Here is a 142917-nt window from a genome sequence, read left to right on the forward strand (position 1 = left end):
TTCACTGCTATTTTATCTCAGCATCATACTTAGCAAACAGAGACCTAGATTTTCAAGCTGCACAGCTGATCCTGTCCTGCCCCACACCTTCGCGTGTTATAAAAGTCCAGTGCTCACACGTTATAAATGTCTGCAATGCAAGGGTGTAGGGTGTGGGGATCTTTAAGAAGCAGTTAGGCCATTGGAGCTGTGCCCATGTGCGTAAATACCTAAGGTTGACATCATCATCAACTTTAGCCTTCTCTTGCTCTCTGCCTCTCTCTGCCCTTTCTGTTGCCCCTCCATCTTGGACTTCCAGCCTCGAGCATCCAAGAGCCGATACATTTCTGAGTGTTATAAATCCCCCAGCGTCAAGAAGAACCCCAAGCCTGGATAAGTTTGCAAAAGAGATAGGATAAATGCCAGGGCCATTCTCGGTACAAAACAGCTTCTTGTTCCCTCTGAATATCAGTGGGGAGACTGGGTTGGGAAGTGTCCAGAGCACCATGGTAGCCACTGCCTACCTGCGTCCTGAGGGACAAGTAGCTTGAAGCTGGCTTTTGTAGACCAGCTCGAAGGGACTGCTGTTCTCCTCAACTACCTGTTCTAAACAGGAAGCAGTGTCGCAAGGGGGCTACTTGGACCTGCTGAGAGGCAACTACTTGCTCAAACACAGGGCAAGGGTCCATTCTTACTGTCTACCGCCCATTTGAGCATTTCAAAGGTTCCCATCACAGTCCACAGGCTGCCTATTCAGACCTCTCCCATTCCTCACTATGTACCATTGAAGAGTCAGCTTAAACTGGTTTCTTTTGTGAAGCCATACAAGTCACACACACACACACACACACACACACACACACACACACACACACACACACACACACAAATCAAGCAAACTGTTTACAGCAACAAGGCCTGACTCAGGACTCCAGGGAAGCCTTACTGAGTTTCTGTTTGAGAACAGAAAGCCCTACGGGGATTGCCCAACGTCTCTGCAACATCACAGCCATGAAAACAAACTAAAGCCAAGGGCTGTTGGCAGAGTATCAGTCACAGGACATGCATCAGTGAGGGTCAACAGAGGTAGCCTGGGCCTTCCCCCAAGCCATCGGAAAGCTCTTGGCTGGGAAGATAACGTTCATGGTAATCAGAAACAATCATCTTCCACATCAGAGTATGGTACCAATCTGTCAACGAAGCCCACCATATCTGAAGGAGACATCAAAGAGAAAGGAACCATGATTTCCCTTCTCCCCCTATGTCCTCCTCACCTTTAGACTGTGCTCCTGCATGTGCGTCTATGCACCACCATGTGCAGAGCCTGTGAAGGCCGGGAGAGGGCATCAGGTCTCCTAGAACTAGAGGGATAGACTGGGTCCACTTGGAAAGTAGCCGGCACTCTCAATCACTGAACCATTTCTCCAACCCATCGATCCCCTCACCTTTCTTTTGAGCCCATTTTGTGACGGAGCTCATAAATGATTCTGGGCCCAGCCTGTAGAGCTAGGCATGGGAACTGAAAGACCACCAGGGTGGGGAAGACCCCCACCCAGATCTCGAGACAACGCAACCCCCCAAGAACTCACGAGAAACCAGTCTTGATGTAATGAACAAGAGGTGTATTTAAGGAACCAGAGCTCTGGGGACGACACATGTCTCACACAGGAGACAGGAGTCAACCCCGAGCCCAATTAGGGGAAGGTATTTATAGGGGAAAATTACATAGGCAGTTGGCAACAGTCACACAAAGCAACTTCATTGGTTGGTTTACATTGGCACTAACTTGGGCTCAGTTCAACTCTAAGCCACCCTGCTTCTGGGGCAAGCTGACCCTAGTTCTTGCTTTTCTCAGGACTGTTGAGTCAGGCCTTATTGAGGCCAGATGGTTTGTGGTGGCTATAGCCAGGCTACATCCCCAAAACATGCTATATTATTCTTTGCTGTGAGGTGTACTTGTCCTCACAGCAGGGTCAGTGGGGGATAGTTTAAAATCTTTATTCTTTCAGAACCAATTCCAAATATCTGGCAAAAAAAAAAGTGTTAGACACTGCATGACTAGAACCAGATAACCTGGAAGTCTCCAGAAAACAATATTTCATGCAGTATTCAGAACTTGCCAGTCAACAGAACTGCACCACAAGGGAAGAACTACACCACTGGCAAGCTAGGGCCAGTGGTGGAGTTACTTAAGGCATAGCACAAAAGGGACAAGGATCCAGGGGTGCAGTAGATAAGTGGATTAGATAAATATCTGAAACCGATTGATTGATTGATTGGTTCGCCCATTCATTGCTGATACAGGTGCTGTAGCGGGCGCTTGACAGGTGAACACAGAACAAACCAGCCCACAGAGCTACCACACAGACCAAGGCCCCCTCACTTAGTGACGAACCAGAAAGGGAGCCTTTCTCTTCTTGAAACTTGTACGCTTGCAGGAGAGACACGTATAATGATGAGGACCACTGGGCATGAAGAAAAATGCAAGCAGAGAACTAGGATGAAGGCCAGAGGAAAAGATGCTTGAGTTGCTCACTGCTGCCTGACCTTGGACTTTCCAAACAACTCAGCTGCTTTCTGTGCCTGCATTTCCAGTTCATTGACCCTTCTCCGTGTTGGCTTAGACTAGCCTACACATGTCAGCCCCAGAGCTGAGAGTCCTGCTCAAATGACAGGTGAACAGGCTTGGCTCCCCGGAGGAGTCAGGTGGGTTCTGCAGTCACATCCTCCTCTCTCTTCCCAAGTCCACCAAAAGGCTCTCACAGACCTCAGGATAACGGGGCGCCAGCAATGCCAGGCCAGGTGCCAAGAGTCTGGCACAGACCCAAACCTCAGAGGAGCCAGTCCTCACCACAGCAACTTGGTGACACTGCCCAGAATCCAGACAAAGCAGAGAATGTAGGACCTGTGAGAAAAGGCCACGTGGGCACAGGAGTTCTTTCCACACACTCCTAGAGAATAATGTCAAAGCAGAGCATTCTCAAAATTATCTGCTTCGTTTTTTTTATGAACCGTGGACTAGGCCTTGTGCTGGCTGACCATTTCAGCCTTATCTTACATAACCATCATGGGATATGTGGAATCCTCACTGGAAACAGAGGCCGAGAAGCTACCCATGTGTATCCATAGTCACATAGGTTCATAACGGTGACCCTCGTGTCTCTGGAGCTGGGGTTTCTCATTGGTTCTGTGGCCTGTCTTGCAGAGTTAGATGAGAGCCCAGTAAAGAACAGTTTAAGTAAACTGGCCTCTCCAAGGTCCGAACACAGTCTACAGTGTATCCAGAGAAAAATCTTTTAAAAATGAGTTTAGAGCAGGAACAGAGCTAGTAAATATACAAAGAGGAAAAAGGAGCTTCTTCCTATCACACACAGAGAGGTTGTTGCTTTGGTAGTTAAATCTCTAAACCTGTGCTAGAAAGATATGGCAAGGGGTTGGGGATTTAGCTCAGTGGTAGAGCGCTTGCCTAGCAAGCACAAGGCCCTGGGTTCGGTCCCCAGCTCCGGAAAAAAAAAAAAAAAAAAAAAGATATGGCAAAGGTCATGAAATGGCAGCACTCAGCTGTAGGAAAATATATCTAGTTTTACTCATTGAACAGGGAAAAGCAAAACTATTGTGAGGTAACATTTGTTTCCAATAAGTTAGAAGGATTTATGGGAAGAAGCTACAGTGGTCCTAAAGAGATGAAGCGTTTGAAAAATCAACTCTCAATAACTTCATTATTAATAACACTCTCTTCAACTATAAGAACCAGAACTGAGAATCTAAGAGCTCAGGACGATGTTAGGAATTAAGAGGGCCATCAGCTAGGTGTGCTACCAGACCTCTGTTTTACTCCCACTCAGGAATCTGATACAGGAGGATCATCAGTTTATGGTTTCCGGCAGTGGTGGCACACACCTTTAATCCTACCATTTGGGAGGCAGAGGCGGGCAGATCTCTGAGTTCGAGACCAGCCTGGTCTACAGGGTGAGTTCCAGGTGAATTCTACACAGAGCAACCCTGTCTCAAGACGACAACGACAACAACAACAACGTTTGTGGTCAATCTGGACTACACAGTGAGAAGCCTATTTCAAAAAACGAACAAATCAAGGAGGGGGGATAGTGAACAAAATAGAAAGAGGAAGATGAAGAGGAATAGGCAGATCCTTAGACGATAAAATCCCCAGGAAAGCAAGCAACAGTGAAAGCACAGGTTAGGAGCATGGCACGAAAGCAGAACAAAGGGGCCCATGTCCCTTCTGGAAAGCCCCAGCACTGGAAGCACAGTGCCTCGTGCTGTGCTGTGAGTCTGGTTCCATTTGCTCATGCTACCTCCTCCATTGCTGCCCAGATGTCCATCTCCATGGGCTGTCCACAGGCCCGCAGCCCGCCATGGCCAAGATGTAGGGGATGGCTATCAAGGGGCGCTCAGCTTGAAGAGAAACCAGGAAGGTTTTTTATGTTTTTTTTAATGATATTTGTTTGTTTGTTTGTTTGTTTGTTTGTTTGTTATGCATGTATGCCTCCAGCCCAGAAGAGGGCACCAGATCGGGTTAGAGATGCTTCTGAGCCACCACGTGGTTGCTGGGAATTGAACTCAGGACCTCTGGAAGAGCAGCCAGTGCTCTAAACCGCTGAGCCATCTCTCCAGCCCAACCAGAAGTTCTTTAAGGTGGCATCCTTCAAAAGCCAGGTGGTGTCCCCTGCAAACTCCTTTACCAAGCTCACTTGTAATAACAGGTGCCTGTGTGTGTAGGTAAGTCTCCCTCACAACCTTCTGAAGCTCCAGTTCCAGGGGATCTACTGTCCTCTTCTGACCTCTGTGGGCGCCAGGCTCTTATGTGGCAAACAGACACCCACGCTGGCAAAACACCCTGATACTTGAAAATAAATAAACAAACAAACCTTTAAAACAAACAAAAAACCTCAGAGCCGGCAGTCATGGAGTATTGTGTATCAAGATGGCTTTAAACTGGGTTTGGACTACAAGTGTATAATCCTAGCCTGAGGCAGAGGGTAGTTCTAGGCCAGTCTGTGCAAGCTAACAAGACCTTGTTTTAAAACGAGGTGGAGCAAGGGTTTCAACGGTAGGCTGGTGAGACAGCGCTTGACTAGCACCAAGGAAAGAAACGGAAGAAAAGAAAGAGCAAGGGGAGGAGGAGCGGGAGGGAGGGAAGAAGGGCGGAGGGAGGAAGGAAAGGGGGATAGATACATTGAAAGTGTCAGTAGTTAAGATACTGCAGCCTTAGTCAATTTCACAGACATTCAGAGTTCATAAGTACAGATGCTGGGTTGTGGTTGTTGCTTTTTAAATCTCATTTGTGTGTGTGTGTGTGTGTGTGTGTGTGTGTGTGTGTGTGTGTATGGTATATAAGTGTGAGAGAATGAGTGTATATGTGTGTGTATATGTGTCAGAAGGTATGTGTATGTATGAGAGTAATGTGTATGCGTGAGAATGAGTGTGTATGTGTATGTAAGAGAGTATGTGAGAGAGAGTCCATGCGCGTGCACTCGCTTGTGTTTCTGGGATAATCTGTAGGAGTCAGTTCTCTCCTTGACCCTGTAAGTAGCGGAAATTGAACTCAGGTCATCAGCTTTGGTGGCAAGCGACGCTCACCCAGGGAGCCATCTTGCCAGTTTTGTTTGTTCTTGAAAAGAGCCTCACTCTGTAGCCCAGGCTAACCTCGGTGCAATCCTACTGCAGCCCCTCTTAAACGCTACAGTTACAGGCATGAAGCACCACACCCAGCTCCAATGAGTATGTATCTGGAAAAGATCTCTTCACTCCTATCCTATGCCATGAGCAAAACCTTTCTCCAGTTGACCAAAGATTAAAACTTCAAAGATAAGCCAGGCAATGCTCAAGAAAATAATGGGCGAATATCTTCATAGCCTCAGGTAGGCAAACATTAAAAGTAAGATTGATTGAAATCAAATGTATCTTTTTCAGAAGATTATGTTAGAGCTGGCGTGGCGGTGTAGGCCTGTAATCAGAGACTCTTTAAGTTCAAGGCCAGCCTAAGCTATGAAGGGAGACCTTTTCTCTAGAAAGACTGGGGAGATAGTTCAGGGCCCCAGGTTCAATCCCCAGCAAGAGGTGGGGAGAGCAGAAAACCAATGCACTGGAGAGAGAGGACCAACCACAGATGGAAGGAATATTTGCAACATGCAGATCTCCTCCGTCTCCAGTTCCCTCAGCTCGAGGGTTAAATGAGGTAAAACATCTGGAAGAGATGTCACAGGGCTTGGCACGCAGGAAGCCCGTTGAAGTTTTTCATGGTGGGGAGCTTATTGTGAAATCATTATCAGGAGATGTGCAGCTTATAGGTAGAAGCAATGATAGCCCTTTAAATTGTTGGAAGGCACTAAACCCTGGGCCTTGTTTCCATATGAACTCATAATTATCTGACATCTTAGATAAACTATAATCTATCCATTATAAATGTCACTCTCTGTTCTGCCTTTTCTGTGAAGTCTAATATTAGTCCTCTTTTCCTGAGAGAATGAAGCAGAGGGCCCCACCTCCAACCACTCCAAGGCAGATCTCCCTTCCTTCTTCCCTGTCCCCCCACATCCCTCCATCTCTCTACATCTGTCTCTCTCTCATTCTCTCTCTCCTCTCCCCTCTCCTGTTCTCCTGTCCTCTTCCCCCTCCCCTCCTCTTCCTCCTCCTCCTCTTCCTCTTCCTCCTTCTTCTCTCGCTCTCTCTTCCTCCGTCTCCCCTCCTTTCTCCCCTCCCCTCTTTTCCTCTCCTCTCTCTCTCTCTCTCTCTCTCTCTCTTTTTCTGTCTCTCTCTGTTTCCTCTTCCTCCCCTCCCCTCCCCTCCCCTCTGCTCTCCTGTCTTCTGTCTTTCTTATTTACACTAGACAAGACTTCTCTGTTTAGCCCAGGCTGGCCTTGAGCTGGAGGTAACCTTCCCATCTCAGTCTCCCCATTCAGCCCAGCTCACTCCTCTTTCTGACAGTACTCAGGTCTCCAGTTCCTCTGCAAACCAGTACTTCAGACATTTCTCTCTTCTCTTAATTTTTTTCTCATTCTGTTTGTTTTGTTTTGTTGTTTGTGACAGGGTTTCTCTGTGTGGCCCTGGCTGTTCTGGAACGTGCTCTGTAGACCAGGATGCCCTTGAAATCACAGAGATCTACCTGCTTCTGCCATTTGCCCCCACTGTCTTAAGACATCCCCTGACTTCCCCACCCCAGCTTTGGCTCAGCACAATGTGGACACATTAAAGGGCACCCTAGGATGCGAGGCAGGGGGTTTCTCAGCTGTGTCAGCAGATTCGGTGGGACACCCCCCCCCCCCCCAGTGCTGGAAGCTGCAGGAAGGAGCTGCTCGTGGGAGGAAAGCCCTCCCTGCTTCAAACACGGTAGGATTTGTATCAGTAGTCACCAGACTGCCCAGGAACGTGCAACAAGGGCTTTCAGGCTGGTTTCTGAAGCGTCACCCGAACCCTGAAGAAACAGACCCAGGAAAAGTCCCCTCTCAGACACAGAATAATCTCGAGGGAAGTTTTGGAAACAAGGGCAGAGTCAGAGGCTGCCTTCCTCTGCAGTGGCTAGAGTCCAATCACATCCCCACCCCCTACTCCCCACCCCCCCACCCCTGGCCCGCTTCAGGTGAGAGGGGGGAGCATTAGGAGAGGTTAAGGCTTGCTCAGAGCTATCCATTTCAATCTCTTTGCTCCCCGGAGTCTACCCACAGAGTCTAGACGCCTCAGAACAATGCAGTGAGGCAGCCCTGAGAGACACCCCATCAGTTCTGAAAAACAACGGCCTTATTTCTAGACCAGCTTCCGGACGCTTTCTCTAGCCTTCTTGGCTTACAGAGCCTATACATATGGCTCCCAGCCAAAACTGCTCCCGGACCCAGGATTAACCTTGCTCCCACATTACTGTATCTGGCTTGGACTTCAGAGAAATAAAGTGAATGAATCACGAAAGGTAGTTACGGACAAAGAAGTCACCCCACATCCTACTTTCACTTAGTGACCAGTAATGGTAGTCATCAATTGTTCCTTCGAACATCTCTTCTGTGTGTGTGTGCAGGGAGAGGTGCACATGTGAAGGTCAGAAATCGACCTTAAAATAACATTCCTCAGGACTCTCACTAACCTGGAACTCACCAAGCAGGTTAGGTGTCCTAGTTAGGGTTACTATTGACGTGATGAAAGACCGTGACCAAAGCAACTTGAGGAGGAAAGGGTTTATTTGTCTTTTGCTTCCACAGCACTGTTCATCATCAGAAGTCAGAACAGGAACCTGTAGGCAGGAGCTAACACAGACTGTGAAGGATGCTGCTTCCCAGCAGGCTCCTCCTGGCTGGCTCAGCGTGCTTTTCTGATTGGCTCAAGGGTGACTCCACCCACAGTGGGTTGGGCCTTCCTCCACCAATCATTAATTAGGAAACTGCCTAACAGGCCTGTCTACGGCCCAAGCTTAAGGAAGCCTTTTCTCAATGAGGCTCCTTCCTCTCCAGTGTCTCTAGCTGGCGTTAACTTGACGTAAAACTAGCCAGCACAAGACTGACCAACTCAGCTGCCACCCAGGCCCAGACCCAGGGCTTTGAGTTGGTCCACCCCCAAATCTATGTCATCTGTGAACTGTTTGGGCATGTGAAAATGCTGTTCCTGTTGATCCAAAGCTGCAGGAGCTCCATGATGCCGGGCAACAACAGATAACCAGAAGGAGTCCCAGTGAGGATCCAGTATTGATGGTGTTACCAAAGCCAGAGATCTGGAACCAGGCCAATAAGCCACTGCAATGAATATTTGCAAGTGAAGATGTGTGCAGGGAGGGGTACACTGTGGGACTGTGGGACACATGGTGACACACTACAGCTTCCAGAACAGGATTTTTTTATGCGTTTTTTTTTTTTTTTTTTTTTTTTCGGAGCTGGGGACTGAACCCAGGGCCTTGCACTTGCTAGGCAAGCGCTCAACCACTGAGCTAAATCCCCAACCCCTCTGATCAGTTCATTTATTCTTCAGAACAAGCCTGGAAGTGGGCAAGAGCATTCATTTCCCAGCCCCAGCCTACACAGCAATAGTTAAGAGATCGGATTTGATGCCGCACGTTGTTCTAAGCACTTTAATGTGTGTTAACTCGATTTCCAAGGGACAATAAGTGGGGACCCCATCTCAGCCCTACTGGACCTGAGCCTCCGAGAGTAATTAACCCCCTGCCTGGCCTCCTGAGCAAAATTTTGAAAACAAAACAAAACCAAAATGCAGATAGGTTAGAAAATTGTTCATAATGTGCCTAAGTGGTTAGATTTAGATGAAACTTGGGGAGACTGTAGAAAACAGGCACCTGCTATTCCTGCTATACCGGGAACTCGGTTTTATAGACATTTCTATCATTCCTGCCGTAGCAGAAACTCTGATAGGGTCAGAGACATGAGATTCAGAGCCTTTGGGTAGACTGAGATCACATCAGGATAAATGGCAGAATGGGATTTTTTTAACAGAGGGTAATTTCACTTTATACCCCTGGTAATGCAGACACCTTGACTAACAGAAGACCTTAATCTTCCCTCCCATCACCTGGCCAAGTGAAGCCACCAGGACCCTCCTGATCCTGTGATTGGGTTCCTTGTCTCTACCCAAGAAAGTAGCCAGCTCCCCCAGGACTGATCCTAAGAATGAAAGCTCCCAGAGGCAGAGCCCTGCACAGCACCATCTGGCTTTGTCAAGAGTGGCAAGACCAGAACCCAGCCTAGCCTGAATCCTTGGACAGATTTTCACCCTCTGTCGGCTGCTGGCTGATTCAACGGGGTGGCTAACCTGCTTGCGTGGGTCCGTATTGGAAGTGCGTGGATAGGAAGCAGAGGAGGAGTTTCAAGGGTCAAGAGAGAGTCCTCAGGGAGCTCTCTACACCCCCCCCCCCAGGAAGGGGAAAGATGAATTCCAAGGTGGTGGGGGAGAAAGGTGTTGGGCTATGTTCTGGAGTTGGGGGGGGAGGGGTAACCTAGCAACCACTGGGCTCAGCACAGTCACAAAGCAACAGGTTTGCCCACAATTCCGACAAGCCTTCGATTAGTCTTATCCATCCTGGTCAGGCACCAGGGGCTTCTAGCTCATATGCTATAGTGGGACATCTTCCTGGTGAGTTCAGGGACCTCTCTGCAGGGACAGGGAATGAAATGGGTCCTGGCTCCAGGTGATGAAAAAGGAATGGTGGGGGGGGGGATGAGAGGGTGTCTGCGGTTACATCGGTGGCTCCCTTGGGATCTCTTGTACCTGACTGTCAAGGTGCCCAGGATCAGAAGCAGGAAATGGCAGGGATGGGCTACAGTAGGCCTCATCTGTCTCTCTTCCTAGGTCCCTATTGACCCCTGTAGGTGGGTGTTGACTCATAAGCTTATTAAAGAATTTAGTGGGTCATGTTTAACATTCATGAAGAAAAGAAAAAAAACCCAAGATATAAGTATCCATTCACATCTTATGTGTAGCTATTGCTTCAGAGTACCCCCCATGTTCATTGCTGACACATACACACATGCATGCACACACGCGCACACACACAAACACTCATGTGAATTTAGACCTAAGGAAAAAATGGATTTCTTGCTGTTGTGATGGTCAAAAACGTTTGAGAGTCTCTTCCCTAAAGAGCACCTTTTCCTGTAGGCAGGTGGCTGAGGGACTTCCACATGCCCTGTCTTCAAGCATGAAGCATCTAAGAACCCCAGCCCTTGCCATCGATGATACCTACATGAAGCTTCCTGAAGAGGGAGCCCTGCTCACTGTTTTTAGACAAAAGATCAGCAGCCTGTTAGTCAGATGCCTATGCTGGCCCTTGGCTGTGCAGCCTCAAATGAGGCAAACCCATCACATGCTACTAACCCGATGGAGGTGGTCCTGAGGCATCTCAGAGAGCCTTGCAGATCTGTGGTTCTAGGGCCTTTCTCAGAACTCACTCACATCCTGTCCCCAGGGGCTTTAGATTTAATCATCATTTTAGCTTTGATATCTATCGTCTTTCATCCATTTATTTTCATTGGTTTACTGAGCTGCAGTAAACGAGTCGCCTGTTCAAGAACCACAGCACCACCACTAACTCATCTCCTGTGGCCTCTCCTCCTGTCCCCACCCAAAATGCCACTAGGGGAACGTCCTTAGTTATATTATTGAGTGATCTCATGTTTGTGATGATTCTATTTGCCTGGGAACTTGTGTGTGTGCGCGTGCGTGCATGCTTGGGGGTGTGTATATGAGTGTGTGTATATAAGAGTGTGTGTGTATGAGCATGTGTGTTTGGGGTAGGCGTGTATGTGTGTGTGTTTGTGTGTGTGTGCACGCTTGGGGGTGTGTATATGAGTGTGTGTATATAAGGGTGCATGTATATGAGCATGTGTGTTTGGGGTAGGTGTGTATAAATGTGTGTGTATGTGTGTGTTTGGGAGTAGGTGTGTTTGTGTGTGTTGTGTGTTTGGGGTTAGGTGTGTATGAGTATGTGTGTTTGGGGATGTGTATATGGGTGTGTGATGTAGGAGTGTATGTGTGTGGATGGATGTGTGTGTTTGGATGTTTGTGTTTAGATGTGTGTGAAAGAATGATGTATATGGATGTGTGTGTATGGTATGGATGTGTGTATATGAGCATGCGTGTATGGATGGTTATGTAAGGGTATGTGCGTATGATGTATGTATTTATGATGTGTGGATGAATGTGTTTGAATGGGTTTGTATGTGTTTGTATGTGTATATGGATGTATGTGTATGTTGTATATATATTAGTGTTTGTGTGTTTGTGTGTGTGTGTGTGTGTGTGTGTGTGTGTAGAGGTCAGAGAGCAACTTGGAAGCGTTGACCTTCTTTTACCATTATGTGGGTTACAGGGACTAAACTCAGGCTTGGTGGCAAATGCCTCAGCCTGTTGAGCCATCTTACTGGTCCTTTACTTTTAAAAGGCAACTCAAAGCTGGGCATGGTAGAGAGAGGCCTTTAACCCCAGCACTCTGGAGTCAGACACAGGTGGATCTCTGTAAGCCTGAGACCAAGGCTGGCCTGGTCTCCGTATGAGTTCTAGTCCAGTTAGGATTACATAGTGAGACCTATGTCCTTGCTTCTCAACCTTCCTAATGCTGTGACACTTTAATACAGTCCCTCGTGTTGTGGTGACCCCCAACCATAAAATGATTTCATTGCTTCTTCATAACTAATTTTGACACTGTTATGAATCATAACGTAAACATCGCATATTTGACCCCTGTGAGGTCATTTGGGGTTGCGACCCACAGGTTGAGAACCACTCACTCCATGGGCTTCCAAACCATACTAAGCGCTGTGTTTGCATGGTTGGTCCTTGTTGTGGCTGTCACTACAGTTCATTGCTTCTCACAGCAACAAAAAATCTCAATGGTCTGAACAAAGCTTTACTCCAGTGTTTAGACATAGGTGAAGTCACTGGGTTTGGGCTGTTTTGGACCCTCTGGATGGGGCTACTCCCCCAGACAGCCTAAGTCAGGCAGCTGTAGGAGTTTCTCTTGTGTCTGGGAGAGAAATGACTGGGTGAGACAGTGTCCAGCTTTACCAGGTGTTGTCCTCCTCTCGCCCTCAGATCTTGTGTTCCAGTTTGCACACCCGCCACCAGACCACGAGAGCTGTGCCAGCCATAGAAGACGCCGGCATTCCCAGTCTAATCTTTTCATCTCTCATTGCAAACCCTGCTATGACTACAGAGGTGAAACAGCTGGATGAGCATCCTCTAGTGAGGTGAGGCCCTACACGGCACATGGGCTGGAGAGGAGCATGTAAGGCAAAGGGGAGATGGGGCAGGATAGCCTTGGAGGAAGTTGGTAAACAGGGGTCCAAGGTCCAGGGAAAGCCTTTCCCTCACCTCAGAATGCCCTCTATCTCCATCTGCCGAGGGCCTGGGTGGCTGTGTTGACACAGGTCTCTGAAATACACAGGAGGAGGTAGGGCTACAGCAGAGGGGCTCTGGGGTTTCCAGAGACTTCCCCTTTATTTGGGAGTAAAGGAAGTCTCGCACTGGGTACCGGCACTTCAGAGAGGTTTGCTTTCTTTCTTTAAGACCCGGATTGCCTAGAGCTGAAAGGAAGGAGAATGGAACAGGCTACTCAGGGGGCCGCCCAGCAACGTCTTCCCAGGAATCGGGGGAGGCGCACCTGGCTTAGCATATTCCCAGCCCACCTCCACTCCACCAAGGGACCTCCCTCCAGCCAGGGCCAGCAAGAGAAGGAAGTGCAGAAAGCCACCAGGCAGGTGGTAGAGTGCAGGCTCTCCTGGGACACAGACTTCGGCTTCCTTCAGGGACAGAGACTAAGCATCCTCAAATCCTGGGCAAAGGATGGGTTGCTGGGAACCTGAGACAGCTGGTCTCCAGCCTCACCCAGCAAGACAAGAGTTGGACGCTTCTCGCGTCCTGCTCCCCCACCCCCACCCCACCCCACCCCAGCCGCTTTGGTGTCAGTTCCGCGTCTCCAGGGAGGGACCACGTGGGCAAAGGACTCACTAAGACCACCCTGGTCTTGGCTCTAGTTCTCACCCCTGGGTGCTGAAGCTAAGATAATAATGACCCAGGGGAGGCAACAGCTAATTTTGGGGGGTTGCCAATTTTTTGGTTTGGGGAGAAGCTTATGTTGGGGCCAGCCTCTGTTCCCGGGGAGTGTATATAAAGGGTGTTTGGCACCTAGTAGGGGATGAGGTGACTAGGTGGGTCTGAGGTTTCTCTTTCTGGTTTTAGATCTGGTCTCAGGAAGAAAGCGGGGATCCTGGGAGGTTCCATCTGCTCTCTGACAGATGGGCCCCAGCTCCCCACCAAGGCATCTTAGGAAGACAGAGGCCCACTGGGACCAAATGGCATCATTGAGAAAGGATTCTGGGGGAGCCAAGCTTTGTGGGGGGTCCTTGGGTGGGGGTGCCATAAAGGCAGACTTCAGCCTCTGGGGCTGGGCTTCATGATAGGCACTTGAGTCCTCGAGGCCTGGTGAGCCAGAGGAAACACCACTGGTCTTTTTTTTTTTTTTTTTGGTTCTTCCCCCCCCCCTCCCCCGGAGCTGGGGACCGAACCCAGGGCCTTGCGCTCCCTAGGCAAGCGCTCTACCACTGAGCTAAATCCCCAACCCCTCACTGGTCTCTCTTTAACCATCCCTGCTTCAGTCCAAAGACAGAGCCCCAGCCTGAGAAGAAGCCGGAGCAAGTTCCAAGGAGCCACGGGGATGTTGGGTTCCAGAAAGAGCCTGTGGTCCCAGGCATTGTGGATTTCGAGCTGATCCACGAGGACCTGAAGACCACAAAGCCCCCAACACTGCAACCAACACCCGGTGCCTACCGCTTTGGACGCCTCAGCCATCATTCCTTCTTCTCGAGGCATCACCCGCAAGCACAGCGAGTGACTCATATCCAAGGTACAGCCGAGGGCGCGGGATCTGGCCACAGGGACCTGTAGAGGCGGCGGTCGGTCGATTGGCAGAGGGCGCAGGATCTGGCTGCGGGGGTTGGGGGGGGGCTGCAGAAGCGGGGTTGGGGGGCGGGAGGAGGTCAATCGCTGATTGATCTTGAGATCTGCTATAGAAGAAGCATGCACTCACATTTCCCTGGTAGAGTCAAGAGAGTGTGGAGGTCCTAAGGCTGCCCAGTGGCCAAGCCAGGACTGATCTGGGGGGCTAGAGGAAACTGCGGCCTATAAGGGAGACTCTCGACTTCCGACTCATGCTGCTTGGATCTTTTGGCCATCAGTCCACCCACCCATCCATCCACAGCATTGCGAGCTCCGAGAGGACACTTGTGTGGATTCTAAGAATATGACGACAGACAGAAACAGACTACTGTCACTGCTGTCCTGGAGCTGACGTCCACCTGGGAGGGATGAGACAGAGTAAATGTCTGTGTCGGGCTACAAGAGGGGAAATGGCTATTTTCAAAAGGTTGTCACAAGGGTCCCAGTAAATTACATGATATTGAGAAAAATTAAAGGACAAGTGAAACCCGTGGGCACAGGTCAACTAAGCACAAGAACATCCTGCAGAGGGACACAGAGGTCCTGGCTCTGTTGGAGGTACAGCAGGAGAGCCCCTCGGTGTCTGGGGCAGGACACCAAGTAGAGGAGAAGAGATGGGTTCAGACAGGCATTGGAGCCAGATCGGGTGGACAAAGAGGCCACTGGTGCTGCCTTAAGTCACCTCAGCCTGACATAGTGTATACTCCTGTAACCCTAGCATTTGGAATGCAGAGGCAGAAGTATCACCACGAGTGTAAAGCCTGGTCTATATAAGAGGTCCTGCTTAGCCTGTGCTACCTAGTGAGATTTTTGCCTGAATAATAATAATAATAATAATAATAATAATAATAATAATAGACAACATCACTTCACTGATTCAAGTGGGACCACTGGGAGGGTGACAGCCCAGAAGTGACCATGAGGGATATTCGAACAAGGTCACACTGGCCTTGATGGAAGCTAAACCATGGAGCAGTGGAAGATTCCATAGCTCTGGTCTAGAGGTACAGAAGGGAAAGGATTTGACCACTGACTGCAGGTGAAGTATACAGGGCAAAGAGGCATCGACGTCATTCCTTATTGGTCAGCTTGGGCAATAGTGGACCAGAAAACCCTAATACCAAGAAGCCATCAAGGGCCAGTTGGGGAGGAGGTAGAGGTGGGGAGGAGCCACTGGCAGAGGAAGCAGAACAGGCAGGGAGATACCACTATGAGAGCCATTTGGGAGGGAACAGTGCCCTGTGAGGACATGTGAGAACAGAGCTTTGGATTCGCAGGTTGAGAAAATTAGGAGATGATAGAGGAGATGAGGAGAGGTCAAGAAGCCAGGAGAATGAGGATCCAGAGGCTAGAGCAGCAAAGGCCTAGCCACACTGTTCCTTGCCTCTGGATTGGTGATAATGTAATTGATTGTTCAGACCAATCTCTCTCAGATCAAGACTCTCCTCCACCCTGTATAGCTTTTCTATTGTTCTTACTGTACCCCCCCCCACTTGTGTGTGTGTGTGTGTGTGTGTGTGTGTGTGTGCGCGCACATGCATGCTCATGTGTGTGCAGGTAGAGGCCAGACAACAACCATAGCTGCTGTCCCCCAGGCACCATCCCCATTTGGCTGATGGCTGGTCCCGTGAGCACTAGGAAATCCTCCTGCCTCCACCTACCCAGCTCTAGGATTATAAGCCTGGGCCACCATGCTTGGCTTTCTGTGTATGTATGTGTGTGCACATTCACCCTTATGAATATGGATGAACCTGTGGCCAGGTTTGCTTGTGGAAGTCAGAGGTCAGCCTCAGCGGTCAGTCTTTGCCTTCTACCTTGTTTGATACAGAGTATCTTTGTTTTTCCATCATATATGCCAGGTTAGATCGCCAGCAAGCTTCCTGGGTATTTTCTTTCTTCCCCAAATCTTCCCGTACATAGGAACACTAGATTATACAAATGCCTTTTATCTGACTTTTATGTGGGTCCTGGGGATTCAAACTCAGAACCTCACATTTGCATGTCAAGTGATTTTACTCACAAACCGTCTTCCCTAGACCTTTTTAAAAAGTCATGGGTCTAAGTATTGGACACAAGTTCTCTTGCTTTCAAGGCAAGCACTTACCAACTGAACTGTCTTCCCAACCCCTGTGTCTTTGCTGTAAACTACCTACAATTCACTGACCTGTCACGTAAAGCCAGAAGGCCTTCAGGAGGAGGTCCCATGAAGACTGTCTTGCCTCTGTGTGCCCAACTCACTGGTGACCCTGAACAGGCCTTCTTGTCCTTGTGCCCACGAGTAAAGTGGCTGCTGGTCTAGTTGTGGGCTCTAACACTATGAGTTTCTAGTTACAGGAAGAGGAGGACCTGGAGCACTCCCCGCCCCTCACCAGCCCCCTGGAGCTCCTTGGGTCCAGCCCACAGATCTCACTCCCTCTGCAGATATCGCTGGCAAGCCCATCTGCATGGTCAGGGACGAGTTCTCTCTGGCGGCCTTGACTCAGCCCTCATTCTTAACCCCCTGTGTGATGGGGATGCCTACCGTCTCTGTTCCCATTGGGGATCCACAGTCCAATCGGAAGCCCCGGCTTTCTACTTCCGGTGAGTACTTTGGCCAGGCAGTTCTACGTGGGGCTCATACCTTCCCCGAAGTGTGTGGTTGGGCAGAGGCCAGTGAAGGAAGGAGCCATTGTTCTTCTAACCGGGTCCCTCTTTTCTCTCATTTCCTGCCACCCGCAAATCCACCCTGTTTGGATTTAAGAAGTAATGAAGTTAAGCCGATTTGGGCCTTAGTCATGTGACTTGGCGCTAGAGACGAGAGCAACACCTTATGTTTAGTTATATTTAGTGTCTTGTAATATTTAGTGACAGGTACTCTGGGGCAGAGGTTTATCCGGACCTCCAGCTGTGATGTTGGAGAGACTTTGGAGGTCAAGCCCTACTCTTCTGTTCCAGGGATGTGTGTGTGGGAGAGCCAGGAGGATAGGGTGTGGAAGAGATCCTGCTGAACAGGGTGACAGCCAGTTCAGGGCAGATAAGTTTGAGAGCTCGCTATAGAACAAACACTAAACCTGTCTTGAGAGTCACTTGCTTTTTTTTTTTTGTAGATTTATTTATTTATTATATGTAAGTACACGGTCCCTGTCCTCAGACACACCAGAAGAGGGCATCAGATCTCATTACAGATGGTTGTGAGCCACCATGTGGTTGCTGGGATTTGAACTCAGGACCTGTGGAAGAGCAGTCAGTGCTCTTAACCTCTGAGCCATCTCTCCAGCCCCGTCATTTGCTGTCTTATCAAGAGACACGGCATCTTTCCTGAATTTCAGTGTAGGCTCCAGGCATCTCAAGGGGGAAGAGATATCAGATCAAACTGCTTGCATTTAGACACAGTAGCCTAACGTCCTCCAGCACGGAGAGGACTCAGGGGAGACTGCCAACATTAGCAAACCCTGATCCAGGGCAGTTTCTAAGCCTTTGGGACAGAAAGGCTTACAAAGTGAGGGGCTACTTCTGTCTAGAACCTTTCCTCTCCATCCCAGTCCTGATGTCACAGGGGTGGCAAAACAGTCAGTCACCCCCTCCTCTTGTCCTGTCATCTCCTCTCAGCCACCTGGAGGAAGAATTTAAAGGACCTGGCCTCCCGAGTGACTTTCTTCACTAAGGAAATCGCGTCAACAACCAATGAGGTTGGTGTTGAACAAAGAATGGAGACTAGAAAAAAAGCCTTTGTAAGTTCCTCCAATGCTCAGCAGCTGGCATGGGAGAGGAAGGACCCTCATAATCATGAAGGTGACAGTGAAGGTCAAAGAAACACAAAATCACACCTAGTAGAGAAATCCAGGAAGTGTCCCCAGGAGTACCCTCTAAAGCAGCGGTTCTTAACCTGACCCTTAAATACAATTCCTCATGTTTTAGTGACATTCCCCCCAATAAAATTATTTCCATTGCTACTTAACCACTGCAATTTCACTAGTTATGAATCATAATGTAAATATCTGACAGGCAGGATGGTTTTAAGAGACCCCTGTGAAAGGGTCGTTTGACTCCCCAATGGGTCACAACATACAGTTTGAAAACCGCTGCTCTAGGTTCCTCCATGGATGCTTATATGAGGAAGACTTCTGAACAGAGACCCCACCCACCCACCCAGGCCCATCTCAGGACATCTTTTTTTTTTTGGTTCTCCCCACCACCACCACACCCCCCCCCCCACACACACACAGCGGGGGACCGAACCCAGGGCCTTGCGCTTCCTAGGCAAGCGCTCTACCACTGAGCTAAATCCCCAACCCCCATCTCAGGATATCTTAAGAGAACAGAGCCTGGAGCACAGGGTATGGAGAGGTGAGAGGTGGGGGCAGGGGGGGATGACTTTGAATGTAGGGAGGAAAACATTCTTAACGTCCCACACTAGTTAGGATCCAGTTCCATCAGGAGTGGAGAGTCACTGGAGGCTTTCAGACAGAATGGAGATGATTTCAAGGGTCTTATTCCAGGACAAAATGCTAAGGGACAGACCTGGCCCTTTTTTTTTTTTTTTTTTTTTAAAGATTTATTCATTTATTATATGTAAGTACACTGTAGCTGTCTTCAGATACACCAGAAGAGGGAATCGGATCTCTTTACAGATGGTTGTGAGCCACCATGTGGTTGCTGGGAATTGAACTCATGACCTCTGGAAGAGCAGTCGGGTGCTCTTAACCACTGAGCCATCTCTCCAGCCCCAGACCTGGCCCTTTTTAATGGAGTGTGTTTTGGTCAACTTGTGTGTAGAGGTGGGGACATGGCTTCTTGTCCCTGCTTGCAGCTAACTCATCATGGTGCTCAGAGTAGCTCAGTTGAATGTCCAGGTCTCCTCTGTTTTAAAGTGAGAAGAAAAATGGGTTTGGCGATGCACATCTCTAATCTCAGCACCAGGGGGACAGAGGCAGGAGGATTACTGCAAGTTTAAGGCTAACCTGCTTTCCACAGTAAAGTTCCAGGTCTGTCAATGCTACTTACTGAGGCTTTGTCTCAAAGCAAATAAAAGTAAAACAAAGGGGGTTGGGGATTTAGCTCAGTGGTAGAGCGCTTGCCTAGCAAGCGCAAGGCCCTGGGTTCAGTCCCCAGCTCTGAAAAAAAGAAAAGAAAAAAAAAAAAAAAAGTAAAACAAAGGAAAAAAAACCATGGGGGTGGGGTTTGGGGAGAGATAGTAAACTCTATAGCTAGAATTTCAAGGACAGGAAGCTCTAAGACTGCCATGCACCCAGAAGCTTCCTGGGGCAGAAAAAGAATGTTAAGGGCTGGGAACACAGCTTCTTCAGAAAGCACTTGCATATACATATATACATATACATATACATATACATATACATATACATATACATATACATATACATATACATATACATATACATATACATACATGTGTGTATGCATATGAATATGTGTGTGTATATGTTATGTATATGTAGTATATGTATATACCACTAAACTACTGACAGGCATAGTGGAACATGCATTTAATCCCTTGGAGGGCTGAAGCAAGAAAATCTATGTGAGTTTGAGGCCAGCCTGATCTACACAGTGAGTTCTAACATAGCCAGATCTATGTAGAGAGACCCTGTCTCAAAAATAAAATAAAATAAAATAAAATAAAATAAAATATAAAATACACTTATAAAGCATGAGGACCTGAGTTCAATCTTCAACGCTCCCCTTTTTAAACTTTTTTTTAAAGCCTTTGAGGGTTGGAGGACTGGAGAGATGGCTCAGTGGCCAAGAGCACCAGCCGCTCTTCCAGAGGACCTGGGTTCAGTGTCCAGCATCCATATGGTGGTGCACAAGCAGTCATAATTCCAGTTCCAGGGGATAAAGAAAAGACACTCACTGCACACATGTGGTCCACCTCCTTACATGCAGAGAAACACACACACACACACACACACACACACACACACACAGGCACACACAGGCACGCACATATACAATCACACACACACACAACCCTCTTAAAAAACAAAAAGCTTGACATAACAATGCATGCTTATAATCTTTGCTCCGGGAAGGCAGAGATGAACAAGTTCCAGGCTAGTGTGAGACCTTATTTCAGGGGGAAAAACCTGTAAGGAATGACACTAGAGGCTGTTCTCTGACTTCCCTGCACACACGTGCACACCTGAGCATCCATATATACCTGTACACACATGAACATACACACCCCACACACACATACAAGCACAGACACACAAGCAGACACACACACAAGCACAAACACACAAGCAGACACACACAAGCATAGACACACAAGCAGGCACAGATACACAAGCCGATACACACACACACACACACACACAAGCACAGACACACAAGCAGACACACACACAAGCACACAGACACACACAGCATAAATACACACACAAGCACAGACACACACACACACACCACACACACACAAGCGCACACACACCACACACACCTCACACCACACACACACACACACACACACACACACACACACACACACACACACACACACACACACACGGTTGGCGAAGCAGATGGAGAAGGAAGGATATTAAGCTGTGAGGAACAGACCTCACTGGGAGGGGCAGCTGAGCCAGGAATTAGGGCGGAGAGTGGGAGGGTGTGGAGAGTTGGGGGGAGGGAGGTAGAGGGGTGGTGGTGGAGGTGCCCACAGTTCGTGTTCTCCTTCACCAGACCAGAAGGGGAAACAGCGGTATCTGGGAGAATGTTGTGTTATGGGGGTGTACCACTGAGAGTCAAGAATAGGGAGGGAGGAGGGGGAGGGGGAGTGAGTGGAGGCTTACCCTTCCCAGGCAGAGAGGGGAGGTAGAGCTGGTGTCCCAGATAAGCAGAGCCCAGTCTGAATGAGAATGAGGGCTGAAGAGTGTACCAAAGGGGCTGGAAGAGAGAAGGCCTTCCTCCAGACTTGTAGGTGTGGCTCTTTAAGGCCTTCCTCCACCAGCCTTAATGAAAGGATGGTCCTCGCTTGTTCACACCGGTTTATTTGGAGGTGGACTTGAAAGGCATACACTTTATTCAGGGTGAACCAGGAATTTAACACCTTTTGAGGGAAGGAATGTCCAGGAAGGGAAGGACTATCTAGTTACCTCATTAGCATGGAGAAGAACTCCAGGTGTCTATGCTACCCAGTGCTGTGATCCTCAGTGAGGTGTCATGATTACCTGCTCCACGGCAGGTAGAGGCAGACAGGGAATGGCTCCCCTCTTGCCCGTCTCAATTCAGAGATTCCAGGTATTTGAGCTTGTTCAACGTTTGTACCATTCTTAAGCTGTCTGGTGGCACAGTCCATGCACCCATCATGCCTTCTCCTGCCCTCGCTGGCTCCTAGTGAGTCTCTGCTCGCTTGTGTTCCAGCAGAAGGACGAGCCTCCTATGAAGGATCCTTCTCCGAGAGAGCAGGGGGCCAAGTACTCAGCTGAGACTGGTAGGCTTATCCCTGCTTACAGCCATGCCCTCACCCGCCGAAATCGCCAGGCCCAGCGGGGCCACACTTCTGGCAAAGGTGGAGGAGTCCAAGCCTCCATTCTGCAGGACCAGGAACTGCTGGTAAGCCCCTACTCTGGAGGCAGGGACTGCAATGGTCTCAGCCTCCAGGTTCCCAGGCCTTCCGAGCCAGCACCCTGTCTGTGGGAGGCTTCTTCAGAGAAGCCTCCTAAGACGGTAAGACCAGAAAGACCCTGTCCCAGGATTCAGCTTCCTGGGCTCTGAGCCCCTCTGCCTCTAGACAAGCCTGTTGTCATCCTGACCCCCTCTACGTAAGTCCCCTTTTGTGGGTCATTGGCCAAATTGGGACCATACGTGTGTTACCACTGTATTACAACTGAAGAGGACATCCATTGTTCTTGAGAGAGCTGCACAGACCCTGAGGAGCTTGGGGGCAGGGCCTGCAAGCGTAGCCTAGCCTGGGCCTTCTGTTGCTCCTTTTATCACGGAGGCTTGAAGTGGGCCCCACTGTGTGGCCGTGATGCCAGTGATCCCTATGAAAATGCGGGAGTGTTCTCCACAGCCCCTTAAAGGCCGTGCTTTTGGGCCTAGCAACATGGATAGAACAGGCAGATCCCAGGATCTCCACTCAACAGATGAGGAGGTTTGGGCTCTGTTGGATAGTAGTCTATGGCTCAGGTCCCAAAAGGATGTGTAGGCAAAACCAGGCTAGAATTGGTACTTTCTCCATCATAGGGCGGCCTCACCGCACCTGGAGTTAAGTTCTCAGGTCCCGTGGGGAGGGGGCCCAGGGCAGGTAAGGAGGACGGGGAGAACTGGGAAGGGGCAAAGGGCAGCTCAGGGTGGGTCACCACTGCAAAGGGATGCTGGGAGACTCGGGTGGACATCCAGCAGGTACAGGCCTGAGGAAAAGCCCAACCCAGTTCCTACTCCACCAAGGATAGGTGACTGGAAAATGCTAAGGAAAGCCCACTTTCCTAGGATTCCTAGGGCTCCACCTCCTACCTCCGGTACCCCCTCCACCCCTCCATAGCTACAGACAACACCGGCAACCTGGCCTAGGAAGTCCCCCGAGCACATCCAAGAAACAGACGGAACATATCCTGCCACTACTTGACCCGAGGCCACAGAAAAAGCCACCGGCAAAGAAAGCAGCTAGGGATGGAGATTCCCAGCTGCTCCACTGGATGGAACCCCTCACTAAGCATTTGGCAGAAACCACCCAATCTGGCCAGCAGGCTGCCAACAGCGAGTCCCCTACCTCCTGGCAAACATTTCCAGATTCTTGGAGCTCCAGGGTGGGGAGGCCCTTGGGGTACCCCAAGTCACCACCCAAAACATCCCAGCATGCAGGACTCGGTGCGTCTCTGAGGAAGTGACTGGCCAGCTCTGATTTTGCTGTCCCAGTGAGGGGCCCTAGGTTCTAACCAGCCCAGTGGAACTATGGTACTGAAGGGTTTACCCATCTGATAGCTGAGGCTTGATTCTGTTCTAAAGTCCCTATTTGATGGCTTCCTTTTCCCAGGCCCCACGGTCTTTACCTGCCCAGCAGGGAGCTTACGTGTATCTGCACCCCTAAGACAATTGTGACAAAAAGTCCCCCCTCAAAGTGCTAGTTCCCATGGAGGAACCTTTAGGGGAGCCAGTTTAGCTAAGCTCAGAGACTGATCCCATGTTGAGGGGAGGATCCTACTGTTCCCTAATACATTTGCCTGCACGTGCGGCAGGGAATCCTACTGACCATGACCTGTCCTCTTATACTCAGATCCTGGAGCTTCTTTGTCAGATTCTACAAACAGATTCTCTAAGGGCTATCCAGTTCTGGCTGCTCTACGCTCCGCCAAAAGGTGAGGACCCCCAGAACGTGGTGCTCTCCCAGCTTCTATTCCAGGGCCTTCTCTCCTTTCGTTAGGGAGTTCAAAGCATTTCCAAAGTCTTCCCAGCATCACTTCCCCCAGCAGAATTTCTGTGGCCCCATTCCTTGGTGGGAACCCTTCTTTAGTACCAACCTCAGGCATAGGTGTCTGGGATGAGAAAAATAAAATCCAGATTGCACCTAGCAGACACCGTCCACCCACCCATCTCCTCCTGCACTCCCCCACCCCCCTCATCCCCATTGCTGTAGAAAGCATATGCACATGGTTGCAAACAGGAAGAACACACAGGCTTGTCTATAAAACATATCTGCTTTAGGGCAGGGTGGAAGGGCACATCTCCTCGGAAGGAGCTAAAACTCACTCTCAAGGTTTCTAGATAAGAGGAGGGAGTTGGAGGGGAGGGGTGTAAAATCCCAGATTTCCAAATGTGGTGGTGGGAGGGGGCAGGGAAGGAGGGGGAAGGGACAGAAAGGGCCAAAACCAAAGTGCATATGGGCTTTCATGGTTGGAGAGGGTGCTGAAGGGCTAAAGGACTCTGCTCACATAGCTACAAGCACTGTGGGGACCTTCCTTGGAAGCAGGGGTTGGGGGAATTTGGAGGGGAGGGGAGTTTTGGCAGGGAGGTGACCTTTGAGGAATGTAGCACTATTAGAGAAAGCTGTCCTTCACCAGGGTCTGGGCTGGATGAGGTAAGAAAGGGGCAGGGCTGAGCATACTGCCCCGGGCTGCTTTTTCAGAAAAAGATTTGGCTTTGGGGCTTCTGCAGACGGCCTTGGCTCAGCTCATCCCCCAGCCTCTCCCCTCCATCCCAGCAGAGAAGCTGTGGCACCAACTTCAAGAGCTTCAAGACCCTCCTCAAGAGATACAACAGGCAACCTACAGGTGGGCTCCGGCCCCTCACCTGCCCTTCTATTCCCAGAACCATACCTTCATCCATCGCCACCATAGTCCCTGGTTTACTGACCCACCCATCATCCCTGCATTGTAGATGGGGAAAGGAGGGTGGATCCTTGAACAAAGCTGGCCAGCTACACTGATTTATGTATCAGTGTGCATTGAATACAGTTGAGAGATCCTGCTTCTGTGATCAGGACAGAGAGCACCCATGTGGGTGCTGAACTTTGGGTCCTCGCACACTTGCACAGCAAATGCCATCTCCAGCCGAACACTAAGGACTAGAAAAGTTGCGAGGCTGGGAAAAGGTCACGTCTGGAAGTAGGAGGAGCACAGGTCTGCTGGTCAGGAAAGGACAAACTGCAGGGAATAACATTTGCAGTTACAAGGCTGAGAAACTGGCTCGGGTTTGGGGGAGGTTTATTTTGGTGGGTAGTTGTTTTTTGTTTTGTGGACCAGGCTGGCCTCAAACCTGCTTTGTGTTTGAAGATGACGTTGAACTCTTGATCCTTCTGCCTCTGCCTCCTGAGTGCTGGGATTACAGGTGAGCACCACCACATTCTGAACAGTGCTGGGATGGAACCTGCCTTGGCACAAGTTAGGCAAGCATTCATCAGCTTATCTACAAAGGACTAGCTAGGGCTGGGGTTCATTGGTAGACAATTTTACAGGCCCTGGTTTAGTTCCTAATGTTGCAACATTGTAACTAAGCCAACCGGAAAGAGAGCAGCAAGGAGGGCAAGTTCTAAGGTATGACTGGATGAGAAACCCCAAGTTGGCCTCTTCATCCCTTCTCTGAAGCCTTCTGCTAGAGTTACAGGGAAAATGAGGTGAAGGGGGCTACTGCAGCTTAAGGCTCGCTCACACAAGGTAGAAGAACATTAGCCGCTTGTCCAGAACCAGCTTGAAAGGCAAGGGGCTATGGGAAAGGCCATAGTGGTGGCTGTCCCATATGACTCCAGACAAGAGAACCTTGGTTCCCTGTGGTGTCAGCAGGCACAGAAGGACAGCTCTCAGGCTCCTGCTTAGGAGGTGCAGGGAGGTGCCTGGGTCCGTGCATGAACTGCACTGCGCCAGGCTCCTCAGGAGGGGTGTCTTGCTTTTCCTGAGAGCTGGTGGCTTATCACACCCGTGCCAGCCACCAAATCCTACTCGCCCGACCACCTGTAGACTCAGCCTCCCAAGCCTGTCTTTTGTACTTGGTTATAGTCCATCCCTGAAGAAGACGAAAACACCACCAGTATCCAAGACAGACAAACCAGGTAAGAGTCCTCAAAAGGGTTCGCTGAAGCCAGCTCCGGCTGGATTCCTGCCCAAGTCGGTTGGCTCACTTCTGCATGCAGCAAACGTGTATTGAAGACTTACTGTGTATCAAGTTGGGGGAGGGGGGGGGAGTCGTGAGGGAAGGATTGGGACAAGTGCCTATGTCATCAGGGTTTATTTCTTAGAGAGGAAGTATCCAAAGGACAAAAGCCCCTGGGAGGACAGTAGGTGAATCAGGGAGATCTCCCTGTCATAAAGCATAGACTCTCCCACTTGGGAATGCCCAGGGAGAATCTACAAATAGAACTGATGGAAGACCAAGCTGGACAGGGTATCTGGGCTCTGTTAGGGGGGTGGGGAGGCAATGGAGGGAAGACAAGAGAGGGTGAGCCACTCTGGAGGTTATGAGCATGATGTGGCATGCCCCTGTGGTCGATATTCGAGGCATGGATGGCAGTGAAAATGGCAAGCAAGGACAAGGGAGCCAGGAAAAAGGCCCCTGTGGTGGACATAGTATCTTAGACCAGAGAGTGTGGGATAGGGTGGCAGCTGGAGGGGAAGAAGAGAATGCTTGTCCCCAGTGGACATGACTCTTCCTTGTCAGGCTGTGCAGGGTCCCAAGCACTCAGCAGAGTGTCTGGCGGGTGTGCCATAGGGGCTCGATTCACGTTCGATGTCTGGAGGAGAAGGGACCTGGGTGTAGCCGGGCTCCCACAGGGGAACCACCTTATTTCAGGTCCGAAGGTGAACAGAAGGCAAAGCAGACCTTGACCTCGGTACTTCCCTGTCTTTCTGCTTCCTCTCCCATCCCCCAGAGTACATGGGCAAAGCCCAAGTCCTCCTAGTACATCCGATCGAGAACCGAGAGGAGAAAATGACCAAGCCCAAGGCCTAAAGCTGAGGAGCATCGCTGAAAGCACGGAGACTTCTGAGTAGATCAAAGGCAGTTAGTTAGCTTGGGGAGGGAGCACTGGCTCCTGTCCTGCTTCCTTGACTCCAGCCCCTGGCCGCCAAGAATACTCTACTAAATAAAATACTGCCCTCCCTCCCTGGGTGAGGGCGGATTTACCCTCCCTCAGGAGTGTCTGTGTTTTGGATGGTTTATTCTATAAAAGCAGTGTCCCCTCCCAAGGAGCAAGCCCATGGTACTGCCCACAGTTAGCAAAGGTCTTCATGCATTCACATAATCTCCCACAGGCATGCACAGAAGCCTGTCTCATAGGTGATTCTAGATCCTGTCAAACTGACACCGAACATGACCATCCCAACCACCATGCCTGGCCACCTGTGTTCATATTAAAGCACCTCGTTTTTAATGCCCTTATCCCTTCCCCCCTCCTCAGTGGCAGTCTAAGTGACAACCGTGCCCATTGCTGTTTCTCTGGCTTCACCCTTACCCTGACAGTAGATTTTTTCCCCAATTACATCCATTCAAGGTTCAAAAATGTGGTCAAAACTAACAGGGAGGTTACCATCTAAACCACCAGGGGGTGGTGGTTTAAATAATGGCCCCTAGGCTCACAGGTGTGCTTAGGGAGTGGCACTGTTTGAAAGGATTATTAGGTGGTGTGGTCTTGTTAGAGTGGGTGTGGCCTTGTTGCCACACCCACTCGTTGTGTTACTCACTGTCTGTGGGCCTCGAGGTTTCCCAAGTCCATCCCAGGCCCAGTGTATCTTCCTGTTGCCTGTGGACCCAGATGTGGAACTCTCAGCTACCTCTCCAGCACCGTGTCTGCCTCTGTTCCACCATGCTTCCTGCCATGATAGTATTGGATCAAATGTCTGAAACTGTAAGCCAGACCCAATGAAATGTTTTCCTTCGTAAGAGTTGCCTTGGTCATGGTGTCTCTTCACAGTAATAGAACAGTGATGTAAGACAGAAGGGTACCCCTCCATCGTGAGACTGTCCTTCCCTCCATCTCTTTACGTCTTGCAGAAGTGAGACTCTTTCTTGTCTTTGTCTTGCCTGTATGAAAAACTACCACACAGATACCTTGGATTAGGTAGTTCATAGACAACTGAAGTTTGTTTTACCTTCTAAAAGAGGAAAAGTCCAAGGTCAAGGCTCTGTAGGTAAGGACCTGTCATTCTTGGATGAGGACCTTCTCTATGCCCTTGCATGGCACAATGGGAAGACAGACTCCCCTCAAGCCCTTTTGGAAGGGCACCTAATCACTACTTATTCAAGAAGTGAAAACCCCCATGAGCCAATTCCTTGTATAGGCCTGTTTTTTCAAGTTGAGACAGGACTCTCCATTTAGCCCCATTCAGACTGGTTTTGAACTTAGTCTTCTTGGTTCAGCCTCTCTAGTGCTGGGATTGCAAATATAAGCCATCGCCCCTGGCCAGGTCCCAATTTCTTAACACTGTGAGTCACCCTGGGGACAGTGTTTAACACTATCACCTTTCTGGAATCTGGGGGTGGGGGGGGGTCGACCAACCATAGCACCCACAAAACAGTAAGTCCCCAGACCCTTATTGTTGACTGCTGGAGACCGCCCTCCGGTTTTCTGTGTCTGAGTGTGGAGCAGTTCCTAGGCATCTCCTACTAGAATTCTCTTCACCTTTCTGTATCAGATTTGTTTTTCTTGGCGTAACTTCAAGAAGTCTGACATGTTGTGACCTGTGTCACAGTCTCTTGCAACCTCTGTTTTTATTGATGTAGCTCTGAAGCTCTCCAGCCTAGACCATCCAGCTTCATCAACAACCTGAGCCCCACCAAGGGTTTGTTTGTAGTGAAGGGGACATAATGCTGTCACTGGCCTTATCCTAGACAAAATAAACTACAGCTGGCACGAAGTTTTCTTGAGTTCCTCAGGGTGTATTGTTACGGGTGTCTTAGTTAGTAGGGTTTTACTGCTGTGAACAGGCACCATGACCAAGGCAAGTCTTATAAAGGATGACATTTCATTGGGGCGGGGCGGATTTATAGGTTCGAAGGTTCAGTCCATCATCAAGGTGGGGGCATGGCAGCATCTAGGCAGCCAAAATGCAGGAGCTGAGAGTTCTGTATCTTCATTTGAAGGCTCTAGGAGAATACTGACCTCCAGGCAGCTAGGATGAGTGTATTAAAGCCCACGCCTACAGTGACACACCTCTTCCAACAAGACCACACCTCCAACCAGGCCACACGTTCTAATAGTGCCACTCCCTGGGCCGAGCACCTATAAACCATCACATGGGGTAAATCCTGGTCACTGTGGATTCTCCCTTATTTCGGTCCAGAGGATCAGTCTACCAGTGGCTACCCTGCTTTAGTCCTGAGGGTAAAGAGCATTCTGACCGCAAAATGCCAACGGTGTTTGTTAGGTAGGAGTGTGTGGTAGAGGTGGTGCTCACTGCAACCAAGAAGCAGGGAGAGGGACAAGTATCTGGGACAAGATCTAGCCTCTGAACCACAACCCTGTTGACACCTCCCTCCAGCTGGTCCCCATCTCTGAAAGTTCCCACCATGGCCCAGCAGCAACCGGACTCCATCAATGGTTAATCTTGAAGGAGGGGCCTCCTGTAATTTAAGCACCGGAAGTTGGGTTTAGCCATTTGGAAGGAGAGAGAGTCCAGGACGACCACTCCTCCTCTCCCAAGATTTGCATAAAGCCAGGCTCTGGCCAGTCATTTGGCATAGGCTCGACTGATGGGGAAGATAAGTGTGTGATCTGCACTGGGCCAAGCACACGCTGACCTTGGGAAGATTTTGTGCTGGCCCCTGAACACCGAAGGATTCTGTCTGTCCTTAGTCATCTAGTCCATGGAGACAAAGGGCTCAGCCCACTCGAGCCATCAAAGTACTGGAAGTGTTTCCATGTCGTCGTGGCACACACCTTTAATCTCAGCATCTTAAAGGCAGGGGCAGGTGGATCTCTTGACTTGGAGGCCAACCTGGTCTACAGAGTGAATTCCAGGACAGCCAGGGGTGCACAGAGAAACTCTGTCTTAAACACCAACAACAAAATCCGTGTCAACTTATTTTATTTCTCACATAAAACTTACCATTTTTGTCATGTTTAAGTGCCTGGCTCAGGAGCATCAGGAATGTTCCAACTACTGTAGTATCTACCTCATCCTTTCCCAGGGCAGCAGCTCTTGCAAAGCCTCTATTGCTGTTACATAGGAACGCTCCTTCTATCCTCCAAGACACTTTTGGCTCTCGCTCTATTTTGTTTATGTGTGTTTGGCTGCTCTAGAAGCCCCATGTAGAGCATTTTTTCCTGACTGGCTTATTGCATGTAACAGTTCATACATATAGCATGTCAGGATTTCTTATCTTTTTGAAGGCTAAATAGTATTCTGCTGTTTCAATAGATCACATTTGTTGGGTTGGTGTTAGTACTGGTGTGTGTGTGTGTGTGTGTGTGTGTGTGTGTCTGTCTGTCTGTCTCTCCACCCCCAGGTGTGTGTGTGTGTGTGTGTGTGTGTGTGTGTGTGTGTGGGTGGGTGTGTGTGTGTGGGTGTGTGTGATTGGAATCAAAGGCAGCCCTTCACTTGCTAAGAAAGTACTCTACTACTGAGCTAATTCCCTGTCCTGCCCCCATGCCCTACTGTTGATGTATTTATCACTTGATACATGATGTTAAGTGGGTCCCGTTTCTGCTTGCTGCATACTATGATTCTCTGGTGACAAGCATGACAGAAGTACAAAAGATTTCTGGGCCACATCTCAACAGAAGAACCCAGAACTAACCTAAAGATGTAGAGCTAGAGAGAAGGTTCTAGAATTAGATCCTTTATCATCGGAGTTCTGGTCTCAGGTCGGGATGGGAGTCCTTCCTAAATTTGGACCATGCCCATCCCTACACACACACATACATACACACACACACACAATGGATTTTGTTACAACCATTTATCACCTATTTTTTTCTATCCTTAATATTTCTTTCCATTCACCCATTTTATTCCTAGATATAATTTCGTTCCAAGCAGTGGTCTCTCTGCTTTGTGGTTTTGGTGTGTTGTTTGTACAAATTTCTCTCATACGTGAAAATGAATTCTGGGGCCGGCAAGGTAGCTTGGTGGGTAAGGGCACTTGCTGTCAGGCCTGATGACCAGAGTCAGATTCCCCAGGGAGGCCTACATGGTAGAAAGGGAATCAGGCTCCTTGCAAGTTCTCTCACAACTACACCATAGCACGCCTGTCCCCAATCATTCTGGTGTGAGCATGCACATGTGTGCGCACACATGCACACACACACACATGCACAGAGAGAGAGAGAGAGAGAGAGAGAGAGAGAGAGAGAGAGAGAGAGAGAATAAAATGTAACAAATGCTTTAAAAATAAAGTGGGGAGGGTGGGAAGAGAGACAAGGTCTAGAAGGGCTTGGGGTAAGGGGAAGAGTATGAAATACAAAATGTAAAGTAAATAAACACATAGTCTAAAAAATAAAAATAAATAAATACAGGGTTTCTCTGCACCACGCAAGTTCATATATTCTGATACCAGAACATTCCGATCCCACCTTGGGGGTGCTGATTAGAAGAGATGGAGAACGTTACGAGGAAGACAACTCTGTGCACACACATAGGAATGTTCCCGCTCCTGGCTTCCCTGTCCCACTCCACTTGCTCAACCGCCAGGCCTTTCCCCAATCCACTGCACTAGATAAAAACAAGGACCTCAATGGTGGGAAGTTCATCCCATAGACTGGCCTTGAACTTTTGATCCTTCTGTTCCCATGGCTGGGATTACCATCATGTACCACCAACTCTTCACCTTCAACTCTTAAATGTCTCATTCACACAGAACTTTCAAGAGGTAGATACATTTGTTGCAACTAGATAAGGGCCTTACAGAAATAACCTGTGGTTTGAGGAGACGGTTGACTGACTTGGGTTTCGATACTAACTAGGCACAGCAGTGTATACCTCTAGCCGCAGCACTGCTATGTGGAGAAGGGAGATGGGTGGGAGACTCCCTGGAGGCTCTTGGACTGGCTATCCTGGTACACAACGTGGTAGATAATAAGGGACCCTGTCTCAGACCAGACGGAAGGCTAGGACTGTCGCCTGGGGTTGTCTTCTGACCTCCAAACACAAGCGTGTAAGAACTGCAGGGATTTTTAGCATGAGAACTTAGATAATTAAGATAATCCATCTTAAGTGCTAAACATGATCCTGGATTTGTTGTTTTTTTTTTTTTTTTCAGAGCTGGGGACCGAACCCAGGGCCTTGCGCTTCCTAGGTAAGCGCTCTACCACTGAGCTAAATCCCCAGCCCCATGATCCTGGATTTAATGGACCTAGTGACCCATGCTTCTAATCGGCACACAGATCTAAAAGCAGCTGAGGTCCAGACAGGGCTGTAGGGTGTGTTTGGAGCGTGTACCGCAGAGCTGAGTCTGCTCTGGACACTATGGGAACACCCGGTTCTTGTTGTCGGCAAAAGCTCTCAGACAGCACCGCCTGGTTTTCATGGTTTGTCTGGAGTTCAAGACCCTGAACGCCCAGTTCCACTGCAGGCTCTGGCTGCCCACTCTGGAGTACTCAACCCCTCTATCACCCCGTGCTCAATGCAGGAACCTCCAGGCTGGGAAAAGATCCCGCAGCCTGGTGAGTCTTTCTTTATCTGTTTTGTATTTTGTAGTAGCTAAGCCCGAGGGAAGAAAAGCTTTGCCCATAGTCACTGCACAGGAAGCTTAATCACACACACACACACACACACAGACACACACACACACACACACACACACAGACACACACACACACAGACACACGGACACACACACAGACACACACACACAGACACAGACAGACAAACACACAGAGACACACAGACACACACACACAGACACACACACACACACATAGACACACGGACACACACACAGACACACACAGACACAGACAGACAAACACACAGAGACACACAGACACACACAGACACACACAGACACACACAGACACAGACACACACACACACACACACACACACACACACACACACACACACACACACACACACACACACACACACACACACGGGGGTGGGGGGGGCTTTTTGTAACCGCCCATTTTTCCAGGTGTGCTGTTTTTAAGGTGGTCCAAATAATTAAGCGTGCTGTCCCATCTCTCTGAGGAAGGGTCTCAGGTATCCCAGACTGGTCTCGAACTATATAGCAGCAGACGACCTTAAATTTTGGTTCCTCTAGATCCCAGCTCCCAAAGTCCTGGGATTGCAGACCTGCCACCAAGTCTGGTTTACTTGACTCAGCAAATGGAGCACTGGCCTTCCTGCACACTAGATGCACCCATTTGCTTTCCTGATACTTGTATAAAACATTGACCAAAAGCAACTTGGGAATGAAAGGATTTGTTTGGCTTACATGTTCCAATCAATAGACTCCATGGGGTCTCAAGTAAGAGGCAGGGACTCAAGTAAGAGCAAAGGCAGGAACCATGGGGGAAAGCACTTTTCAGTGCTTGTGTTCAGCTTGCTTTTTTATACTATCCAGAACTGTCTGCACGGCAGGTAGAACTGGCTACATCGGTCTGGGCCTTCTATCAATCATTAATCAAGAAATTGAGCCCACAGACATGCCCACAGGCCAATATGACAGAGACAATTCTTTTTTCCCCAGATATATCTAGGCTTGTGTCGAGCTGACAGAAACTTATTAGCACACTACCATCTGAGCCATAGCCCCAGCACACCCATTATTTAGACTGTGCAGATAGGCTCAGGGACCCCAGGGATGCTGGACAGTGAGGACTGCTTGGAGAAGCCTTATGCCCAGGATGTGCCCCGGAGGTCCCTTGGGCTTGTTTCTGGACCTCTCTTCTTTGATGGAGGTACTGAAGCTCTGTTTCCATATGCCTTGCTTCTCCCTAGATGCTGATTGGAGTGTCTAGGAAATGTTCCCAATGATGTATAACATTTTAGACAGGCCCATTGGCCACTGCCCAGAGTAATGCAGGGTAAAAGTTTGGTGATGGACTAGTAATGTCTGCTATGGGCACAAGCTGGGGACACGTACTCTGTGTGTGCCCAAGTCTGGAGTGTGTTCAATAAGCCAGACCACTGCCAGAGCTAAGGCTCTAACAGCCTAGGTTGGTCCTCTGAGGTATGCACTCCTGGGCCCATGTGGCTGTCTAGAGAGGCAGCTCCCTGGAGCAGGCAGTCTGTCAAGGGGTAGAGATGGAGCTTGGTTGTAAAGCCTGCACTGTCCACACTGGCATGGAAAATGCCTGCAGATTGGAAGAAAAGAGGCATGTGTTCTAGTTGAGGTTGGTGGGGGGGTGGGATTGTATAGTCTTAGCCAGAGTCCTAAAAATGTCAGAGAATAGCTAGTGTAGTAATAAATGATTGATGTCTGACATAGACACAAAGCAAGACATGAATTGATTCACCTTTCAAGCCCTCCCAACCGCAGCCCCCTTCTCTCTTAGCTGTGGGTCCCAGGGTCTCAGAAATGCAAAGCAATCATTCTACCAATAGGAGGTGGGGCAGGCTGATTCTCTCCCTCCCTCGCCTCTGCAGGGCTGGGGACCAAGGGACCCTTGTATGCTAGGCAAGCACTCTATCGAATGAGCCACTCTCTCCAGCCCAATGGACCAGTACTTTAAAATGACAGTGAGTTCACATTTGCTCTTCTTGTCCAGTAAGATGCACCGCAACCCTTCCTCCTGCTCCGCACCCAGATTCTGCCTGGATCCCTCCGGGAGAAAACTCTGTCACCACCTTCCAAAGAAACTACCCTTGCAGGGTTGCAAAGCTCTCATCATATTTCTCTTTCTGTGAGCCCCAAAACTACCATCCGGTCATCTCCACCCTTGGGGTGGTAACTTGCCCAAAGCCATTCAGGTCTTTGGTGGCCCTTCCTTGTTTGTTCCCACCTGCAATCACCTTACAACTGCTGGGCCCAGTTCTTAGAGTGCTGGTTACACTGTCCCACTGTCCCCATCCTCCCAAACAGAAACACACACACACACACACACACACACACACACACACAATCACTTTTGGGGTCTAAAACAAAACACCAAGGGCAATACTAATAAATAGGTAACATTTTAAAAATCAGAATCTTCAGGCCGGTCCACACATGACTTGACTCCGGGTAGCCCCAGCCACCTGTAAAGCGGGAAGCGGGAGTGGGAGGAGCATGCAGAGTTCCCAGCATCCCTGCTCCCCACGGAGCTTCCAGGTCAGCGACTTTCCTTCCTCCAGTTGAGGAAGGCAGAGAGACAAGCACCTCCGCCACTGACCCTCAAAATGAGGATCTAGGCAATTTCCTGAGAGCCTTAAGACCGTGGAAGCTTCTCTATGCACCCTCCCTGCCCTAACCTGGGAGCAACAGCAGCTGGCATCCTGCCCAGACCTTCCGCACGGTCCAGCTGAGTGGATTCTCTAGTCGTTGGCTATGTGACCCACCTGACTGACCTTCTAAGCACCACACATTTGGGCCCAGCTTAAGTCATAAGGGAAGAACCAACCCCACCCCTAACTCCACCAGGAGTAAGCGTCAGCAGAGAGTGATGGCTAAGGGGGACAGTCTTGGAGGTGACATCTCTCCAGTGGCCACCTTTCAAGCTGGACCTCCTGCAAGCCTGAGTGATGGCTGAAGTCACCGTTCCTCGTCCAACCAGGGATCAAGCCCCAGCTTGGAAACTTCTGGATGTTGAAGCTGTGTATCCGGGCCTCTTCCTCTGGTGGTTTGGGTGTGACACTGGGAGGCCAGCCTGTTACCTAGAGTCACCAGCAGTGACATCTACAGAGTGGGCCACAAAAGTGACCCTATGACTGGCAAAGGTGAACTGATTTCTGCCGGGGATTAGCAGCCCTCAGCTGACAAGAACCAGGCCTGAGAAGAACTCTCCCCTGCCCAACCCTGCAGCTGTGAAGCCTCACCTCTGCGTCCATCCCAGACCCTTCCCATGTCTGCTTTGTGTGTGGCCCTACCTCCTGAGCCCTTCTTTGTTTTGGGGGTATGTGTGTGTGGCTGTTCAGGCCTCCCTGGTAGTCAGAAGTCACGAACAAGCAAGAACCTCTGACAGGCCCCTGCCTGAGATTCAGCCTTGTCAGGCCCAGTGGCTGTGGGATGGGGCATTACTGAGCCTAGAAGGACGAATCGTAGAAAACTCTTGGAAGTGGAGCCCCGGCTCTGCTGGCTGAGGTATTTCTGGTTAGGGCAGTCCCTGATCTCCCTTTCCCCACAACCCTGTCATGGGAGTAAAGAGTGTCACAGCCCCAAACAGAACTAGAGGGCAAATAATTTAAAAGGGAACCTGTGATACTTCCTGTCCCGTGCTTGAGTCCTCTGATCTAGGATCACTGGGACCCCACGCAGAGTGTCAACATGACCAGAGGGACGGGTTCATGTCACTGGGGAGGTTGTGGGAAGGCTGGTGCCTGAATGTCCTGGTTCCTCCCTGGACTGTCCTTGACCCTCAGAGGTTGGCACAGCTGTTTGGGTCCGGCCCCAAGGTGGGCCCTGTGGGGTGGCGGGAGAATTGCTCTCAGAGGCTTTAGGGCTTAGCATCTGGGGGGTGACCAGATGCTGAGTTACTGAGGAGATCCTGTCCACCGCCCCTGAGAGCTGTGTGGGCTGGCTTTGCCGATGATCTTCCAGTCTGGTTGGCCCCCTTGTAGATTCCATGTCCTCCTGGGTGGCCGTGGGTTCTGGCAAGAGACTCCCAGGGGTGGAGAAGGTGGGTAGTGAGGCCAGGCTGGCATTGGAGCTCGAGGCCTTCTTTATGCAAGACTCACAACACAGCCGGAGGTAGCCAGGGATGGTGCAGTAACGGTCCAGCACTTCCATCCGGCAGAAGACGGATCTGTCTCCCACACAGGGCTCCACTGTACATACACGAAGGCAGAGGGGTGCCCATCAGGAGGGGACATCTTTCCTCCTCCTGTCCCAGCTGGAATCACTACATAGCTTATTCCAGTCAGGGAAGAGAGACTAAACTGCACCCCAAGCCCAAACACAGGATCAGCATCATTAGAACCTTGGTGGTGAAGCCAATTGTCAAGCTCCATGCAGACCTCCTGGGCCAGAACCGCTAGGGGGAGCAGAACGGTTTTAAAGAACCCTCAACAGCTTCCGGTGTTTAGGGAGAGCTATATAACTGTCTGGTTCACCCGAATACTCAGCTATGCTGGTCTTCACCGAGGAATCTCTGCCTGGGGAGTGTGGGCTAGGGCCTAGACATTGAGGAAAGTCTAGATTCAACCAAGAATAAGAACCCTGCTCTAGGAAGAAGATGGAGCCCCTGATTCTCCTAGCTACCCAGTCACCCCTGCAGCTAAGGCTCAGTGAGCTCCCCTGTAACCAGCAGATCAACATTCAGCCACTTGCTGGGGTGCAGGTGGATCATCCCCCCAGGCGAATGCCCGGGACAGCTAGGATGGAGAGCAGGCTCTGGAGCAGAGACAATGGAACCAATGGTCGCTAGACGGTGCCAAAGTGCCAGAGCCAGAATCAGACTCCCAGTTTCTACTTTGAGGAGAAGCTGAGAGGTCAAAGGGTTGCATGAGGTCACATCCTGTAACTAGAATGAGGGTCTCGTCTTTCTGCACATTATCTTGCTAGGCAGTTGGAGGGAAGGCTCTGATAGCTAGGGAGTGTATCATAGCAGGTTCAGAGAGGCATGAATGGAGAGACCACAGGATGAATCGATTGCTACCCCTGTGATGAGCTCAACACAGCAGCAGGGGACACTGGTTTACTCCCATGGCTCATTCTCTCAGCTGCTCTGGGAAAGCAGCTCCTGTCTATGACTGTGGTTCCCCAAAGTGTGGAAGCGTGATGAGAATTCAGAGCTCTGGGGCATGCTTTATAGATAAAACAGGACACCCTCACAACAGTGGGATAGTACCTTGTCACTAAACATGGCAATGTCCCTTCAGCAGAAGAAGCCTATGTGATTTCTTTTTAGTCTGTATCAGGTTTGGCCAATAACACCAAACTTAGGAGCAGAGCTCTTGGGACCAAATGGGTCATTCATACTCTCTGAGGCCACCCAGATAGGTAGGCACCATGTCTGTTCCATTGCTGTGCTCCAAACCCCGGGATGCCTGAAAGGTTGAGGGAGGGGAGGGGCCCGTGACCATACTTACTTGTTGAGATCCTGTTCATGGGAGTCAGGGGCCTGGATTGGGGTTCCCAGGGTCCCATTTTAGTCACAGGGTCCTGGACCTCTGCATTCACTGTAGAGTTCTGGAGATCTCCTGTGAACAGAGACACAGATTTATTATATATGGGAGAGCATACCTTATCCAGAATGCTTGGGACCAGAAGCACTCCCACTTTCTTTGCCCTGCAATCTGGAATATTTGCATAGACTTAATGAGGACTTTTGGAGGTGAGGCCCAGATCTAATGCTGGGGTGTACCTGTTTCTTTTTTCATTTATTTGCATTTTGTCCTCTGTGTGTGTGTGTGTGTGTGTGTGTGTGTGTGTGTGTACACCAGTGTGCGTATGTGTGTCTCAGAGCATCTGCGGAGGTCAGAGGACAGCTTGGAGGAGCCAGTTCTCTTGGTTTGGCAGCAAGTGCCTTTATCCACTGAGCCGTCTAGATGGCCCCCTTGGTTTCTTATGCCCAAAGTATTCAGGTAGTTTTGTATGATGTTTTAAATGATTTGGGAACTGAAATGAGGTTTGTATATGAGAATGTAAGAGTCTTGAAAGGTCTTTTTCTCTTGTCTAGAATGCTGGCTAACTGGGTAGTGATATTTCCATCACAACCTATCCTCTGCAGTCCGGAATGGAATCTCCCCCCATCCATGGCAGCGTGCAAGCACCCCAGAAGTTCTGGATTAGAAAGCATTTTGGATTTTGGATTAGGGATGCTCAGCCAGTCTTTGGAATTTCAAAGGGCCAGGAACCGTGCTGCTGCATGGTCACAGTTAGAGGAATGAATGGCTGGGCCTCCGATCCTGGCTGCTCACCTCCACAGGCTGGCTGGCTGCAGATCCGCACGGTGTCCGGCTTGACCCCCTCACATGGCCCGAGGGCACTGGAGCTGTTCCTGCACACGACCTGCCGTTGCTGGATGCCTTTTCCACAGGTGGCAGAGCACTGTGGGAGAGGAAAGCCAAAAGCCAGAATGCCAGGGGCAGAGCAGTTAGGAGAGAGGGGGAGAAGGAGAGGGAAAGAGAGAGGGGGAAGAAGGGGGTCAGTGAACTCAGGGGCCAAAGGAGTACCAAGAAGTCTGCTGTGTTTCCACTCAATCAGATTTGGCAGAGCTCGTAATCTCACCAGGGGATCTGCCACTGTCAGGTTCTTCTGAAACAGTGTGAAGAGCACTGTCCGAGCTTGGCGCCCCCTAGAGCATTCCACAGTTTGAACTGTGTCTCAGATGAGGACTTCCGGGGAGGGGGCATTCCACCGGCTGCCTCCCGTGTTCAGTTTCCACTGTAGGCTCAATTCTCAACTATTTTATGTTCCTCCCTGGCAGGCCCCTCTGTTCTGACCCTACCTGCCTGGGGCTTGCAGGAGCCTGGGTGGGGACACTTGCTGACACACTGGCTCAGTTTCCAGATTCTGTAAATCAGGAGAGCTTGGGACCCGCAATAAAGTTGGCGCTCCTTCCCAGAGGTGTCACTCAAGGACAGGAAGCAAACTGACTTCTATGTGCACGGTTATCACAAGCCAGCCACACACTGTCCTCATAGTGACACACCCCCATCTGTGATAAATAGACTGGCCAGCACTGGGGTGGCAGGGCAGGGTCCCCGAGAAAGCCCTATCGTATCACATAACTGGGTCACTTCTAAGCACTGCCTGCAGCCTCTCCTAGCAGGACTGGAAAGAATTTGTGCTGGGGCATGTGACCATTGATCAAGACACAGTGTCACAGAACCGAAGGGAAGCAGGGGACACATGATCATCCTCCTTTGTGCTTGCTGCATCCCCTGTGACTTCTGCAGGTCCAGCTTGGGGTATGTAACATCTGTCACTGGCCTGTTTGTCTTGTTCCCTCACTGGACTGAAAGCTCCATCAGGGTGAGCATCCTGCCTACCCAGTGACACTGGGCTTCCCAGCCTTCCTTAAATAACATCTGGCATACAGTCATTGCTCAGTGAATTTTTTCTGGAACACAAGAATTTGCCTTAATTTGCTCCTCTGTGACATGGGGGCAACACAGCTTAAAGGAGATGAGAAAGGGGGGAGGAGGCTAGTGAAGACCCATCATGCATAGCGCGCTTAAGGGCTGCTCTCTTTCTTTTTTTTTTTTTTTTTTTTTTTTGGTTCTTTTTTTCGGAGCTGGGGACCGAACCCAGGGCCTTGCGCTTCCTAGGTAAGTGCTCTACCACTGAGCTAAATCCCCAGCCGCTCTCTTTCTTTCTTTCTTAGAAATGTCAGCCCTCGGATGCACTATTACCTCCTCAGACTCCTCCCCTACCCATGCCCATTTCTGTACCACGTGCTTCCACCCACTCTATGACAACTACTCACCTGGGACCAGGCTCCAGTCCGCCACTGGGCTGGGCAGGGCACACGGAGGCATGGCCTCTTGGCCTCTGGCCGGTTACCTAGGCAAGCCTTGGCTGGCATGGCCTTATGGGTGCCGTTGGAGAGAGGCAGCAGGCACTGCACCCCCCTGGTCTGCAGCCCCAGCTTCCCACAGCTCCGGCTGCAGGCACCCCACTCTTCTGTCACCCACCTGGAGACAGACAGGACAGAGGCAGAGGGAGATGGGACCATGGGGACACATCCCCTTGGGGCTGCATCCCACCCACCAGAGAAGGCACATGCTTCAGAATGCTGCTGCCTGGCTAGCTGGCTTCTGGAAGATCACTAGTCTCTCTTGCTGTTTCCTTGGGTAAGGGAAAGGTAGCTATTAAAACGACCCCTCAAATGTCTCCACCAAGCCTCAGTTTCCCCATGTTTACATTGGGATTGCTTTAGAACCCATAGAGTTCAGAGCTACCATATGCAGGAACCTTCTGGATGCTGAGGCTCAGGGGTGCTCCCAAACTCATGCAAGCCACACTTCTTGTAGATGTCCTCTCAGCTGGGGACCAGAGTACTATTAAGACTGCTCTCAGCACTCAAGGACTTCAGCACCTACAGCCCTATAGTGTGTGTGTGTGTGTGGGGGGAGTGTCCTGCAAACTTCTCAGTAACCAGTGCCAGGGATGTGTTAGGCTACAGCCAAAGCATCCAGGGGTAGAGAGAGAGAAGGGAGCCCCAACTCCGTGTCTTTTCGCTAACTGTAGTGGGAGGCACATTCTCAAAGTCAACCCTTTCCTTTAAAAACAAAAACAAACAAATCTTGCCAGGTGTGGTGGTGTATGCCTGTAACCTCAGCACTTGGGAGGCTGAAGCAGGAGGATGGCTGAGAGGGGACAGCTGGCCTGGGTTGTGGGGTTTGTTACACACACACACACACACACACACACACACACACACACACACACACCAGAAATGAGGCAGAGAGAGGCAGAAAGAAAGAGAGAGAGAGAGAGAGAGAGAGAGAGAGAGAGAGAGAGAGAGAGAGAAGTAGGGGCCGGCCATGAGCATGTAGAGAGAGGGGGGGAAAGGGAACTGGGGTAGGGAGAGGGGGAGAGGACAGAGTGGGAACAGGAAAGCAAGAGCAAGAGAGAACAGAGGGGGCAAGCAGCCCCTTTTACAGTGAGTCAGGCATACTTGGCTGTTGCTAGGTAACTGTGGGGCGGAGGCTAGACAAAATGCTAGCAGTGGAGGGGGAGAGGAAGAAAAGGAGGAGAGGAAGAGAAAGGGATGGGGCGGTGGAGGAGAAGAAAGAACTGGCCTCTAGCAAGCCCTAAGGTTGGCTGGAGAATAACCCAGCCAGGATCTTAGACAGTCCTGCATGCACGCCTCATGATCACAAGTTGTAGGCAGTCCCATGAGTGCGGGCTGAAGCACAGAGGGGACGACACTGTCGTTGCCTGGTTGTGCCCCAGAAGATCACAGTAGACTACCGCTAACTGTCAATTCCTGCCCTAGCCCCTGATTACATGTCCAGCCATGGAGATCCCCAGCCAGAGGGGACTCTCTGGGAAGCAAGAATGTGGTGAGGACCCTTTGCAGTTCCTACCAAGCAGCTACCCCCACATCTCTGGGAGACCCTGGGCAGCTGAGGGGGATTGATCTTGAGTTCTCAAGCCCAGCTCGAACCTCTCCCTTTAGATTCTTGAATAATCCTAAGGACAAGACCTTGGGCTCTGAAAAGCCTGCTTCTCGGGCCAGGGAATGGTAACCAGGGATTAGATGATACTGAAGGCTGAACTCCCAGTGACGAAATAGAGAGAGAGAGAAGGAGGTAGATCTTATTCTTGCCTAGAGATATGAGTCTCCTGCCTCACCAGCAGAAAGCCCAGGCCCTATCTGTGAAAGAAGGCAGGCTGGGGCAAACCTGGTGGCACCATCCTTTTTCTGGCCGTATGGGTTGGCAATGCAGAAACCCAACAAGGATGGCTGGCCATGAACGGTAGCCACAGTGCCTCTTGTGGGCTGTGGTCTATCCCTGGAAGACCTGGGGCTGCAGGCTTTGGCATGAGGAAGCGCTAGGGTAGCGACCCTAGCTACTTTTCCTTGTGGGCCAGGGTGGAGAGAGGCAGGGGCCAGACTTTGCTCCCCTGAAACACTCACGTGGGCTGGGGACACGGGTGCTGGTTGCAACGCCGTCGAATAGCCTTGGGCCTCTTTTTATGGTCACACAGGTGCCGCTGCACCATGTGGTGGTCCCTGCGGTGCCGGCAGCCGTATTTAGTGAACTGGATTCCTGCGAAGGTCAGGCTTTTGTGGGCCAGCTCCAGGCCTCCTGGTCTCAGGGTGACTTTTTTAGAGAGCCTTCTTTCTAGAAGGCAACTTTCCTTTCTCTCAGTTTGTACCCCAGCCCTCTGTCCTGGCCAAGTAACTTTCTACAGGACTCCTCCCTCTGCTACCAGTGGAGAAATGGCTTTGGGCAGCGGCTGAAGAGACAGCCTGCCCTACAGCCTGCTCTCGAAAGCAAGCCCCAGCTTTTCTCAATGCCTTGCTCAGAACTGCTTGTAGGCATGGGAGATGCTCGAGGACAAACTGATACACTTCTTTCAGACTCCTACCCAGTCTCCAGTCCATTCTACCTCACCTCCGCCACTCCCCATAAGAACCGTAGGACCACAATAGCCAATACCTCCTCCACAGGCCTTGCTGCAGGGAGACCAGCTCTTGAGAGCCCACTCATAGCTGTCCATCTCTTCCAGGAGCACATTATTGCTCCCAATGAGGGGCAGCAGGTCCTCGTGGATGACATACTTGTAGGCCAGGCTACCTCGGGGTTTACCCTCAGCCGGGGGGAGAACCTGGAAGGGGAGACACAAAGGAGGCAGCACAAGATCAGAGGTGGAAGTAGGGTCAGCAGCGGGTCCAAGGAAAGAAGCTGCTGTCCACAGCTGCCAGATGGGGTTCCAAATTGTGCTTTAAGATTCGATCCATACTGTGCAATTCTCCCTATTAAAATGTGTGATCCAGGGGTTGGGGATTTGGCTCAGTGGTAGAGCGCTTGCCAAGGAAGCGCAAGGCCCTGGGTTTGGTCCCCAGCTCCGAAAAAAAAAAGAACCAAAAAAAAAAAATGTGTGATCCAGTACCTAGCTGGGGCAGGTGGGACATTCACAAACTCCCATTCCACAGACTAAGCACTCGCTATGTCTGTACCAAGCCTACAGCAGCCAACACCAGGCCCATGAGTCGTTCTCTCTCCCACACACCTATATTCAAAGGAGGGTGATGCCCAATGGCTGGAGTCTTAGGGTATCCAAACTGTCTGGCTTCAACTCGGCTGCCGGTGAATGACCTCTTTAATCTTTCCTCTTCCCCCTCCTCCTCTCCACTTCTTGGGTCTCATATTGCCCATGTTGTTCTTGAATTTACTATGTAGACCAGGGTGACTTTGAACTTCTGATCACAGGTATGAACCTCCATGCTCGGTATGTGGTACTGAGAGTGGAGCCAGGGGCTTCACACACACGAGGCAACCATTCTACTAAATGAGCTACATCTCCATCCTCCTCTTTCTCTCTTTTCTCCTCCTCCTCCTCTTCTTCCTCTTCCTCCTCCCCTTCCTCCTCCCCATCATCTTCTTCTTCTCCTTCTCCTCCTCTCCCTCCTCTTCCTCCTCCCCCTCCTCCTCCTCCTTCTTCTTCACGATTCATATAGCCCACCTCAAGTGGTGTGTACCCTCATGCCTGGTTATTTTTACTTCTTTAATCTTTTCCTTTAAATTACACTTATTACTTGGGGCAGGACTGGGGAAGGGACGCATGCCACAGCATGAGTGTAGAGGTCGGAGGACAAGCTGAAGGAACAGATTTTCTCCCCACACCATGCGAACTCTGGTCATTGAATTCAGGTCATCAGGTCTGGCGTTGACACCAAGTGCCCTGGATGAGAAGCCGTATCGATGGCCTCTCCTACTTCTGGATAGTGTCCCTTAACCAACAAATGTTTCTGGCATTGACCATGTCTCGTTTCTTTTGCTCCTTATCTTGTTACTGAAGAGTGGAAGGTCATGAGAAGTTGCCCATTTCCTTCCAAAAGTGACAGGCCATCATATTTACATTTAGGTCGTGGGTCGACTGATTCACTCGCCTACAGCACAGTGGAGAAACCCTACTTCAGCCTTTTACATGTATGTATTCTGTTGTCCCAGCATCTTTTGTTGAGACTGCTTGCTCTCCCTTAAACAGCCTTGGTACCCTGAGCAAACATCAGCTGGCCCCAGACGTGGGCGATCACAAATATAAGGTGAGTGGAAAGTCCGTGCCAGATAAAAGTTTCACATCGACACCAGCAGCCTCTGGAACACCGCTCACCAGTGATGCCAACACTGGATGCAGAGCCATCAGCTCAGGCTGAGGACATGCTGACAGAGCTTTTGTAGCCCAATCTGCTGGATTACCAACCCCTGCTCCTTGAGCCCAGGCACAGCAAAGGGTGAATGGGCAGCAATGGACCCCAACGAGGGTAATGGCCCTGCCCCTTTCTCAGAAGCTGGCACTGCCATGATCTCTTCATTACAGCTGCCTTAAAGCATCCGAACCACCTTAGGCCTCACAATGTTATCGTGTTGCAATGCATGTGGATGCTGAGGGATGCTGTGAGGACGGGGGAGGGCTCCCCCACCAGACCCCATTTCCCACCCCAAGTAAAGGAGGAAAAAGCTGCTGCAGTTGCCCCCAACACACCAGGGAAAGGCCATTTTAAAATGTACTGACCAAATAGCAGGCACAAGGGACAGGGAAGGCTACTTCAGGCAAGGAGGCTCACCAGGACGGCGATGGCTTCAGGCAAGGGTCCGTTGGTCTTGAGGCTATCCTTGGTGTCCTCCGCTGCGTGCTCCCATTCCAGGCCCAGCGCAGTGAATGTCCTGCTAGAGGCCTCCTTGCCCTTGGGGTTGAGGATGAAGCTTCCAGTCACCTGATTCTTCACCGCTGGCCAGAACAGAGGGACAGAGATTTCTCTCTATAGGGGCCCATGACTCTGACACTCAAGGCCTTTCCAGGGGACCCCTCCTCATGTTCCTTGTCTCTTTGTCCCCTTGAGCTCTCCCATCAGGGCTATCCAGGAGCCCTCTGCAAACCAGTCCTGCCTCTGGGCTCAGATGCACACCCCTGATTCTGCACCAGCCCCTCTTCTTCGGCACTGACTAATGGCCACCCACAGTTATGGCTCAGTTTAACTTCTTTCAGGAAACCTCCTTTAATTGCCCTCAGAGATGCTGCTGTCCCTGTAGGATCTATAGCAACACACGGAGCACAGGAGAGCAAGCCTTGTAAGGAAGTGACTTAGCCCCTGTGTAGCCTGTTCAACCTCTATAACACGAGACTGATTACTGTAGCCAGCACACAGGGTTGCTCATCCAGGTAGATCTTACAATAATCCCCAACACACATGCGCGCACACACACACACACACACACACACACACACACACACACACACAAATGAATGCATGCACACATACATACGTGCACATACACACTTATCACAATACATACAAACGTGCACACACATGCATGCTCGTGCACACATACATGCACGCTCATCAAACACACACATACACACGCGCACGCACACACACACACACACACACACACGCACACACACACATCCCAAGGCAATGAAAGGGAAGGAACTCATGTATGTAATAACCAACTATATACATTGCTGAAGCTATGTACATGAGCATACATACGTGCATGCACACACACACACACATACACACAACTATATACATTACTGAGATTACAGATGCCTGTTGCTTTCAGTAGCCTGCCATTTAGGAGCCCTGACTGGCACAGAGAAGATTTAAAGAATGCCTGTAAGGTCAGACATGATGGTACATGCCTATTCTTCCAGTAATTGGGAGGCCAGGGTAGGAGGATTCCCTGAAAGTTCTGGCCAGCCTACGCTGTTTAGTGAAACCCTCTCAATGTTCTCACCCAGAAAGGGTTGAAGATATGGCTCAGTGGCAGAGCACCTGCCTAGCATGTGCAAGGTCCCAGGTTCGATCCTCAATAAAACTTTCGTGCTCAGCTCTTTAAGGTTCTTGTGGGAGAGTGATGGGCAGTTTATTACTGAGGAAGGTGGGGATTATTGAAGTGCAGACTCTGGTCACAGCGTTGGCTGCCCTGGAAGCCATGAAGGCTGGGGAGAAGCAGCAGCATGGGACTCCGTCCTAGGAGAGGGTGGAGACCTAGGGTGTCAGGGAAAGAAGCCCTCGAAGTCCCCATCATCTAAGGGAGCGATGTAAACACACTGCCCTCATGCCCTGCTGTTAGTGCTTACATTCTGCAGTATCCTAAGGGGCACGGCGAGCACTGATGCGTTCAGAGGCTCACTGGGCGGGAGCAGGCACTCAGCCTGGACACGCACTGGGCTGCAGCTGGGCCAGGTCCCAGGATAGTGACCACAGGTAGGGCAAAGGCAACCTGGAGTGCCACCACCCCACCCGCACCTCCTGCCCACCCAGGCCCTGATGCATCTCCCAGCCCCAGACCACTGAGGGTAAGGCTGAGCTGCCCTTGAGGCCAGGTCAAGGTTCAAATCACCTCATTGACCTTAACCACTTACACAGCTCACTGCAGCCATGGTGGCAGCCACCTGGCTGTCCGTCCCACATCCCAGAAGGGGGAAGACAAATGGGACCCTGTAATACAGACCCAGGAAGTTAACAGCTCTTGATCATCAACTAACTACCTAGCCATTCTGTACCCTCAGTCTCCTCAGATACAAAATCTAGATAACAATATCCTTCAAAGGTTGTCATGGAGATTATGGGACAACAGATGAAAACTTGGTTTGAGTTTGGTCAGAAACTTGGCATTCATTACTAGAATGGCTAACCACCCTGGGCTGCTGCAGAGGGCTCATATCCTGACTGGCACCACGCATGCTCTTGTTTCCATGCAACTCACACATGCACACACATGCACACACAGATGTGAGTTATTGCTTGCTCTCTCACCCACACAGGTTGCACACTATGGTGGTTTGAAGACAAATGGCCTCCGACGATTTACATGTCTGAATGCTTGGCCCATGGAAGTGATACCTTAGGAGGTATAGCCTTGTTGGAGGAAGTGCGTCACTGTATAGGGGGGCTTTGAGGCCTCCTATGCTCAGGCTCAGTCCAGCGCAGAAGAGAGCCTCCCCCTGACTGTGTGCAGAAGACAGTCTCTTTCTGGCTGGTGCTTGAAGACCAGGTCCCAGGGTCACTCTGCCTCATCTCTGACGAGTGCCTCAGAACCCTGGAGAAGGCCCTGAGTTGCCTCAGGCCTCAGTTTCTCTTTGGCCACCATGTAGATGAACTATATGCCCTCAAGGCAGAAGGGTGGAAACTACCACAAGCTGTACTGGGACGAGATGCAGCTCCAGGAAGCTTGAAGCGTCTCATATTACTGATGATGACCTAAAACGGTGACCCGTGAACATTCTGTGACAGCTGAGCTTGCCAAGAGACACTGCATTTTATGTTAGTGTCTGTTATGTGTAAATGGAGAGTGACAGGACTTGGTAGGCTGTCAGGTCGGAGAGGCCTTGGTGACTTGCCACAGTGATATCAAAGCCTACATTCTCTGCATGAGGGGGTCTGCGTGAGCATAGACTGAAATAGGAACACACAGCCACTGACTGAAACAGAAGCAGTAGCTGCCCACAGCTGTCAGGCGGGGTTCCAAGCTGAGCTCTTGAGTTTGCAATTGAGATACAATTCACACCGTGTAATTCACCCTATTAAAGCATGCAGTCCGATGCTGGTTGAGCACCTTCAGTCATCACCGTGTGTAATCTTAGAATACTTCCACCACCCCAAAGGAACCCCAGCACACACCAGCATTTATTCACCACCGGAATCTGTACAATGTCTCAGGAATCGTTCGGACGTGCCTATTTTTCTGACTGTCGATTTGGTTTTCGGTAAAAACAAGGCTAGATCAAACGATAAAAGCATCTTTCCCATTGCATTAATGTCTTAACATGAATTTTTTTTTTTGGTTCTTTTTTTCGGAGCTGGGGACCATTAACATGAATTTTTAAAACTGAAAAAAGTTATTTACTATTATTAGGGGGGTTACATCATAGTCTATGTGTGGGGGCCAAAGGTCAACCTTGTAAAGTCAGCTTTCTCCTTATACCTTTCTGTGGGTCCCAGGGACCAAACTGTGGTCATCTTGCTGGCTCTTTTTTTTTTTTTTTTTTTTTTTTTTGGTTCTTTTTTTTCGGAGCTGGGGACCGAACCCAGGGCCTTGCGCTTCCTAGGTAAGCGCTCTACCACTGAGCTAAATCCCCAGCCCCATCTTGCTGGCTCTTAACTTGAACATTTATTTTATTTTAGTTTGCGATCGAGTCTCACTAGCCAGGTACCTCTGGCTAGTCTGGAATTTGCTACGTAGATCAGGCTGGCCTCGAACTCCCAGAGATCCATTTGCTTCTGCCTTCTGGGTATTGGGGTGAGATATCTGCCCCACTGTGTCTGGACTTGACTTTTTAAGTTTAATCTGTTTGGGCGATCTGATGTGTGTGTGTGTGTGTGTGTGTGTGTGTGTGTGTGTGTGTGTGTGTGTACATGCATGGCCATGTTTTATATATGTACATGTTTGTATATGTGTGTATACATGTATGTGGTGTATGTGAAGGCCAGGGATCTTTGTCACAGTCTTCCACAGTCACTTTACCTTATAGATCTATCTATCATCTATCTACCTATCTATGTATCTATCATCACCTATCTATCTATCTACCTATGTATCTATCATCTATGTATCTATTATTCATTCATTCATTCATCTATCTATCTATCTATCTATCTATCTATCTATCCAACTACCCATCTACCCATCTATCTATCTATCTATCTATCTATCTATCTATCTATCTATCTATCTATCTATCCAACTACCCATCTACCCATCTATCTATCTATCTATCTATCTATCTATCTATCTATCTATCTATCTATCTATCAATCATCTATCTATCTCATCAATCCATCCGTCCATCCATCCACCTATTTTTGAGACAGGGTCTGTAGATGAACACAAGGCTCAGAAATTCCACTAGGTTCAGCTCCAAGGATCTTCTGCAGGCACTGCTCTAGTGCTGCAATTGTAGGCACACACCACGCTGCTGGCTTTTATGTGGTTTCTGGTGCCAAACCTAGGTTCTCACGCTCACACGGAAAACCCTCTGCCTACTAGGCTGTCTCCCCAGCCTCTGGGGATCTAATGTTCAAACTGTCTTGGCTTCATGTTTGTACAACAACCATGACACCTTTAGTAACTCCATTTTAGTACCGTTATATTACGGGGATCTAGGGCCCGTATGGTGGACTGTAGAAATGGCTGCCCATACCTCATAGCCCTGTGATTTTACCACTCCTTCATCAATAGACAATCTGTGTTTTTAGCCTTTGATGGGTGCTTGGGCCATGTGACTTGGGTCAATGCAATGTTAGGGGCTGGCAGAGTGCCCCTCTGCTCTCTCTCTAGCTACTGCAGATGGCCAAGGGACAGACAACTAGTGACTATTCCCAGATTTTCTTTTTGGGGTCAGACTCAGTCAACTGTCCATACTACCCACACTTCCTAGACCAGTGAATTCCCGACAGACCCATCAGGCAACCAATAGAAGCTGAACCAGCCATGACCGTTGCCACAGAACTGAGATCCTGTGACAGTTGCTGCTCCTAACTCTTATGTTCTTGGGTGGTGGCCATGCAGCAAGAGCTGCCTGAGCCCGTCTGCGAAATGACTTTAAAACGAAGCCAGCTGCTGACGTAAAAAATTTGAACAAAGGTTGATCCTGGTGGGAAGAAACAAGCCCCGGGGGTGACAGTGTTAACCTTATTCCCCTCCATAAATCTGAACTGTGTGATAGTTCAGCTATTCAGCATAAATTTAACAACTAAAAGGGATTATCCGTGTTTATTTAAGTCTGTGAGGTCCTGCCTGCTCTGGGATCCCTGCCCTCCCCACCCTCCCGGCCCTCCCCGCCCCACGAGGTACTCACCAATACGGCGGGGAGCCTTCTCCAGCAACTCAATCTGAATGTGCCTGGCGCCCGCCGGGATCTGCACCTGTTTGAGAGCCGCTGCCACCCAGGGGCATCCAGGAAAGCAAAGAGTCCTGAGAGGGTGGCTCCCTGCTCAGCACCCCATGCGCCTCACCCAACACTACCTCACAGCACACTGCTGTCACCACCGGCTACGCAAGGGCTTCTCAAACACAGAACCTTTCAGAAGCCTGTTTCCTTGGCTGGAAACCAGGGTTGGAATCTTCCCCACCCCAGCCGACCCCCAAGGACTGGAGGGCATATGAGATGTTATAGCACCAAGTGCCCTCTAGGGGTCACTACCACGTGCACTGATGCCCACCTGTGTGAGTTGCTTTTCTTTCCTTGTGTGGTCTCCTCTTCTGCTTTCTCTAGCCCGGCCCCTGGCCCCTCCTAATCTCCTAGAGAGCTACATGGTTGATGAGACCAACCACGGAGATCCTTCATGGCTCTTTTGGACAGATTCAAAGCTTGCAAACAAGCCCTTCTTGGTCACCAACCTCCCCCGCTCCAGGGTAAGACCAAGCTGTAAAAACCCTTCAAGAAGAGCAGACTTACTGCACACAGACTCCTAAAGGAATACTCCCCTTCTACAGCAAGCCTCAGAAAGTTAGAGGTGGAAATCAAAGAACTCAGGGACCAGAAATTCATAGTGGAGAAAAGGTCCCGGACTTTGTTTTTAAAATGAGAATAGAAAATGACTCCCTCACTCCTACCAAAAGCCCCAGGCTCAAAGAGATGGCTCAGCACACATTCTCCCATGTTACCTACCCCCCCCATCCCCTACCAAAATGGTTTTTAAGTTTCTGTGCTTTTGGGAGTCCATACTAGTATGCCAGGAAGATAGGGGACCAGCCATAGGCAGACTGGTAAGGTCTGTAGCCAGGCTCCAGGATCCTCCCCTCTCTCCAGCACTGGTCAAGGAGAACCCTACACACACACACACACACACACACACACACACACACACACACACACCCAACCATGCTTCCCTGCCTGCTTGGAGGCCTTCCCCAGTGCCCCATCCCCACCTCCCAGCCACACCCCCAGCCATCTCACCCATGCTCACCTGCTTGCTTGGAGGCCTTTCCCAGTGTCCCCTTCACAGTCCTGCAGTGAGAGTTGTCCCCACCGCAGACACCGCACTTGTCATCCGTCTTCATGGATCCCACCTCCTTGTCGCAACCAAAGGGCTGGGGGTGGAGACGAAGTCAGCAGGAGGAGGCTCCCCTGCCTCCAACTCTCTGGCCCACTGCTCCCTCCTGGTCCTGGCTGAAGGGGGAACCCTGGTGCATGAGAACTCCCCCAAATCTACCCTGTGGCCCAGGTGGTCTTAGCCTGGGTCACCTCGCTTCTCTAATGGTGTAGGACAGGAAGGGACCCCTCTGCAGTAGCCCTAGCTGCTCTCAGGTTGGTAGTGGCCAATACCTTATCCCAGGGCCCGAGAAATGGCAGCATAGCCCTCTAGGCCCCTGAGGCAGCAGAGCGTGAGCAGCTTGCGGGGGTACCCACCACGCACTCTCCACGGGCACAGACACTGTAAGGATCTCGGTAACTGCAGCGCGTCCCATCATGCACCACTTGGTTCATAAACACCACGTCTCCGGTGTCTGCCGACTGACAAATGAGCTCGCACTTCTGGGCCTCTGTGAGGAGAGAGACGCTGCTAAGCCCATGGGTTGGCAGGAAGGGGATGGCTTAGGACGGACGCCATCAGTATGTGGTCTAGGCACAAAGTCCAAGGCCAGCTCTGGGACAGTGAGGGGAGCTCTGTCTGGGACATTGGCTTAAGAATGCTGCTGTGGCATTTACAGGTTGGTCCTGTGACCTGAGGCAAATGTCTCAGGCTTTTTTAAAAAAAAGATTTATTCATTCATTCATTCATTCATTCATTCATTCATTTATTTATTTTATGTATATGATGAGTGCACTGTAGCTGTCTTCAGACACACCATCAGATCCCACTACAGATGGTTGTGAGCCACCATGTGGGTGCTGGGAATTGAACTCAAGGCCTCTGGAAGAGCAGTCAGCACTCTTAACTACTGAGCCATCTCTCCAGCCCTCTAAAGATTTATTATTTTAAAATTTCTATATGTATGGTTATTTTGAGTGCACCCGTTTGTGTACCATGTATGTGCAATGCCCGTGGAGGCCAGAAGAGGGCATCAGATCCCCTGGAATTGGAGTCACAGACTGATATTAGCCACCATATGATGCTCGGAATCAAACCTGAGTCCTCTGCAAGAGTCATAGGTGCTCTTAACTTCTGAGCCATCTCTCCAGCCCAGGACTTATCTTTTTAATGTGGAGTCTGGGGATCAACTCAAGTTGACATACTTGCAAACACTTTACCAACTAAGCTATCTTCCCAGCCCCCACTATCCCCTCTCCCTCTCCCTCTCCCTCTCCCTCTCCCTCTCCCTCTCCCTCTCCCTCTCCCTCTCCCTCTCCCTCTCCCTCTCTCTGAGTGGTACTGGGAATAAAACCTAGGATCTCATACATGCTAGACAAGTGCGCCACCACCAAGCCATACCCCAGCAAAGGTTCTAACATCTCGGAGGAATCACTGGACCAGAGGCTAAGTAACGCGCTTAAGGTCATACATGGAGTGGCTCAGCCATGCTTGTAACCACAAAGTCACTCGGGTCTTGCTTTGGCGCTGCAGCCTAGCTGGGCACGCTAGTAGGAGAACTGTATGTGCCAAAACGAAACGTTTCCCATCTCTATGGACTGATAATGTCCTAAAAAGGAAGTTGTAGAGAACAGATAAACACTCGCCGTGTTTCTTAGAGAAAGTGACGTTGGGGGGATTAGCTAACTTCCTGGAATTGGAGTCCTGGGAAAAGCCTGACACTCAGCTGTCCCTCAGATTTCTTACCCTGCCTGCCTAGGCCTCTCCCAGAGGACCTGCAAGGTATTCAAAGCCAGCCTTGCAAAAAGCCAGCCTCCCAAAGCTCACTGTAAGGAGCCTGGTTAGCTCCTGCTCCCAAGAGACTGGGACACTTCTACTTCTTCCACTGCTGCTGCAGCTGCTACCACTATTTATTATTATTATTTTTTCTTCTTCTTCTTCTTCTTCTTCTTCTTCTTCTTCTTCTTCTTCTTCTTCTTCTTCTTCTTCTTCTTCTTCTTCTTCTTCTCCTCCTCCTCCTCCTCCTCCTCCTCCTCCTCCTCTTCCTCCTCCTCCTCCTCCTCCTCCTTCTTCTTCTTCTTCTTCTTCTTCTTCTTCTTCTTCTTCTTCTTCTTCTTCTTCTTCTTCTTCTTCTTCTTCTTCTTCTTCTCTTCCTCCTCCTCCTCCTCCTCCTCTTTCTCCTCCTCCTCCTTCTTCCTCTTCCTCCTCTTCTTTTCTTCTTCTTGATAGTTTTGTTGTTGTTGTTTCAAGATAGGGTTTCTCTGTGTAGCCCTGGCTGCCCTAGAAATCACTTTGTAGTTCAAGGCTGGCCTCAAACACAGAGATCTGCCTGACCCTGCCTCCCAAGTGCTTGGACCAAAGGTATGCCTCACCACACCCGGCTACCAGGTCCCTCACACAGAACTCCAGTACGGAGTCACAATATCCAAGACCACTTTAGAGAGCTTCATTGAGAGTCAGAATCCTGGTGGATGTGGGGGTTTCACTTCCAGATGAGAAGCAGGATCATTCTAGTGGACCCAACAGGCAGCCACATGGACAGCTCACATCATCCACAGGAGTGGTGAGATCCTCAGAATGGGTAGAATCCAGGCGTAAAGAAGGTCTTGCCCACTCCTTCCCCTCCTGCTCCCTCTTGCCTGTTTCTGCACCCCCTGCCCCTCCTGCCCCCTCCTACTCCCTCCTACCCCCCTACTGCCCCCTCTTGCTCCCTCCTGCCTGCTTCTGCCAGCTCCCGAAAGGGCATGGCTGAGAAGTCTGGCCCTGACAAGACTCTGAAGTCCCTTGTATTAGGAGAAATCTGCATGAGCCTGAGCTCAGGGTGCTGATGTCAGCTCAGGTTTGACATCGTTCTCATAGGAGCTGTCTGGGATCCAAGAGCTGGGGACCACTGCACCAGCAAAGCCCTTCCAGCCTCAGGCCTGAAGAGCCAGACACCAGGCCATTCCTCCCCCAATGCTACAGCAGGAACTCTCCCTAAACATGCAATAAAAGGCTGGGTGTTGGCCTCAGTGGGGTCCCCACACCAGACACTCCACGTTCCAAGGCCCAGAGCAGCCAGAGGGGGAGGGCAACATGAGACCCCCACCTCCCAGGCTCCTACCAAGCTGCCTTTCAAATGACTTTCAGCACTGCTAAATGAATGGATTGGCCATGGGCATCCCTGGAGAGGGACCCCCCTCCGAAAGCTGCTTGTCTTTTTTTTTTTTTTTAAGATTTATTTATTATATGTAAGTACACTGTAGCTGTCAGAACAGGGCATTGGATCCCGTTAGAGATGGTTGTGAGCCATCATGTGGTTGCTGAGATTTGAACTCAGGATCTCTGGAAGAACAGTCAGTACTCTTAACCACTGAGCCATCTCTCCAGCCCGAAAGTTGCTTGTGTTATAAACATACAAACCAAGGGTGACCTCAACAGTGACAGTGACTCCACAGGTGCTGACACATAGGTCTGCCCATGGGTTCCCCATGGCACCCCAGGTCCTTGGGCCTCGAGAGGTGGGAGAACAGGAACAAGAACACACCCAACAGTTGTGCAGAGCAGGGCCACTCACCACTGTCCGGCTCATAGGGCAACCAGCTGTGCTTGGCATCCTGGTGGGTATAGTAGGAGTTTCGCTTGGCACACTGCTGGGCCCGGAAGTCCTCGAAGGGCCCAGGACAGTCCTCACTGTTGCAGATCTGGTACTCAAACATGGGCCCTGAGCACAGGCGACCTCCATAGGCTGGACTGCAGTGGCAGAGAGACCAGGTGATTGAGTCAGGGGTGGGGAGGGGGGCGGGAGGGAGGAAGGCTGGAAACTGAAGAGCTTCCCACATGAGACCTGAGACAGCTGAGTCATACAGTAGTAGTAGATTTCTCAACTCAATAGTGACCTACAGCGTTGGTCTGCTGAACTCAGGGTCTTCTGAACTCTCTCTCTCTCTCTCTCTCTCTCTCTCTCTCTCTCTCTCCTTTTCCATCCTCCACCTCCTGAGCTTTGGGATTACAGGTGTCCACCACCATTCCCAATTTATATGATTCTAGGGATTGAAGCAGTGCACCATGGGCAAGCACTCCGACATGTGAGCTACGACCCCCTCTTTCCCCCTCACTATTTCGCCCATAGGAAGAGTGCTAGCCCCTATTTTCCTGGGGTGGGGGTGGGGGCAGAGGACATAAGTACAGACAGACGAAGGACTGGCTAGCCCTCTCCATCAGTCAGTTGTTAGTCTTTCTTATTCTTTAAATTCCTTCAGTGCTTACAGCAGACCGTGCAGGCTAGCACTCGGTCAAGACAAAGAGTTCTCCATATCCACTCCTGTCTCATAAAGGCGTATAGTAAACTAAAAAGCAGCTGAAGAGTCTTGGGTTGTGAACCAGAAGAGCCAACATCCACGCTCTGACCCTGTGGTCTTGGTTCAGTTACTTGGCTTTGCTCTGCCTTGATTTCCCCCTTGAAAGGTGGGGTCGTCGTAAATTCATCTCTGGTTGTAACAAAACAGAGGAGAGCAACCGACACTCTTCCCCATTAGGTCAAGAGGATTAGAAAAGGCTGTCAGTACGGAGCTGGGGAAGATGGCTCCACTGTCTACCGCTGTGGGTTCAGTTCCCAGCACCCACATGGCCGCTCACAAGTCTATCACTCCAGTTCCCAGAGATCTGGTGCCCTCTTCTGGCCTATGCAGGCACTGCAGGCACTTAGTACACATAAACACGCAGGCAAACTGCTCACATAAAAGAAAGACAAATCTTTTTAAAAGGACTTTTAAGCTGGCTGTGATGGCACACACTTTTAATCCCTAGCCCTTGGGAGGCAGGAGCAGATGGATCCCTGAGTTGAGGCCAGCCTGGTCTACGTACTGAGTTTCAGGCCGGCCAAAGCTACCTAGTGAGGCCCCATTTCAAACAAAACAAAACAAAAACCTTTCAATGTAAACTATCCACGTACAGGAGGCAACGGTGCCCAGCTCAGAGTCTCTAAGAGAACTCTCCAGGTGTAATTACCACTTGAACACACAGCCTCCTGCACACAGCACTTAGGACACCTCCTGATACCATAGAGCAAAAAGGTATTTGTTGACGTTTTGATCTTTCGCTATGTATTTTAATGCTAAATATTGGTCCCCAAGGCCTGGTTGCCCCCATGGATGAGAGAGTCCGCCCTTACATCAAGTAGTACTGTGACCTTGCTCCTTAATTTAAAACTATTGGTTAAATAAAGATGCCGACAGCTTATAGCTGGGCAGAAGGGAGGTAGGCGGGGTTTGGATTTCAGGGCTTGAGGTCTGAGGCAGGACCTCAGGGAGAGAAAGGAGAGGAGAGAAGGTAGAGAGAAGAGAGGATGCCATGGGGTAGGTGGGTCCTGAAAACATGGCCATGAGGGCTGTCCACCTGGGGTTCAGAGCGGCCCAGAGGGAACATGATGAGTTACAAGTTATTGATGGGGAAGTAGATACCCATAGCTCAGGGGATAGATGTCTGCACAGTTCTAGGGCTTTAAAGATATCATAAATATGAAGGTTGTGTGTTTTTTATCTGGGGACTGAATGATCTAAGGTGGGGTAGAAACCCCCAACTGAGATTAAATATTTATTACAACAGGTATTGCAAACATAAACAGGAGAGTCGATCAAGGGGAGGACTCACTGGCAAACGCAAGGTGGTGTGTCAGGGTAGGCAACGTGACACCTTCCCACCACCTTGGCTTTTGCATCTCCAATGGAGGAAAATTACAAGGGAGTCCGTGCTCGCTGTCATTTGTATAAGGTCAGCCTGGTTAACACAGACACTGGGTGCTATGGTGACAGCAAGCCACCAATCTGTAAATGGCATACCACCAATAACCATTGCCCGCCTTTCTGGATGTGCCTGAGTGTGTGGTGAGCGTGTGTGTATGCATGGTCACAAGTGTACGGATGTGCATGTGTGTACATGTGCACGGTGGCCCTAGGTTGACACTGGGTGTCCTCGCTTTTGACTTTATTCATTGAGGCAGGGTCTCAGGTTGAACCTGGAGTTTGATGAGTCTGGCTCGTCTTCTCAGCCTGCCTGCATCCCCATCTCCCAGACGCTAGGACTATAAGAAGTCATCGCACTTGCCAGGCTTTTTAAAAAATGATTGACTTATTTTTACTTTATATGAATTGGTGTCTTCCCTGTAGGCATGCCTGTGTGAGGGTGTTGGGTCTCCTGGAGCTGGAGTTACAACCAATTTTGAGCCACCATGTGGGTGCTGGGAATTGAACCCAGGTCCGCCGAAAGAACAGCCAGTGCTCTCAACCACTGAGCCATCTCTCCAGCCTCCAGACTTTTCGACCTTTATGTAGGTTTAGGGAATGTCAACTCCTGTCTAACTTGCATGGCAAGTACTTTATCCAGTGAGCCCCAAATGACTGCTATTTCTAAGGGTTCTGGGTCCACTGTGGCCCTGTGACCTATTACCATGGGTGTTCATTCTGCCATTTGGTGCATGGAGGGCCTGGGCCAGGCCCTGTGGAAGTCTGTAGGTCAGGGGCATACCTATGGCCGCTTCAAGTAGTTTACCCATTCCTCCTTGGGGCGTACGAAGCAAGCAGCTCACCCTGGGAGAAGAGGACTGTAGGAAACTGGGGCTCAGACATTCCATGAAGTAGGGGAGGGGATCCTACCAAGATGACTGAAAGGGAGAGACAAGTGTCTCTTCTGGATACTGAGGTGGGGAACGGAGGTACTAATGGTAGGCGGCAGAAGTTAAAAAGGGGCGTGTGGGGGCAGTTTACATATGTGGCAAAAAGCAAACTTGATCGTGTGTTAGTTCATGGGAACTGGTGTTTACTCAAAGTTTCACCAAAGGATTGGGGTGATGGGGGGTCTCTGAGTACCCGGCAGGGTCTCTTGAACCTACCCCGTTTCTCTGGGAACTCCTCTGGACAAATTGAAACATTATCTCAGGCGCATTTCCAGAATTCAGCCCCAGTGGCTCACTAGCAAACTGCCTTGCTCAGACATTCTGGGTCCTTATCCAGGAATCACGTTACTGTCTGTAAGGGCCACTCTCCTACGCCCAGCCCACCTTCTGCCTTCCCTTCTGTCTTTCCCCCACATAAGTGGCATCCTCTGTCCTGCCCACCTCTACCCAGACCACAGCACTCACGGAGGGTTGTCGCAGCTCCGGCTTCGGGACCGCACCCCACCTCCGCATGACCGAGAACATGAGCCGAAGTTGGTCCAGGAGCTCCAGCCTCCGTCCTGGCCATAAGTCTGCTCTGGCGACTTCCAGACACAATGGCCTTTGAAGCACCACTAGGGTGGAGCACAGGACATATGGTCACCCTGGGCCACCACAGTGGAGCCTGCATCGGGGTGTTCCTTGGGACACAAAGCATAGCTAATGGATACTACAGCAAGGCCCCCCTGGGGGGGGGGCGGAGAGGGAGAGCAAGAGCCATTGAGAGATTATCCTGGGGAATGAACTGGACAGGCTCCCAGTCCTACTGGGATATAAGCAGCTGAGCCATCTCCGACAAAGGGCTTGCCATCCTGGGCATAGCCATTCTTCTCCAATGCCATGCTGGGAACAGCACCTCAGTCAACAGCAGCACACACAGCCCTCCCCAGATGGCAAACATTAGTCAATGATATCCCAGAAGGGGTGCTATTTCATGCATCCACCTATTTGGTGTGGGTGGGACTGAGGGGGAAAAAAGACGTCGTCTCATCCCCTCTGAAGCTAACTGTACCCTGAAATGACCAGAGACATATATATGAGCCAACCCTATGTATGGCCTGTAGCCAAGGGACATGTTGTGGTTTGCCCCGGAGTTACCTGTATTTTGATGCTAATTCTGCTGCCCCAAGGACAGCTGCCTAGTCACATACTCAGGACTCAGGTGACCTTATCAGAACCTTCTCCCCATTTAATTTGCAAAATAAAGGTGAGAGCCATGATTTGGGCTGGGGAAGAGAAGTTGGAGGGGAGGAGGAGAGAGAAGGGGTTGGAGGAGAAGGAGGAAGAGGGAGCTGAAGACATGGCCTGGAAAAACTGCAAGTTATGAGGGATTTCAGAGCTGGAGAATAGGATAGCGTAGCGGTAGATCTGCCCAATCTAGGCGAGACCTTGTACTCATAGTAATCGAGTTGGGTTTTCTTTGCGCGGGCATATTCCGGTTGGAGAGGTTACTGCAACAGGGACAGATGCATGGAATCTGAGACACCTGGCTTTGAATCCCAGCTCAGCTGCTGCAAGATGTGTGTGGCCACTTCACTTGGCTGGACCTCAGTTAAATGGCCCTATGAACAGAGGGTATAGGGGCTGGAGAGTTGGCTCAGCGGTTAAGAGCACTGACTGCTCTTCCAGAGGTCCTGAGTTCAACCAGCAACCATATGGTGGCTCACAACCATCTGTAATGGGATCCGATGCCCTCTTCTGGTGTCTGAAGACAGCTACAGTGTACTCACACATGTAAGATAAAGACTAGAAGGTGGATGTTTAGAATGAGGTGTGATTTACACACCATGGGAGTCACTCATTTTGAGCATGCAATTCAACATCCTTACGATCCAGAGGTGTATAGCCTTCACCACAGCTGAACTCCTGTCACTACCATCCCCCAAATCCTTTGTACCTGCTGTGGTCATCTCCACAGTGACGGGGCGGGAGGGTTGTTTAAGGCTCCCCAGAAGGCTTCCACATGTAGTCAAGATGGAGACGCACTGGTTAACTCAAATGCAGGACTGTGACAGGGGAGGAACTGGGATTTTAAATAGAACAGCTAAGGGCTCTCAGACCAGCCAGGGAATCCTCTGAACCATGCAGGCCCAAGGAAGCAAACACACACCCAGAAACACATGAAGGAACACATGAACACATGAAGGTTGAGGAAGAAGAGAGAAGATCTGTGGGGTAGGGAAGAGGCAGCCAGGGAGCAGGGTGTAAGGTCGCTGGATTCCTCTTCCCTTTCTCCCTCTCTGCTAATCATCTCTGTGTGGCCTGACCGTTTCCTTAGCCCATCTGGGGTTTAGTCATCTTATCTGTACAGTGACAGGAAGTGTGCGGGCTGTAGCTCAAGAGACCATGCTAACCCAGGCTGACCATAGAGGCCAAGGGGGGAAGGGCAAGGTGGACGTGTTGAGGTCATGAGAAGACTCTAGGCATGTAGACTATCCACAAAACAAGAGTGGGGCCCTGTCACCTACATCCGTGCCAGTGACGGATGCTCCACACCTTAGGGGGAGGGTCACTTCCTGCACAGCCCCCCGCAGGTACCTTGCCTGGTGCACACTCTGTCCCATCCAGTGGAGGCCCCTTCTTGGTCTTGCAGAAGTATGGGTTGTCGGGGTGGCTGCACCACAGCTGCTTGCAGGGTTCAAAGGTTCTGAACTGTGGGGCAGGGGGATGAGGTGAGTAGTGGTAGAGAGAACAGAAGGCGTGGTGATTGTGGGGATGCAGGGTGCTAGAAGGTAGCCAGAACCACATGCGCTGTCAAACGTCACTAAAACTTGGAGGCTCGGCAGAGGTCTGCATCCAGGCTGCCCCTGATCCTTGGGCATGGGGGGGGGCGGAGATTTGAATAGATTCACATGAAGTTTCGACTCCCTCCCCCATCTCCTTATAATTTGGATACCCAGTGAGGTCAGAGGTCAAGCACCTCGTGCCAGTCAGGAGGGATGCCCCTAATTTCATTAGTACTTTCTTAGCATCCCCTCTAAGGCAGACAGGTGTCCCTCAGGTGTCCCTTCAGGCACACAGGCACTGAAGTCCACACCCTGCTCCTCAGCTCTAAAGCAGTGTTGTCAGGCCGCATGTCCCCGTGTGGCCTAGAAAGAGGGAAAGGTGACCACACGAGGGTTCCATGTTACCAAGCAGGGCATCCTATCTTGCAGAGGGGAGCAGAGGGAGGCTTTATTCTCTGGGTGGACGTACGAAGTACTAGAGTCACAGAAGCCTATTCTGTAGATGTCTCTACCCTGAGATGTCCCCTTGTGTGGGTCCCTTCAGGGTAGATCATGCTGACCTCCAATCTTCAGGTCGCCCTTTGCCCTGTCCTGAACAGCAGGAGCAGGGCTATGTTCTCTGGCATCTATGGCCTTCAGCAGCACAACGGAGACATGGAGATGACCCCATAGAGAGAAGACTTCCAGACACCATGCCCCACTACAGTGTTCAGAGGTGGGAGCTCTCTTCTTGCCCATGGCTCAGACCCTGGCCTGACCCATCACAGGGAAACCCCTCAAGGGACCAGACCAGCCAGGGCAAATCAATGGCTGCTTGCCCTCTCTGCCTCACTCCTTCCATCTTCTCCAGGCGGCTTACAGGTGGGACTGGATGGAGCGTGCACCCTGCCCCACCCGACCCCACCCCTGTGTAGGTGGCTGGAACTAAGCTGCAAATGCATCCCTGGGCCCACGGCTTGCAGGGTTGACGGTATCCGGTAAAGGAAAAGCCTGGGTCACGTAAGCCTGGCACACAGCCTACTCACAGCCAAGCAGGTGTGGTACCCAGTGCCAAAGTCGAACCGGCACTGCTCGTCCATGGAGTAGTCGATCCCGGGCAGTTCCGGGGGCTGGGGCCAGGTGCGCTCGAAGGGGTCATCAAGGAGGCAATTGTAGGATCTGCAGCAGGGACAGGGGAAGTGAGCCAGCCCTAGGCCTGTACATCCTAACCCTTCCTTTCCCAAGTTGGGGCTTTTAATAGGCAAGGAAGGTCTATAGGACTTTGTGCCTGCTGTCGTGGGTCCCAGCTGTCTATTCTAAGGGCGATCGGCTATCACAGCATCCTTCTTCCTAGGCGGTCATTGAGCAGAAGGATTCTACTCACATCCACAGGCACGCCTAAAGAACTCAGGGTGGATCAAGCTGACTGCCAGAACCAAGGGTCATCCCTGCATGGTGGGGTCAGAGTTATGTCCCCTGGTGACTATGGCCTCATAGATTCAGCTGATATGTGGTTTGGGGTATTGATTTTGCCCAAATAAAAGGGATGCACTGTGGATTAAGATTGGGGGTGGATTTGTAGATAATTTGAGGCCACACCGCCTGAGCCTAAGTGTATCTACCACACAGGATGTACGCTGGGTAGACAGTGCTAGCCAGCTGCTATGGAAGGTCAGTGACTAGTATCCCTGACTCTGTCTGCTTTGAATACCTGTCCTCCACTTCCTGGTGCGCCCACCCCACCCCAACCCCTATCTCTGGGGCCCTGGGGAACTGAAGCTTAAGTTCTCCACTTGTAGCATGCATGGTGTTTGCACCTTTAATGAACCCAGATTCCCAGGCCCAACCCACAGGGAATTCTAATTAGCATCTGCGTAAGGCTAGAGAGCCCGCTTTTTAATAGTACTTCCACATTTTTGGTCCCTTGGTCACACTGAGATGGGGGCTCACTAACCAACTCACAACCTCGAGTTGCTAACGTGGGTGTTTTAGGCCAGGTGAGGAATGGGGGTTAGAAGAGACACAGAATGACCAGGCCAAGCAGGCGGGGTGAGGGCAGGTGTGTAACCTAGGCTTGCCCACAGGTTCCTATCTTGGGGTGGCGGTAACCTACAGGAGGTAGCGGCTGGGTAACCTACGGGAGGTAACGGCTGAGTTCCAGCTTGCTGCAGCGAGACCAATGAAAGCGGTGGAAGGCAGCCTGAACCAGGGGCGCCATGACGCTGCCCAGACTGGTCTCGTCATCACAGCCATTGCCTTGGCCATCATGCTCCATGCCAAGCCTGGGGGTGGAGGGAGAGAAAGTCCTGCTGTGGGTCCTGACCCTTGAGGACAGGCAGAAGGACCAAAAACAGCCAGCCCTGCCTTGACCAGGAACTCAGACTGGCCTGTTAGCCTCAGTTCCTAACCCTGCCTCTGCTCTTCTCCATACTCTATCCTCCTGGAGACCCATCCCTCCCTCAGACCTTATCCACATCTCGGTTCTTGAGGAGAGCCCAGCTGGGACGCCAATGGCCTCTCACCTTCCTCGTCTCTTTTCCCATCATTCCCACAGCCCACGGACATACCTGCCCAGCCCATGGATAGGACTGGGGAGGGTGTACATCCTGTTCCTTCTGCACACCCTCCCCACCATGTGACTGTTCATCAAGCTGGCAGGCCCATCCCCGGACCCATTGCTGGCCCGGGTAGAAGGTTCCTGTAGAGGGTACTATTGTACTGCACCAACTCCGGCAGCCACACATGACTTGACCTCTAGAGCCACCCGCTCTGCTATCGATACCTCTTGCCTTGGGGCACCAGAAAGGCTTCTGCATGCAGGGTCTAATGTTGTTAAGTTTGATCCAGTCGGTCTCACCCATGGAACCCTTCAGCGTGTGAGCTTCTTATTAAAAACTCTCCCCAGTGGATGCGCCTGTAGCACACGCCTTTAATCCACCTCTCGGGAGGCAGAGCGGGCAGATCTCTGTGAGTTTGAGGCAGTCTGATCTACTTAGTGATTTCGAGGCTAGCCAGAGCGCAGTGAGACTCTGTCTGAAACCAACCCTCCCTCTGCATAGGATTCTACACATAATAGGTACCCATGAAAGTTTAAATTTAAAACTTTGTTCTTTAAAACTGATATTCAAGACTCTTCTTAAATACTTCCAGTGCCATGGGCCCCTGACCATTAGGTAGACACAACATAGACCTCTAAGTTTGACGTTGCCTCTCTACAGTGAGGGGTCTCTATTTCGGAAAGAGTGGATACCTACTGTCTTTTGCAGCAAGTCAAACCCCAGCACATGACAGGTGCTCAATAAATACTGAATGACGCCAGGTGAGGCGGCACATGTCTATAATCCCAGAATGAGTCTAATCTGAAGCAGGAGGATCCAGAGTTCAAGCACATCCTCGGGTAGTTTGAGACTAATTGGGGTTATATGAGACCCTGTCTCAGAAAACAAACCCACAAACCAAAAGAATAAAACCTTGTTGGGGAGTGAATCAATGTGATCTAAACAGCATCCGAGCAGAACTGGTTGCCAGTCTCTCCTGGCTCACTGTCTGGGCTCAAATCGTGCCTGTTTGTGGGCTTGGGCCAGTCTCTCAGTAGGCACAAGCCACAGCAAGCTGGAAGCGGTCTCTAGAGGATGCTTGGATGAAGACAGAATGGAGAAATGGCAAGGATAGACCACCCAGAGAGCAGGTCTAACCTATGACAGGCAATCTGCTACCAGCTTGGCAAAAGCCAGGGCACATGTGTCCCCCACATCCATGGGCAGCTGGTAGATATCATATGTCAGGACAGAACCTGGCCTGGCCTTCTACCCTCAAGCCCCCTTGGAGCTTAATACTTGACCCAGAGCCCTAGAGCCACTCCTAAGCACACCCTGACAGAGCTACTTACACATGACCTGTCTCATGAGCCACGACAAAAGCTGAGGAGAAGCCATCCTCGTGGTTGAGGGCACAGCTCCTTAGGGGGTGGCACATGCCAGTAACAGGTGCGTACCCTGCCAGAGAGAAGGAGAGAGGTCACAGACAGGTCCGATGGGGTGTATTGGCCTGTGCTCCCAGCCTGAACGATGCAGAGACATCCCAACCTGGTGGGTGTTGGAGGTTCCTGGAGGAGAAAGGGTCTCAAAAATCTCTTCCCAGAGAACAAGCATGAGCTGTCTGTCACCCTGGCCCAGGATTAGGGCTTGTTCTTGGCCTACAGTTTTCCACGTAGCACAGCAACAATGTCTCTGAACAAGTGGGACTTCCAGGTGAGACCCAAGCCTCCACATACTCCACTTCTGTGAGCCAGTCCACAAACAATCCCAGAACACTGTCCGTGTAGAGGTTAGGGATGGCCCTGTGTTGGGTACTGCGGGGAGCTGGGTAGAACGGCACCAGCCTGTAACCCCAGCCGCTCTTGAGACTAAGGCAGGAAGGCCACATGAGGCCAGGAGTTTAAGACCAGCCTAGGCAACATGGAGAGACACATCTTAAGGACAACAAAGGAGAAGGGGAGGGGGAAGATGAGAAAGAAAAGAGGAGGAGGAAAGAGAAAAAGAAGGGGGAGGAACAGAGAAGAGGAGGGGGAAGAGGAAGGAGAGGAGGGGAGAGGTGAGGGAGGAGGGGGAGGAGGAGGAGGAAAAAGAGAGAAGAGAGAAGAAGAGGGGGAGGAGGGGGAAGAAGGAAGAGGAAGAGGACAGAAGAGGAGGGAGGGAGGAGGAAGGGGAGGAGGAGAAAGAGAGAAGAAGGGAGAGAAGAGGAGGAGGAGCAAGAGAAGGGGATGAAGAGGAGGGAGAGAAGGAGGAGGAGGAGGAAGAGGAGGAGGAAGAGGAAGAGGAGGAGGGGTAAATTCTCTTTAGATACCATGGGAAAAACAAGACTAAGATAGCATCCCTACACCCAACATGCCCCATCATTAGGGAGGGTCTAACTCAGAAGGCAGGGACAGAGTGCAGGTGTGGCCAAGGAGCACAGTTCAAGGATCAAGGGTTCTAGGAAGAGTGAAGGAAAGGAAGACTCCCCCTGGGAGGTTTGACAGGCCCAGAGAAAGAGACAGAGAGAGTGACTTCTGAAGGCCACCAAGCTGGAGAACAGGCAAGATAACTCTCCAGAATTTGGGGAGACACAGGCCAAGGTGTAGATGGGCCACATGGGAAGAGAACAAGCAGTAAGGGGGTCAGTAAACACCGCTGAGTGAAGGCCTGCGAGCTGTGGGTCTGACTTTAAGGGTGACTCTAAGGCTGAGGGCTGTGGCTCAATGATGAAGCCTAGACTAAGCTTGCAAGGGTCCGTGCAATCCTTCCTCAGAGTAGCAAAAAACAATCGACCAGACCCCGCTTGCAGCAGGAGTGCAGGCTGGGACAATCTGGAGATGGAAGTCCATGGGGAGGACTCCTTGCCTGGGCCTGCAGTGACCAGCGAGCTCTCCTTGACTTAGTTGTGCTGATTTCACAGTCCATTTTGACAGGGCTTGGGGAGCACAGTACTATGGTGCGGGGGGAAGAGGCAGCCTGAAGCCCTGGGGTCAGCGCTATAGACCATGCTGTTCCCACATGTGTGCCTATCTGTATCCTGTCCACATGTGTACTTATGTCTGATGTCTCAGTGTGATCGTACATGTGTGTACGGTGTCTCTGTGTATGTGCACGTGTGTGTACATGTGCATGTACACACGTCTGCTATACACATCTGAGACCTGGTGGTTTAGACAGGCAACCCTATGGGTAGGCGAGTTAGCTGACTCATTTCTACCACTGGACCGGGAAGATATCCCCAAACCCTGAGATCTGAAGAGCCAGTGAGGCATCAGGTCTGTCCCTGCCTGGGAAGAGGCATAGGCAAGTCTCTTCACCACCTCGTGCCTCAGTTTCCCCACATGAGAACTACGATCAAAGCCGTACATACACAGATGGCTTACAGTTGTCAATGCTGTCTTGGATTCCTGGGTACCTCTCTACCCACCGAGCAACTGGGAAACAGAGGATGGTAAATATTAAGGTTTCCCCGCCACCATTTGCAACTTGGGAGAATCCAGAAACGGAAGAGCTTCCGGATCCATGCAGTGGCACATTCCTTGGTGGTAGATTTCCATTCCTACCACCAAGTGCTCACAGTCTGGAGTAAGCAGGAGCCCAGCTGAGGTCCCTGAGCAGCTGGGGGCAGGAACATGCAGGCTACAGGCAGGACCGAGACAGCAGCCACTGAAATGAGATGCTTTCCCTGGTCACAGTCCTTACGTTGCAACGCTTACCCTTCTGTCCGACCAGGTTCTGTCTCCTCTTCTTCCGTGGGGTGGGTCCCACAGAGAGAACATTGCTCTCCAGGTCCAACCTTGAAGCTCCAGCCCTGCAGGCTGCTCACACCGGGCCATGGTTAAGAATAACACCTTGCATACCTGAGGGGCCGAAGTTCTGGCGGGTGAGGAAGATGACGTGGTCGTGATGTTCAGTGTGGCTAGGGTCCTGGCGCTGCTGGGAGTGTGCCCAGCGACACACCTGCTCCAGGCTGCGTGCTGGGTTCCCTCGCTCGATCAGGCTCAGGGACTGTGGGAGGAGCAGGAGGGTACCAACAATGGAAAGGTCAGAGACCCTTGGACTCCAACGGAGCTCTCCCCAAAGGGAGACCACCGAGGCCTAGGGTCACAGCACCTCTCCTAGAGCTCACTAGCACAAGGTCCTGGTCTAAGGCTGCAGAGGTCAGGGTCCTTAAGTTCAACAATGAAGTTCAAGAGTGACAGCCTTGGTCTCCATCACTGCCCCATCCCCAAGGGACTACTCAAGGAGAGTAGCCTCCGCCCCGACATAGGACTTTCAGTTTTCCGATTACAAGACCCACCCCATTGCCTCCCACCAAGCAGCAGGTCCGATGGGTCTTTGGGTGGTGATTTTGCAGGCAATTCTGCTGGCCATCCACCCTGCCTCCCTTCCAGGCAGCAGGGCCTCACCTGTCGGTAGCCCACCATGATCAGGCGGACAAGGGCAATGTTCACGTGGGCCCCCAGCGATTCATCATGGTAGATTTCATCCACCTACAAGGACAGAACAGTATAAAGGTAGCAAACTTCCTGCAGGGGACCTACTGTATGCCACACGTCAGACCAGGCTCTGACATAGTATGCTATCTCCTGTGGGACCGTGAAAGGCACCCTGGTTCCTGGTTGAGCAAAGGCTTGCAACCCCGGTGACCCTGAAAGGGAAGGTAGGCATTTTGCCTGACTGGGGGAAGCTAGGCCCATCACTAGCCACAGCCCTCCATAGATTTGTTGTTGTGGTTTGCCCTGGAGTTATCTGTATTTTGATGCTAATCCCACTGCCCCAAGGATGGCTGCCTAGTTAGTACTCAGGACTCAGGTGACCTTATCAGAACCTTCTCCCATTTAATTTGTAAAATACAGGCGAGGGCAGGAACAGGATAGAAGGAGGCCTGTCATTGGATGAGAAGGAAGGATGGGTGGGAGAAAAATTTGAAGGAAGAGGAAGAGACTGGAACAGAAAGAGAGGAAAGACTGGAAGGACAGAGAGAGAGTAGTCACGGTGGAGAGAAAATGGAAGCTGACGTTAAGATTCCAGTCTGTGTATTTACAGGTTGTTATTAATGTTCTTAAGGGATGGATGTGTACTGGGCTTTGTATGTTTAGGTGGGCAATTATATCTTACCAACTGGGTCAAAGGTTATTGTGTTGTGTGATCTTTTATGTGACGGTTTGAGTGTAGGAAAGTGTGCAGTGGCTGGAGACACTGGGCCACCGTGGAGTTGGGATGTGTGTTTCTGGCATGGAAACCTGCCTTGGGAACTAGATAGGCAGAGAGGTTGCTGCCAGGTTCAGAGAGGCCTTCGGCAGTGTGATAGGGGATGGAGCAAACTGGGTGAGAGGCTTTGCTGACTGAGATTAAGGTATCTAGCAGATATCTTGGGGCACTGCAGTGACAGGCCTAGTGGAGATAAAGACAGAATTTTTATTTTACAACAATTTGTGGCCATCAGTCACGTAAGAGATACACCCCAATCCCCTCCACAGGAAGAGGACCTGACCACAGGTCATGTAGGCTCAAGACAGATCTCCATTCTAATGAGGTACCTAAAGGTCTGGAAGCTTAGCCAATGAGCTTTCCTTCCTAGACACTCCTCCCTGCAAAAGGTATTTAGTCTCAGGACCATGTTGAGAAGTGGGGTACGGTTTTACCTATCCACTTTCCACCATGACAATAAATGCCTTAAAACCATGGACTGTCTCTTTTCATTGGTATACGCTGTGGGTAGCCACAGAGAAGACCTTTGTCCACAGAGACGCCTCTCCCACTCCCAGTGGCAGCCACCACTAAGCCTGCAGCCCACCACTGGCAAACCAAAGATTCTCCCCCAAAAGACTAGCTGGAGTTCCCCCACTTTTTCCTGCCTGCCCCAGGGCTAGATTCAGCCCTGCAGCCCCCTGCCCCCACTCTTCTGCGGCATTCCAGAGGCACCTGGATGCCCAAGAACCTGAGAACTGTCAGCCCCAGCCTCCTTGTAGATTCAGGGACCCTGAGCCAGCTCTAGCTGTGTCCTGTGCTCAGACCACGCTTCCCCACCGCTGAAGCAGTGTCCCGCGGCTTCCCCACAGTCCAACACCCACTCGGTGATGGCTTGGGGTAAGCGCAGTCAAACAGCCTAGCAGCCAAGCTCTGTGGAGGCAGGCAGATCTCTGAGTTTCAAGCCAGCCTACTCTATAGAGTGAGTTCAAGGACAGCTAGGGCTACACACACACACACACACACACACACACACACACACACACACACAACTCAGGCACAAAGGCTTTTTTAAAAGCTTAAAATAAAGAAACAAAATATTTCAATGTAAACACACACACACACACATACAGAAGAAGAAAATTAAATCACTTAGCAACCAACTAAATAATGCCCAAAGTCTGCTGACTTACTGTCACATGTGCACGCCTGTGTGCTAGTTTACAAAGCTGGGGTCACACAGAACACATTGTTTGTGCCTTGTTGGCTTCCTGGAAAAATGTTCTGTCTTTAACTGTGATTCTATAGAACATGCCACCAATGCTGTGACAATCCCAGACAGCAGCTGAGAGCCTTATGAAGAAATGTTTTCCTCAGCCACTCAATGTAGGCAATAATAAAGCAGCTGCTTGGAGTCCCGGGTTCAAATCCCAGCTTGTTTTTTGTTGTTGCTTTGTTTGCTTTTTGCTCTTTTGCTTTGGTTGTTGTTCTTAGTGTGTAATCTTATGTAAGAGTGTTTTTGCCTGCAAGGATGTCTGTGTGCTGACAGCATGCAGTTCCCACAGAGGCCAGGAGATGGCATTGGATCCACTGGGACTGGAGTTACAGATGGTTGTCTGAGGTCAGTGCTGGGGGTTGAACCTAGGTCTCTGCCCTTCCGCTCTGTTCTATCCTAATCTCCCGGCTGGCTTGGGGCGCAGCATGAAGCTCCTTAGAGAACCTGTTTCTTTTTCTGCAGGATGGAAATACAGTGCCTGTTAGAAGGCCACCCGATATAAATGTCTGGGAACCACGAATGAGCCACACGAGCCCGGAGGCACTGTTAGTAGTGACACTTCGTGGTCCCTCCGATGGCTGCCTGCAAGGCTCCCTGGGAGTGGGATGGTCTCATGCCTGACCATGTTCCACCGTTCCTGTGTCCTGTGCTGTTTATGTATACCTGTTCTTTCTCACGCATGTGGAAAATAACACAGGCCATGAAGAGGCAGCTGTCCACTGTTCACTAAGCAGTGAGGAGTCATCCTTCTAAGTCCTCACTTCTAAGTCTGGGGGTTGCGGGATGGGGCAGGAGGGAAGACAGGATGAGCCAGCAGAGGACTAGACTGCAGGCTCAGAGCCATGAATTAGAAGCTGCCTCCAGCACAGAGCCCAGCCTCAGCCTGTCTTCCCAGTGCCCAGAGCTGGCAGTGGCCCCGTATATGAATGTGCAAACCTCAGAGCAGCCAGCATTGGGCTTCCACCATCGGCTTTCCTGGCGCCTGTGTCTGAATCCAACCAAGTACGGAGACCAAAAAGCCTAGCACTAGATCCAGCTGAGTCCGGAGATCAAAGCCTGGTGCCTGCTGTGGACACACAGACCCTGCCAATCCCCACCGCAAGACATGACAGTGACGCCCAGGGCCCAGTTTCCTCCCATCCTCCAGAGCAAAGACATCATAGAAAGAAAGTGTTTTGCTGTATAGTGAAGGCACTTTTCTGAACTCACATGCCATAAGCCTGAGGCTTATCCTATGGGGGCTGCAGCCTCTATTAGCCACACCCAAACCATAGGATTCAAATCTCACAATACTTTCCTGACAGCTGACAGCCACCTGCAAGGAGAGGACCTCTTTATGTTTACGAGCCTGAATTACATGTATGAGTCTGAGTGTATATGTATGAGTCTGAGTGTATGTGTATGAGCCTGCATGTTATGTGTATGAGCCTACATGTTATGTGTATGAGCCTGCATGTATGTGTATGAGCCTGCATGTTATGTGTATGAGCCTGCATGTATGTGTATGAGCCTGCATGTATGTGTATGAGCCTGCATGTTATGTGTATGAGCCTGCATGTATGTGTATGTATGATCCTGCAAGTATTTGTATATATGAGTTTGCATGTATGTGTATATATGAGCCTGCATGTATGTGTATGAGCCTGCATGTATGTGTATGAGCCTGCATGTGTGTGTATGAGCCTGCATGTATGTGCATGAGCCTGCATGTATGTGTATGAACCTGCATGTTTGTGTATATATGAGCCTGCATGTGTGTGTATGAGCCTGTATGTATGTGTATGAGCCTGCCTGTATGTCTATGAGCCCGCATATGAATCTACACCAAGTGCATAACCATTGAATACAGAAGGCAAAAGAGAGCGTTGTATCCTCCAGGACTGGGGTTACAGACAGTGTGAGCTGCCATGTGGGTCCTGGGCATCAAACACAGGTCCTCTGGAAGAGCAGACAGGACTCTAACCACTGACCCATCTCTCCAGCTCCCATGAGAAATAACTCTTATTTGTTTATCTATTTCTGCTCCACATGTACTGGTGTTTTGTTTTGTTTTGTTTTCTTTTTCTCGGAGCTGAGGACCGAACCCAGGATGTATTGGTGTTGTGCCTTCATGTCTGTCTGTGTGAGGGTGTCAGATCCTCCTCTGGAACTGGAATCACACAGTTGCAAGCTGCTGTGTGGGAATTAAACCCCGGTCCTCTGGAAGGTGCTCTTAACTTCTGAGCCATCTTTCCAGCCTCAGGAGAAGTGACCCTTAATGTGACTTTTCAGGTCCCTCAGCACCAGGGCACAGCCTTTCTCCTCCACAGGGCTGGGGTCAGTACTGTATGTGAACCCTGAGGTGACAGCTTGTCCAGAGGACAAAGAGAAGGGAGAGACAACTGAGGCACCTCAGTTAAGGTAGATACTGGGCCCCGGGCATCTGGAGTGGCTCCTGGTCATTGTCTTCTCCCATGTGTCTCTGGTAGGTTGGGCTGTTGAAAATCCTGTCTGAGTGCCGCATGTGGCAGCCAGCTCCGTGTCAGAAGGCTTAGCACCTGTAGGCTTAACCATCTGTGAGCTGAAAATCTGAGAAAAACTGTTTATATGAAACACATGCTGGGTTTTTTTTTTTTTTTCTTCTCTTTGCCGCTACTGGCTAACGATGCAGCCTAGCAGCTATGTGCACAGTGCTTACACTGTATTCCTTGGTTCAGAGTCATCTGGAGGGTTGGGGCGATTGCCCAGTGGTTAGAGCCCTGGCTGCTCATCCAGAGAACTTGGGTTCGATTCCCAACATCCATATGGTGGCTCACAACCATCTGTAACTCCAGGTCCAGGGGCCCCATGCCCTCTTCTGGTTTCCCTGGGCACTGCATGTGTGTGGTGAGCACAGACACATAGGCAAAACACCCATAAGCATGAAATAAAAGTAAATCTTAAGAAAAACTTTTAGGGGTTGGGGATTTAGCTCAGTGGTAGAGCGCTTGCCTAGCAAGCGCAAGGCCCTGGATTCAGTCCCCAGCTCTGAAAAAAAGAAAAAGAAAAAGAAAAAAAAAAAAGAAAAACTTTTAATCAAAGTCATCTTGCGGCACCGTCAATTACATATCAGAGAGTTCTGCCGCTCAGTGGTGGAATGCTAGCCTGGCACATGGAAGGCCCTGGTTCAATCCTGTCCTAGTGAACAAAGGGGGAAAGGGTTTATTTAAGATGACATTTCCTGGTCACAGGCCATCATGAAAGGAAATCAGGACTTGAACTTAAGGCAGGAACTGAAGCAGAGGGCATTGAGGCACGCTGCTTACTGGTTCATTCCCCATGATTTCCTCAGCCTGCTTTCTTTTTTTTTTTTTTTTTTTTTTTTTTTTTTGTTCTTTTTTTCGGAGCTGGGGACCGAACCCAGGGCCTTGCGCTTCCTAGGTAAGTGCTCTACCACTGAGCTAAATCCCCAGCCCCCTCAGCCTGCTTTCTTATCAAACCCAGGACCACCAGCCTAGGGATGGAGCCACCCACAGTGGGCGGGCCCTCCCCTATCAATCATCACTCAAGAAAATGCCCTACACACGTGCTTATAGGCAATCTGATGGAGGCACTTTCTCAATTGGGGTTTGTTCCACTTCCCAAATAACTCAAGCTTGTGTCAACTTGAGAAAAACGTAGCCAGGACAAAGGTGAGGGTGGGAGAGACAGAAGAGAGAGGGAGACTGTATAGGTTACAAAGGAGACTTGAGCATCTACAGATGTGGGGATGCGGGGTGGGGTCTTGGGGACACTGAGGGACAACTCTCCTCATTTCTGTCACTTGCTCAGCAGGCCAGATCTACTCACCAAGGCTTTCAAAGACCCTTGTTCTGACTGCCATCCAGACTAGAACACTGGCAGACAGGGTAGGCCCTGTCCTCCCAAGCTCCCTGGTCCAATCCTCTGGGTCTTGGCATCCTTATCTGTGTATACCCCTGCCAGTCTTGGCCCTGGAGTCAGGAGCTCAGGGGTGATTCAGTTGGTACTACCTCAGTACTCTACCCAGGCCAGAAAAGTGCCTGGGTAGGGCCACCATATTGGCAGAATCTACCCCCGCACAGGGTGCCACAGTCAGAGGTATGGCTACCTGGCAGGTCCAGGAACCTCTCCTCCCTGGGACACATCCACAGGGGCCCCTGACAAGTTCCACCCTGGCTACACACCCAGGGCTTGGCCCAGCACCCTCAACCTCCTTGGCTGTGGAGAGGGATAGTCAGGGAGCAATCAGAAATCGCGTTCCCTGGCTGGACAAAGAATGGCCGCAAGGCACACCCATGGGGCGGGAAGAACAGCAAATCGGTTTCCTTGCTTCTTACCTCTGAACCTAGTTCAAGGCCAGCCTTGGCAGGTTTCCTAGGTTAGGTTTGACATCACCTGTTGGCCTGAGGTAGCCAGCGGGTGTGTACCAGAAAAACAAGCAAAGGTCAGGATGTTGGCCAAGGGGAGACAAAAACGGCAGAAGGGAGGGGACAGGTGAAGAGCGCTGGGTCTGCACGGGTGAGCTGCTGCTCTCAGAATAACTACTGTGTACCAGACTTTGTTTATCACTCCCACCCACGTTAGCGAACTATTCCCGTCTCATAAGCAAGAGAACAAGGTTCTCTTTCTTTCCTGAATTCACTTCTTCCTCTTGTGTGTGTATGTGTGTGTGTGGATGCAGGTGTGTGTGTCCAAGTCTGTGTGTATACCCCATGTGCAAGTGTATGTACTCATGCCAGAGGAAGACATTGGATGTTCTGGTCTCTCGATTCCCACTTTAGTCCCTTGAGACAGGGTCTCTCACTGAACCTAAGCCAGCAGCCAAGGGAGGCCCAGGGCTCCTGCTGCATCGGACTCCCATAGTGCTGAGGTTAAAGGGCATACCCAGCTTTTTATGTGAGTACCAGGGATTTGAACTCGGGTCTTTGTGTTCACTGTAATGGCTAGGGTTTTTTTTTCCTTAATTACTGATATGGGAGAGCCCTGCCCTCTGTGAATGGTGCCACCCCTAGGCAAGCAGCCCTAGGGCATATAAGCAGGCTGGGCAAGCCATGGGGAGCAAGCCATTAACAGTGTAGGGACCCTGCTTCAGATTCTCCTCTGAAGCAGTCTGCAACGCAGAAATATGAACTGAAACAAGCCATTTCCTCCACAGGTCGCTTTTGGTCAGTGTTTTACCACAGCAAAAGAAACCCTAACTAAGACATGTGCACAGCAAGTTCTTCCCCACTGAGCCACTTCCCCAACCCCCAGGATGAACACAAGCTTCTTGAGGTCTGGGGGTGTAGGTAGGAGGGTGCTTACCGAGTGCCTATGAGGCTCTAGTAAAAAGGGCTTGCACGATGTAATCCTAGCTCTTAGGAGGTAGAGGCAGGGAGACCAGGAGTTCAAGGTCATCCTTAGTCACATAGCAAGATCTTGTTGAAGGGAAAAAGGGAAAGAGGGGGAAGAGAGAGGGAAGGTGGGAAGGAGGGAGAGACAGAAGGAGGGGCCATCCAAGCTTCTGAGAAGCTAAGTCACTTTCCAAGGGCTCCCCCAACAGCTGGGAAGTGGGAAGCCGGGATTTAAACTGATATCACCATAACTCTCTGGCCCCAGTTTACACTCATGGCTGTTCAGACAGTTTCTGGGTGACAGTAGATGGGCTTCCCATAGCCCAGTACAAAAAAAGAGAGCTCAGAGGACACAGCCCTTTCGCTGCACCCAGGGTGTGAGCTACCATAGAGCCATGCCAGCAGGAAAACAGACGCTGAACTCCTGGGCCGGGCTGCAGGTGTGTCTCTCTGTCCCAGCAGCACATAGATAGACACAGCTGTGCCTCCTCAGGCTTCATTTCAGAAACATGGCTCCTGAGAGGGTAGGTTCACGCAGAGACCCTATTGCCCAGTGACTGTCGGTCCCACGTGAGCCACAGTGCAATGTGGGGAGGTGTGGAGGGCTGATGAAGATGGGAAGCCACGGGAGCGCCATGCTTCTGAGCCCCGAGCCTTCAGAGGGACTGATACGGAGAGAAGGCAGCTTCTGTGATAGAGAGAATGAAAAAGAAGACACCAGGGGAAGGGAACACTAGGCCACAGGTCTGTATGCCTCTGAGCTTTCTGGAACCTTCTCCCAAACACCTTTGTTTCCCAAAATACACAGAAGACTTCTCAGGTTGCAAAATGGAGTGGGGCAGGGTCTTCCCAGCCCAGTGTTCAGCAACACAGCGCCAGGCAGTAGCAAAGACCCCTTCCCCAACACCCTGTAACCCTACAGGTGTCAGGTGCCCACAGCCCTGGGCTAGGAGAACTCCACTTTTTCAGACTCTGAGCCTGAGGCAGGAGGGCCCTAGCTTGTTTGTGGCTAGATAGGTAAACCAAGTCCCCACGAGACCACAAGAGGGCTGTGGGAAGCCTTCCTCCTGTTCCGCACCAACACCAGCCTCTCCTGTGCTGGGGCACAGAGCTGCATGGAGCCCGGTGTACAAAATTATGCACTCCCTCTCTCCTGAGGGACAATGCTCAGAGGAGCCACAGGATAGACGGTCCACTTCTGTCAGAGGGCTCAGGCAGGTTTCAGGCCACGAGAGTAGGGATGGTGCCAAGAGGCAAGACCCTGGAGCCTAAGGCCACCTATGCTCACACACCAGGTAGCACTAAGTGCTGGCCCAGCCCACCCTATCTGGATCCTCCCTGCCATCAACTCCCTGCCTAAATCCCAGCAAGCATCCCAGACAGAAGAGGCAGCCCCGCCTCCCTGTTTGCTTGCTTTTTAAGAATTTCAAACATGTATATAATGACATATGACCATGGCTTTTTCCTCATGTCTGTCCAACTCTCCTCATGACTTTTGAGCATATTCCCTCCCAACTTCACATCCCTCTCCCTCTCCCTCCCCCTCCCCCCCTCCCTCCCTCTCTTGCTGTAACCCACCAAGTCTAGTTAGTGTTATCCATATGTGCATGGGTGTGAAACCATCTGATGGAGCACGTGCCAGTGAACATATCTTCGATTAAAGAGAGATTCTCCACTTCCCTTTCACTGCCACGATTCCTAATATGGAGAGGGCCCGGAGACCATCGGCCAGCCCTATGAGTGTAGGGATTTTGACTGACTTGTTCTTGTACGGATCTTGTGCAGGCAACCAGAATCATGGCGGTTCATGTCCAGGTGAGAGCATTTCACCTAGCCCCTCCCTCTTACATCTTCCTCCGCCTCCTCTTCTGAGCCTGAGCCTCGGTGGTGGGGTTGATAAGGATGTCCTGGCTAGGGCTGAGCACTCCGGTGTCACTGTTAGCACTGGGACCAGGCACCATCTCCCCGCTGACTGCTGTGCATTGCAAAAGGAGCTCCCCGTGACCTGAGCGGAGAGCAGCCCAGGCCTGTCATCCCCAGGAGTTGTGTAAGTGTCCCCTTAGCCCCACTTTCTTTCGAGCAACAGCTTGAACACCCTAAATGTGAAAATGGGCTCTAATTTCTAGATTTTTTTTCTTCTGAATGCCAGCGTAACATTATAAGTGGAAAATTCCACACCTGGGCTTGTGATGATGGGTCACTGTCAAAAATTCAGGTGCACTAAAAATAATGTTTAAGATTACCTCCTGGCTGTGTAACTAAGGTGAGCATGAAGTATATGTGAACGTCAGGTTTAGACTTGAATCCTGTCCCCAAGATTGCAGCTGCTGATATGCAGACATTCCAAACCTCAAACACTCTGACCTCAAGAATTCCAGAGAAGAGATACTCGACTTGTAAGGTTTGCAGAGAGGTTGACAGGGCAGTAGGGACACCTCACACACCCCACACCCATCTTTCCCCACTACCAGTATCTTGCATAGTATGGTTAAAGTTGCCAGGATTGGCAACATACACTGGCAGGAAATTAACTCAAGTCTGCATATCACCCAGGCTCCTCTAGTTCCCCCCTAACGTGCTATTTTGCTGGAGAAATCTCATCCAGGATACAATAATGAATCAGGGCACATGTCTGCCACAGTTTTTCAGCTCTTCCTGGCTTTTGGTGGCTTTAATGATTTTGGGGAGAACCACCCAGGGACTTTAAAGAACACCCATCAATTTGGATGTACACACACACACACACACACACACACACACACATACACACAAACACTTCTTGACTTTTATTTGTATGTGGAGGGAAGAGGTAGGATTTCACTAGGTAGCCCAGGCTAGATTCACCACCATCAGTCTCCCTGGTGCTCTGCCTGACCCACATGTTAGCCAGGCCTGGACCCAAAATCCTATCCCCTAAGTTAGGGCACATCTGGCCAAGGTGCCACACTTCCTTATGTGCCAGACAAGCAGGGTCTGCCTGCCTCCTGTCCCCAGCAGTTGAGTGAAAGAAGGATGCTGACTCTCCTAACTTGTCCCCTGGCCCCAAGCTCGTGACCTTATATTTCACAGGGCTGGCCTGGGCTCCCAGTGCGTGGTCCCCTCTCTCTGCCAATCGGCACACACTGAGGGACGAGGTGTCTCCAAGGCTCCCCAGAGTCCAAGGGCAGGCCTGCACAGCTCCCCTGGGATCAGGCAGTTTGGCCCACCTCATATCCAGGTTGTTTATGCAGGGTGGCTCCGAGAGCACAGGGACAGACCCACCCAGCCCAACAGACTTCCTTTCATCAGCCCACAATGCTCAGCATTTAAACCCCACAACCTATTTCTGAAACACAGCAGTCTTGATGTCCCAGGCGGGCCTGCCTGCATATAATCAGAGGCACGAGGAGGCCTGGCAAGCCTCAATGCTTCCGGCCCCCTGAACTCAGCCTTTGGAGCCCACTGTGCACTTCTGAAGTATGGAGGACAAAAGGAAACAAAAGTCCATTGCTTCAGAGCCGGAGCTTAGCCAATGACATCTGCTAGTTTAAAATGACCTTCTACTTTGGGAGCCCACTACACCACCCCAAAAATAGAATGTCGGGAGTCCCCTCTGTGGCTGATGAAGTGGAATGTCATGTGGGAAAGAAAGTGCTCTAGGGACAGTAGGGACTTCTTCACCTGTTGCTAACACGTGTTTTGTGCTGGGGGAGAGGAGCATCCGGGTGCTGTGTTTCCCAGTGCAGTGAGAGCTGTTTCCTCTCTGGTGGGAAAGGCTAGAAAATACCCACACGTGTGTGTGGCAACAGGGGCAAATCCCTTTGAGCAGGGGCTTCACGTGCTACCATGGACAGTTTGACTCTGGTTGGGGAGCTGCCTCAAGCACAGTAGGGGACTCTGGAGCCTCCCTGGTCTCTCTCTACCCATGAGATGTGGCAGCATCTCTTAAAAGCTAAAAGCAAACCCACTTTAAGGAAGTGCTGGGTGTGTGCACACATGCATGCGCGCGGGCACATGTGTGCCTGCCTCTATGTGTTATGCACTCTGCACATTATTAGGCAAAGGCACCGGTCTCCCTTCTCCCCTCCCCACAGCTACCTGTCCAGTTCTGCAATGGCAGCTGTGGTGGGTAAGGAACATAAACTTGGAATCAGACAGAGCTTAGTTTAAAGCCTGACCCTGCCACTTAGTTGCTGTATAGATTCCAAACAGGTTGTTTAGCTCCTCCAAGCCCCAGAGGTAATAGATGTGGCCTCAGAAGGCTACGGCCATGGGGCTGTCATGCTCAGACCTCTGCCTGGACGAGGCATCTCGGGTCTTTGCCTCCTCTGAGCCGCTTCAGCATTGACCTCAGTGAGTCTCTGGTTATCCCAGGGGACTGAGGCTTCTTGTGTGTGTGCAGCCAGACCAAAGCTTTGAGAATGAGAGGCTACCTCTGTTGACAGGCAAGTGCATGCTAAATGTTTCAGCGGCTCAAAGAAACCCTAAGGAAATGGACCTGGGAACAGAGTAAACTAAGGCACAGAAAAAGAAAAGGCACCCAAAGTCTACCATCAGGTGAGAGAAGAATGAGAAGGGATCCCCCCACCCCCTTGCCTGTCATCAGTAGCTCTAGAACTTTTCAGCACAACCCAAGTGAATACAGGCTAGGCTTGTCATGGAGGGCCTGTCACTCTCTGCAGCCTTGGCCACTCTGGGGCCAGAATCTCCTTGGCTGATGGTAACTGCCTCACTCTGAATCTGACCTGACTCTCCCTGCCCCCACCCAGCCCCCACACACTAGCACAGTAAGAGCATCCAGCCTAGCAAACAGATATCCCCCCCCTACGAGGGCACCAGGCCAGCCCGGCAGAGACAAGGCCTCAGGCAGGCAGAGCTTCAAGGCAAAAGTAAAGTGACACCTGTGTTCCTGGGTCCGTGAAGTCTCCCCTCAGGGCTGTCTGTGCTTCCAGTGCCCCAGCCAAATAAAAGGCTCACACAAAGAAGAGGATGAGCTCTGGATCCCATGGGAGGGTGAGGCTGTCAGCTGCCCATCTGCCTACCTCCAGGGCCAGGAAGTCTAGCTAACCAACCTTTGTTAATGGGAGCCAGAGCCCTGAGTAACCTGCTCGGCAGGTGTGTGGGTGACAATCCCTTAAGCCTGTGTGCGTGCTCTGAGGTCCCCGACTGTAGAAACAGCTCCAGGGAAGCATGGTCTCAGCTATATCATCCAAGGCCCTGTGTTTCCCATCCATAAGGCAAACCAGCGATAAGCAAGCAGCCCAGCCTTATGGTACTGAACCCAAGCTGGACAGAGGGGCCCATTCCCGTGATCCCAGCACTTGGGAAGAGGTTGGCAGGACAATTGAGAGTTCAAGGCTGGCTTGGGTCACATACTAAGTTCAAGGTCAGTCTAGAACACACGGTAAGACACCGTCTCAAAAATAAATAAGCAACAGGGGAGGAAGAGAAGAGAGGGATAGGAGGAGGAAAGAGTGAGGGGGAGGGGGAGGAAAGAGAGTGAAGGGGAGGAAAGAGAGTGAGGGGAGGGGAGGAAAGAGAATGAGGGGGAGGGAAGAGAGGGAGGGGGAGGGGGGAAAGAGAGGGATGGAAAGAGGGAAGAAAGAGAGTGGTGCAGCAGAGGATCAAGGCCCCTCCAGGCCATACATGGACGATGGGGACCCACCCCAACCCCAAAGAAGTTAGAATGCTTTTAAGATGAAAATATCTCTAGTTGGACAGATACAGCAAGAAACCTCTGGAATGTCCCTTACGAAACAACAGCAATTTCCAGGAAAGCAGGGCCACAGGAAATCCCCTCGGAGAGCTTCACACCATGAAGACAGATCTTTGGAGCCTGACTGAGCCACCACCACCGACTTCCTCATCCCCATGCTCTCCTTCCTTTAAGAATCCATTGAGAGACTGGAGAGGCGGCTCAGCAGTTAAGAGCACTGACTCCTCTTCCAGATGGACCCAGGTTCAATTCCCAGCAACCACATGGTGGCTCACAATGACTCTAGCTCCAGTTCTAGGGTTTCTGATGCCCTGAAACAGACAAAACACTGATGCACATAAAATAAAAAAATTATCTTTTGTGGATTTTTCGAGACAGGGTTTCTCTGTGTGGCCCTGCCTGTCCTGGAACTCACTCTGTAGAGCAGGCTGGCCTCAAACTCAGAGATCTGCCTGCCTCTGCCTCCCAAGTACTAGGATTAAAGGTGTGCACCACCACTCAGCAGTAAATACATGATTTTTAAAAATACTCAATAAAAAAAGAATTCGTTGGAGTGTCTGACAGATAGCTCAGCAGGTAAGGCTCTCAAGCCAAGCATGGGTATCTAAATTCAACCCCTGAAACCAGCTTCCCACAGACGGTCCATTGATCTCCATCTAACACTCTATAACACACACACACGATTGCATGTGTGTATACATATACACATACACATAATATACATATACACATAATATACACATAATATACATATACATATACATATACATATACATATACATATACATATACATATACATATACATATACATATACATATACATATACATATACAAGAACCTGTTTGACCAAATTAAAATTTCCAGCTTTGGCCACTTCTTCCAGTAAGTTACTCAAAGTGACAGCCCTACCTCACAGCCAAGGATCTGGTAAAGTCTTTCTTCTTGCCAATCTGTCTCAGACACAGGGCATAAATGGGAGAGAAGACATCCCCCTGACACATATGCCTGGGTCACCGGTTGCGGGATACCACCTCTCCAAAGGCCACCATTAGAGGCCAGGCTTCGACTGACACAATAGCACTTGGAGTCCACCCCACAAGAGACCAGCGAGTTCCAGCTGGTCCCCAGCGGTTACTGCACCCAGCGGCATGCTCCTAGCTGGACCTGCAGTTTATAGACTTGGGTGGTGCGGTCAGTACTCCAAGGAGGGAGGTGTGTCCCCAGTCACTCTCCCGTGGATAAGTTACAATCTGTCCTTCCCTCACATCCTCTCTCTGAGGAGCTCCAGGCCTGAGACACTGGCACTAGCAGAAACCCACCCACCCCGCCCAGGGCACGAGGGACACTCACGATGTTCATGAGCGTGAGCACGTAGTTCTGCGTGTGCTCCCTGCCGTGGAAGCGAACCACCGAGTCGTCCACTGCCAGCAGCACCTCGATGCTGTAGCTGCCAGGCTTGGCGTGTCGCCGCTTCCGCTCTGTGTCACCCAGCTGGTCCCCTACCAGATCCAGCACATTGGGAAGGTCACCAAGGCCGAAGGCTAGAAAAGGGATAGAAAAAGAGGGAGGCTGAATCCTGTGCTGATGGGTCTTTATATCTTCCTTTCTGTAGACAGGCTCTCCAGTGGTCTAGCCTGGTCTTCAACTTATCATGTAGCTGAAGACAGCCTTGAATTTGTGATCTGCTGATCTCCACTTCCTGAGCTTTGGGATGGCAAGCATGTGCCACCACGCCATTCACGAGGTGCAGCTGAGTGAACCCGGGGCTTCCTGACCTCTGGGCAAGCGCACATCCCCAGTCTCTCATACTGTGCTTCAAATACTCATCTGAAAACCTACTAGAGTGGGCCCAGAGCTGGGGCTGCAGACACTTTACAAATGCACTTTGAGCAGCTAGCCAACGAGCAGACGGACAAACGGCAGTTTGGTGATAATGGGGAGGAGGCTGGCCGTGAATCTACAGTTCAGTTCCAGAGACAGAAATGGACGGAGCTAGCATACAGTATGAGGGCTCCTTATCCAAAACCCTTCAGCCAGGCAATTTCTTTCAAGTCTTGGAACTCACATACACCCTGACAGCTGAGCATCCCTGACCCAAAAATCCCAACTTAGAAATACTTCAAACTCCACAACAGTGAGCATTCCTGGAAGCCCAGTATCTAAGCCCAGGGGCAATTCCAGTACCTTGGACAAGCCACTGGGAGGAGGGAGAGGGAAGTGTGTGTGTGTGTGTGTGTGTGTATGTGTGTAAGAAGGGTGTAAGTCACTCCAGCCCATGAGTAGCACTCACCACCTTGGAGTCCTTTGTTCATGTCTACTATAGGGAGGCTCAGAAAGGTTACCTAACTTTCCCTAGGTCACACAGCAAATTAGTACGTGGCAAGAGCCCAACCTCTAAAGTGGAGTCTTCCCTATTACCACAGCCAGGGCGAGACCATGCAAATTTCCCCCTCAGTAAGTGAGAAAGGGGGAGTCTGTGTTAACGGGGGTATCACAGGTGCCTCGGTCCTAATCTCTTCTATGTGAGCCTCCAGGCAGTGAACCAGAGCTGAGCAGTATCGGGGAGCCCACCCAGGGAGCCCCCAGGAGAATGGAAAACAGCTCCCCCAAACCACCAGCAATCTCCAATCCCTGACACCTAGGGTGACCCACAGATTCCATTTCCAAACCACACCCAAGGCCAGCTGCACTCTTAGAGCACTGCATTCACATGTCCAGACCAGCGCCGTCATCAGCCCAAAGATGTGCACACAGAATAGTAGTGCGGCATCAACAGCTGTGTTCTGGAGACGAGAGACGTACTAAGACCTCCGAGATGAGAAACCTTGACCGCTAGAGGATGACGTCATGCAGGCTTTGAACTGTATGCCTGTGTTCACACGAATCCACCCTCGTCTCGGGGAGAACTCAAGATTTGAAAGAGTGGAAAGGGTCTTGGCTGCACAGACAGCAAAGACAGCATAAAGCCACGCAGTTATGTAAAATGGTAACTTTGGGGTTGGGGGAGATGGCTCGGTGGGTGAAGGGCTTCGACGCAAGCATGTGGCCCAAAGTTGGATCTCTAGCCCTAGACAAATGCAGAGGTGGGGTTGCCTCCCTGGAATCCTAATGTTCGGGAGGCAGAGACTGACTCCTCAGAGCAAGGCAGCTAGCTTGATACACAAGTCCTTGAGCTCCAGAGTCAAGTGAAACAGCCTGCCTCAGTATATAAGGTAACGAACACTCAAAGAAGACACGTGTATGCACTCCCACAAGTACACGTCCACATACACATAAGCAGCAGCATGCCCATGAACACACATGTACATGTGTTCATGGCTGAGGCCCAGAGCTCTGAGTCTACATAGGCTTACATCTACTTGCTTCCTCAGGAAGGATGTGGGGGGAAGGAAGGCTGCCCAGGGCAGGCCAGGGATAAGGAAAAGGGGTATTTTAGTGTGCAAGAATGTGTGAGTGTATAGGTGTGAGTACTGGGGTACAGGGGTGCATAAGTACATGTCTGGGTATGAATACAGTATCAGTGTGTAGGTGTGCGGGTGTGTGTGTTACACATATACCCTCTTCAAGAAGTCACAGCCAAGGCCACATCCAGAGACCCCAGAAGAATTGTCTCTTTTACCCTAAGTTAATGGATGAACACTGTACCCCTTTACTGGAGACAGTTTGAGTGACAGGCCCATCTGGTGGAGCCCCTCAGGCCTCCCACTGTCTTCATTTCAGTTAGACCCCCTACAAACACACACACACACACACACACACACACACACACACACACACACACACACACGGGTCCATAGGGATGACCGAAGGGTGATGAGACTTTGGGGGTCTGTCCCACAGGAACCCCAGCCTATGTAGTGCATGGATCACTGGGGCATAATGTTGACTCTGAGGGGCCAGTAGAGGGGCCAGAAGAGGGGCCAGGAGAGAGGCCAGGAGAGGGGCCCGGCAGAGAATGGAGGTGGGGCTCACCCTTGTTGGGGGCAGTGTCCTTTGCCAGGCTCAGAGGTAGTTATATGCCAGGCAGAAAGCAGGCCTGTGAGAAACCCTCAGCTTGCCTGTCACAAGGGGACTGGCACACCTGGGAGCGTTCCTACCAATGTGCTTCAGAATTGAAGGTACCCAAGGAAGTCCTCTGCCACCCTTTGTCACATAGAGGAAAGAGCTTGAGTGGCCAGGCCGTAACCATTGGCTGGTACACAGGAGTTTCACCCAAGTAGCTTGAGGTACAGAAGACACTGTTCCCTGAGCCGATATCTCAACTCTGCTAATTTGGCCTTGGGGCCACCATCTATGTAGCTGCTGGGGAGGTCAGGATCAGGCTAACAGAGAGGGGCTAGGCTTCCCTAAGCCTCTCTTCAAAGATAGATTTATGGCCGTTTGATTCAGAACTAACCTTAAAAAAGAAAAAAAAATATAAGACTTAATGTTCTCCTTGGAGAGGAGGTACTGCACCCACCCCAGCCAAATTCCAGCTCCTCATTCCCACCTGCAGGCTACCTGTCCCTCCTCCCCCCAGTTCTTAGACACAGAGAGAGCAGCCGGATCTTCAGAGAAGTCACTACACATAGAACAACTGGGCTCTGGCACTCCTTCACTCGAGACCCCACCCCACAGGACCCCAGCATGAGGGTGTGGCCACTCAAGACCAGATTCCATCCATCCCTCACCATCGCTGAAACTCCACGGCAAATACAAGACTCACTGGGAAGTTGGTCACGGGGCGGGGACCGGCACCTGTCACATACGCTATATCTTTCTCTCAACAGTGGTGCCGAAGTGTGTTCGCCAGGGAGCGGGGTTGTGCCCGGTTTTAAGGGGTTCCCACATTAGCATGCTACTCCAGTGAGTACAGTGAGAACAGCATTTGTCACTGTGCTGTTGGCCTCTATTCGTGAAGGCTTCATAGGTATCCACTGATACCTACAACAGCCTCGGTTAGTAGTTAGCACCCACTGTTGCTTCGTTAGGAAGATGAGGTTCAGGGGTGTTAAAGCACTTGCCTGGGGGGGTCACTGAGCAAAGTCCTGAAATACAAGGCTGTCCCTGTGGCTCTGCCACCAAGTATTAATTAGTAATGTCCTAAAGAACCTTCCCACTGCTCATACAAAATGGATGTGGCTTTTTAGGGGGAAAAAATGGCCACTCAACCTTCTGCTTCTGCTTAGCCACAGCCTTTTCAAAAACAGCATGGAGCATCCCCAGAGATGCTAGAGGGATCCATGTTCAAGACCCAAGTGACCTTCTCTGCCCCTGGTTCTGGCCAGTTGTAGCAGCCCCTTCAATCCACTGGGGTTTCTCTCCTGTCATGGTCACTCCGTATGGGCCGGGCCCATTTTACAAATGAGAAGACTGAGGACAGGTACTGCGAGCTTACATCGGAAGTTATCCCAGAGACGGAGACAAAGGTCACTCCTGACATAGCCTACCTTCATTGTGGAGGTCCCCATGAGGCTCTGTCCACTCCCTCTGGACGGCTTCCCGGCGGTATACCACGTGGGTCCTCCCGCCAGCCTCTTTCTCCTGCTGCCCTCGCTCCAGAGGCTCAATGAAGAAGTCTGAGTTGTCTGTGCGGATGAGGCCAGCCTGAGGGTCAGGGGGAGCAGGAGCAAGGGGGAGAGAGAAGAGGTGAGAAGACAAACAGGTGGGTGGGCTCTTCCTCCAGGGTCCTAGGAAACCTTGGGAATTCTGGAAGTCCTATGACAGGAAAGTACAGGGGTTAGGAACTCTGAGCATGAGAGCAGGGAGGGGAGGGCCACCATTTTAAACACAGCAGATCTGCACTGCCTGTGCTAGTCATCTGAGGCTCCATTTGAACAAAGACTTAGTTCTACACTTTGCAAGGTGAGCAGGGAGCACACAGCCAGGTTCAGCACTCTGATGGTATCCTACTCCCACTATGGCCGAGAAGGAAAGGCCCAGAACAAAAGGGGAATCAGCCCTTGGAGAGGTGTGGACCCTGCTCCAGTACAAAGGGCTATTGTTTCAGACCTGAAGCCTGTGGTACAGCAGGGGGCTAATGGGCCCCTCAGAACTGAGCCAGGAGAGTGCACCAAGGGTGCGGGCTCCCTTTTCACTCTCCCATACAGCCCACCTCAAAATATTCCTTAAAAAAATAAAACCAAGAGCTGGCCTTGGAAATCAAAACACAAAAATGTAACCCTTGGCCAAACCCAGCAAATGTTATTAGCCACCAACTGAGACTACAATCAAAGAGGCTAATAAAACATAAGGAAGTGTATTATTTAATATACATATGCTTGCATATGAATATACACACACACATGCACAGACACACAGATATACATGCACATGTACACATATGCATGCGCATGTGCACACACACACACACACACACAAACAAACAAAGCACATCATCTTTATAAAGTAAGCTAGCACTTACTATGGTGTCCCCAAAATAGCAGATAAGATATTTGTTGGATTCACTCACTGATTCTAAGAGGTATCTACTGAAAGCCTTCAGCATCCCAGACACTGGAAGCCCAGATGTGGACATAAAACCCTGTGCATTTTCATAAGCCGACGGGTCTCCTCCATTTCAACCAGAATTCCCCTCCTTAAAGCAGCCATCAGACACCATTTGGTTTCACCCACCTCCCCAGCTCGGCCTGTTTGGAAGTTGTAGCTCAGGAAGTCCTTCAAGGCCCCAGTGTGCCTCCCCCTGCAGCATCAGGCCTTCATGTCTGTCAGTGAGGCAAAAGCTGAGATGGTCAGGACCAGGATGGCCACCTTCACACCTCAATACAGACCCATTCATCAGGCACTTTTCCTGGAGGAAATAGTGCCACTGTGGTGGTGTGCTGCCTCCTTGGGCTCCAATTTGTCCGGTAATATGATGGTCTGAGAAAACCCTGGTGTATTTGTTAAAATGTGAGGGACTGGGCTCTCGGGCTAGGAAGACAGCATAAGGCCCTTGCGATGCACGTTAGCCCGACAAGCTGCATTCAGATCACCAGAGCCCACATAAAAGCCAGACAAGTAGCACAGGCTACCCCGATAGTCTCAGCACTCCTGGTGGTGTGGGGCTGGGTGGATGGGGGTTGCTGAGGCAGGAGAACCTCAGCCAGCCTGGCATAAGCTTCATGAACAAGAGATCCTGTTTCAATCAAGAAGAGGACTAGAACCCAAGCTTGTTCTCTGACGGCATACACACTGTGGCACGTGAATGCTTGTATGCACACACATAGCACGCATGCACACACATAGCACGCATGCACACACACACACACCACATACTCCCTCCACACACATACCCCCTCCACACACAGACCAGCATGAACATACACATACAACACACATACCACATACACCGCACACATCACACACAAACAAATTAGCATGCACATGCATACAGTACACATACCACATACACCACACACACGTGTACACAAAGACCAGCACACACATACAACACACACACACACACACACACACACACACACACACACCACATACAATTCCTTCAAAATTCCTCAGCATTCCTTCAAAAGACTCAGTCCCTGACATTTGCTTTGGCAAACAGGTAAATAAGGTTCAGCCTCTGGCTCTGGGGAGGAGCCAAGGATGAGGAATGTCCTACCCTGCCCAGCACTAGGGCAGGTGTGGCCCTGAGGGATGGGTGTACATCAGACACCTAGTTACAGGAGTTAAAAATACAACCTGATACCCCTGCCCAACAAGGAGTGTGTTGGCCCCATGGAAACCTTAGCAAGAACAGGAGCAGGAGCAAGAGGCTCAAAAGCTTCCCAGCATCAACTTCATTCTCTCCCTTGCTGACAACATGATGTCTCACCACTGCCCTCCTTCACAGGCCTGTATGCAGCCTGGGGTAGAGCTGTGGTGACCCCAGCTGTTACACACACATCCTGAGACTGGCATCCTGGGCTACATCCCACTGCTCTATACATGCACCATATACATACAGGAACCATGGAGGGAGGGGTGTGAGCATGAAAGGAAGGGAGAAAGCATTAGGTTAGTCAAAGAAAGCCATCCAAGAGGGGAAGGGTATGCCAGGTGGAAGGAACCCTTGGCCAGAACATGGGCCATGCCAGAGACCAGAGAGGCTTGAAGATCACGGGAAGAAACCGAGAAAGGATAAGAAGTAATGGCCAAACTCAAGGGCCTCTACCACTGTAGAGCTGTAGAACCCTAGGGCACAGGAAATGGGCAAGCTTCAAGAGACAGCTGGTGGCCTCAAGCACAGGACATGTCCCAACACTATGGCCGCTGGAGAGTCTTGACAGGGCTGGTTAGAAGGCTCAGCCCAGTCCACCTTCGCTTTCCACGTTCCTTCCTATGCCCCATCTGCAAGTGAGGGGCTGTTCCCGGGACAAGCAAAAACAACATCCCTTCATAGGTCTATCCAGGCCAAGGTCCACCCAACTAGGCTTGCCCAGGGTAGCGGCCTGTGCCATATCAGCCCCCATGCTTCCTGAAGTAGCCTGGCAGAGCAGAACCCCCTAAACCAGTAGGTAGAAGACCCCATGCACATTTTCCATGCTCTCTAGCCCTCCTTGCCCAGATCCTCTCTGTTCTGGAACTTGTCTCACCAACTGCACAAAGCAGATATTTCAAACGCAGACACCTCATGCCTCATGGATTGGTGATTTCACATGGTTCAAAGTAGGGATGTAGGCTCCAGAAGGATCTGGATTACTGCCCAGCCCACAGACACTGACCACATTTCTAAGTTCCAGATTGAGATCTCCTAACCTAAGGACAAAACCAGCTAGGAGACCTCTCACCTATGCTTGGACGTCTCCAGTGACAGGGTGCAAGACAGACTCTTTAGTGTTGGGGGGGTGCTGCATGTATTCAAATGTTAAATGCTGGTCCCCAGGTTGTCCCACCTGATGAGGAGATCCTCATGTACATCAAGTGATGTAAACCCTGCACCCCAATTTAAAGTTATGTGGTTTATAAGAGGCTAGAGCCTGTGACTGTGCAGTAGGGAGAGAAAGGCAGGACTTGAGGATCCAGTGAGGAGTCTAAGGAAGACCAGAGGAAAAGAAGAGGGTCAAAAGGAAAGGAGACGGGGAGAGGAGGAGGCCGCCATGAGAGGAGATGGACCATGAGCATGTGGACAGGAGAAACAGCAAGCAGCATATGGCTGGGATGTAAGTTAGAATAGATTGAAACTTGCCCAATCTAGACTTACAGCTAGTAAATGAAATACTAAGATTGTATGTCTCGGGGCTGGGGATTTAGCTCAGTGATAGAGCGCTTACCTAGGAAGCGCAAGGCCCGGGGTTCGGTCCCCAGCTCCGAAAAAAAGAACCAAAAAAAAAAAAAAAGATTGTATGTCTCTTATACGGGATAGATAGAATAAATAACTCTTTTTTTTTTTTTTACACTATAAGAGTACTCCTAACATGTCAACTCGACCCAGCCTAGAGTCATTGAGAAGAGAATCTCAGTTCTGTATTGCCTTTATCTGGTTGGCCTAAGATTGTCTTGATTGTTAATTGTCATAGGAGGGCCCAGCCCACTGCAGGCAGCACCATTCCACAGGTTGGCGGTCCTGAGCTGCATAAGAGAGCTTAGGCAAGCATTAGCCCGGGCGAACCAGCAAAGAGTGGTCCACCATGGTTTCTACCTTCAAGTTCTTGCCCTGGCTCCCCTCAATGATGGACCGCGACCTGAAAGTGTAAGCCAAATAGACTCCCCTTCCCAAGTTGCTTTTGATCAGTGTTTTATCACAGTAACAGGAAGGAAACAAGAATATGTCTCTGCTCTGGCCCTTTATAAACTGCCTTATTATTTGTTATTATTAAAAAGTAGTTCCTACAGCTTACTCTGTCTTGACCCATTTTATCTTCATAACCCTTTGAGAAAGGCACTAATACTAGAGCAATTTCATAAATGAGTTTTAGAAATTTAGAAAATCAAACAACTTGCTCAACTCATCCAGTGAGGGTCACCATTGAACAGGAGCCCGGGTCTGTGTGGTCTGTAACTGAGACGCCATACGACCTTGGTTCATCTGGGCTGGCGCCTACCCTCTGGGTCCTTTCCTAGTCCCACCTGAAATTCTCCTGCCTTCTGTTGGAGTCTGACCTTGCAGAGCAAGAATGCTTAACCTTGGTGTCCCCATGGACACCAGCCCACTGCCCACCATGAATGTGACAGCAGTGGAGACCCAGAGCACACGGCTCACAAAGGGAACAGTGCCCTGTCACACTGTCCAGGTGACTTCCCATCTCTCCTTCCTATCACACAGGCATCTCTCCAGCACCAAGGACTCCTCAAGCCCCAAGGAGTCTGCTCAGCCCCCTAACCTTGCCCCAGGGCACACTTAAGGAGTCTAACCCCAAGGACAGTTTACTGAGTAGGACAAAAGAGCTGGGCCCAGTAACTGGGGGTGGGGGGGCATACATTGCCTACGCTGTGATTGTGGATTTCACTGGTCCCCAGAGAACAAGAGCAGAGCCTATCCAAAGACTGTTCTCATCCCATCAGAGGCATGGTGCGTGGGCCTGTGCCAGAGCCAGATCTGGGCTCTCTCTGGGCCTCAGAGAGAAGATGAGACAGTAAACCTGGCCCTGACCCCTAGCTCCAGCCATTCTTACCTTCATGGAGACCACTAGGGTATGACCTGCCTGGACAGCACAAGCCCTGACCCTTCCCTGCCTAGCTCTGCTCTCCTCCTCTAGACAAAAAGAGATTTGGCATAAATTTCCTTGAATCCCTGCCCTGGCCAGGAAGCCAGGCACCACGCGAGGCAGACAGACTGGCAAGCGGAGCCTCCTGGCTCCCTGCCTCCTCGCTAAATCACTCCGTCTCTCAATTTATGAGATGTTTATATTTCTCAAAAGTGGTAGCTAATTTTAAAGTACTAAAATCAAATCAAATTTCTGGGTAAGACATCAAGGGAAAGGGGAAAAATTATTTGTAGAAGGCTGGGAAAAAAAAATCAACGTTGGCCCGATGTATTTGTACTCGCCGCTCATTTCTTCACAAACAGTACGTAGGTGGGAAATATACGCTAAAAAGGCTCCTCATACAACAAAAACAAAACAAAGACCGAAGCCTTGGTTACGTCTGACAGAGCGAGATACCACGTGGGCCCTCAGCCAGGAGAAGGCCTGGCCATCCTAGCCTTCCACTAAATTCCCTTTAATGTGGTCGTTTCCGTGTGTCCTTCCTGGGAGGCTATGGCTAGTGGGAGCAGGGATTCCATTTGGATTTTTCTTCCACTGCGCCTTGTGGTGACATCACTTTCATGGCAAAGGCAACAGCTCCTCTCTATCTATACCCAGCAGCCTCAGAGGGCCATATGCAGGTTTTCCCCAATAGTCCGGGTGGAGAGGAACTCACAGTTTCAGTGTGGCATCCCAGGGCATCTGAAGAAGTGGTCACATGGCAACTGGGGCAGGGAGTGGGGCCCGCTGTGAGCGCCGAGCAGGCTCGGTTTGTTACTGGTGGCCGTGTACCATCAGGACAAAGTCCCAGAGATTTAAGTAGATAAGTGAAGCCAAAGCATTCTGAAATTTGTACATGTGTGCTCTTGTATGTAAAATATGTGTGCTCTGTAGGTTACATGTATATTCATGGAGACAAAGGCAAGGGGACACAGAGACAGCAATCAAAATCTCCAGGAAGGCCTGGGAAATGTGTCCTCAAGTGGAATGGAAATCCGAGCTTGGAAATGGGCCAGGCTCTGTCTGTGCCCGGTCGGGTACAGAGACGGTGAAGGACACAGCCAGACAGGTTCTAGAAGCCTGGTTCTGAGACATAACTGCAGGGCACCTGGGAAGGAGAGTCTCTTAGGTGCCATGGCTTCCCAGAAGGAAGGCCTTGCAAGAGACAACTGTAACTGTGCATAGCAACGAGGCAGGATGAGGGTCAGTTACCCCTTCCACCCTTCCTCAAGGGGTAGCTGGATTGTTCTTACCCCTGCACCCTGATGTGCTACACCATCCCCAACACCGGTCCGTACCTCTATCTCTCCCTATACTACAAGGCTACCACAACCCCCTAAGTCTTCTGCAACCTAGGATACTGACCGCTGCTGCTCCCGCTCCTGGCCTCCGTCCCTCCTCACCACCTTGGACCTCTTGGTTTACATGCATGATAATTCCCCTACAAATATCTATAATTCTCATCCCTCTTTCTCCCCACTCTGCTCTCACTAGGACCCTCCCCTTCCCAGTCTGTCCATCCACCCACTCCAGGGCTGCACACGGATAGACAGGACACTTCAGGTGCTTATCGCCTTCGCTCAAGCCAACAGACACTCCTCTCTAGTGTGCGAGCCACTGGGGTCTCTGCAACACGTCCCCAACACATCTGCCCAGACTCTTTCATCGGAAGCCAGCAGCTACACACATGATGCATGAATAGCACAGGTAGAGGGGCCCTAGGACATTTCTTTCCAGGTGTCCCAAATGGCAGGACCTCCAACAGGGACCCAGATGTAAACACCAAGGCTCCGTCCATGTTGGTGTCAACAATCTTCCCACAACAGACCCTACCCCTGTTCCTTCCTTCTCTCTTCTTCTGGGGCTGGACGTTGTCTTCCACCCTGTGCTTAAGGTCGCTTCTTGTTTGCTCTTTGGGGACTCAGGTCCTGCAACCGTGGCTGTCTCTTTGGTATCATCACATAGACCTCTCGTAGGCCACTGCCCTCAGCATTCAAGCCCATCCAAGTACCTCCACTCGCCATTGCTGGCTATTGCTCCAGTCTCAGGAAAGGAACAGGAGACCCCTGTTCCTTTCTACCCACTACAAATTGGCCTATAGAGCCACCATTTCCCGAAAGATTCGTTCACCTGTGACCACCCTGTGGTCAAAGCTGGCACTCAGTTCCCTGCCCCATCCTGGTTTCCTTGAAATCACATGCTCTCTGAGGCTCATCCCCAATCCTGGCTTAAAAGGCCTCACGCTGACAGATAATTCCTGATTAACAGCCACTCTGGTCCTTCTCGGTACTCCTTATACACATATGTATTCCTTTGATATTACCCAACAACCCCCTTTGACAGAGACCCAGATCTCCACCAGACAGGCTAACTTCAGAGAACTCTAGGCTTGTGGCCAGACCTAATCTTCCTCTCTTGACTTTCTCATCCCTGAAAAAAAAATAATTCAAGGAAGGCCAGGACTGAAGACCTGCAACTTCCGGTAACCTAACCCCACAGTCAGTTCAACTGTACGCGGCACCCAAGGGTCCTGCAGGGTCCAAGCCCTGAAAGGGCTGTGCTAGGTTATTTTCTTTGAGCCATGGCATGAGAGAAGTAGCAGGGTTCCTGTCAGGGTTCTTCTATGCACAGGAATGACAAAGAGCAGGAAAAAAAAAAAAAAAAAGAAGAAGACAACAAGCCTCTACTAGTCTTAACGAACTTATATCTTTTACGACCCAATAATTAAGACAAACAACTCAATTTAAAAATCGGCAAAGGATCTGAGTAGCCATTTCTCCAAGGAATATATTTAAATGGCCAATGAAAAGGTGCCCAGTGTCATTAGTCAGCAGGGGGACTCAAATCCAAACCACAAACGAAATACTGCTTCACACCCACTGCGTTGGCTAGAATCGAAGTAAGATAATAACAAGTGCTGGCAGGAACAGGGAGAAACTGGAGCCCTTACGCATCGCTGGTGGGAATGTAGACTGTTCAGCCACTTGAAAGCAGCCTGGCAGCTCCTTAAGCAATTGAGTGGCGTTGATACAAGGTCCAGAAAGTCCACTCCTAGGTAGAGACCCAAGAGAAACAAAAACACATCCACCCCAAAACCTGTCCACAGACTGTTAGCCTCCATTGTCAACTTGACGGGATTTAGAGTCACCTAGGAGACACACTTCTGGGCTTGTCTGGGAAGGCGTTTCCTGATAGGTTTAACCAAGGAAGGGTGAGCCATCCTGAATGTGGAAAGCATTATTGTGTGGCCCCAATCAAAAGGGGGGTAAAGGAGAAGCATGCTAAGTCCCAGCATTCTCCTCTCCTGCTGCCTGCACAAAGACACAGTATGGCCGGCTGCCTCACAGTGCCTCACAGGCCATGCCCTCCCGCCATGATGGGCTGTCCCTCTTCTTAAACCCTGGAGCCCCAAACCAATCCTCCCTCCCTTCCTTAAGTTGCTCTTGTCATAGCAACCAGAAAAGTCATCAGCACAGACTGTTCAGTCACAGAAGTACTGTTCACATCGATCAAAAAGTGCAGGGAGCCAGAGATGCCTATCAACCAAACATGACACAATGGATTATCTGGCCATAAAAATGAATGAAGGACAAGAGCACGCCACAGAGAAGATGAGCCTGTTGACATCGAGCGAGAGAAGCCAGATACAAAAGATGGCGGCGAGTTCTGTGAGAACCCTGGGAACCGATACCCAGTGGTCATCGAAGGTTCCAGACCTCGCAGGAAAGAGAATAGGAAAGCGTACACAGAAAGCAGTAGGAGGGATTGTTCTGGGGCAAGAGGTAAGAAACACCCATTTCCTGTGAACGGATGGAAACCTCATGATGACTGTGAAGAGAGCAGCACATCTCTATGGTCATCCACTAACAGTCCACCGAGAGCCAGGTGTGGTTGGCACACAACCTTAATCCCAGCCCTCAGGAGCCGGAGATATGCAAATCTCTGAGTGAGTTCGAGGCTAGCCTGGTCTACAGAGTGAGTTCCAGAACAGTCAGGGCTACATACAGAAACCCTGTCTTGAAAAAGCATCCCCCCTTCAAAAACAGAAAGAGAGAGAGAGAGAGAAAGAAAGAAAGAAAGAAGGAAGGAAGGAAGGAAGGAAGGAAGGAAGGAAGGAAGGAGGGAGGAGATGGGTAGGGAGAAAGGGAAGAAGAAAAGAAAAATAAGATAAAATGCACTGAACTGTGTGCTTTGAACAAGTGAATTGCATGCTGCTTGTAAGACAACTGAGAACTCACTCAGGGAGACAGACACTGGGAACCATTCTCCCAGCACACAAGCTGCCTCCTTCCTCGGAAGCATGAGTCAGCATGGCTCAGATGCAGTGAGGCCCCAGCTGAGGGAGATCTGCTGGATACAAGGGCAGTCAAGGTCTTGGGCAGAGCCCAGGAAAGTCTGCAGGCTGATTCAGACAGCGCTGCAGCCTGAGGGCAAGCAGGAGCCCTTACAGGATGGGGCTGAAAAAGCCAGACTCTCCCTCTATCTGATCCATAAGCTCTACTGTCCTCCATCCCAGCAGCTTGAGAACTCCCAGACAGGACAAAGGCAGGAATCCAGAGCCTCTGCCAGCGCCAGCGGGGACTGGTGGGGCAGGGTGGGGTGGGGTGGATGCAACGACTCAGTGCAACGACCACTGAGTATCTGCTCCTAGGGACAGGACATCTGTAGGCTCTGGGAAGGACTGAACCTAGCCCATCTGCAGCAATACTATGGCTGATACGGAGAAGTGCAGAGGCCCTAAGTTCAAATCTTGACTCTGCTGCTCATTCAGGTAATCTTGGGTAAGGTGACATGACAATCTCGTTCACCTGTCTGGTTAGGAGTAATAAGCATGCGACATTCAGACATCACTTCTGCCTTCCAGTGGCGGACGTGTGGCATCTCTAGCTGTGGTTGTGATGGTCTTTAACCTCACTCAGACTATGTTTTAGAGCTGTGGTTCTCAACCTTCCTAATGCTGCAATCCTTTAATACAGCTCATGTTGTGGTGACCCCAACCGTAAAATTATTTTTGTTGCTACTTCATTACTGTAATTTTCCTATTATGAATCATAAGCTAAATGTCTGATGTGCACATGGTCTTAGGCAACACGTGTAAAAGGGTCATTGGACCCCACCAAAAGGGTCGAAACTCACAGGTCAACAGCCACTGTTTTAGAGCCTGGAGGCTCAGAAAGAGGATGCTGGACCCAGAGATGGAATCATCGGTCTTCAACCCCAGAAAGGTTTGTTCCTGATTCCTGGCTCTGACACAACCTGCTTTTACCTACTCAGGTCCTCTACCTATAAATGGGAAGACATTCCCAAGAGGGGAAAACCCCACTAGGTATGAAAAGTCCCTACCAAGAACAGGAAACTGGGGCTGGGGAGATGGCTCAGTGGTTAAGAGCACTGGCTGCTCTTCCAGAGGTCCTGAGTTCAATTCCCAGTAACCTCATGGTGGCTCACAACCATCTGTAATGGGATCTAATGCTCTCTTCTGGTGTGTCTGAAGACATATATATATATGTGTGTGTGTGTGTGTGTGTGTGTGTGTATTTAACTGTTAAAAGAAGAACAGGAGACTGATACGATTTCTTTCTCTTTAAAACGTTACATTTTCTGACTCTGCTATGGTTTCATTATCTCAAAAGACAATCCTATTCTGCCTGGAATTCTACAACTCCCCTCCCCTAAAACAATTTGTAAAAGGAAACTGTGGGGGTTGGGGATTTAGCTCAGTGGTAGAGCGCTTGCCTAGGAAGCGCAAGGCCCTGGGTTCGGTCCCCAGCTCCGAAAAAAAGAACCAAAAAAAAAAAAAAAAAAAAAGGAAACTGTGTTCATCAGCCTTTCACAGCTGTGACAAAATGTTTGAGAAAAAAAATCAAGGTTAAAAAGAAGAAAGATAGGGCTGGAGAGATGGCTCAGTGGTTAAGAACATGTATTGTTCTTGCAGAGGACCTGAGTTCAACTCCCAACATCCACTCAAGCAGCTCCCAGCTGTTTCTAACTCCAGCTCCAGGGATGTCTCTGATCTCAGACACAATGCACGTATACGGACACGCAAACATGTAGATGTAAATAAATAATACAAATATTCCTTTAAAAAGAAGAAAGGTATATTTGTCTCATGGTGGTTTTGGCGCTACTATCTTTGAGTCCGTGGTGCCACAGGGCAGGGTGGCAGAGGATATGTAGTTAAACAAAGCTGCTCATCTCATGGTAGCCAGGGAGCAGAAAGCAGGGGGAAGAGTTGGGGTCCCCATCTGTTCATCAAGGGCTTGTCTTCAGAGACCTAACTTCCGTTAGTTAGTCCCCATCCCTTGGTAGCAGCACAAGTTGCCCTTGGTGGAACATTTCAGATTCTGACCATAGCACCAATACCATGAACCCTTCTTTCTCTGCCATGCATCTTACCTGGCAACCGATGGTAAGACTCCATGAGTAGTGACCCATCTGAGACTCACTTGGTGGCACAGGCCTCTTCAAACTTCAATTTCCACATCCAAAGCCAAAGGGTTTGGAGGACAAAATGAAATAGGAACAGGCCAACGCCCCACAGGGTCTGACTTTTAGCAGGGTGTGGTCTTCCAACTTCTTCCCTTCCTGGGCCCGACCCCCATGACCTGACCCCAGCTTCTCTGTCAAATACGTGGCTATGACAACTGTCCTTTCTCTCGGGTGCTTATTTCAATCACCCGAGGAATTTGCAGATCTATTACCACCCAGGCCACACTCCGGATCCATGACATCACACCTCAGTTGAGGGGCTTGGACATGGCATGCCCTCAAAAGGTACCCCAGGTTTTGCCAAAAACCACATACCTAAACTGAAACCTTCTGGTCTATGGAACGGTACTCGAAGGGATGATGAAGGACTCTTTCATAAAACGACCAATCAGCATGGAGTAGACAGAACAAGTGCAGAAAATGGACAGGAAATAGAAATTCCAGTGGACTGTCTGCGCATGCCCCGAATGGTGTTCACAATCTGCGCATGTCCTGAATGGGGTTCATCATCTGCGCATGCCCTGAATGGGGTTGATCCCAGATGGTCTGCTTCTGCATTCCCCTGCCATTGGAAGCATCCCACCGCTGCATGGAGTGACCAAGGACTCCTGAGATACTCTGTGCCTCATACCATCTCAAGATCTCACAATCTCCTCCCCCACCACCCCAAACACAACTTCTCTGTGGGTGACAACTGCCCAAACCTGCCCCAAGGACAAGGGAGGGTTTTGAGGTCCAGGAAAGGTCTGAGAGGGTGTGATCTGCAGGCAGCCAATGGCAAGTCAGAGATGTCAGTGGCCATGCGAGGTGGGGAAATTCACAGGACAGATAAGTCCCTGTGTTTTTGATGGTGATGCTGATAATGAGAACAGCGACATTGGTGGTGATAATTAACTGTCCTCTAACCGCCCTCTATTGCCAACCAGACCTCAATTACTCAGACCATTACCAGCATCGTACATACACTTAAAGGAGGGGTGATTGTTGTATTTTTCACCCTACCCCAGCTCCAGAGATCCTGCTGTAGGTGGCAGGGTGGGGCTCACACCTACAGGTGTTCCGAGCTTCCCCTTCCTCTGCAAACCATGCCTTAGGGGCCATTTGGAGTCTCAGTGTTCCTCCTTGGGGCTGAAGCCACCCTGCGTCCATTTCCCTATGTCCGAAAGTCACATGACTCTGAGGTTCCCCTATACCACTCCATCACCACCACAGCCCACCATGATCGGGCTGGGAGTTCTGCCTGGCCCTTTGCTTGGCTCCCAGTCCTGGCAGCGACTGTAGCTTCAGGACGAGGAGACAGGAAGCAATCCTTGAGTGCCAGAAGACGGCATGGCTGCCAAGCCTTGAACTGAGAAGCAGCTCTCTGCACAGAGGCCCTGCAGTCTGCACCCTGTGGCTCAGATGCCAACCAGATCACTTGGGGCAGCGCCAGGGAAAGGGTACACGCAGCCCCCCTCAGCAGGGGAGAGTCGGCCAGGAGAGGGCCCAGAAGGTCCTGCCTTGGCTGAGAGCTACATCTCTCCATAGATCACAATTGAATGTCTGTCTCAGACTCCAATACAAGGTCAGTCTGTGGCGGCCCGGGAGAAGGTTCCCGAACAAGGCAGGGAAGCACCGGGGAGTAGGCACACCAGAAACCCAAATCTTATGGCAACAGGCTCCGGCTCCAGTGGCCCTAACAACACACTGACCACCTGGGAAACACCGGTTTCCTCTGCACAGGGTGCAAGAGCAGACAAAATACAAATAAATCCTACTTGGGAACTGTACCACTAGAATGTCCCCTATTGCCAGAATTCTGACACCTTATCCTCACCAATACACTTGTCAGTGAGCAGCAGCACAAATTTCCATCATGCAACCTTAAGGCCTCTTCAACCGTGGCCTCTCACTCATTCATTCATTCATTCATTCATTCACTCATTCATTCATTCATTCACACATCCATCCATTGTTTAATCGTTCACCTGTTTAGTTATTCAGCAGAGACACTCAAAATAGAATTTTTAAAAAATGTGTCTTTATGACCTGGGGAGATGGCTCAGTAAGTAAGAGCACTTGCTGTATAGTGTGCGGTTTCAGATCCATGTGAAGAGCTGAGAGTGGCTGTGAGTGGAGAGACAGTGACAGGAGGACCGTTGGCATGTGCTGGACAGTTAGTCCAGCAGAAAAACAAACTGTGGCTGGTGAGAATCTGTCTCAAGCAAGTGATAGGGGAAGCTGCCTGACATCTTCCTCCAATCTCCATTTATGCTTGAATGCATATACACACACACACACACATACACACACATATGTATGTGCACACACACGTGCCCGAACACACATGTACACACATATACGTATGCACATAGATACATGCATACACACATACATGCATGTGCACATGTGCATGCACACACATATATGCATGCACATACATATGTGCATGTATGTCCACACACATGCATGCATACAATACATACATGCACGCATGTGCACATACACACATGCATGCACACACACATATGTGTATGCTCACAGACACAATATATACACACATTCATCTTCACATCGAGCTACCACTTCACTGAGATGGAGACAGACTAGGGGTTGGGGGTTTAGCTCAGTGGTAGAGCGCTTGCCTAGCAAGCGCAAGGCCCTGGGTTCAGTCTCCAGCTCCTAAAAAAGAAAAGAAAAAAGAAAAAAAAGAGATGGAGACAGACAGCACATCTATAGAACTGGAGCATCCCAAAGGGCATCATAATAAGTGATAAAGACATTGGTGGCTAGAATTGTATTTGTGCTGTTGCACACTGAACCTGGGAGCCTTATGGATGCTAGGAGCTTAGCACTCTGCCACTGGGATACATCCCTAGCCCTCTTTTGATTTACTTAAAATTTGGGACAGGATCTCACTAAGTAACCCGGGTTGGCCTTGACCCCAAGCAGGCTTTTTTAAAATTATTTTCAAATAAGATAGGCTTCACACTGTAGCTCAGGGAGCCTGAAACTGACTACATAGCCCAGGCTTGCCTCAAACATGCAGTGATCCTCCTGGCTGAACCTCCTAAGCTCTGAGATTATAGGCATGTGCTACCAATCCAACTGAATGTGGCCCTTACAGGAGATCTGCTTTGAGGACTGGAGAAATGAGCACCTAGGGCTCTCGCAAAGGACCCATGATCAGTTCCCAGCACCAATACAGTATCTGTAACATCCTCTTCTGACCTCCTCAGGCATACGTGTGGTACAGAGACATGCATAAAGGCAAAACACACATGCATAAAATAAAATTTAAATAATAATAATAGATCATTTTCCCCACAACACTGGCCATGGGTTAGGGCCAGTGGGAACTATGAGGACAAAGTGGCCCCAGGGCAGTAACCTTCTGGAAGCAGCTTGTGGCCAGACTGATATTCTCACTTGCAGAGCCCTCTCTCAAGTCGGCCTATCTAGAACTCCTACCACCATGTCACTGAAAGCTAAGCAGACCACGAGGCTTGCTGGGTTCTATGACACGCAATGAGTATATCACAGCCGTCTAGTCTGGATCTGAAAATGGAGAGGAGAGTGAGCGTAGCCATGGTGACCAGAGTCTGAGAAGGCAGATGGTCTCCCTGGAGCTAAAACCCACTCCTGACACAAGTCCTTGATGTGTCTCTTTTTTCTTACTTGGCTTCCAAGTTTTAAAGAAGACTACGGGATGCAGAAAGTGGGCAAGTCCAGTCCCTCGATTGGGAACCTTACAAACACCCCATTTAGTGCTCAGCCAAGCCCAGGAGTCCCCAGGACAGCTGGGTGGCGTTCAGTATCCAGCATCCTGAAGCTGTTCCCATGGCTACTGTCTCACTGGCCAGCACTGGCCTACAGTCAACCCTCATGTGAGCCCTATCCTTTTCCTTTGAGTCAGGAGAGGCTGAGGGATTGTGGGAGGAGCCAGTGCACCCCTACCCACACTGAGAGGACGTTCCCTGGCCTGTATGCCCTAGGTTTCTTTCCATACCTGGACCTTGGCTTCCTCAGCTAGGAAATGAAGAGGCACAGGAGGCCCCAGAGCCTCTTGCAGACACAGCTTCTCCAAGTAGAGCTAAGGGCAGGGAGGGAACAGGAACTGCTCTGAGCTAAAACTTACTATAGAAATATTTGTGATAGGGACCAGCTTCAGACACATGGGTGGTCGTCACAGCCACTCCTGACCAGCCAGGGACAAGATAGCATGTGAACATTGTTATTAGTGGTGGCTTTAGGACTTTGAAAGCTAAGGCAAAGCCCACGTGACGGAAACACCATGCCAGGGAGCTGGCAACAAGCTTCAGAACTTTCCACTGCAGAGCTGGGGGAGCTCCTGCAGGGCACTTGCTGGGGGCCCACCCAGGTCTCTCTCATGGAGACCAGGAGGTAGACAGGCAGGCAAGCACAGCCCCCTATCCTCACCAGCCCTAGCCGTCCTCCCTCCAGCCACAGCCTGGAGACGCAGCCGAGGAAGAAAAATCAAAGCAGTCCTGGCTAGAAGGGGAGGTCTTTATGCCTCAGAGCAGCAGTGAGGTGATGTCTGGCTTTTATTCCATCTCATAAATAGGTTGTTAATCCAGGGCCGACAGCAATGCAGGGCTCGGGGAGACGGGGAGGCAAGACTGCGATATTGACTGTCTCAAGGGCTGGAAAGTGCCAGAAGCAAGGCGACTCTACTTACATAGACTAAGCAGCCCAGGGCAGGAGCGACAGTGCAAAAGCCCTCTCAGGAACAAGAGGTAGGACTTGGAGAAGACATCCAGGGATCCCACTGCTCATTGTATCTGCCCTTGCTCTCGCAGGTTCCCATTCAATGTCCCCAACTTTGAGCAACATTTTAATTGCATCATTTAAAAAATGTGTGTGTGTGCGTGTGTGTGTGTGTGTGTGTGTGTGTGTGTGTGTGTGTGTGTGTGTGTGTGGTGTGTGGTGTGTGCATGAGGCAGCCAGAAGAGGGCGCCAAAATCCCTGGGGCTGGAGTCCCAGCAGTTGCGAGCCACCCAATGTGGGTGCTGAGAACCCAACTTAGGTCCTGGAGGTGCAGCAAGAGCTTTTAAGAGTCGCGTGCATCATTTCTAATAAACAAAACTACAGCGTAATTGTAACTTGGTTGGTAGAATGCTTGCCTAGCAAGCATGAAGCCTTGGATTTCTTCTCTAATACAGGGCATGCTGGTGCACATCTGCAATCCCACCACTCAGGTGACAGAGGCAGGGCAACCCTAAGTTCAAGATCATCTTCAGCTACATACCAAATTTGAGGCTAACCTGGACTACTTAAGACTTTGTCTTGAACAAAGGAAAAAGAATAGAAAAGAAAAAAGGAAGGAAGGAAGGACATCACTTTATAGGTACAGATTGAAATGTGCTCAAAGAGATCGAGTCCCTCAGCACGGAGGAATGTTGTTGGTCCTGTTTCTGTGTGCACACTCTTTGCACCTGAGACTTAGGCACTCATCCCTCCGAGAGAGACAGAGAGAGAGAGACAGACAGACAGACAGAGAGGGGGGAGGGGGAGGGAGAGGGGGAGACTGCTTTTACCTAGGAAACTCTCCTCTGGCCTCTTGGTATGACTTGGCCAATACCAAGAACATCTCAAAGCTTTCAAGGCTGGACCTTAAGAGACCATATGGCTTCTGCCTTCCCCATCTTGGAATGTTGCCTGGAGCCTGTGGGGAAAGAGCTGGGCTGTCTGCTAGAGGAAGAGAGGCCCCAAGGGGAGAACTCAGGCCACCTAACTTACAGCCGCACCATGTTGGCATGAGAATAGAGCCAGAGGAGACCGTCCAGCAAGCCCACCCACCTACTCACTGAAAGTAACTCTAAGAGAAAGTCTAAAAGACAATCAGAATAAGGTCCACGGGAATAGGGCTGGGTGAGGCTAGAACCAGCATGGGCTCTGACTATCAGATGAAGCCTAGAGACCCCTTGGGTAGCCTTCAGACAAATAGGATACACTTGCCTTCCTCTTCCTGCCAGCCACCATCTCAGACGAGGGAATGCAAATGACAAAGGCATCAGGAGATGGGCATAGCTGACAGGTCTGTAAGGGGTTCTTTGCACACTGACAAGTCTAGGAAGTAATGGCGTGATGACTTTCCTTTCAAGATAAGAAAACTAGGAACAGTTAGGTTATGGTCAACATGCATGCACAAGGCAGAGCTGGGATTTCATTCTAAATAGCCAGCTCCTCATCCTGAATACATACAGCACTGCCTACTAGTGTGGGTTGAATGGGCTTTAGTATCTGAGTATTGAAATCTGTTCATCAATGTGACTGTCTAAAAGGTGAGACCTTTGGTATATGATTAAGTCATGAGGATAGAGCCCCAGAAATGGGATCAGCCACCTTATAAAAGGGTTAGTGGCAACTCACTAGCCCTCATTGGCCCTCTTTCTTTCCTGTCTCTCCTTTCCTTGTAGAATGCCTGCAGTTGCATTTTGTGACTTTAAAAGCTCATCTACATCCCTTGAAACATGTTCCCCCAAACTCTGTACTCCTGTATCCCTCCTTGCCAGTGCAGCCCCTAGGGTTGAGTGAAGCTTGTTTGAAACAATTAAACAGAAGGTCAAATATCAACCCTGAAACCCCAGAACCTAACCTGAGCCTAGACCTGTGCAAAGTCCCCAGACTGTGCTCCATGGAAGGAAAGTGTCCTTTATCTGGGAAAGTATCCAAGTGGTGTGATAATCATGCTCTCTGGAACTGGAAAAGCACCACTCACCCACCTGACAGTTCGGCTTTCATGACTTGCTGCTTCTCCACATAAGCAGAGTTGTGAGCCCACAGCAGAAGCACTCATTTCCCGGTCTGTCATTTCATCTCCTCCTGCTGTGTGTGTGTGTGTGTGTGTGTGTGTGTGAGAGAGAGAGAGAGAGAGAGAGAGAGAGAGAGAGAGAGAGAGAGAGAGAGAGAGGAGGGAGGTATATATTATGTGTGCATGTGAAGGCTGACGTCTTCCTCAATTGCTCTCCACTCTAAACCTGCTGGTCAGTTCAGATTCTCCTGTCTGGATCTCCCCAGCACTAGGATCACAGGCATGCACTACAGCACCCATCTAGCTTTTTAGGGAGACTCTGTGGATCCAAACTCGGGTCCTCAGGGTTGCCCAGCAAGCCCCTTACCAAAGACTAAGTCACCATCCCAGCCCACTGAAGACCCATTTTAAAGGCAAAAGGACTCTGATTCAGAGACTGCTGGGACCTAGGGGTGGGAAAAAAGAAGAGCTGGATCCTGCCTACAGGGTCCTTTCCCAGCCTCACCCAGCGCCACTAAAAATGCAGCATTTGCAGAGTGAGAAAACAGAACCAGATGTGACAAATCTTACACGTGGGGCCACTTCCGCACCAGGCCTTGACTCACAGAGGCACTGAAGGCAGAAGGGGAGCACCAAAAGCAGAGGAGGAGCACCAAAGGCAGAAGGGGAGTACCAAAGGCAGGGGAGGTGCACCAAAGGCAGGGGAGGAGCACCAAAGGCAAGGGAGCATCATAGGCAGAGGAGGAGCACCATAGGCAGAAGAGGAGCACTAAAGGCAGAAGGGGAGCACCAAAGGCAGAGGAGGAGCACCAAAGGCAGAAGGGGAGCATCAAAGGCAAAGGCAGAAGGGGAGCACCAAAGGCAGAGGAGGAGCACCATAGGCAGAAAGGGAGCACCACAGGCAGATGAGGATCACCGAAGGCAGAGGGGGAGCACTATGCAGCCAGGCCCCTTACAAGGTAGCACAGGGTAGACGCAGTGAGGTCACAACTCCAATCCAGAAGTAGAATCCTCATTCTGAACCCTGCACCCATAAAAATTGGTCTCTACTGAAACTCCCGTATCCCTCCAGATACAGAGCTTTGGTAGCCATGATGAGCAGCCCACTGGGTCCCTTGCAGTCACCTGGTGATGTCTGGGCAGTTCTGAGGCAATGGTCCTCCTCCCCTAAGTCCTGTTCAGTGCAGTGCTAGCATCTCATGGCCCAGGGCAGGGCTGGCTAGAGGGTTCAAAGCCCAACTCTGGAAACCCATAGATGATTTCTCCCTGCCCCTAACTGGAGCATAAGACTAGACCGGGTCTGGCTGCAGATTCAGAAAACAACAGAAAGACCCCTCCTGAGCTTGTCCTTTAGGTTCTAATGCTCCTTTTGTTGTAAGACAAGCCTTCTTGGGGCTGGAGGGATGGCTCAATGGTTAAGGGCACTGACTGCTTTTCCAGAGGTCCTGTAGTTCAAATCCCAGCAACCACATGGTGGCTCAGAGCCATTTGTAATGGGATCTGATGCCCTTCTGGTATGCCTGAAGACAGCAACAGTGTACTTATATATAATAAATAAATAAATCTTTTTTTTTAAAGAGACAAGCCCTCTTTTGACAGATTCACAGCCAACTTCATCTCCGTGGTGGAGAGACTGTGTAAGCAGGGGATCCATTCTCAATTGATCTGTAATCAATGAGATCAAATGAGCCAGAGGCAGCCACCCTCCAACACCCATTCGGTCCTACCATCTGTCAGGATGGACATCTGGGATGGGAGATGGCATGCTCTGTGCCCTGCAGTTAATTCCTACATATGGTTGGGGACAGACACCAAAAAATAATAAATGTAATAAAAATTAACAGTGTAAATCTCAGAGACAGGAAGTAGCTTACGCAAGGTGACAGAGCTAAAGAGAAGACTTACACAGAGGTCACACCATCCCAGACATGTCCAGCTCTAGGAATGTCCCACTCATCAACCCCACCACCTACCAGCCCCAGCCACCAGGCACAAGTGTCATCCAGGGCATGGCACCATGTGGCCATGTAAAGTGCACGACTTCACTAGGTACTGTGATAGACTCCCATGTGGCCTTGGTCCCAGCAGCATCTAGCAGACAGTGAGGAACTTGTCAGGAGACCAGTGAATGGGTTCAATGACAAAGGCCGCTCTGAATGGTGCTGCCCAGACCTTCACACCTTAGTTGAGACCCAAAATGTACCAAGCATCACTCCATGCTCGATCCAGGCAGACATACAGAGAGAGAGAGACTCAGAACCCAGTACTCTGGGCAAGCATCTATTTTTCCCATTGACCCCGCCTACCTGGTGTTCTCAAAATCTACCTGTGGTTAACTTTGCCCCAGATTTCCTGGAGAGTCTGGTGGGCCCTGCCCTGGAGAAGGAAACACTATATCTCTGACAGGGCGCTCAGCAGCCCTTCCTAAATGTGACAAACCAGCCACGCCCTAGATCATGCTTCCCAATGGTGACCACATTGAAAACTGTTTGGGAGAAGGAGAAGACAGCGACAGTGTACTTATATATAATAAATAAATAAATCTTTTTTTTTTGGTTCTTTTTTTCGGAGCTGGGGACCGAACCCAGGGCCTTGCGCTTCCTAGGCAAGCACTCTACCACTGAGCTAAATCCCCAACCCCAATAAATCTTTTTTTAAAAGAGACAATCCCTCTTTTGACAGATTCACAGCCAACGTACACACACATACACACATACACATACATACACACGCATACACACACATACATACATACATACACACACACATACACATGCATACATACATACACACATATACATACACATGCATACATACACACATACATGCATGCATACATACACACATACATACACATACATACACATGCATACATACATACACATGCATACATACATACACACATACATACATACACACATACATACACATGCATACATACATACACACATACATACACGCATACATACACATGCATACATACATACACATGCATACATATACACACACATATAGACATATATAGACATGTGTGTATGTGTAGGAGAGAAATGGCTCAGTGAGAAACTGTTTGCTGTGCCTAAGTTCTGATCCCCAAGAGCTATGTGTCAGTTGATGGACTAGAGTCCCTGAATCCCACCAGAGCTTCACTGGTCGGCTGGCCAGCTTAGCCGAACAGGCACAGCTTCAGTGTCAGACTGACTCAGAGACAAGCAGCCCTGAGTGTCACTTAGCACAGGTCTCTTAGCCCCAAGTCCAAGCACCTTCTGCCCATTGCTACCTGAGCCCCCACAGTCAGCCTGTACTTGGCCAAATGGCATTCAGGGAGACATAAATGTGTGAACATACATTCTCTCTGCGGCCATCCAGTCTTTTTTATATTTAAACAAGCAAGAGAACGGTTAGAGGGCTGATTTCAGGCTGTCACACGCTAGTGCACAGGGGGTCATGTGCACACAGGCATCCAACACACATATTACGTGTGTGTGTGTGTGTGTGAGAGAGAGAGAGAGAGAGAGAGAGAGAGAGAGAGAGAGAGAGAGGGAGAGAGAGGAGAGGAAAAAGAGAGGGGAAGGGAGAGAAAGAGAGAGGAAAGGAGGGAAGAGGAAGAGAGAGGGAGAGAGAGAAAGGGAGAGAGAGAAGGGTATTCCCACCATCTAGAGATGAGGGGCTATGTGGAGCAGTCAGTGAGCTTCGGGAAGACACACGGAGAAAGGAAGATATGCCATAATGACTGTGACTCCCGTAGTCTGAGCCTGGCTGGGAAGCTGGCTTAGTGTTAGTGTCACATGCCAAAATGGCAGCTTACACGGTGTTAGAATCACATCCGTTTTGTAAGGACAGGGACTGGGTTGCATGCCAGTTTCTAGAATACTGTCTCGATGCAGAATTGACAAACAAATCCTGCGGAGGTGGAGGGACCTGAGCCTATGATTTCAAGTTGAAGGGTTATGTGGCAAGACTTTGTCTCAATAAGTAAATAATAAATCCCTGCTTTAAGCAGAAGGGAAAGAAGCACAGAGAGGTTAGTTAACTTACCCAAATCTGCACAGCTTTTGAGTGCAGCCACCAGGACACCCTAGACCAGTCTTTCTCAACCCTCCTAATACTGTGGCCCCTTAATACAGTTCCTCATGTTGTGGCCACTCCCCACCATAAAATTCTGTGTTGCTGCTTCATAACTGTAATTTCGTTACTGTTGTGAATCCTAACATAAATATCTGACTGGCTGATCCTCTTAGGCGATTCCTGGGCAAGGGTCATGTGACCTCCAGATGGGGTTGCGACCCACAGGTTGAGAACCACTGCCCTAGACTATTCCTTCCTTGGCCCTTTTTTAGTCTGGACCCAGAGGTCCCAGCAGGTAGCTTGTTGGTGAGTTCTAGAGAGGAAAACTATTAAAAATGTTCTGTCTCACTATGACTACCTCCCATCTGGCAGAGCCTGGCACTCGGGAAGCCATGGTGATGCCCATTTGGAAGACAGTCAAGCCACTAACGTATGGTGCTGTGTACTATCTCCCTGGGAGTCCCAAATCTATAGGGGGCTCAGGGTTGGGAAAGAAACTTGATGCTCCATGGGAGTAAGAGTGGTGTCCCTTACCAATCCGTCACAATTGCTGATGGCTACAGCTGCCCCAGGCATTCCAGTGACACCTCCGGTGTACACACACTCCCGCTGCAAGGGTTGGCGGAAGAGTTCCCGAAAGTCCTCCTGCCATTCCACCGGGGCCCCTGGTGCCACCAACCTCCGGTTGGGCTGCAGCCTCAAGTGGAGCAACTTCCCAAAGACAGTCACATTGAAGTAGAGGAAATGGTGCCTTGGACGTGGTGTCTCTCTTTCCAGGCTCAGGGGACTTCGAGCCACCCGGAGGTGGCTCCGGGAGGAGGCAGCTGCGGGAGCAGACACCACGTGGGACAAGAATCGTCCCTGGAAATCCGTGCTGCAGGGCACAGTCACGACATAGTCATGAAGTTTCCCAGAGAGGCGTGGGTCTGTTGGAGGTAAACACAGAGTCACTTCACTATGCACTGTGCAGAGGTTAAGAGGAAGATGAGAATCCAGGGGTGAGGGTGACGATGGGGATGATGGAGAGGCAGCCCTGAGCATCACTTGGCACAGGTGTCTTAGCCCAAGTCCAGGCATCTTCTGCCCATTGCTACCTGATCCCCCACAGTCAGTCTGTACTTGGCTGAATGGCATTCAGGGAGACATAAATGTGTGAACATACATTCTCTCTGCAGCCATCCGGTCATTTTTATATTTAGCAGAAGTAAACAAATGACGTCAAACAAAGTCCTGTCACCATAGCAACAGGCCTTCCAACCTTGAGCACTGCCTAGAAAGGGCTGAAATTCCTGATGTGCCTCAACTCCCCCAGTGTGCTGAAGTCACCAGCCCAGCTTGGGCTAGGGCCTTTGCCAAGCTCCCAAAAGTGTGGCTGCCAAAATAAACACACCTAGAAACCCAGGGGATCCTGGCCCCTGACACAGAGAAAGGAGGGGCTGTCGGAGGGAGCGAGGGAATGAACCGTTATATATTTTTCCGAGGTTAGAAAGGAAACTTTTTAAAGCATCACAGTGGCTGTGCGATTTCTGCACTGCCCAGCCCCAAGCAGGATAAATATAGAACTTCAAAAATAAAAAAGAGACACAGGGGGTGACCTGCCCACTTGGGCTGACTTAAGTGTGAGGTCATGGCCCCATATTGTAGGCCATTTGCCAGTGGGCCCCATCCTCGCTCGACTTTCTCCCTGTGCACACAGCCAGTCAGAAAAGACAGCTCATTGGCTTCCAGGCCTGGTGATTCACAGACACAAGTTGGAAGGAGTTTTCACTCTCCATAGTTCTATTTCTTGCCATCTCAGCTCCCAGCACTAATAAAACACAAAAGAAGGATGACCTCCCTCGAGATGCCCTAGGAAGCTGTAAGTGGAGTGCGGTGTTCCTTTATCTCTTAGTTGAAAAGCTAAGACTGTGGAACCCAAGACTGTGCTGGACGGCTCTCACTCGGGCACATGAACTCTGTTTGGAAATAACTCCATTCTTTTCTCTATGCCCCAAAACACCTGAAGGGTGCCCATGCTGTAAAATGTATGTGGTATGTCTCTGCTCTTTTCCTGAGAGACGGATGCTATGTGGGAGGCTTGGAGGAGAATTAGAATTCTTGCTTCCTGGTCAGAAGCAAGAGTGTCCAGAGTTTTCGGCTATGGGAAGCGATCATTTGTTAGTCTGACTCTGTGTGGGACATCTTGACATGCACACTCAGAAGCGTACGTGCACACAATCCCACAAGTGGAGAAGGGGTATTGAAAGATCAATGGGGGCGGGGTGAGAGGAAGGATGGGCTGTGACTTTTCTTCACTCTAAGAGACTCTGGCTCTCAATCGTCTCCTGCAGGTCACGCTGCCTCCAGTGACAGAAAAGAGACAGAAATCACTAGAAGCAGCCAAAGTTAAGCAACTCAACCCACACCAGGCGCACCGCCTGCTACCCGCCTCGAACTCTCCCTGGTTGGCTCCTGCATCCTGGGGCCACTCTGGCCGCCAGCAACCCCCAGAGACCCCACGTCCCCGTGCGCCCGGCCCGCACGCACCTGGGGTCTGACTGCCGGCGGCGGCGCAAAGCGCGCAGTACCAGGGCAGCAGGCAGTGGAGCAGAGCGCGGAGCCGAGCCATGTGGCTGCGCGGGTTCAGGGACCGGCAGGAACCCGAGTCCTGGGACTGCCAGATCGCAGACCAGCAGGCAGCCTCCGCCTCCCGCTGGCCCGGTCCGGGTCCCCCGGCACGGCGCCCTCGCTGCTGGCTCCGGCGGCGGCCGCTCTGTCCGCCCGCGCTGTTCGGAGCCGCAGGGACTCAGCGAGCCGGGCTAGGGGCGCGGGGCGGGTACACAGGCGGGGCGGGGCGCGCGGCTCGGGCGGGGGGCGCGGGCGCCGGGGGCGGGGGCGGGCCTGGCGAGCCACGGCGTGCGGCCCGGATCGGAAGTGCCACGCGGAGCCCGCGCAGGGGCTCCCGACGTACGGGGTGATCGTCCCTTCAGACGCCAGAGCTTTCCAGAGCCACAGCCTGAACCTTCCCATGGCCACTCCGCCCCATTTGCAGGCTCTGTGACTACTCCAGAGCCACAGCACCCAGGAGTGTCCCATTGAATTTTGAAGGAGAGGATGGAACTCCCCCTCTGCCCCCCAACCCCGCCCCAGGAATGCCCAACTAGCTCCTGAGCCCTTGGATCTCCCCACTTTGCAGATGATAGCGCCATGGACCCTAGGGTACTTCTGTTGTCTTGTGACTAAGATCAGGTCACAGCAAGGTGAATAGAGGGGCCCTGCAAGGCCTTGCAGCCCAACTACCCAGACGGAAATCCCAGTGCTGAGCCTCAGTTTCTCCATCCGTGGCATAGTTGTTAACCGCAGCACACAAAAGATGAACACCCAGCATGTCCACCCCTGACACAGTACCGAGCACCTTAGCCTACAGAGCAAGTAACACAGCGACCACAGGCAGAGCAGATGCTGGCTTGGCAACTCGTTGAGAGCAGTTGGACAGTCAGGGCCCAGAGCCCAACGGAAAACCCCATATTCTTGCTTCACTTTACAAGTATGTCCTAAATAATTTGAAATTAGACCCGAATTCAAACTACTCACAGGTGGAAACTTAGAGAAGGGAGGATCTGGTTGGCTTTGCTATTTTTATTTTGTTGTTGTTGTGTTTCACTGTGGCTATGGCTTTGAAATGATGCCGAGGTTTGGGGAGGCCAGCTCATTTCTGAAGTCAGCTCAGAGAGCTGATACCCACTATAATTCCAAGTAACGTTGAAGCACTCGGCTAGAAATGTCACCAAGCACCAAATGAATAAATAGTAAGTCTCTTAAAGACCACCGAGGTCATGACAAGGCAGGGAGCTGTGTGAAGCTGACGGGACAGGATGACCAGGCTGCAGCCTTCAGAGGTTCAGCCCCAGAGCTCTGCCAATCTAAGTGATTCTAAGATAAGAGCTTGCCTTCCCAGGGCCTCAGTCTTCCAAGCTGTAAATTGGGAACAGATGTGGCAAGTGACATAAGGATAGCTCACTTGCTCCCTACTGAGAAGCCATCCCAGAGGAGATTCCTTTAGAAAGCCCAGGCACCCTGGCCTCACTCCAGTTCCTCTTTCCAGCCCCTAACAGAGCAAGCCATGAAGAATAGACGATAGCTTCGACCCCTGGAGTCTGAGTCACGAGCTGTGGGCTGGGGCCTTCCCTGGAGCCAGCCTTGGTAAAGAGAAATTAAAACCTCATCCTATTTCTCTGCCCCCACCCCCTTTCCCTGGGGCTACAATGGTTGCTTGTGTTGGCCAAGGATTATGTGTCCAGGCCCTTCTCCGCTGAGAAAGGCTTTGTTAGGGAGAGGGCGTTGGGGACACAAGGTAAGGAAGCAGCTGGGTGGCCTTGTGAACAGGGCCATGTGAAGAAACCCTGGAGGCTGGAGACCCTCCTAGGAAGGGGAGTTTTGGGATTTCTCAGGCTAATGCCTTAGGACTTTGCACAGGGGAGAGTAGTTTGGTGGGGAGGACAGGTGACACTCTCTGGTCAGTGGTCTCCCCTCACTTATATCCAATGCTCCGTGCAAGGTTCCAGGGCAGAGAATGCTGGAAGGTGTCACTCAGAAGAGATGGTTCGTGTTCCAGTAAGCTTTGAGCCAGGTGAGAGAAGGTTGGAGAAAGGCCAATGGATGGAGGGGCAGGGTTACTAGCAAGGACAGGGGGATGCCTGGGGGGAGGAGCCTAGGAAGACAGGGAAGCCCAATGAAGAGGGCATTGCCCAGTCTGGGAGGAGGGCCCCGCACAGAGAGGAGGTGGACCAGCCTGCCTGTGGGGAGTGTCCCACACAGAAGGAAAGACAGCGTTAGCTGGATGCTGTCCTCCAGTTATCCAAGAGGGGAGGGGAGCAGGAGGGAAAGGGGACCGGTGGGAGGAGGGGAGACCTAGTACTGAAATGTTACACCACAGCAGCAAGTTCGGGGAGAATCCACTGAGCAGGCAGGTAAAGAGAATGCCTGAAGTCCAACCTGAGCTCTTCTGAACAGCCCGTATCGCAGAGGTTGGGGGCTGCAGGAAGGGGTCAACAGCTATTCCTCTCTTATCTTACCACAAGACAACTGAGGTCACACAACTCAGTAGACCCCCAGCTGAAGGCCTGCTCTCTGAGCTGTGAGAGAAGAACCCCTCACCAACCACCACTTCCTTCCCGCTGACCTGTTTGCGGTCCTGGGGTGAAGATCTGGTGAAGGCTCAAGGTTGAGACACAATGTATCTTTTACCGTAGGGAGTCGTCGGCGTTCCCCCTCCCCCCAAGGGTGTAAGTTTGAGACAGAGCTGACCTAGAGGCAGAGTTGTCACTGCATGTATCCAGCAGGTGGCTGCTGCTTATTGAGTATCAGCTGCTGTTACAGACTTGACATTTCTGATTACCAACCCGGAAGAGATGAGAAGCCTAGGAAACAGAAACTCTCGTCTTGGAGGTTTGGATACAACCAGTGGTCCTAAGGCCCTGAAATTCTCAAGAGAGGAAGAGAGTCCCACCAGAGCACAGGGCAAGCCTGTACTATCCACTCAGACCAGCAGTTCTCAAACAGTCCCTCTCTACCTCTTTGGGTTGCTTAAGACTATCTACATATGATATTTTTGCGTTACAACTCCCAACAGTAGCAGACTTTCAGTTATGAAGCAGCAACAAATATCATTTTATGGTTGGGGGTGGGGTGGGTCACCTGAACATGAGGAGCTGTATTAAAAGTTCTCAGCATTAGGAAGGTTAGGAACCTGTTACGTAGACAATCAGGAAACCAGGCAGCTGGAGCCCCCGGGTGACCTTGTTACAGAGCAGACTGGAAAGATCTTCCAAATACAGCGTCTCCTTTCTTTCTTTCTTTCTTTCTTTTTTTTTTTTTTTCCGGAGCTAGGCAAGCGCTCTACCACTGAACCAAATCCCCAACCCCCAGCGTCTCCTTTCTAAGACACATTCATACCCACAGCACCCAGAAGCACACCTTTCCTGAACAGCAGCACAACGTGTGTTTCTAAACACATCTCTCAGCTCCCTGGAACCTTCTCCAGCTGTACCCAGAAGAGACACACATTGTACAGCTCTCTCTCCTGTCAGACCTCCAAAGCCTTGGTCAGTCTTGCGATAAAGACCCTTTGTTTGCCATCCTCCTGCCTCCACAGCCCTCCAGCCCACCTCCTTGCCAGTACCATGCTCTGCTGACCTCGGGACCTTTGCAAAACTCTTTCCTCTGTTACCTTCTTTCTTCTAGGCAATTCTTGCTGCCTTCTGATGCCATCCTACATGGTTGTTAGATTTGTATCTGCTTTCTCCCATCCTCCAGAGGAAGCAGGGGCCTGAAAGGGTTTTTAAAAACTCCCTTGTGTTCTCAGTGGCTATCCCTTTACTGGACACATAGTAGGCCCTCACAAATACTAAATAAACCAGATGAATAGAGGTCAGAGAAGGAATCATCCCATGGAGAATCTGAGGGGTCACGTATTTCCCAGAGCAATCAGCCATTCCAGGGGAAATCTCAAGACATGTATGGAAACTATGAATCTACCATGAAGGTGTCCAGGTTCCACAGTGGGGGCAGGGATGGGAAAGAAGAGACGTCTTCCTGGTTCCCTAGCCTTAAAAGAACATTGAAAATGGAAAGAGTCGTCATAGCTAACACTTGACACATCAACCTCAATCTCTTCAGCACCCCTTGCAGGTCAGGCAACTCAGAGCAGAACCTTCAGCTGGTAAATACCCACCCATGCCTGTGTAGTACCAGGCTTGCAAGCACACTGACTGCTGGAAGATTCCAGTTGCTTCGGGGTCATTCAGTTCATTCTGTATTCCTTTTCATTTTCTAAAATTGTCTTCCTGATGGCAACAGTAGTTGTGCTGACTACATTTATGTCAAATTGACACAAATTGCACTGCCATTTTCTGAGATGAGGAGATTTTGAGAAAATGCCTCTATAAAATTGGGCCATAGGTATGCCTGTAGGACATTATCTTAATTAGTGATTGATGGGAGAGGACCCATCCCTCACCCATCCATCAGATAGTGGTCCAAGGTTCTATAAGACAGCAGGCTGAGGGGTTGGGGATTTAGCTCAGTGGTAGAGCACTTGCCTAGCAAGCGCAAGGCCCTGGGTTCGGTCCTCAGCTCCAAAAAAAAAAAAAAAAAAAAAAAAAGAAAAAAAGAAAAAGAAAGAAAGCAGGCTGAACAAGCCAAGGGGAGCAAGCCGGTAAGCAGCACCCCTCCATGGCCTCTGCCTCAGCTCCTGTCTCCAGGTTCCTGCCTTGTTTGAGTTCCTGTCCTGACTTCCTTCAGTGATGGACTAGAATGTGGAAGGTTAGACAAATTAACCCTCTCCTCCAGTTGCTTCAGTTACATTGTTTCATTAAAGCAACAGTAACCCTAAGACAATAGTTCCTACAGAAAACTGTCAATTGCTTATTTTACAGGGACACAGATGGAGGCCCAGACAATACAGTGAGGTCTTCGGAGTATCTGTCACCCTAAGTCTCTGGGCTCCTTGTCCAATGGCTTTTGAGCATCTTCCTGCCCAACAGGGCTGAGATTGTAGCTCAAGGGTAGACCATTTTCTTAGCGTTTGTGAGACCCTGGTTCTGTATCCAACACTGCAGAAGAACAAGGCACACGGGCGAGTGAATGGACACACACACATGAGTGCACACGCATGCATGCACACACACATACACACACATACACACTCACATACACACACACACACACACACACACACACACACACACACACACACACCAAAAACAAGAACAAAAATAAAAACGAAGCAAAGATAACACAAGTCTTCCCTCAGCCCCTATCAGGACAACTTTCAAGCACTCATCAAATTCAGGCAAAATGAAGAGGGCGAAGAGGGTTTGAAATTTCTCCTCTCACTGTGGGAGAACCAGGATCTAGCAGGGGTTAGAGCCAGTGATTGTCAAAAAAGGAACCTTACTGCCAGGATCACTGTCCTCCTGTGCTTTAGTCAGAATGCAGATTCTCAGGCCCCACCCTAGAACCTGCTGGTTTAGAAACTGAGAGAATCCAGTAACCTGTGTCCTATGAGAGATTCTGACATTTGTTCAAATTTAAGGGTTACAGAGCTAATAAATAAAGCCTTAAAAAATGGGGCCAATTGAGACCGAGAAGAAACAGCAGTCTTGTGACCTGCCACTCATCCTGGATACATGACCTCAGCCACTCCAATGTCCAAGGTCTGGGCTAGAGCACAGCAGAGCCCCAGCGGCCCCAGACAGAATTCCTGTCAGCATCTAGAGGACAGGGAGAGATCGTGCTCCGGGGCCTTTCTCCACATCCTCCTCCTTTCTCCACGTCCTCCTCCTTTTTCTCCCTAGCATTTCCTCCACACATTTTTGGCAAGGGTCTAATGTCCGTATCTAGGAGACTCGGCTGAATTCAGCTAACCACAGTGACTTGTCTTGCATTACAGAACAGCAGACAAGCCCCGAGAGCAGCTGGGCCATGAGGTCAGTTAGAAACAACGCTGTTTGCACCCTGTGTGTAATGGTTGCATGGCGCGGTTGCTCTGTGTCAGAGAAAGGAAGTCTCCATGTCCATGTGGGCTGGAGGCCAGAAAGGACAGCTGTCCTTCCTAGCTCTGCTTCTGTGATTTCCATCTCAGAAGCTGTACAGGCTGTGATTGGGACGTGGGCATCCTCCTCCCCAGAGGCTAGAGAACAGTACATTGTTCCTTTCTCTAAAACAGTTAGGGTGCATGTAACCAAATGATGATTTTTTATTTTTGAAGTTCAATAGCCTCTCATAAAAAGAAATCCCAGGCTGGTAAGATGAGTTACCTAGTAAAGACACTTCCCTCTAATCCTGACAACCTGAGTTCAATTCCCAGAATCCCATGCCAGAAAGCAGGAAGTCCACAAGTATACACGTACATGCACCCTGCACACACGCACACACACACACACACAAACAAACAAAAAAACAAATGAATAGATAGATGATAGAGATAGCAAAAAAAGAAACTAAAAATAAATGAATAAATAAATAAATAAATAAATAAATAAATAAATAAAAGCAAGTCATTTCTTGACCTGATGAATCAGCTACCTAAAAGAATTACTCACCATGGAATTGGCCTACGTGTCCATCAGCAGATTAATGGAAAAATAAAATGTGGTTCATATACACCAGGAGGTCCACTGAACCATGAAGAAGGCAGTAATGCCATTTCCAGGAAACCTAAAGGAACTGGAAGTCACAGTAAAGAGAGAGACCGGACTCAGAGAGAGGAATGTCAAGAGTCCCCACCATTGTCAATCCTGGGTTTCGGGTGATGTGTTAAACCACTTACACAGGCCCTTATCTCTCCTTCCCCCCTGCCATACTTGATGCTTAGTCTAACTTTCGGACTTGTCCCCTCTCAGTCACAAAATGACTGCAATGTGCCCGATACCTCAGTGACCGGGCTTGGTAGAAGAGGGGATGCTTTCTCGTTGAACCTTGTGCCTTATTACTCCAATATGCAAACTCATGTAAAGGAAGGCAGAATAGTACAAAGACCTCCCTCTATTTTCTCATTACCCAACTTAAATCATTATGATCATATGATCAGTACTAATTACACCAGTTCCAACCCTCCCTCTGCACTCCAGTTATTAAAGCATCATCTCCTATTATCACTCATAGCTAACAGTCAACACCTCTCACTCCTGTGAACACAAAACCAGGGCTGGGGACTGGCTCAGTCAGTAAAATGTTTGCCACACCCACGTGAGAACGTGATATTGATCACCGGCACTCCCGGTGAACAGAGGGAGCATGGTGGTAATCAATTATAAATCACTAGGTAATTCCAAGGTTGAAGCAGCAGAGACAGGCAGTCCCCTGAATAGCCAACCTAGCCGAATCAGCAAGTCCCCGGTACCAGAGAGAGAGAGATTCTGTCTCAGAAAAGGCTCTTCAGGAATGACACCATGGTTGCCTTCTGGCCTCCACATGGCCACACATGAACTCATACACACACACACACGAATAAAAATTTCAGAGCACAATAGCAAAGCAAAACAAAACCAAAAAGCGCCATATGTTTGGCACATCCAACAATATCAACAAGAAGTCCTTAAAAACCATTATTTACAGTCTCCCAGTTAGCACGCACGCATACGCCTCCCCAACCCCCCCCCCACACACACATGCTTGTCTTGATTCTGCCGTGTGGGAGTTGAGCCCAGAGCCTCGTAAATGCTTGGCAAGCACTCTTGCAAGAAACTAGAGCCACAGACCTTGACCTAAAGTTTCTGTTTCTTTTGTTTTGTTTGAGATGGGGGTCTCACAGAGCCCAGGCAGCCTTGAACGTTCTGTGTAACCAAGGATGACTTTGAACTTCGGATCCGCCTACCTCCACCTCCCAAATACTGGGATTATTGGAGTGTACCACCAGGATCCTTTTACAAGGTGCTGGCATGGAACCCAGAGCTTTGTGGCAATGAGACCAGAAGTCCTACCTGCTGTCGAGAAAGAACAGCGGCCATGTGTTGTGGTACACGCATATCAGTGCTTAGGGAGCAGAGGCAGGCTGGTCTCTGTGAGGTCAATGCCAGGAACTTGCTATCTAGACCAGGCTAACCAGGGCTAAACAGAGAGATTTTGTATAAATAAAATTAATTAAATAAATAAATAAATAAATAAATAAATAAATAATGTATTTTTAAATGAAGAAAAGGGAGGGTGGAAAAGAAAGAGTAGAAGTCCACCAACAGTCTGTCCTGAAGCTCTGTGACGACCTGGGAACAGAAGCCATCAGATGGATTGACACTGGGGTTTCGATTTCCTCTTTAGTCTTAGAAACCAAAAGCTCTAAATGACTGAGAAGCCCTCCTTGCGGCAACCACTCAGAGGCAGCCAGGCTGGAGGTGATATTTGGTCACTTCCAGGATCCTGCCCCTGTCAAGCTGAGTCACACAGTGACCTGGAAATTCTTGCTTTCAGTTTGGTCAGAGCATTTGTAAACCTCATCTCAAAACCTCAGAAGTCCCGAGTTGTCATCTATATATCCTTTCAGGGGCAAGTACCTCTACCCAACCCCTATCCATAAAAGAGGACAGAGATGTTTATTGAGCACCTACTATGTGCCTGGCACCTTGTAAAGTCCTACAGGATCCCCTGAATAGCCCTTCCCTCTCTGCTCCCCATTTACAGACAGTTCTGATGACTTGAATGTGTTCCTGCTTGGGACATAGCAAGAGGCAGATAGCATTGTGTATGATACCCAGAAGCAAATTGCCTTGTGCATGATACCTAGAATTTTCCCAGCAAGGAAAAGTTCTGCTAGGAGTGAGAAGGCCAAGTTCCAGTCAAGACTGTTTCTAGGGGTTGGGGATTTAGCTCAGCGGTAGAGTGCTTGCCTAGCAAGCGCAAGGCCCTGGGTTCAGTCCCCAGCTCCGGAAAAAAAAAAAAAAAAAAAGACTGTTTCTAAGTAGCTAGGTACTTAGTCTGCATCCTCATGGGGAAGGGGAGCAGCAGTGGGTGGGTAAGGTCACCTCTACCCACCATGACAACCATGGTGCAGTCCCCTGGGATGCCTTTCTTCATGTGGGTGCTGGGAATCGAACCTGGGTCCTGTGGAAGATTTAACACTTGAGCCATCTCTTCAGCACCTCCTTGTACTGAACTTTAACACTTGCAAACCAGAGTTCTCATTTCATCTCCACATCCTGCCACTCAGACTGAACCCTCACTGAGCTTTCTGAAGGTTGATGTGTCTGAATGATTGCTACTTTGTTTGTTTGTTTGTTTGTTTCTTTTTGGATATAATTTTTTATTGGATATATTTCTTTATCTACATTTCAAATGTTATTCCCTTTCCCGGTTTCCTGTCCATAAGCCCCCTATCCTCTCCCCTCCCCCATAAGGGTGTTCCCCCATCTACTCTCTTTCCTTTACCCACCCCCACATTTCCCTGGGGGGGTCCAGCCTTGGCAGGACCAAGGGCTTCTCCTTCCACTGGTGCCCCAACAAGGCTATTTTCTGCTACATATGCAGTTGGAGCCCAGGGTCAGTCCATGTATATAGTCTTTGGGTAGTGGTTTAGTCCCTGGAAGCTCTGGTTGGTTGGCATTGTTGTTCTTAATGGGGTTGCAAGCTCCTTCAACTCTTTCAATCCTTTCTCTAATTAAGCTCCCTGAATGTTAGCAGATTCCTATTGTGGTTTGGGGAGACACATACTTCTCCCAGCTCTTGGCTTTGTCTGTTTTTTGTTTGTTTGTTTTTGTTTTTATTTGTTTTTGAGACAGGGTCTCCCTGTGTAGCCCAGGTTGGCCTAGAATTTAAGCTCTTGCTAGCTCAGCCTGGGATAACAGACATGCAGAGCTCGCCTAGCTCAAAGCCCAGTTTCTTATGTTTTTCTTCCCTCTTCCCTTCTCATCTAGGCAGACTTGGAGACTCCGGGGCTCTTCCTGACAACCTCCTGCCTCAGCTTCCTGGGAAGCTGGAACCACAGGCAGAGCCCCACCACATGCACCTCTCTTACACACTTCTGATCTGTTTTCTTGTTGCTGTTTCCTTGGTATATGTTTCTTTATTACGTATGATATTCATTTTTTCCCCTGCAGAATGAGCCCAGAGCTTTGCCTACACTAAGTAAGCACTGTGCTATCCCCAGCCCCCTTCCCCTTTTACTTATTTATTATTTTAACTTTTATTACTGTTATCTCTTTATATTAATATAAATATATTCTGTTATTTTGTATTATTGCATTTGTTATTATTATATTATTATTACTTTACAGTTCTTTACATATGCGAGGGTACCACAGTGCATGTGGGGAGGTCAGAGGACAACGGACACCTTGCAGGAGTCAGAGCTCTTCTTCTATGCACAATGTGGGTCCTGGAGATTGAACTCAGGTCTTCAATCTTAGCAGCAAGCTCCTTTACCCACTGAGCCTCTCTCCACACCATCTCCTATACATTTCTTAAGGGTGAAGCCAATTCTTTGCTTACACTCAGCCTCATTAGGCCTTGGCACACACGAGGCACTCAATAAATGTGTACCACACTGCCACCCCCTCTGCCCTCAGCAGATTGGCAGAGCAGGCTCTCCAGGGGTCTGAGAAATTCCCAGAGACTGAGAACTCAGTGCCACATGGGTAAGGAACTGAATTAAGTTAGAATAGAAAACAACTCCATCTGCACTAGGGCGGGGCCCTGAAGGCCAGGCCAATGGCAGGGATACCTAACCGCATTCCCAAGAAAGCCACCAATGTCAATGCTGGTGGCCCCAGACTTGAGAAGGTTCCCAGGAGAGACCTGTGGCATGACTTCAATGTAAAATGTCCTTGGCAGTTTCGTGTGTTTGAACATTTGGTCCCCAGTTGGTGACATCGCTTTGGGAGGATATAGGACCTTTAAGGAGTTAGAATCTAGGTGTAGGAAGGGGATCCCTACAGGGCTGACCAGGAGGTCTATAGCCCTACTCACTCCTTGTCTTGTACCTGCTTCCTGGTCCCCAGTGATGTGAAAAATGGGTGTGGTGTTCCGTGTTCTCTCTCCTTACATTCCCTGATATGATGAACGTGGTCCTCGAACTGTGAGCTAATAAGGTTCCCATTAAGGCCTTCCTCCTGGGGCTGGAGAGGTGGCTCAGTGGTTAAGAGCACCGACTGCTCTTCCAGAGGTCCTGAGTTCAAATCCCAGCAACCACATGGTGGCTCACAACCATCTGTAATGGGATCTGATGCCCTCTTCTGGTGTGTCTGCAGACAGCAACAGTGTACTTATATAAATAAAATAAATCTTAAAAAAAAAAAAAGGCCTTCCTCCTGGGAGTGGCTTCTTGTCAGCCATTCGTCCCAGCAGCAAGAACATTGATGCACAGCATTGTAACAATGATAACTGCCTTGCTGGAAGGGGAGGCTGCTGGGAGAGACTGGGCTCAGTTGGGTCGGGTGCCAGTGATCCCAGCACTTGGGAGACAGAGGCAGGAGGATTAAGAGTTCAAGGCTGGCTCTCTGCTCCTCCCTATTCCAGAGACAGCCGCATCTTCTCGTGCAGTGCCAACCTTGTCCTGTAGCCAAGGTAGTAAAGGTAGGAGTGACGGATTTGGCCATATTGGGTGCCTGGTTACCAGGGCTTCCTTCTGCTCTGCAGCTAGCAAAGTGGAGATTGATGCCATCAACGACCCCTTCATTGACCTCAACCACATGGTCTACATGTTCCAGTATGACTCTACCCATGGCAAATTCAATGGCACAGTCAAGGCTGAGAATGGGAAGCTTGTCATCAACAGGAAATCCATCACCATCTTCCAGGAGCGAGATCCCGCTAACATCAAATGGGGTGATGATGGTGCTGAGTATGTCATGGAGTCTACTGGCGTCTTCACCACCATGGAGAAGGCTGAGGAGCACTTGAAGGTTGGGGCCAAAAGGGTCAGCCCCCATGTTTGTGATGGGTATGAACCACAAGAAATATGACAACTCCCTCAAGATTGTCAGCAATGCATCCTGCACCACCAACTGCTTAGCCGCCCTGGCCAAGGTCATCTGTGACAACTTTGGCATCGTGAAAGGGCTCATGACCACAGCTCTTGTCATCACTGCCACTCAGAAGACTGTGGCTGGCCCCTCTGGAAAGCTGTGGTGTAATGGCCGTGGGTAGCCCAGAACATTCACTGGTGCTGCCAAAGCTGTGGGCAAGGTCATCCCAGAGCTGAACGGGAAGCTCACTGGCATGGCCTTCCATGTTCCTACCCCCAGTGTATCCATTGTGGATATGACATCTGCTTGGAGAAACCTGACAAGCATGATGACATCAAGAAGGGGGTGAAGCAGGCATCTGAGGGCCCACTAAAGGGCATCCTGAGCTACACTGAGGATTAGGTTGTCTCCTGCGACTTCAACAGCAACTCCCACTCTTCCGCTGGGGCTGGCATTGTTCTCCATGACAACTTTGTAAAACTCATTTCCTGGTATGACAATGAATACGGCTACAGTAACAGGATGATGGACATAATGGCCTACATGGCCTCCAAGGAGTAAGACCCTGGACCACCCACCCCAGCCCAGCAAGGATACTGAGAGCAAGAATCCCCATTCCAACTCAGCCCCTAACACTGAGCAATCTCCCTCACAGTTACCATCCCAGATCCCCCATAATGACAGGAGGGGCCTAGGGAGCCCTACTCTCTCTTTTTTTTCCCCCCGGAGCTGGGGACTGAATCCAGGGCCTTGCGCTTGCTAGGCAAGTGCTCTACCACTGAGGTAAATCCCCAACCCCAGTGAGCCCTACTCTCTTGAATGCCATCAATAAAGTTCAAGGCTATACCAGGCTTCTAACAAAATCCAATCTAAAAAATTTTGAAATAATAAAAATTTATTATTTGCAGTTTATGTATTTATTTTTCTTAAAAGAGTCTATTCTAAACATGCTGTGAATCAGCCAAGGGTAATGTCATCCGATGAAGGGTTAAAAATGATGTTGCATGGAGCTGGGGAGATGGCTCAGTGGTTAAGAGCACTGACTGCTCTTCCAGAGGTCCTGAGTTCAATTCCCAGCAACCACATGGTGGCTCACAACCATCTGTAATGGAATCCAACGCCTTCTTCTGGTGTGTCCGAAGACAGCTACAATGTACTCATATACATAAAATAAATAAATCCTTTAAAAATGATATTGCTGTCTTTTTCATGGTTTCTCATTTCAGAAACAAGGCCACCTGAGGTCTGGAGAAGCTTACAGACCCAATGTAAGGGCCCACAGACAGACGGTGGCAGTGCTGGGGCTCGGAGGCTGCTTCTCAGATGCCAAGCATTCAACTTGCCAATCCTCATCAAACTGAGCTTCTCCACCCTGCAGGGAGAGAAGTTCATTCTTAGGGTGCATGACCATCTACCACCGTGCCTGATCTGGACTACACAGCAGTTGGATTTCAGAGGTCACCATGGTCACGGCAAGGGATCCATTGGCTTCCCTGACAGCTAACACGACACCCGGAGCAGCCACTATTAGTCACCCACCGGCCATGGTGCCACTGCTCTTTAAGAAGTCCAAGCAGCTGAGCCCAGCTGGGCCCTCCAGCAGCCCCGCTGTTTGGCTGCCAGGCCTCAGGGCTGCTTTTTTGGCAAGATCTCCAGGTCATTCAGCCAAGTCAGCATTGGGAAGCTGGGAGGTGATGGGGTGGGAACCGGGTCATAAGTTCCTCCCAGGGCCCCTGAGTCAGTCACCAGCTGGCTCATTTAGGGCCAGTGGAGCTGAGCAGGCGCCCTGGGCGGAGCTCTCTGCTCAGAGCCCCAAGAAGATGAGGTCGTCGGGTAGCAAAGTACATCGGAGAATCAAAATACACTGTGAAGACCCAAATCTGGATGGAGCTAAAAATGACTTCTAGATTGTATGTTACAAGAAGCAAAGCTGGCGACCTGAGCTAAGCAGTCACGCAGCCCACTGCAACTGGCCAAGAGGAGCTTCCTCTAGCTCAGAAGGGCTGACCTCAACTGAGTTTTCCAAAATAGATGGGTAGGGCATCCAGCCCCATTGACCAGGGTGCAGCTAGAGATGTTGCCTCTCTGTAGGCCAAGCAAACCATGATCTCATTCTTTACACCAACCAGGTGAAGAAAGTAGGCTCACACATTCCATTCCCGGAGACCGTCTTGAGTAGCAAATGGTTCATGATATAAATGTTCAAAACCGAAACCTAAGACTCAGTTTGGGTTTCGAGTCTCAGGATGAAATGTCTGTAATTGAGATCTGAAATTGAGCAATCTCTGGGAGGGTTATCACCCTGCTTTGGGGGTTCAGCAGCCCTCTGACTACCTGTGCTCAGTCCGAACAGTCCTGAGCTCTCTCCATCAGCTCTGGTGTTCACTGCTAAGTGAGGCAAATTCCTCCGCTGACTTGAGGGGAGTAAGCTGCTACCCTTTCAATGGCTGGGAAAGGCTTTTCTGTTTCAGCTAAAGACTCTTTGGAAAAACTTACAAGGAACCACCAAGGTCACTAAAGTCACTATGACTCATTCTTTTTAGGCAACCTGAAATAAACTTGACTTATTCCAGTACTGAACTGAGCATGCCCAGAGGCATTCATAGCCACCCTATTTCCTTTCTGCACGCATGGTCTAGGACTCGCAACCCAGCACGCCCAGGAATGTGTCAGCCATCTCTCCTGTTGGAACATGGACCTCTGGGACTTTAAACTGAGCATGCTCAGAAGTCTGCCTGCCCCTGCATTTGCTGTCTTACATGGGCATGTATAGAATCCCTGGTATTTCCCCTTCTTCCCAGGGGCATGGCTCTGTAAATAACTCCGCACACTCTTTTACTTGCTGCAAGTGATAAACCTAGTCCCACTAGCTCCCGAATGAGCCTTCAGCTTTGCGCTCACTAAGATACACGTGTACTGTGCTCATGTATACGTCCCCCCCACCCCCACCCCCGTCCACCGCCGTGTCTGCTTGTGAGAGAGTAAAGAACAAATGAGGTGGCTCCGTGTGGCGGTTCACCCCTTTAATCCCAGCACACAGAGGCTGAGGCAGGTGGATCTCTGAAAGTTCCAGGCTAGCCAGGGCTACATAGTGAGTCCCTATCTTTAAAAAAGGGGGGGGGGGGCAACGTGACATTTGAGCAGGTGGCTTCCACCCCATCTCCTGCCTCATAGCTTGGAGACAGGGGGGCGGGTCCGAGCACAGAGTAGGACCTGTGATAGGCTGTTGCAGAGTTGGGAGCTGCCAACTCTGACTCTGACACAGCTGACAACTCTGACACAGACTGCAAACCCAGGAACAGTGTATTAAGAGAGAAGGGATTTCTTTTGGCTCCCGGTTTGAAGACCAGGAAGGCACGGCAGGGCTGCATGGCGGCCCGGATGTGGCTAGAGCTCCTCACATCGTGCCAGGCAGAATCAGACTCTCCTAACATGTGAGCTGCACCCCTACAGTCTTACGACTGCCGGCCCCTGCAACAGTGCCACTAGCCAGGGATGAAGGGTTCAAACACACGAGCTTACCCAGAACATTTAAATTTAATCTATGACATTCTGTCCCTGGTCTCCATATGCTCTGTCTTAAACTGGCTCTACTCAGTCCCTCAGCAGATGTACCGCCTTCTACAACATCCTGAAGGATCGGTGGCAACTCAGGCTACCTGTTCACAGTTTCACACACCGCTTACTCAAGAGATGGGTTCGAGGAATCGGGGCACGGTACGAGTTACTCAGTCTCACTGGCTCTCTGGCACCTTAGTGCAAGCCTACATGAGCCTGTGACTCCCGTGTTTTGCATGCCAGAGACACAAGTGCTCTTTGAATGACATCATGTTCCCTTACTGGTCAAGATGTAGCCTGGGGTCCTTTCCTTACAGCAGCGACCTCTGGGTGCCCTTGCGGCTGAACCAGGAAAATGCTATCCTAATACTGTGAGAACTCGCCCTCAAGCCGTTATGTCTAACGTCTTAGTTCAGGGTTTAAACTCAGTTCAAAGGCTTCTCTCTCAGAATCTTCATAAGATTCAAGTTAACCATTTTCCCTTTATATAAAGATCTTTTTGAAAAGTTTGATTAGGAGGCTGGAGAGATGGATCTGCACTTGAAATTGCTTTCTGTTCTTGTAGGGAACTGGGGTTTGGTTCTCAACCCTTGTAGGGCAGCTCACAGCTGCCTGTTACTCCAACACCAGGGGGTCTGATACCCTCTTCTGACCTCCATAGACACCCATGCGTGCGCGCGCGCGCGTGAGCACGCACACAGACAGACAGACACACACACTAATACACATATGCACATACTAATACACATACACACATTCATACACATACACATATATACACTCATACATGCATGCACACATGCTCATACACATACACTCATACATGCACACACATACACACACCCTTATACACGTACACACTCACATACACACATTCATATATATACACATATATACACTCATACATGCATGTACACATGCTCATACACATACACTCATACATGTATACACACATGCTCATACACATACACTCATACATGCACACACATACACACACCCTTATATACATACACACTCACATACACACACACACTCATACACATACACACACACTAATACACATACACACATTCATACACATACACACACATTCATAAACACATATACACTCATACATGCAGGCATACATGCTCATACACATACACTCATACATGCACACACATACACATACCCTTATACACATACACACTCACATACACACACACACACACCGAAATAAAATAAATCTTTTTAAAAATTCTGTTTAATTAGTCTTTGATTTACCAACATTGTAAAGAGAATGTCTTATGTTATCTTCTAGAAACTTGGTAATTTTTCAATACAGGCGACGGTGAGTTTAAGGTCTTTCCTCTGTGGGTATCCAATTCCTTTTGCCATTCTATGTCAGCATCATGTGTGACAGAGTCCTGGTGACAGAGCCATCTTTCCCTCCTGATGCTAACACCCACTGATGCATGGCTGTAACAAGTTTTCGTATTTAGTGGTGCAAGTGCTCAACGCCATCTCTGCTCCTACATACTCATTTTAAATGATGTATTTATTTTTATTTTACATGCATTGGTGTTTTGCCTACATATATGGCCTAAATGTCTGTGTGAAGGTGTCAGATTCCCTGGAACTGGAGTTACAGACAGTTGTGAGCTGCCATGTGGTTGCTGGGATTTGAACTCAGGACCTCTGGAAGAGCAGTCAGTGCTCTTAACTGCTAAGCCATCTCTCCACCCTATATCTATTCTTTTTAAATTACATTTGAGCTATGTATATGCAAAAAAGGGACAGAAAACAGACAGAGGAGACATCAAGGCCTTAATGAAAAGACCACATAACAAAAACTCAGGAGAAACAGTTGAAAAGAAATACAGCTATAGGGCTGCAGTAATGGCTCAGTTGTTAAGAGCACTGGCTGCTTGGCTCTCCTAGAGGACCTGGCTTCAGTCTCAGCACCCACATGGTGGTTCACAACCATCTGTAACCCCAGGTCCAGGGACTCTGATCCCCTCTTCTGGTCTCTGTGGGTGCCAGGAATATAAGTGGAACACATGCATTCAGGCCAAATACCTATACTCAAAATTAATTAACTAATTAATTAAAACATATGTAAGGGGGACTGGAGAGATGGCTCAGTTGTTAAGAGCACTGACTGCTCTTCCAGAGGTCCTGAGTTCAATTCCCAGCAACCACATGGTGGCTCACAACCATCTGTAATGGGATCCAAAGCCCTCTTCTGGTGTGTCTAAAGACAGCTACAATGTAGTCAAATAAATAAATAAATAAATAAATAAATAAATAAATCTTTTTCAAAAATATGTAAGGAATAGGTAGTTTAGTAACCTTAGTTTTCCTAAAAGAAGACTGAAAATTGATGAGTGTCTCTAAAAAAAGTTAGGGGGTTGGGGATTTAGCTCAGTGGTAGAGCACTTGCCTAGCAAGCGCAAGGCCCTGGGTTCGGTCCCCAGCTCCGAAAAAAAAAAAAAGTTAGGAAAACGAACAACAGAAGCCCAAATCATAGAGAAAAATGAAAAAGATAGGAAAACAATTAACAAAGTAGAAAAAATGCCTCTACACAGAGGTGGTCAATAATCCAAGAATGGTGTCTTTAAAAATATCGCACAATATCTAAAATTCTTTAGGGAAAAAAAATCCTTCTAAAAAACAGGATCAATACCTAGGAAGCGCAAGGCCCTGGGTTCGGTCCCCAGCTCCGAAAAAAAGAACAAAAAAAAAAAAAAAAAAAAAAAAAACCAGGATCAAGCCAGGCGCGATGACGCACACCCTTAGTCTTAGTGCTTGGACGCAGAGGCAGGTGATCTACGGGAGTCTGAGGCCAGCCTGCTCTGCAAAGCCAGTCCCAGGCCAGCCAGCATTACACAGAGAGACTCCTTCTAAAAATAAAATAAAATAAAATAGCGTCCTACCAACTCAGACAGCTCTGCTTTAAAGATAGAAGGTACCATACTATGAATAACTTCAAGGCCGCAAGTCTGAAATTTTCTACAAGAAATGTCATTTGCCAAAACTGATACTGGGGGGTGAAAATGAAGAAAAGCAAAAGACAAGAAAGAAAGAAAGAAAGAAAGAAAGAAAGAAAGAAAGAAAGAAAGAAAGAAAGAAAGAAAGAAAGAAAGGAAGGAAGGAAGGAAGAAAGGAAGGAAGGAGAGAGGGAGGGAAGGGAGGGATGGAGGAGAAAAGAAAAGAGGGTGGGAAAGAAAGCCTAAGTGTGCTACAACCATTGAAAGTCTGGACTCATCTGTAAGAATAGAATCCTAGGCTTCTCTGGGGAACAGAAAGGGGGAAATGATTCTCCAGCTTCTTTACAGGAGCCAGGGAGACAGAGCAGAAGTGTGGATTGCACAGTGAAAGGCAGAGAAGGGGCATCTAAACTTCACAGCCCCTGACAGAAAAGGAGTCAGAGAGAAAGAACTACAGGGTAAACCACAACCATCACACGGAACTTTCAGATAGAGTTTGTGGAAGGGATACATTGTTATTCTTCATAGCTGTGATTTACTCCTTGGTATCTATAAAAAGCTGCAAGCAGCCTCAGATGTTCCCTCACACATTCTATATAGACACTACCTTAGGCTGCAACAGAAGGCCTCTGACCGGTGTCTTAGGCCATTTTCTCCATTGCTATAGCACAGTACCCGACACCAGGTAATTTATAAAGAATGGAGGTTCATTCAGCTCGCTGTTCTAAAGCCACGGTGTTGATGTCCATGAATGCCTTTTGCTGCGACATAACCTAGTAGAAGGTGTCCCACAGGAAGGCATAGAACTTCAGTTGTCTCGGGGTTGGGGATTTAGCTCAGTGGTAGAGCGCTTGCCTAGCAAGCGTAAGGCCCTGGGTTCGGTCCCCAGCTCCGAAAAAAAAAAAAAAAAAAGGAAAAAAAAGAAAAAAAAAAAAGAACTTCAGTTGTCTGATCTCTCCCTTTCTCTTTTAGGCACATTGCCCACACTGGCCTTAAATGTACTATCTAGCTGAAGGTGACCTTGATCTTCTAGACCTCCTGCCTCTACCTCCCAAATGCTGGGACTGTAGATATTCCGTGACCTGTGTACGTAGTGTTGTAGTTTGTACTGCACCTTTGCGTGTGTTAGGAGAGAGCTCTAACCACTGAACACATTTGCAGCCCCTCCCCAATTTTCTTCTAATGATATTGATGCCATTATGGGGGGGGAGGTCTTACCTTGATGATCTTATTTAATTCTAATTCTCCCCAAAAGCTCCACTCCTAAATACTATTAGCATACGACTTTGAAGACTAGGTTTTTAACTCATGGATCCTGGGAAACTGTAGCAACCCGGTAATTTATAAATAATGCCATGTATTTCCCATGGTTACTTGGACTGGGACATCCAAGAGTCAGTGACTGGTAAGGGTTTAACTCTTTGTTTTGTAGAAAGCACATTGTCGTGGTGTCTTTGCACAGCAAGAGACCAGAAGGATAAAAGGACACAACGGACCCCTCAAAAGCCCTTTCAGAAGAACTCTAATCCTGTATTCCTCCTACAGTCCCACCACCGACCACCACTGAACTAGGAAGTAAGCATTAGCGGGAGCTTTAGAGGGACACAAACCTTCAGATCATAGCTAGTATCTGTGGAGGGTTTTTGTTTGTTTCTCTCTTTGTTTAATCGAGAGGAATTCTCTCTCTCTCTCTCTCTCTCTCTCTCTCTGTCAGACACACACACACACACACACACACACACATGCACACGCACACATGGTCAGCATCTTTCTCACACTCTCACACAGAAGTTACCCCCAAGACCAGAGGTCTAAGTGTAGGAGCTGGACTGATGATCAGAAGAATTTTCATGACCTTTGGCCCTTGAGAGCCAGAAAATCAGAGCTATTAGCAATGGGATTAAAGTAATAAATTATACTTCGTCAAAATTGAGCACACCTGTACTTTAAAAGGACAACATCAGGAAGCAGCAAGAGAATGGTCGTGATGGTGCAGACCTGTAGTTCCAGCTGCTCGTGAATCGGGGGCAGGAGAGCCAAAAGTACAAGGCGTGCCTGAGCTATAGCGTGCGTGAGTTCAAAGCCAGCTTAGGAGCTGGAAAGATGGTTCAGGGGCTGAGATCTCTGGCTTCTCTTCCAAAGGACCTGGGTTCCATTCCCAGCACCCACATGGCAAGTTACAGCTGTAACTCCAGTTCCAGGGGATCTGAGGCCATCTTTCTGGCCTCTATAGTCACTGCTTGCAAATGGTGCACAGACACATACAAGCAAAAGACCCATACACATAAGACATCTTTTTAAAAAAGTTTTTCAATATAGGTTTTCTCTGTGTAGCCCTGGCTATCCTGGAACTTACTATGTAGACCAGGCTGGCCTAGAACTCAGAGGTCCACCTGCCAGTTTTCCACACACTGGGATTAAAGGCCTGCACCTCCACCACCTGACTCAGATGCAGAGTCCACGGCCCGAAGATCAGGCAGAGCTTGAGAGTCCTGCCAAGGAAGGGGGGAAGGATTGAAACAGCCAGAGGGATCAAGGACATCACAGAACAGGACCCAGAATCAACCGACTGGGACTCAAGTAGCCCAGAGAGATCACAGAGCCTGGATGGGTTTGACTTAGGTCCTCTGCACATGTTACAGTTGAGTTAACTCGGTGTTCTTATGGGACTCCTAACAGTGGGAGCACAGGCTGTCTCTGACTCTATTGACTGCTTTTATGGCCCTTTTCCTCCCACTGGATTGCCAGGTCCAGCCTTGAAATGAGAATATATGCCTATAACTTGTTATGCCGTATTTGGTTGATATCCCTGGAAGACCTCTTTTCTAAGGGAAGGTGAAGGGTGGATGGGTCAGGGAAGGGGGAAGAGAAAATGGGGGAGGGAGACTGAGGAAAGGGAAGGGAGGGGAAACTGAAGTCTGGATGTAATATATGAATAACAAATAAATAAAAAGAATTTTTTAAAAAATTAATAAATCTCAAAAATTATATTCACATTCTTTTATTTATTTATTTATTTATTTATTTTTATTTTAGTACACTGTAGCTGTTTTCAGACACACTAGAAAAGAGCATTGGATCTCATTACAGATGGTTGTGAGCCACCATGTGGTTGCTGGGAATTGAGCTCAGGACTTCTGGAAGAGCAGTCAGTGCTCCTAACCACTGAGCCACCTCTCCAGCCCCTCACATTCTTTTTCTACTCTACATGTATGGCTGTTTGGCCTGCCCATATGTCTGTGTGCTGTGGGCTTACAGCACCTGCAGCCTCACACGCTTGTTTAAAGGAATGAAAGATCGAAGAGGAGGCTGAGGACGGAGCCTTGGGGAAGAGCTCTTGCTCAGCACAGGAGAAGCCCTGGCTTCGACTCCTAGTACTGCAAAGAGGAAAGGAGGAAGGAGGAGAAGACAGAAGAGAAGCCAATGAAAAGATGACTCAGAATAGAAATATCTGCAAACCATGTGCTGGGAGCCGGGCGGGTTCCAAGCCCTCCTCAGAGAAACGGGTGGAAGAAGAAAAGGAGTACTCCTTCTAGGTCCTTGCCCAGGGACAGACCTGGCAAGGCCAGCCTGAGGCTGGAGCAGAACTGCAAAGGAATTAATATTTTGGTTCCTGGCAAACTGGCTTTTCCTCCTAGAAGTGACCCGGGGCTATCATTGTGCTCCGTGCGTAGTGGACTTGAGATGTCCTGTGTCCCCTTGGGCAGCATCGATTAGTTTCTTGCTGACATCATCCCAGTGTGTGATAGCTTTAAGCTGACACTTCTCATTTCCCCCTGCAAACCATATAGAAGATGCTGTGCTTGTGAATAAACTTACTTGGCACAAGGCATAGCTTATGCAAGACCTCCTGTAGCGCATGCCTTTAATCCCAGCGCTCAGGAGGCAGGGGCAAGCAGATCTCTGAGTCCAAGGCCAGCTTGGTCAAACGCAGTGAGTTCCAGGATAGCCAGGGCTACACAGAGAAACCCTATCTCAAAAAACAGGAAAACAAAACAAAACCAAGACCTCCTGACCCCAAACTCTGCTATCTTCTTCATTTTCTGATCCCCTGGTCCTTACCCCTCAGGAACCTGTCACTGAAGAACAAGCTGTGATCCTGGCTCACTATGTGTCTGAGAATAGTCTAGAATCCAAACATACAAGGAACTAAATAATAATAATAATAATAATAATAATAATAATAATAATAATAATAATAATAATAATAACAATAACACCTCAGTTCGAAACCGGGCAAAGGATTTGAAAGAGAGTTTTCCAAAGAATATAAGCAAAGGGTCCGTGAACACATGCAAAAGGATACATCTCTTAAATGAATGAAAAAAATACAAAAGGAAAAAGGCATGACTGCTCCTAGGTATGGTGGAGAAGGTTTATTGTAGCTAAAAGGGAGAGCAGAGTCAGAGGCGGACACATCCGGAATTGACATGACCAGACTGAGCTGGGCCACACAGTGAGAAGGAGAGGGGAACAGTGATGGGACAGGTGAATCTGTGGTGGGGGGAGGGCAGCAGCCTGAAGATCCAAAAGATTAGCCAGATAACCAAAATGGTTGGCTTATATAGAGAAGGTTGGCTGGGGGAAGGGCAGCCCAGCCCCTGAATGAAGAATTCAGAGTAGTGGGCACTGTGGTCTGCCAGCCAGGAGGGCTCTGTCACAGGTAGGGATGGAGGCATGCTGGGAAAACCTGGCCACCAGGTCTGCTTTGGTGTGTTAAATAGGATTCGTCAGGGGTGGGGTGGGTAGGAGGGCAGAGGCTGAGACCTAACTTTAACTATTAGGGAAATCTGAATACAAAGTGTGGTAAACAGTCTCTGCATACCTGAGAAGGTAGCACAGTCAGACAATCGCAAGGGTTTTACTGCTGTGCACAGACACCATGACCAAGGCAAGTCTTACAAGGACAACATTTAATTGGGGTTGGCTTACAGGTTCAGAGGTTCAGTCCATTATCATCAAGGCGGGAGCATGGCAGCATCCAGGCAGGCATGGTGCAGGAGCTGAGAGTTCTACATCTTCATCTGAAGGCTGCTAGCAGAATACAAGCTTCCAGGCAGCTAGAATGAGGGTCTTAAAGCCCACGCTCACAGTGACACACGTACTCTACACCTTCTAATAGTGCCACTCCCTGGGCCAAGCATACACAAGCCATAACAGGTGGGAAACAGTGTGGAAAAGCTGGAGCCTCACACACTGCTGGTGGAGATGTAAAATGTTTCAGCCACTTGGGAAAACAGTTCCTATAAGAACAAAACGGAGCTGGGTGTTGTTGGCACACATCTTTAGTCCCAGTGCTTGGGAGGCAGAAGCTGCTGGATCTCTGTGAGTTCAAGGCCAGCCTGGTACACAGAGCAAGTTCCAGGACAGCCAGGGATACAAAGTGAGACCCTGTCTCAATAGATAAATAAATAAATAAATAAATAAGAAAGAAAGAAAGAAAGAAAGAAAGAAAGAAAGAAGGAAAGAAAGAAAGTTACCACAGTTCCATGACAGCCAGGGATACATAGGGAGACCCTGTCTCAATCAATCAATCAATCAATCAATCAATCAATAAAACAGAAGTTATCACATAACCCTGCAGTTTCACTTCTAGCTATAAACCGAACGGAATGAAGACATCTCTTCACATAAGAAATTTGTATGAGAATGTTCCTAGCAGAGTTGTTCTTGATATGACCATCAACGGATACATATGTAAACAAATGTGGTACGGCCACAGGATCCTATACGATTCAGCCATAGAAAAGCTGGCACGTGCTACAACACTCAAGAACCTTAAAACTCCTGGTCAAAAACAAGGCAGACAGAAACGGTGCTATTGCGTGACTTCATTTACGTGAAAATAAATGTTTTAGTTAGGTTTCTAGGGCTGCGATAAAAGACCATGGGCAAAGGCAGCGTGGGGAAGAAAGGGTATATTTAGCTTATGTATCCTGAGTCACAGTGCCCTGGGGGGAAATCAAGGCAAGAAGTCAAGGGAGGAACCTGGCAGCAGGCATTGAAGCAGAGCCCAGGGAGGAGTGCTGCGGAGCTGGGGACCGAACCCAGGGCCTTGTGCTTCCTAGGCAAGCGCTCTACCACTGAGCTAAACCCCCAATCCCCACTGAGCTAAATCTCCAACCCATGGTTTCCTTATGAGAGTAGAAATATTCTAAAGTCAGCTGTAGTGGCGGATGGACAGCTCTCCGAACAGAGCAAAACCCGCGGGGTCAAACACTTTCAATGGGTGTGTGTAGGGCAGGTGTTTATCTCTGAGGATAAACCAGTCTGCGGCACACTTCGACTCTGAGTTTCAACCGACAAGGCAACTTTCATCAAAGAGATAAGCCCAGAGCTGTCAGAAACATGGGCCTCATCATGGTTCTCTACTGGGTACACCCAGTGGGAACCTGAGGAATACATGTCTTGTCATTTGCTAGAAGAATTCTGTGTGTGTGTGTGTGTGTGTGTGTGTGTGTGTAATGTATATGTGTACATGTGTGCATGTGTGCATGTGTGCATGTGTATATGTGTATATATGTATATAAAATCTTACTCTTATTTTATGCTCATCGGTGTTTCGCCTGCGTGTATGTCTGTGTGAGGGTGTCAGAAGGTCTGGAACTAGAGTTGCAGACAGGTGTGAGCTGCTGTGTGAGTTCCAGGTCCTTTGGAAGAGCAGTCAGTGTTCTTAACCACGGAGCCATCTCTCCAGCCCCTGCTAGAAGGGGTCTGAAGAAGACAAAGGTTTACTCGTGATGGTGGTGGTGGGGAGTGGTAGAGATGGTGATAATGATGTCGGGTGATTGTGATCTGATAGTGATAGAGGTGCCGGTATTATGGGATGGCGATGTCAACAACATGATGACGGTGAAGATACCGAGGAAGATGGGGCAGATTGGTGGGGATGCCGGCGATGTGATGATGATCACGGCGATAAAATGGTGATGATGGTGGCGACCCCGACAGGAATCAGAACATGATGAACCACAGGACCTTTCCCATGCTAGGCAAGTGGGATACCCTGAGCGACGTCTGCAGTCGCCTCCCTTTGACTTCATACATCAAATTTGGGACTTAAAAAAAACTGCTAAGAGTGGATTTCTGGTGCAGTTGGACTGGAACCTGTTTAGATTCTCGACTCTCTTCCCGCAGGCTTTTTGCAGGTTTCTGCACCTTACATGCTGGCTGTCCGTCCAACATGGTTAGGGACTGAATGTTTCTGAGCTTTGGCACCTCAGTCAGGTCACCTGGGCACCTGGGACCACAGGGCAGCTGCAATTTCTGGGAGAGTAACTAATGAGGCCGAGTTCTGAGAAAGGCAGCATAAGGCAGGGTGAGATGTGACCGTGAGGCCTGGGGCCTGCGGCTACTTGGTCTGTGACCGTGTGGCCTGGGCCTGTGACTACTTGTTCCCATCAAATTCATACTTAGGGGTGTTGAAAACTACCCCCACCCTGTCCGCTTTTACCCACCTCATAACCAGCATGATTTTTTTGTTGCCCCCAGAAGGTGCTCATGAGTCACTCCACCCATGGAAACCTCCCCACAGTAACCTCAGGCAGAGCAGAGTGGGCAACTGTCTTTCCACAGTACTAGCTTGCTCAAACCTGAGGCATGGCTGGGATGAAGGTATGGACAGGAAGTGGGCACCAGCTTTGAGTATCTCTCCCTACTCCCCAGAGAGGAAAGTACAGTCACATGAATTGAGAATGAATAAAGGTCAAGTCTAATCCTAAGCACTGCACCATATCTTCACGTCCCCTCCCATGGGACATTGTGATTAGCCACACTTTTGGATAAGGAGCTGAGACGTGAAGAGGCTGAAGCCCCTTGCCCAGCCACGCAAGCCCAGGCCACTCTTCAGCAACCCTTCCTGACAGCTTATCCCATCCTAAACACTCAACTCGGAAGCAGGGAGCAGTCAGTTGTCCTGTGGTCCACACCAGAGTCCCACACCTGACAGCTCTGTTTCACAGATGAGCCCCTGGCCTTCACAGCTGACTTCCTGAAGGCTGTCACAAGCCGGATGAGAAGGTGACAAACAGGGTGGGTGCTGGTGGGGACCTGTGACCACAATCTGGGGGCAGGGCAGGAAGTACTAACGATATGACGTCGGCTAGGGTGGGCCTGCCTGGGAATTAATGGCAGTATTTTAAAAAGCCTCCGCTAGCAACGCAAGTGTCCCCCTGAGCAGCAGTGGCATCTCTGTGGGACTTCAGGTAAGGAGGAGGGAGGGTGGGAAGCAGGAAGGTTGGGGTACCCTGGGAAAGAGAGTGAGGAGGTACAGCCAGAAGGAACCAGAAGTGCTAGGAACCAGAAGTACTAGTAGCCAGCCTTCAAGCTCATCTCTAATTCCTTCATCGGGTTTGTGGCTACTCTGGAGTTCATGTGTAAATGACTGTCCAAAGTCTCAAAGGTTATTCCACCAGTTCTGGCCAGTTAGAGTTTGTAAGTGATGCAAATGGACCATGTAGGGAACACACTTACGTCTGCCATCCGGGGACATGATGAAATCCCATCTTGAGAGACACAAGGAAGGGGAGGGGAAAAGAGAGAAGGAATGGATGAGAGAGGAAAGGAGAAAGAAGCCAAAACCTGTTAAATAGATTCCTGATGATACAAAGAAGACCAGAAGGAGGCTAATGCCCTTTGGTCAAAGTCACGAGTATGCTGGTCTCGTAAGCAGGATGACCAGAAAGCTTGTTGGGATTCTCGATTGCTTGTTTATCTCCCTACCCTGCCTGAATTCTGCCTCCAAGTCACTGCTTTAGGTAGATCACAGAAGGCTGCAGCTAGATTGATGGAGGCCTCTGCTCACCTCGATCCCTCATGTAGGACCCTGCCAGGCAGAGGAGAAAAAAAAAAGACCTCCGAGGGCCTTGGAAGAAGCCAGTTCTCCATCTGTGGGTCATGTCCGCTGGAAAACACATATTTCCAATGGTCTTAGAAACCGCAAAACAACAAAATTACAGTTATGAAGTAATGAAAATAAATTTATGGTTGGGGGTTCCCAGGACCATTGGAAATGTGTTTTCCTGTAGTCAAGATCCACAGGTAGAGAAACGCTGAGACAGAGAGGAGCTAGCGGGAAATTAGAAAACAGCCCCCTGCAGTTCCTCAAAGCAAGGAAGAGCCTTCTAATGGATTTGCTACCCAGTAGGCACCCGGTAGAAGTGTGAAGTCCTAGGCCGAGACAGAAAACCTGAGCGGCAGAAGGGCTTGCAAGGGTACACTTACAGGTCTCCCACACTACAGCCAAGGGTATAGATACAGGGCAGCCTTCGTCCATTGTAGAGCTGAGGCTGGTGCCCTTGCCGAAGGCTCAGAGCAGTCACGGGATGTGCGGGGAGCTCGCTGTCTCTCCGTAACTGTAAGGGAAAGACAGAAGTCACCGTTGGAATAAGAGAAGGAGAGAAAGTAGGAATCAGCTAGGAGCCATGCCTGGTGCCACAGGCTTGACAAGGTTAGCCCAGGCAACAGAACGACTTCAAAGCTATCCGGAGCTATGATACCTCATCTATAAACAAACAAACAAACAACAAACAAAAATAAGAGGTAGGGTGTGGCTCAGTGGTAGAACATTTGCCTGCCACGCATAAGACTCTGGGGTCCATCCCCAGAATGGGGGAGGGGAGGAAAAGTATTCCACTCTGAGTAGGAAATGGCACATGGAGCCTAAACCTATTACAGATGCTCTTGTCCAGGCTCATAGCCTTCCACCTTGATTCCTGCTAGGTCTGAGAGTAAAATCGCAGCATGGGGCTCCTCTTGGCTGTGTGACTTTGGGCTATATGTTTAATCTCTCTGGGTTTCTCTGCACAGTGGATGAAGCCAGTCCAGCTCTGGCACGCAATAACTTAAGAGAGGCCCACACTCTCTCTCCTGATGCTCCCCAGTCGCGAGCGAGCGAGAGGTGAGCATCCTTCATCCCTGTTCCCACAGCTTTCTGGAGTTTATGACTACTGTGCCCGCAGCATCATGGCCGCGTACCTGTTCCTCCTGGGCCTTTTCCTGCTGCTGCCACGACCTGTCCCTGCTCCCTGCTACACTGCCACTCGGTCAGAATGCAAGCAGAAGCACAAATTCGTGCCTGGTGTGTGGGCGGCTGGGGAAGGTGTGGATGTGACCACCCTCCGCCGCTCCAGCTCCTTCCCAGTGAACACAGGGAAGTTCCTGAGGCCTGACCGCACCTGCACCCTCTGTAAAAACGCCCTGATGAATGACGCTATACAGCGCCTACCCGTGGCAATCGCCCACTGGCGGCCTCACGGCTCACACTGCCAGCGTAATGTGGCCACAACCAAGGTCAGCTCCACGGAGGGTGTGGCGCGGGAGGCGGCTGCTAATATCAATAACGACTGGCGTGCGGGGCTGGATGTGAACCCTAAACCGGAAGCAAACGTGCATGTGTCCGTGGCTGGCTCCCATTCCAAGATAGCCAATTTTGCAGCCGAGAAGGCCCATCAGGACCAATACAACTTTAATACTGACACAGTGGAGTGTCGCATGTACAGGTAAGAACTGAGGCAAGGGAGAGAGGAACAGATAGAATGGTGGGACACTCTAAGTGGTCTAGCGGAGTGGAGTTTACTGTTTCACAGGAGGATACCAAATCCTGGTCACTCTAGAATCAGTAGTTCTCAACGTCCCTAACGCTGTGACTCTCTTATACAGTTCCTAAGGTGGTGACTCCAACCACAAAATGATTTTGTTGCTACTTCATAACCATAATGGAAAGATCTAATATCCAGGATATCTGATATGTAATCCCTGTGTGTGTGTGTGGGGGGGGGGGTTGTCTTGACCCACGGGTTAGGAACCACTGCTCTGGATTAGTTTCTGTTGCTGTAATAAAATGTCCTGACCAAAAGGCAGCTAAGGAGAGAGGGCTTATTGTAGTCACAGTTCCAGGTCACAGTCGATCATGGCTTGACGCCAAGGCAGCAGGAACTTGACGAAGCTGGTCATGCCATACCCACAGTCAAAAGCAGGGAGAAATGAATGCGTTCGTGCTGAGCCTTCTCTACTGTTCTGCAGTCCAGGGTGCAAAACAGGAAATGGTGCTACCCACGTTCAGGCTCGGTCTTCCCACATCAATTAAAGCAATCAAGACAATCCTCTACAGGCAAGACCACAAGCTGATCTGATCTAGAAAATTCCTCCCTAAGACACTCTCTCCAAGTGATTTTAGGTTGTATCAAGGAGACAATGAAACTAACTAGGGCACTGGTCTTTAGATGCCAGACCCTATAGCCCTATCTATCTATCTATCCACCCATCCATCCATCCATCTTTTTTCTTTCTTTCTTTTTTCTTTCTTCCTATCTACCTATCATCTATGTATCTATATATCTGTCTATCTATGTAACTATGTATATAGGTAATTATCTATCTATCCATGTATTTAACTGTATTATGTTTCACCTATATATATGTATCTATGTAACTATGTATCTGTAACTATGTATGTATGCATGTACTCTGTATCTATGTATCTATCTATCATCTATGTAGTATGTAACCATCTATCTCTATATCTCTATATCTGTCTATCTGTCTGTCTGTCTGTCTGTCTGTCTATCATTATCCACGATAGTCCTCCTCTATCCATGAGCACCTACATCTGGAGAAAGGGGTATGGAATCAAGATTGCTTCTGAGTCCTAGCTTGGTGACATTTAAATACAGGCAGTGAGGACCCAAATCCTCTCTCCCAGGCATTGCCAGTCTCCCATGGATTCTTCCTGAGTAGGGACAGAGACAGGAGACCTGACTGCATCCTCCCTCATCACTGTATCCCTGGCTGTCCTAGATAGAACTCGCTCTGTAGACCAGGCTGGCCTGGAACTCAAAGAGATCCGCCTGCCTCTACCTCCCAAGCGCTGGGATTAAAGGCATGCACTACCACTGCCCGGCATCTAAAAAATATGTCTTTACTTTTTAATGTAGTGTGTGTGTGTGTGTGTGTGTGTGTGTGTGTGTGTGTGTGTGTGTGTCACAGCAGGTGTGAGGAGATCAAGGACGACCTGCAGGTGTCTTCTGCTTCTACTAAGTGGGGATCGAACTCGGGTTAGCAGGCTTAGCGGCAACCTTTACTCCTCCATATTCACACACTTTACATTTTCATTTATTTACATTTACATTTTTAATTCTAAATTTTAACAATGGGTTTCACTACATGTATATATTTTGACCGCAATCTTTTTATTCCAACTCCTGCTAACCCCTTCCTTTTTACCAGATAGCCCCGGTGTCCTTTCATGTGTGTGTGTATATGTGGGGGAGCGGGGTCTTGAAGGTGCTACTGAATCAGAGAAATACCACACACTAGGCTCCTCTAATGCTCTGCCCTCTCCACAGTTTTCGCCTGGCACAAAAGCCTCCACTCCACCCTGACTTCAGAAAGGCACTCAAGAACCTTCCCCACAACTTTAACAGCTCCACAGAGCATGCTTACCGTAGACTCATCTCTTCCTATGGGACTCATTTTATTACGGCTGTGGACCTAGGTGGCCGCGTCTCGGTCCTCACGGCTCTGCGTACCTGTCAGCTGACCCTGGATGGGCTCACAGCTGATGAGGTAGGAGACTGCTTGAGCGTGGAAGCCCAGGTCAGCATCGGTGCCCAAGCCAGTGTCTCAAGCGAATACAAAGCTTGCGAGGAGAAGAAGAAACAACACAAAATCGCCACCTCTTTCCACCAGACCTACCGTGAGCGTCATGTCGAAGTGCTCGGTGGCCCCCTTGACTCCTCGAATGACCTGCTCTTCGGGAACCAAGCTACCCCTGAGCACTTCTCTACCTGGATAGCCTCATTGCCCACCAGGCCTGATGTGGTGGACTACAGCCTGGAGCCCCTGCACATACTACTGGAAGACTCGGACCCGAAGCGAGAGGCACTGAGACAGGCTATCAGCCATTATGTGATGAGCAGGGCTCGCTGGCGAGACTGTAACCGGCCCTGCAGGGCAGGCCAGCATAAGAGTAGTCGTGATTCATGCCAGTGTGTGTGCCAGGATTCGAAGGTCACCAACCAGGACTGCTGCCCACGCCAGAGGGGCTTGGC

At 49.9% G+C, this 142917-nt stretch overlaps 3 protein-coding genes across 19 annotated transcripts in view; 2 read left to right on the top strand and 1 right to left on the bottom strand.

Annotated features, from left to right (window-relative positions):
• The first annotated feature begins 9920 nt into the window (after nt 1–9920).
• Tbata (thymus, brain and testes associated) lies at nt 9921–26988 on the top strand. 16 transcript variants are annotated; one of them, XM_039099218.2, is made up of 12 exons: nt 9921–10065; nt 12523–12677; nt 14085–14332; nt 16753–17004; nt 18013–18092; nt 21787–21978; nt 22612–22672; nt 22858–23235; nt 23642–23723; nt 24491–24635; nt 25857–25909; nt 26726–26988. In XM_039099218.2, the coding sequence occupies exons 2-12, from the start codon at nt 12634–12636 to the stop codon at nt 26844–26846; spliced, it is 1656 nt and encodes a 551-aa protein (XP_038955146.1). In that variant the 5' UTR covers nt 9921–10065; nt 12523–12633; the 3' UTR covers nt 26847–26988. The 16 variants fall into 16 exon arrangements, with proteins under 16 accessions (XP_038955146.1, XP_008771181.1, XP_063135739.1 ...); XM_008772959.3 differs by having other exon boundaries at nt 9922–10065; nt 16846–17004; XM_039099215.2 differs by lacking the exon at nt 9921–10065 and adding an exon at nt 12997–13183 and having other exon boundaries at nt 12541–12677.
• A 7904-nt stretch (nt 26989–34892) lies between these two features.
• On the bottom strand, nt 34893–111702 carry Adamts14 (ADAM metallopeptidase with thrombospondin type 1 motif, 14). 2 transcript variants are annotated; one of them, NM_001389237.1, is made up of 22 exons: nt 111433–111699; nt 109441–109832; nt 86361–86517; nt 82282–82472; nt 67863–67946; nt 67314–67461; nt 64827–64932; nt 63076–63219; nt 61984–62116; nt 60771–60884; nt 58659–58807; nt 55098–55273; nt 51919–52052; nt 51476–51599; nt 50365–50445; nt 45125–45288; nt 42993–43161; nt 42467–42599; nt 40307–40514; nt 38796–38925; nt 37965–38075; nt 34893–36701 (listed from the first exon to the last, which is right to left on the bottom strand). In NM_001389237.1, the coding sequence occupies exons 1-22, from the start codon at nt 111512–111514 to the stop codon at nt 36220–36222; spliced, it is 3612 nt and encodes a 1203-aa protein (NP_001376166.1). In that variant the 5' UTR covers nt 111515–111699; the 3' UTR covers nt 34893–36219. The 2 variants fall into 2 exon arrangements, with proteins under 2 accessions (NP_001376166.1, XP_038954692.1); XM_039098764.2 differs by lacking the exons at nt 34893–36701; nt 37965–38075; nt 38796–38925; ... (1 more) ...; nt 42467–42599; nt 42993–43161 and having other exon boundaries at nt 45148–45288; nt 50365–50431; nt 111433–111702.
• A 26354-nt stretch (nt 111703–138056) lies between these two features.
• Prf1 (perforin 1) overlaps nt 138057–142917 on the top strand; it is a 5511-nt gene continuing 650 nt past the window's right edge. The window contains exons 1-3 of the mRNA NM_017330.2: nt 138057–138072; nt 139796–140367; nt 142213–142917. The exon at nt 142213–142917 is cut by the window's right edge and continues 650 nt beyond it. Of these exons, the coding sequence (NP_059026.2) occupies nt 139832–140367; nt 142213–142917 (1241 nt within the window). The 5' untranslated portion in view covers nt 138057–138072; nt 139796–139831. The remainder of the gene's footprint in view (nt 138073–139795; nt 140368–142212) is intronic.

The sequence above is a fragment of the Rattus norvegicus genome, chromosome 20, assembly GCF_036323735.1.
Source record: "Rattus norvegicus strain BN/NHsdMcwi chromosome 20, GRCr8, whole genome shotgun sequence".
In the NCBI taxonomy this organism is placed as follows: Eukaryota; Metazoa; Chordata; class Mammalia; order Rodentia; family Muridae; genus Rattus; species Rattus norvegicus.

Bases quoted from the DNA above. Each gene is read 5' to 3' on its own strand.
- Tbata (XM_039099215.2), top strand. From the start codon at position 13,029: ATGGAACAGGCTACTCAGGGGGCCGCCCAGCAACGTCTTCCCAGGAAT. The intron at 14,333-16,752 runs GTACAGCCGAGG...ATGAGTTTCTAG, and splicing joins GCGAGTGACTCATATCCAAG to TTACAGGAAGAGGAGGACCT. The intron at 21,979-22,611 runs GTAAGCCCCTAC...TCTCCATCATAG, and splicing joins TGCAGGACCAGGAACTGCTG to GGCGGCCTCACCGCACCTGG.
- Adamts14 (NM_001389237.1), bottom strand. From the start codon at position 111,514: ATGGCTCGGCTCCGCGCTCTGCTCCACTGCCTGCTGCCCTGGTACTGC. The intron at 64,933-67,313 runs GTATGCAAGGTG...TCTCTCTGGCAG, and splicing joins CCAGAACTTCGGCCCCTCAG to GGTACGCACCTGTTACTGGC. The intron at 40,515-42,466 runs GTGAGTGTTTCA...GTCTGTCTCCAG, and splicing joins CACCCGTGTCCCCAGCCCAC to GTGGGTGACAGAAGAGTGGG.